At 42.2% G+C, this 144,179-nt stretch overlaps 3 protein-coding genes across 4 annotated transcripts; 1 reads left to right on the top strand and 2 right to left on the bottom strand.

Annotated features, from left to right (window-relative positions):
- Window positions 1-12,176: 12,176 nt before the first annotated feature.
- LOC139535207 (delayed-rectifier potassium channel regulatory subunit KCNS2) lies at window positions 12,177-16,373 on the top strand. Its single transcript, XM_071334559.1, has 2 exons — window positions 12,177-13,170; window positions 13,712-16,373. Exons 1-2 carry the CDS (start codon window positions 12,205-12,207, stop codon window positions 14,237-14,239), a joined length of 1,494 nt encoding a protein of 497 aa, XP_071190660.1. The 5' UTR covers window positions 12,177-12,204; the 3' UTR covers window positions 14,240-16,373.
- Window positions 16,374-43,542: 27,169 nt separating this feature from the next.
- On the bottom strand, window positions 43,543-110,465 carry LOC139535329 (serine/threonine-protein kinase 4-like). Of its 2 annotated transcripts, none has more exons than XM_071334634.1 (11): window positions 110,131-110,465; window positions 101,630-101,710; window positions 77,864-77,992; window positions 77,555-77,669; window positions 77,068-77,232; window positions 75,977-76,144; window positions 75,645-75,782; window positions 74,762-74,890; window positions 65,341-65,539; window positions 52,775-52,926; window positions 43,543-45,264 (listed from the first exon to the last, which is right to left on the bottom strand). In XM_071334634.1, exons 1-11 carry the CDS (start codon window positions 110,172-110,174, stop codon window positions 45,106-45,108), a joined length of 1,479 nt encoding a protein of 492 aa, XP_071190735.1. In that variant the 5' UTR covers window positions 110,175-110,465; the 3' UTR covers window positions 43,543-45,105. The 2 variants fall into 2 exon arrangements, with proteins under 2 accessions (XP_071190735.1, XP_071190736.1); XM_071334635.1 differs by lacking the exon at window positions 110,131-110,465 and adding an exon at window positions 94,366-94,502 and having other exon boundaries at window positions 101,630-101,706.
- Window positions 110,466-115,460: 4,995 nt separating this feature from the next.
- Window positions 115,461-118,716, bottom strand: cox6c (cytochrome c oxidase subunit 6C). The gene is made up of 4 exons (XM_071334633.1): window positions 118,389-118,716; window positions 116,269-116,383; window positions 115,960-116,091; window positions 115,461-115,558 (listed from the first exon to the last, which is right to left on the bottom strand). Exons 2-3 carry the CDS (start codon window positions 116,371-116,373, stop codon window positions 115,966-115,968), a joined length of 231 nt encoding a protein of 76 aa, XP_071190734.1. The 5' UTR covers window positions 116,374-116,383; window positions 118,389-118,716; the 3' UTR covers window positions 115,461-115,558; window positions 115,960-115,965.
- Between the last annotated feature and the right edge of the window lie 25,463 nt (window positions 118,717-144,179).

The raw sequence follows: 144,179 nt of genomic DNA, 5'->3' as shown, positions 1-144,179 counted from the left end.
CAATAAATAGGCCATGGTCACAAAGTAATTACAATATAGGAATAAACACTGGAATGGTAGGATGTGCAGAAGATGAATGTGCAAGTTGAGATACTGGGGTGCAAAGGAGCAAGATAAAAAAAAAAAAAAAATTGTATGGGGATGAGGTAGATTGGATGGGCTATTTACAGATGAGCTATGTACAGGTGCAGTGAACTGTGAGCTGCTCTGACAGCTGGTGCTTATAGCTAGTGAGGGAGGTAAGAGTCTCCAGCTTCAGAGATTTTTGCACTTCATTCCAGTCATTGGCAGCAGAGAACTGGAAGGAGAGGCGGCCAAAGGAAGAATTGGCTTTGGGGGTGACCAGTGAGATATACCTGCTGGAGCGCCTGCTACGGGTGGGTGCTGCTATGGTGACCAGTGAGCTGAGATAAGGCGGGGCTTTACCTAGCAGAGACTTGTAGATGACCTGGAGCCAGTGGGTTTGGTGACGAGTATGAAGCGAGGGCCAGCCAACGAGATCATACAGGTCGCAGTGGTGGGTAGTATATGGGGCTTTGGTGACAAAATGGATGGCACTGTGATAGACTGCATCCAATTTCCTCGAAGTCGAGGATCAGTAGGATGGTCAGTTTTACGAGGGTATGCTTGGCAGCATGAGTGAAGGATGCATTGTTGTGAAATAGGAAGACGATTCTAGATTTAATATTGGATTGGTGATGTTTAATGCAAGTCTGGAAGGAGAGTTTACAGTCTAACCAGACACCTAGGTATTTGTAGTTGTCCACGTATTCTAAGTCAGAACCGTCCCAGAGTAGTGATGCTGGATGGGCGGGCAGGTGCGGGCAGCGATCGGTTGAAGAGGATTTATTTAGTTTTACTTGCATTTAAGAGCAGTTGGAGGCCACGGAAGGAGAGTTGTATGGCATTGAAGCTCATCTGGAGGTTAGTTAACACATTGTCCAACGAAGGGCCAGAGGTATACATAATGGTGTCGTCTGCATAGAGGTGGATCAAAGAATCACCAGCAGCGAGAGGGACATCATTGATGTATACAGAGAAGAGAGTCGGCCCGAGAATTGAACCCTGTGGCACCCTCATAGAGACTGCCAGAGGTCTGGACAACAGGCCCTCCGATTTGACATACTGAACTCTATCGGAGAAGCAGTTGGTGAACCAAGCGAGGCAATCATTTGAGAAACCAAGGCTGTTGAGTCTGCCAATAAGAATGTTGTTATTGACAGAGTCGAAAGCCTTAGCCAGGTCGATGAATATGGCTGCACAGTGATTTCTCTTATCGATGGAGGTTATGATATCGTTTAGGACCTTGAGCGTGGCTGAGGTGCACCCATGACCAGCTCTGAAACCAGATTGCATAGCGGAGAGGGTACGGTGAGATTTGAAATGGTCGCTAATCTGTTTGTTAACTTGGCTTTCAAAGACCTTAGAAAGACAGGGTAGAATATATATAGGTTTGTAGCAGTTTGGGTCTAGAGTGTCTCCCCTTTGAAGAGGGGGATGACCGCGGCAGCTTTCCAATCTATGGGAATCTCAGACGATACGAAAGAGAGGTTGAACAGGCTAGTAATAGGGGTTGCAATAATTTCTGCAAATAATTTTAGAAAGAGAGGGTCCAGATTGTCTAGCCCGGCTGATTTGTAGAGGTCCAGATTTTGCAGCTCTTTCAGAACCTCCGCTATCTGGATTTGGGTGAAGGAGAAGTGGAGGAGGTTTGGGCGAGTTGCTGTGGGGAGCGCAGGGCTGTTGACCGGGGTAGTGGTAGCCAGGTGGAAAGCATGGCCAGTCGTAGAAAAATGCTTATTGAAATTCTCAATTATTGTGAATTTATCAGTAGTGACAGTGTTTCCTAGCCTCAGTGCAGTGGGCAGCTGGGAGGAAGTGCTCTTATTCTCCATGGACTTTACATTGTCAAGGTAAGGTCTACACCTGTTGTATTCGGCGCATGTGACAAATAAAATTGGATTTGATTATATAAAACTTTTACCCACGAACTGCTATGATCACCTATAGGTCAAAAGTATAATCCATGATAATTTCACTGCACAACTACTACTCTTACTCCACCTCAGTTTAATATATCTAAAGGGGAAACTGAGTGCCTGGTCTATGACAACAAGAAAGAGTGAGATTATAGCTAGGCCTATATGGTTCTTTGATTTGTCTGAAATGGGAAACCTAACGTGGAGAGAGGCTGTGAGAGACTAATCTGTTTATGGATCAAATCTTCATTAGATTATCACCTCTAAACTGAAGAAATTCCCACACCGTGCAAAGAACTAGTATTACTGTTACTTTCCCAAATTGCATTATGTCTACCTTACCTGGGATAATCACATTGCATAAATCAAATGAGGGGCTGCTTAAAAACACTGGAAAGAAAGATCCCACGTGGATAATTGGGTAATATTTGGTTGAAACGTTGATCAATGACATTACAACCTATATTCACCCACTCAAAAAGGCAGCCAAAAGTTAGTTGAATTGCCAATGTGTTATCACTATGCTTTCAACCATCAACCAAGCGATCAATGCCATTCGAGATTCTGCACAGATTATTACAGCAATTGTGAAGATCTCCACAGACCTGAAACGACCTTCGCATGCTATTTGATTACACAAGTCTAATAATAATCTAATCAAATAATAATGAGCCCCCCTTCCACACTGAGGGGCTTAGCCCAGGTAATAGCCGAGGATTAGACAATGATTTTAACAAATCACTAGTCTCTGTGATCCAGTCCATACCCGCCATCGACCCATCACAGCTTCCCTTTTACCTACCATCAAGAGCAGCTCCAACCATCTAGCCATGGGATACAGTGCCTTCAGAAAGTTTTCAAAATGTTGTTGTGTTACAGCCTGAATTTAAAATGAATTAAATTGAGACTTTGCGTCACTGGCCTACTCACAATACCCCATAATGTCTATGTGGAATTATGTTTTTAGACATTTTTACAAGCCTAAATAAGTTCAGGACTAAGAATGTGCTTAACAAGTCACATAATTAGTTGCATGGACTAGTTGCATGGATAATTGTGTTTAACATGATTTTTGAATGACTACCTCAGCTCTGTACAATTATCTGTAAGGTCCCTCAGCAGGGCCGTCGCCAGAACGAATCCCTTGGAAATGTAACTAAAGCAAGAGCACCTGACTTTGCCATATGGACACATTGATACTCCCGAGTGGCGCACTGGTCTAAGACACTGCATCTCAGCACAAGAGGATTTACTGCAGTACCTGGTTTGAATCCAGGCTGCATCACATCCGACCATGATTGGGAGTTCCATGGGGCGGCGCCAGGGGCGAAAATCTGATATCAACCTTGGAGGGGACAATTACATTAAATTTTCTCAAGAGCAATTCCTGAGGGGGACATCAAAAGTAGTGCTATAACACATAGCCTACGTTGTAATATGTTAAATGTATATTGAGGAACCATAATCACTACTACTGGATAATTGATAGGTACAGTAGTTAACTGAAGGGTTTTCCCAACTTGTTCAAATGTTTAAATCATTATAATACTACTACTAATAATAGTTATAGCAGTGCTCCTTACCAGTCCAGTATGTATGCAGGTATTCGTACTTACAAACAGCAATATCAAGAAAGGCCAGTATGTGACAATGGTACTGTACACTGTATGGGTGTAGTTTTCATAAATACAATGAACATGGTGCGATCACATCTAAAAGAATCTCCATTGAGAACCATCACAAAGTTGGTCTCCGTATTGAATTGACCTTTTAATTAGACTTTTTCTGATACATTTATATAGTCATTAAATATCTGCCACTGGCCTGAGTCTACTACAATAGCTTTACAATAACAAAAAGCTTAAAATAAGTACAGTTCTAAAAGCAAAATAACTACTTCAATGAAAAACCCAAATAATCAAACAAAATATCCTTCAGTGTCTCAACTCTTCAAACAGCAGCTATGGACAAGTATGTCGCACAAAGTATGCAATTTTAAATAAAATAACAGGAAATAAATAATTTGTAAGTGTACTGTCATGTACTAAAAACTACTAAACAAAAGAACAAATACCAATTACACCAGGGGTTCTCAAACAGGGGTCCATGGACTAATTGGGTTTCCAGTAAGTTTACATATAATATAGAGTGGAGGTCCCTGAGGACCACTCAAAACCTTGCCTGCCTTGCCTCAAAATATGCAGGGGTTCCAGTACCCAAAAAGGTTGAGAACCACTGCTATACACACTACTGAACAAAAGAACCGAACATATGTTTGCGGGTTTCAATGGATCCAACAAAATGCTGGCAGATATTTTCCCTCTTGAGACTGTCCAGCCTGTCTTTATGTACATTACAGACAACTACGCAGTTCAGTCTCTCTTGGCCCATGCTAGCCCGTAGCCAAGTCTTTAACCAGTGGAGTGCATTGAAACTCCTCTCAGCCTCACATGAAGACACTGGCACCACAAACAAAATTCTGATCAGCACCTCAACTTGGTCAACCAACCCCTGCACCTCCACTGGAAGCCTCCTGAGGACCTCTGCTGCCTCTCCACTGCTGCTACAGGGGTATTTGTTGTGAAAGATTCTCTTTCAGTGCAGATCCCTCTCTATGTTCACCTCTGGGTACTGATCTAGAGACTCATCCAACTCCCCCGTGAGAAGCGCTCTTTCCAACTTTTGCAGGACGTTTAGACTATCCTGGTCAAAACGGTCGCCAAACTGAACCTCTACACCATCCAACACTTAAAATAATTCTGCCCTATAGTGATCCACTGATTTGCCAGCAAATTGTCTTGAGTGTGACTCAATGGATTCAATGGAGTCAATCAATGTTGTTGCTTTCTCATACAGTGCAAGGTAGCTTTCGTCATTTCTCTTGCCCCTAAGAGATGACCGCACACACTCGACTGCAGCCTGCATACCAGAGACAGTCTGAGTTTTCTTCTGCAGTGAAATGTTTAGACATTCAAGCTCTCCAAGAACAGCAGAGGCAAGTGTGAGGCCCAGCACAGCCTTGCCTTTGCTTAAGTGCTCGATTAGCAGCACACACACACATTTACACAACATATGCTGAAACCTTTTGTACTTGTAATATAGTTTGTTTCATATTGGCTGGCTTCCAACAATAGCTGAATTTGTAAAACTAGCGAGCACAAATTCCGTTTCTGTGGTGTTTGCTATAATCTTTGCTACCTGGTTAAATAAAGGTAAAATAAAATTTAAAAAAAGTTCACTAGCGACAATTTAGCTTTTGAAATGAGACCATTAAATATAGTGTTCAGTTTGGACTTCAGTTTATCGCTAACCTTATCACAGGGACTTTGAAGCACTACAGCTGCATGCTGATCTTGGAATAAACTGACGATAGCAAAGATTCCATCTTTGACGAAGCCACATAAATGGAATAGGTACTAGCTAGCTTGATAGTTAATGTTTGCTTTAGTTTGCGCGCTCGCTCTGCAAATTCAGCTATAGTTTGTGTGAATCCTGCCAACATAAAACATCGCTATGCTGCGATTGACTGGATTAACCTCACATTAATTACGTGCATTGAGTGCCTTTCGGACAGTAAATACGAACCCTCTATTACCTTGCCAGCTAAAAAACTGGCAGTGGATCAAACCATTGTGAGGCAAAGGGCGGGGGGGGTCGCAATCTTTTGAAACTTAAAAACGCGCTATTAAGTGTCTATAATCAGCACAAGTGCTTTCATTGCGTATTATTAATATTATTGAAATTACATAGTTATGTTTACAGTGATAGATTGGGGGGGACAAATCATATTTTTCCCAGGATGGGGGGGTCGTGTCCCCCCCGTCCCCCCTGGGATTTCCGCCTATGGGCGGCGCACAATTGGCCCAGCGTTGTCCGGGTTTGGCCGGGGTAGGCCGTCATTGTAAATAAGAATTTGTTCTTAACTGACTTGCCTAGTTAAATAAAATAAAAATACATTGGCAGCTAAAGAAATAACTGCATAGAATTTAGAGAAAGCCTATAGGCCAACGCAGGAATAGGCCATGTCAACTAAGCAAAATACATATGCCTAAAGCCGACAAATAAAAACAGCAGAAAATATCCTGATGAAAATGCTGGTTCTTTTAATCACATTTATCTCTCTACTCTGCCTGTCTGCCTCCCTTTCTATTTGTCTTGACTTAAGCTATTGCTAGTGAAGTACAACATTGTATCAAATCATTAACTGGGTGCTGCCTGAATTGGCTGTCAATAGCGAACTTGCAACATTGTATCAACTAGCCTATTCTGGGACCTCAGAATTTCCTGTGCCAGTGAGCTCGGGACAGACAGCTGTTTTTTATGACATTTCCACTGGATATATGGGATCATCAGATCATGATATTTCGCTCTTTCACATCAAGGCTTGGTGATTATTAAAAAATTCTCAATGGATGTAAATAAATATATATGTTGTTGACTTACTGTGTGAGGTGAAGAAAAAATGACTGAGAAGCTTAGCTTATTAGTGGTGGATGTGGTGAGTTAAGAAAATCAGAAAATCCGACACTTTCCTACATTAATATGTTTCTCACAAGTGTAGCAGGTTGTGAACTTTACAAACAAACTTTCTACTCTGAGAATGAGAATGTTAAATTACTGTAATTAATACATGCATTAACCAAAATTAATGTAACCACATGACGGGGGATTAATGGTAGGTCTACTGGTGACATACAGTACCAGTCAAAAGTTTGGACACACCTCATTCAAGGGTTTTTCTTTCTTTTTACTGTTTTCTACATTGTAGAAAAGACATCAAAATGCCAAGAGTGTGTAAAGCTGTCATCAAGGCAAAGGGTGACGACTTTGAAGAATCTAAAACACAGTTGAAGTCGGAATTTTACATACACTAAGTTGACTGTGCCTTTAACCTCTCTAGGGTATGTGGGACGGTAGCGTCTCACCTCGTCAACAGCCAGTGAAACTGCAGAGCGCCAAATTCAAAACAACTGAAATCTTTTACACCATTTTAAAGATACACTTGTTGTAAATCCAGCCACAGTGTCCGATTTCAAAAAGGCTTTACGACGAGAGCAAACCAAACGATTATGTTAGGTCAGAGCCAAGTCACAGAAAAACACAGCCATTTTTCCAGCCTAAGAGAGGAGTCACAAAAAGCAGAAATATAGATCAAATTAATCACTAACCTTTGATGATCTTCATTAGATGACACTCATAGGACTTCATGTTACACAATACATGTATGTTTTGTTCGGTAAAGTTCATATTTATATCCAAAAATCTGAGTTTACATTGGCGCGTTATGTTCAGGAGTTCCATAACATCCGGTGATTTTGCAGAGAGCCACATCAATTTAAAATACAAGTGTTATACATGGAATTTTAGATCCACTTATCCTTAATGCAACCGCTGTGTCAGATTTCAAAAAAACTTTACGGAAAAAGCAAACCATGCAATAATCTGAGTACGGCGCTCAGACGACAAATCAACCCAAAGATATATCCGCCATGTTGGAGTCAACAGAAGTCAGAAATAGCATTATAAATATTCACTTACCTTTGATAATCTTCACCAGAATGCACTCCCAGGAATCCCAGTTCCACAATAAATGTTTGTTTTGTTCGATAATGTCCATCGTTTATGTCCAAATTCCCCCTTGTTGTTCACACGTTCAGTACACAACCTAAACTCACGACGCGCGGGCAGGTCCAGGCAAAAGTTCAGACGAAAAGTCATATTACAGTCCGTAGAAACATGTCAAACTAAGTATAGAATCAATCGTTAAGATGTTTTTAACATAAATCTTCAATAATGTTCCAACCGGAGAATTCCTTTGTCTTCAGAAATGCGATGGAACAGAGCTCGCTCTCACGTGAACGCGCGTGGTCAGCGCATGTTCAGCTCATGGCAGACCTTACTCAATCCCCTCTCATTCGGCCCCACTTTACAGTAGAAGCATCAAACAAAGTTCTAAAGACTGTTGACATCTACTGGAAGCCTTAGGAAGTGCAACATGACCCCATTTCCACTGTATCTTGGATAAGCAAAGAATTGAAAAACTAAAAACCTCAGATTCCCACTTCCTGGTTGAATTCTTTCTCAGGTTTTTGCCTGCTATATGAGTTCTGTTATACTCACAGACATCATTCAAACAGTTTTAGAAACTTCAGAGTGTTTTCCATCCAAATCTACCAATAATATGCATATCCTAGCATCTGGGCCTGAGTAGCAGGCAGTTTACTCTGGGCACGCTTTTCATCCGGACGTGAAAATACTGCCCCCTACCCCAAATAAGTTAAACAGCTTGGAAAATTCCAGAAAATGAAGTCATGGCTTTAGAGGCTTCTGATAGAGGTGTACCTGTGCATGTATTTCAAGGCCTACCTTCAAACTCAGCGCCTCTCTGCTTGACATCATGGGAAAATCAAAAGAAATCAACCAAGACCTCAGAAAAAGAATTATGGACCTCCACAAGTCTGGTTCATCCTTGGGAGCAATTTCCAAATGCCTGAAGGTACCACGTTCATCTGTACAAACAATAGTATGCAAGTATAAACACCATGGGACCACGCAGCCGTCATACCGCTCAGGAAGGCGTTTTGTCTCTTAGAGGTGAACATACTTTGATGAGAAAAGTGCAAATCAATCCCAGAACAACAGCAAAGGACCTTGTGAAGATGCTGGAGGACACAGGTACACAAGTATCACAAAATAGATGACATCATGAGGAAGTAAAATTATATGTATATATTGAAGCAACATCTCAAGGCATCAGTCAGGAAGTTAAATCTTGGTCGCAAATGGGTCTTCTAAATGGACAATGACCCCAAACATACTTCCAAAGTTTTGGAAAAAAGGCTTAAGGACAACAAAGTCAAGGTATTGGAGTGGCCATCACAAAGCCCTGACCTCAATCCCATAGAAGATTTGTAGGCAGAACTGAAAAAGCGTGTGCGAGCAAGGAGGCCTTACAAACCTGACTCAGCTACACCAGCTCTGTCAGGAGGAATGGGCCAAAATTCACCCAACTTATTGTGGGAAGCTTGTGGAAGGCTACCCGAAACGTTTGACCCAAGTTAAACCATTGAAAGGCAATGCTACCAAATACTAACTGAGTGTATGTTAACTTCTGACCAACTGGGAATGTGATGAAAGAAATAAAAGCTGAAATAAATCATTCTCCCTACTATTATTCTGACATTTCACATTCTTAAAATAAAGTGGCGATCCTAACTGACCTAAAGCAGGGAATTTTTACTAGGATTAAATGTCAGGAATTGTGAAAAACTGAATTTAAATGTATTTGGCTAAGATGTATGTAAACTTCCGACTTCAACTGTATATTCTGATTTGTTTAACACTTTCTTGGTTACTACATGATACCATATGTGTTATTTCATAGTTTTGATGTCTTCACTATTATTCTACAATGTAGAAAATAGTAAAAGTAAAGAAAAACCCTTGAATGAGTAGGTGTGTCCAAACTTTTGACTGGTACTGTATGCAATGGAGAATTGATTAAAAAAACAAAACAATCAAAGGGCAAACAATTCACATAATGAAATAATGAATGCGCAAGAATTGGCAGGAGACCGCTGAGCACATTCTGTAGAGCTGAGTGCATGCATTCTCGAAAGAGACATGCCAGACACCCCTCCCCTCCTTGATGCAACATTTTTAATTACACTCAAGACATTATCTTCACACATATTTTTTTATGCTTCTCATTGACAGCAACAACTCAATTAGCTAAACACATGTTTTCACTTTGTGATTATGGGGTATTTTGTGTAGATTGGAGAGAAAAATTCAGGCTGTAACACAACAAAATGTGGAATAAGTCCAGGGGTATGAATACTTTCTGAAGGCACTGTATGTATGAGAAGTTGGTTAAGGTAAAATAAAAAAATAAAAAGCAACAAGCCCAGACGGATTATCTGGCAGGCTCATTAGAGAGTTTGCTTACGAGCTAAGTGGACCCATGGCCATTATCCTAAACACTTCCCTCGACCAAAGTGTGGTCGCAAAGGAGTGGAAAGCTGCTTACTGTGGTGCCCCTCCCCAAGACGAATCCACCCAGTCTTATCAAAATCAGACCGATCTCCCTTACCTTCTTTCTATGCAAGGCAGCCGAGAGCTTCATCTCTGAGTGGGCAGTAGGGTACATCCTTCCCCAAATCGATGACCATCAATTTGGCTGGATCAAGGGTCGTTCCACCACCCACTGCCTCTTGGACCTTACCAACGAGCTGTACAAGCACTCCGATAAGCCTGGCTTCATCTGTTCACAGGTCACCACTGACTTTAGCAAGGCCTTTTAAATCGAACATCACTAGTCAGGTGGATCACTGACTTCCTATCTAACAGGCACCAGGCAGTACCTTGGCTCCATGTCGGACAGTGTCATGTGGCCTCCCCCAGGGAATATTGCTTGGGCCCCTGATATTCATTGCATATATCAACATTGCAGCAAGCGACGCAGCAGTGGAAGTTTATGGATGACCTTAACTTAGTAGAGGTGCAACCCCAAACTGCACCCTCTTCAATTCAACAAGATCTGTCCGACCTGGAGTCATAGTCCAGAGACACGATTCCCCACCCGTAGAAATGCAAACTACTTCACACCTACCACCACTGGACATCAATAACTCAGAGCTTCTGAGAGTTGAAGCCATAGGCATAGGCATCCTCATCCAGGCAGACCTCCGTTGGACAGGACAGGTGGATGTGATCTTCAAGAAGGCCAGGCAATGCCGAAATATACTGTAGCTCCGTCGCACAGGAGGACATGGTGATGATGTACACCAGATACATACGGCCAATGACAGAATATGCGCCGCCAGTGTGGCACTCTTTAACCAGCAAACAGCGGGACAGGGTTGAGGGCGGTGCGCATCATACACTCTTAAAAAAAAAGTGCTATCTAGAACCTAAAAGGTTTCTTCCTTAGCACTGACGGTTATTTATTATTTAACTAGGAAAGCCAGCTAAGAACAAATTCTTATTTACAATGACAGCCTAGGAACAGTGGGTTAACTGCCTTGTTCAGGGGCAAAATGACAGATTTTTACCTTGTCAGCTCAGTGATTTGATCTAGCAACCTCTCGGTTACTAGCCCAACACTCTAACCACTAGGCTACCTGCAGTCCAAGAAGATATGTATGTTAAAGTTTTTATTGTTTTTATTGTGTTGATGATTTTCTTGCGCAAAGCGTATTTGTGTGAATTGTGTTAAATAATTCCGCATCGGCTGCCATTGATACTGTACTTTGTCATGTCGAATTTGAAATAAACCATTCTATAAGAACACATTTATAGTTACAGTAATCTCAAAATGTGGCAATGGATGTGTTACTCATTTTAATGTTACATTCGTTTGTAAGATAGACTTAGCTTCAGACTATTTATTGTATTTCAAAAGTAAAATTGAACTGTTTTAAATTGATAAAGTATGGTTACATTTTATTTTCTCTGTTAAACCGACCCTTTGTAATGACTTAAATAGCAACAGTGAATCTATTTAGCTTTTAAGTGATCACTCAACAATCGATCTCATAAAAGCACATTGGTAATGATCAGTGACAAATATCAAAGCTTAACAAGGCTTGGCTTGTTTAAAACCTTGGATGGGCGACCAAAGGGTAGCTGAAGATAGATCAATTCTCATGTAAGAGGTGCTGTCCAGCCTTATTGTTTTTTTTTTCTGATAGCGGATCGAAAGTTGAAGATCTGACATTGTTTTAAAGGTAGAAATTTAACATCATTTATAGAAGGTTTGTCTATGTTTAAATTTGATTACCATGATGACAATCCTGTGGTTGAATTTTCACCCTCAAAACAACAGTTGATAACTTTTTTCAAATTCATTGTATTTTCCATGTAGATTTCTTGTCACAATACATTGACAAATTACATTGAAACAATGTCGATTCAACCAGTTTTTTCCCAGTGGGATGCTTGATATGAGAATTATTTGAACCAGATTCTTCTGGTCTTTGGGCAAAATATTATCATTACGTTATTGAAATGGCATTATCGTAATGTTCTGCCACAAACCTCATGTTTTAGTATTGTCTTTGTTATGTAGGTGTTGAAATCTAATTGCAAACCTTTCATAGTCACCACTCTAGTGAACATATATTTTATTGGTAGATGTAAATGTTGTTTATAGTTTAGTAAATAGCCTCCTATGATTTATGGTGAATCTTCATAATTACCTTTTATCTTTTAGTGAGGGGGCAACATGGTAAAAGAGAGTCTCCCAGCCTGGGTCCAGGACGCTGAGGATATCCTGGTGCACATCAATGTTGGAGGCCTGAAGCGCAGCCTGTTCTCGAGCACTCTAAGTAGTTTCCCCGATACACGTCTGGGACGCCTGCTGGCCTGCGACTCCGAGGAGGCCATATTGCAAGTTTGCGACGATTACGACGCTCAACAAAAGGAGTTTTACTTTGACCGCAACCCGGGACTCTTCCCTTACGTGCTGCAATTCTACCAGACCGGCAAACTCCACATCATGGAGGAACTGTGCATCTTCTCTTTCTGCCAGGAAATTGAATACTGGGGAATCAATGAGTTCTTCCTGGACAGCTGCTGTAGCTACCGTTACCACGATCGCAAACTAGAGAGCCGCCACAAGAGCTGGGATGAGGAGAGTGATGTTAGCAGTGTGGACACTTCTGTGGATGAGATCACAGACCTGAACAAGGACATCCAGCACTTCCAGGAAATGCGCTGTGGAAACGCCCGGAAGTACCTGTGGCTGACACTGGAGAACCCAGGCTACTCCATTCCCAGTAAGCTGTTCAGCTTCCTCTCCATAGCTGTGGTTCTGACCTCCATATCCATCATGTGCATTAACAGCCTTCCAGAGTACCAGCACTTTGACGAGGATGGCAAACAAGTGGAGGAGCCGACCCTGCAAGCGCTGGACTTCTTCTGCATCTGCTGGTTCACCTTTGAGGTAGTGACGCGGATGCTTTTGGCGCCCAACAGGAGAAAGTTCTTCCGCCACCCGCTTAACATAATCGACATTGTGTCGGTGTTGCCCATCTATATCACGCTGCCTATTGACCTGGCGTTGGGCAGTGAATCAGAGCTGGGGAACCTGGGCAAATTGGTGCAGGTGCTCCGCCTCATGAGGATATTCAGGGTTCTGAAGCTGGCCAGACATTCAACAGGCCTCAGGTCTTTGGGAGCAACGCTAAGGGTGAGCCATACCACTACAACTGCACTACCCCATTATATATGAAAGTATCATATCACATCTATCATACATTTTCATACAGAACATGACGTTATAATTGTGAGTCATTCTGTGTTGATAGTGTCAAATTCATAATCGCATCGTATCTGTATAAGCAGTTTATCCTACGGTGGAATTTAGCGACTGAAATGTAGCACTCATGCTGTCAATTACATCTGTTTGAGCTGTCTGTTCAGTTTTTTTTCGGACTATTTTGTATCACAAATTGCATAATTAAAACTAGAAACTGAACAGGGGTAATCTTGGAAGGCACTGCCTTTATCTCTGATCCATTTGGAAATTCCCAATGGAGAAGTGTTTTACAGGGCATTCAATTCCCAAATCATTCACCACCCATTCCTCACCTATATTGTCTTACAAAATAAAGTCATAATCTAATATAACATGCAACTGATCACAAATAGAGGAATTTCTGAATTTAATGGAATTTATATCACATACCCACTCTGACATATTGTGTTTATCTGCCACTGTGTGTCTGTAGCACAGTTACAGGGAGGTGGGCATCCTGCTGCTGTACCTGGGCGTGGGTGTGTGCGTGTTCTCTGGCTTTGCCTATACTGCCGAGTATGAGGAGGACGTGGGGCTGGATACCATTCCTGCCTGCTGGTGGTGGGGCACCGTCAGCATGACCACTGTGGGCTACGGCGATGTGGTGCCCGTCACGGTGGCTGGAAAGCTGGCGGCCAGTGGCTGCATCCTGGGTGGGACCCTGGTGGTGGCCCTGCCCATCACTATCATCTTCAACAAGTTCTCTCACTTCTACCGCAAGCAGAAGGCCCTGGAAGCCTCGGTAAGAAACAGCAACAAGAAGAAGGTCAAAGTGTGCAGTGACAATGTGCGGGAGGAAGAGGATGGGGATGGGGGTTTGGATAGGGATAGCCAGTGTCTGGAGGAGCTGGATGAGGATGAAGATGATGGAGGAGTGGTAAATTATAGCTATGTTGATCATCCACCGCTGCCTATGGAGAGGTCCAGCCCGTTGACGAGGAGGAAAGAGTTCTTCAACTGAGTGCTTCACCATAAACACAGGACAGATGATAGAATAATTATTACAGGGAAAGTAAACACAGTATATACATGAACTGAAATTAATTATAAGCACCCCATGTTCTCTGTTCTGTTTGGTGTTACCCTAAGGTATTAATTCAGCACTGTCCTGTTTCTGGGTTTGAAGGAACTCTTCCTGAATCCCAAATTGTGACACTGTTAATGGGATCTAATGCCATTGTAATGAAGCTAATATCAAGCCTCCACTAGTTCCTATGGTGTCTTATGCTAGCCCTGTACAGAACAGAGATTCATTTTGATACGCTCCATCAACACCCCATTCTGAAATTGTGCAGTGTTCTGTTACTGTATACTTTTAATCACAACTCAATACCAAGTTATACCAATGTATTCCTTGTTGGAATGCCTACTTCCTCTTCATATTTGTGAGGGTCTCCTATTACAAAATAGAAAAGAGGGTACACAGAAGCATTGTTAGTGCCCACAGCCACTTAGGAAGTTAGCTGTACATGTATGATTGACAAAAGCAGCTATATTGCAACACTGCACTACAATTTCAGACTGTAGACTGTTGAATGAAGCATATCAGGACAGAGTCTCATGCCAGTGTTTCCTCGAGCTTGACAAATGTCTTTCTTTACGTTCCATCTTCGCTTATAGTGTTTCACTTCCATCAGCCCTCCATCCACTCCATGAATCCTAAATCTTAGCCCCATATGTATGTACAGTAACTCCTCCAATGTGAATCAATGCTAACAGGGAGCAAGGCTGTGTGCTTGATGGGTGGAGAATATCCCTAAGGTATTGTATACACTTAACAAACTGTGGCAATGCATGTGTAGGTCCACAGTACTGATGGGTGGGTTTCTTTCCTTTGCAAAGCAATACAGTTGAAATCCCAGCCTAGGTCTGTATTCTACCCTATAGGTTGGAACTTGGAAGAGTTAAGCAATTGTGCACTGACATCACCTAACGGACAGTAGCCAGTGCTGCATTAAGATGAAAGAGGAAAATTATACAAATAAATTGTCTTGCTCAATCACAAATGAATGTATGACACAGCAAACACTTACTATGACATGCAGGTTTAGACAATCCTAACAATTTCCCCTTTTTTAGAGAATGCATACAGTATTGCCACAGCTAGAGCAAGTTTTGAGTGTATAAAGTGTGTAAAAATGTCTGGACACTGCATGTTCTCAAAATCAACATTGTGGGAGGCATTCTCCGCAAGGTCGGCAGAACGCAGATGTTTCCAGGGATCAGGCGTCTTTTAACGCCTGTTAAGTTAGGTAAGAGGGGAAGTAATGGCCCTGCTGTACTGTTGAGTGTTGCAATCCACATACAGTGCTTTATCTCCACTAATGCTTTTAGACTGGCCTGCTGGAATACCCATCTTTCCGTAAAGTTTGTGCTACGTCGGCATCCATTAAATGTAACACAAGCTTAGCTCCTGGAACATTAAGGGAATCATTCACCTGATTGAAAACAGATCCTTCCCCCGCAGCAACCTTGTCGACTCTACTAAAAGACCAACATCTTGTAAGCCAAAGTAGTAGTCTACAGTACTTGTCATTTTGTTTTGCATTATTTTCAATCATTTTGGCAACTATAATTTACCATGTTAAATTTCTATCTTATGATAAGGTAATACTTTCAGACATGGCCGGTGGCTCTGCTGGAAATATTCATCAATAATTTTGTGAACTTGACTCCTCATCCCAATTTCTTGCACAACAACGTGCCATAGGATACTATTTGTTGCATATGTTAATCAATTTCATGCTTTAAGTGTGGCTGCTTCTCCCAGCAGTCAAAATTTGGCACATGACATCATTTCCTTGTTTGGTTGAGAATATGTCAAAATGACAGAAACATTAACTTGCTTGACCATGCTGTAGGTCTGTCACTGTACATGCAATATGCTTTGTGGACTTCACTGGACAGAAGTTGCTATCCGGTTTAGTGATAAAACAAAGGTTTGGTTGAATTTATTCTACCACTGTGTCTTCTAATTGTCTCGGCTTCTAACTTGGCTTCCCCAGTGATTTTACCCACACACCGCTACTGTTGTCAGACAGTCCTAGCTAAATTATTGCTTGAGAAATTGCTCTTTGCTAAGAAGCTATTTTTGTTTCTTTTGGACCATTTTAATTGAAAACAATCACAGTAAGGTACTTCATTAATTGAAATGATTTGATATTGAGATAAAACCATATGTTTTTTTCTGGTTGCTGAAATTACTTTAACAAAACTTCCTTTTTAAACCAATATACAACATTTCCTGTTGCTTTTCATCTTCTACTGCTCTCACAAATCAAATCATCAAATCAAATGTATTTTATATAGCCCTTCGTACATCAGCTAATATCTCGAAGTGCTGTACAGAAACCCAGCCTAAAACCCCAAACAGCAAGCAATGCAGGTGTAGAAGCACGGTGGCTAGGAAAAACTCCCTAGAAAGGACAAAACCTAGGAAGAAACCTAGAGAGGAACCAGGCTATGAGGGGTGGCCAGTCCTCTTCTGGCTGTGCCGGGTGGAGATTATAACAGAACATGGCCAAGATGTTCAAATGTTCATAAATGACCAGCATGGTCAAATAATAATAACCACAGAAGTTATCGAGGGTGTAGCAAGTCAGCACCTCAGGAGTAAATGTCAGTTGGCTTTTCATAGCCGATCATTAAGAGTATCTCTACCGCTCCTGCGGTCTCTAGAGAGTTGAAAACAGCAGGTCTGGGACAGGTAGCACGTCCGGTGGACAGGTCAGGGTTCCATAGCCGCAGGCAGAACAGTTAAAACTGGAACAGCAGCAAGGCCAGGTGGACTGGGGACAGCAAGGAGTCATCATGCCCGGTAGTCCTGACGCATGGTCCTAGGGCTCAGGTCCTCCGAGAGAGAGAAAGAAAGAGAGAAGGAGAGAATTAGAGAGAGCATACTTAAATTCACACAGGACACCGGATAAGACAGGAGAAGTACTCCAGATATAACAAACTGACCCTAGCCCCCCGACACATAAACTACTGCAGCATAAATACTGGAGGCTGAGACAGGAGGGGTCAGGAGACACTGTGGCCCCATCCGATGATACCCCCGGACAGGGCCAAACAGGAAGGATATAACCCCACCCACTTTGCCAAAGCACAGCCCCCGCACCACTAGAGGGATATCTCACACCCTTCACATGCTATCCATATTTTCTAGTTGTTTACTTGAACTGTTACACAGAGCTTTGTTCATGAAACCAAATTGAGATGTTTCATTGTGGCCACTTGATATGATTTGCTGTTCACGGTGCAATGCAAGTTATCTATGAGTGGTCATAGGAAAGTGAAGATACTGAAAGCTTTGAAAGTCAATGCATTTCAAATGAATAAATGCAATATAAAACTTGCTGTTGAGCATTGCTTATAAAGGTTGAAATAGTTGTGTACGTAGTTATGTATCTGCAAAAGCATATTAGGAGTAACTTCTACAAACACAGACACACAGACACGGGCTGAAATAGACACCAATGCTCCAGACAGCTTGAAGGAGACAAGGCTCAAATTCAGAGTGACCCTATTAAAAATGCATCCCTGCTATTTTGGCAAATAAAACACAGGAAGAAATGACAAGAAATAAAGGATAGGAAACAACCTTCACCTAAGTTTATGAAGGATTTTAGGATTCTATTGAAGTGTAACCAGTACTTTTCTCTTAACAAGAAAATGAAATTGGTCATGTGTACATGAAACCTAAATCAATATTATCAATATATGACATCCCAAACACTCATAAAAGTACACTGGTTCCAACATCAGTAACTTCAATAGGGAGAAAAAAACACATGTTACAAAAAACACATTCCTTAAATTGGTTTTAATAGGCACACAACAAATACACAAATCAAACACTAATATTTAACACATGCATGACTTCCATTGCATGATTTAAGGCATGAACATTTCAAAACAATTTTCTTGGAATGAATACTAAATTTAAGGACCAGTGGAGACTTTAGAGTACACACCAGTAATTTATATTACAGTGCAGAAATGTTTTCCAGAGATTGCAATTTCAATGAATGCGTTTCAGCATAAGAGACAAAAACATAGCCTGCCTATAGAAGGTTACTCACAAAAAAATGGCTGTAACAATGTGGTAAATCTCAAATAGACATAATCATAATAACATAATAACAGAGCAGGTTTAGACTGAGTGATATTTTAAAGGTTTGAGGAGTTATAGTGGCATGAAAAAGTATTTGCCCCTGCTGATTTTCTCTATTTTTGACACTGAGTGTTTTTAGATCTTCAACCAAAACCTAATATTAGATAAAGGGAACCTGAGCAAACAAATAACACAACATTTTGATGGTTATTTCATTTATTTTATAAACAAAGTTATGCAACACCCAACGCCCCTGTGTGAAAAAGTAATTGCCCCATTACAATCAATAACGGGTTCTGCCACCTTTAGCTGCAATGACTCCGACCAAATGCTTTCTGTAGTTGTTTATCAGTCTCTCACATCACTGTGGAGGAATTTTGACCCACTCTTTCATTTAGAAACGCTTTAACTCAGAGACATTTTGGGGTTTTTGAGCAGGAACTGCTCATTTCAGGTCCTGCCACAACATCTCAAATAGGGTTCAGGTCTGAACTTTGACGAGGGCCATTCTAAAACGTTAAATGTGTTGCTTTTCAAACGTTCTGTTCTGAACTTGCTTGTGTGTTTTGGATCATTGTTTTGCTGCATGACCCAGCTGTGCTACAGCTTATGAATGGATGGCCTGACATTCTCGTTCAGAATTATTGGATACAGGCGAAGAATGGTGTCGGAGGGGATAGCTGCCGTTTTACGGTCTCCTAACCAACTGTGCTATTTTGTTCGTTTTTTCCGCATTGTTTCTAACTTATTTCTTTACTTATTTTGTACATAATGTTGCTGCTACCGTCTCTTATGACCGAAAAGAGCTTCTGGACAACAGAACAGCAATTGCTCACATCGAACTGGACACCAAAACATTTTTTGACGAGTCCGACGCAAAGGATATACTGCTTTCTTGAGAACAAGCCCCTTCATTTGCTTGAAGAAAAAACGGAGAAAAAGGGGGCAGAGTTCGGCCTGCCTTCTGAGAATTCGTAGGCGAGTGAGTAAACCTCCACTACCATGCGTTCTATTGGCTAACATGCAATCATTGGAATATAAAATGGACGATTAAGACTATCCTACCAACTGGACATTAAAAACTGTAATATATTATGTTTCACCTAGTCATGGCTGAACAACGACACGGATAATATAGAGCTGGCTGGGTTTACTGTGTATCGGCAGGACAGAGAAGCTACGTCTGGTAGGACGAGGGGCGGGGGTGTGTATCTATTTGTCAATAACAGCTGGTGCATGATGTCTAATATTAAAGAAGTCTCGAGTTATTGCTCGCCTGAGGTAGACCAAGAGAGTTGTCATCTATATTATTCGTAGTCGTCTATTTACCACCACAAACCGATGCCATTGCACTGAGACCGCACAGAATGAGCTGTATGACGCCATAAGCAAACAAGAAAATGCTCATCCAGAAGGGGCGCTCCAAGTAACCGGGGACTTTAATGCTGGCATACCAGAAGAAAAAAAACTCTAGACCATATTTGCTCCACACACAGAGATGCATACAAAGCTCTCCCTTGCCCTCCATTTGGCAAATCTGACCATCATTTTATTTTCCTGATTCCTGTATACGAGCAAAAACTAAAGAAGGAAGTATCAGTGACTCGCTCAATACGGAAGTGGACAGATGACGCTACGCTACAGGACTGTTTTGCTAGCACAGACTGGAATATGTTCAGGGATTCATCCAATGGCATTGAGGGGTATACCACCTCAGTCACCGGCTTCGTCAATAAGTGCATCGACGACGTCGTCCCCACAGTGACCGTAAGTACATATCCCAACCAGAAGCCATGGATTACCGGCAAGGAGTGAGTCACCAATCCGAACGCCGATAAAGAAATCCTGCAACGGCCTCAGACAACCATCGAACAGGCAAAACGTCAATACAGGATTAAGATTGAATCCTACTACACCGGCTCAAATGCTCGTCAGATGTGGCAGGGCTTGAAAACCATTACGAACTACAAAGGGGAAAAAAGCCGCAAGCTGCCCAGGGATCCGAGCCTACCAGACGAGCTAAATGCCTTTTATGCTCATTTCGAGGCAAGCAACACTGAAGCATGCATGAGAGCTACAGCTGTTCCGGACGACTCTGTGATCACGCTCTACGTAACCGATGTGAGCAAGACCTTTAAACAGGTCAACATTCACAAAGCCGCGGGGCTAGATGGATTACCAGGATGTGTACTCAAAGCATGCGCGGACCAACTGGCAAGTGTCTTTACTGACATTTTCAACCTCTCCCTGACCGAGTCTGTAATACCTACACGTTTCAAGCAGACCACCATAGTCCCTGTGCCCAAGGAAGCGAAGGTAACCTGCCTAAATGATTACCGCCCTGTAGCACTCAAGTCGGTAGACATGAAGTGCTTTGAAAGGCTGGTCATGGCTCACATCAACACCATCATCCTGGAAGCCCAAGACCCACTCCAATTCGCATACCGCCCCAACAGATCTACAAATGACGCAATCTCAATCGTAACCCACACTGCCCTTTCCCACCTGGACAAAAGGAACACCTATGTGAGAATGCCGTTCATTCTCTCTGTACTTAGTGTGGTATACAGCTTATCATGAGATACTCTACCTCAGGCAAGCAAAACCTCGAGACTTCCTTAGATATCGTGCACCAGCTGTTGTTTACAAATATACATAGTCCACCACCCCTTGTCTTACCAGACGCTGCTGTTCTATCCTGCCGATACAGCGTATAACCAGCCAGCTGTTGATAATGTCGTCGTTCAGCCACGACTCCGTGAAGCATAAGATATTACAGTTTTTAATGTCCCGTTGGTAGTTTAATCTTACCTCGTGGGTTGTTAATTTTATTTTGCAATGATTGCATGTTAGGTAGTAGAACGGAAAGCAGTGGGGGTTTATTCGATCGCCTACGAATTCTCAGAAGGCAACCCGACCTCCGTCCTTTTTTCCCCTGTCTTCTCTTCACGCAAATGACGGGGATTTGGGTCTATTCCCGGAAAGCAGTATGTCCTTCATGTCGGGCTCGTCGGACTCGTTAAAGGAAAAAAAAGCTTATTTCAGTTCATGGTGAGTAATTGCTGTTCTGATGTCCAGAAGTTATTTTCGGTCATAAAAGACGGTAGCAACAACATTATGTACAGAAAAAGTTACAAAAATAAGTTACAAACAACGTAAAAAAATGAACAAACAAACACAGTTGGTAGAAGCACGTAAAACGTCAGCCATCTTTTCCGGTGCCATGATATGCCATGATGGTTCCTTCTATTAAGGCAAGTCGTCCAGGTCTTGAGGCAGCAAAGCATCTCCAAACCATCACACTACCACCACCATGCTTGACCATTGGTATGAGGTTGTTACTGTGAAATGCAGTGTTTGGTTTTTGCCAAACAAAACGGGACCCTTGTCTTCCAAAAAGTTCCACGTTTGACTCAACTGTCCATAGAGCATTCTTTCAAGAGTCTTGACGATCATCCAGGTGCTTCCAGGTGCTTTTTGGCAAACTTGAGTCTACATTTTGGATGGCATGGATCCTGTTATGTCTGATATGGCATGGGTCCCACAATGTTCATAAAAAAAACAATTGACATAGTAAATATGTAAATATGAATTTCTTCTTAACTGACTTGTCTAGTTAAAACCTCTCTGGGATATGTGGGATGGTAGCGTCCCACCTGGCCAACATCCAGTGAAAATGCAGAGCGCCAAATTGAAATAAATTACTATAAAAATTTAACTTTCATGAAATCACACATTCAATATACCAAATTAAAGCTACACTTGTTGTGAATCCAGCCAACGTGTCAGATTTCAAAAATGCTTTACGGCGAAAGCAAACAATGCTATTGTCTGAGGATAGCACCCCAGCAAACAATCACAGACCATCATATTTCAACCCTCCCGGGTTGAATAAATATCCATAAATATCCATATTTCAACCCCAACCCTCCAGAAATAAAGATATAATTCATGCCTTACCTTTGACGAGCTTCTTCTGTTGGCACTCCAATATGTCCCATAAACATCACAAATGGTCCTTTTGTTCGATTAATTCCGTCGATATATTTCCAAAATGTCCATTTATTTGGCGCGTTTGATTCAGAAAAACACCTGTTCCAACTTGCACAATGTGACTACAAAATATCTCAAAAGTTACCTGTATGCGTTGTCCAAACATTTCAAACAACTTTTGTAATACAACCTTAGGTATTTTTTTACTTAAATAATCGATAAAATTGAAGACGGGATGATCTGTGTTCAATACCGGAGGAAAACAATGTGTAGCATGCTTTCTGGTCACGCGCCTCTAACAAACAGTACACTTCACTGGAGCCTCATTCTGAACATGGCTACTTCTTCATTTCTCAAAGGAAAAACCTCAACCAATTTCTAAAGACTGTTGACATCCAGTGGAAGCGATAGGAACTGCAGGAAGGTCCCTTAGAAATCTGGATTCCCAATTGAAAAGAGAGTGACCTCAAAAAAAAAATCTGAATGGTTTGTCCTCAGGGTTTTGCCTGCCAAATAAGTTCTGTTATAGTCACAGACATGATTCAAACAAGTTTTAGAAACTTCAGAGTGTTTTCTATCCAATACTAATAATATTATGCATATATTAGCATCTGGGACTGAGTAGGAGGCAGTTTACTCTGGGCACGCTTTTCATCCAAACGTGAAAATGCTGCCCCCTATCCTAGAGAAGTTAAGAGATACAGTTATGTGTGTTTCCTGTCCCTCATGAGATCATTAAATGAAACACACTCGTCATTACTGTCCCTTAAGAGTCCAGGGACCATTCCCACATTCTCAAAAGTAGAAATATTGTTTAATTCTCCCATTTTGGAGATTAGGAGTTTGGCCAAATCTCTCTTTGTTCTCTCTCCCTCAATACTGCATTTCCAAAGGGTCTCTTCCAGGAATTCACAACCTGTCGTTAAGTCATAAAACTGTGGAGAGCGAGAGAGAGAGGGAGGGGGGCGCCTTTGATACTCCCCCAAGGACAGTCATGACAGCGTGAAAAACCCAGCAGCGTTGCGTGTGTGGCCCAGTATGTGCACGCGAGAGTGTGTCTACACTGTGTGTGTATGTCACACTATATTTATCAGAAGGGAAAGCTATTTGTCCAAAAAGACTGTTACTAATCAGTCGTATCATTCTCCATCACACACACGCATGCACACAGCAGCGTTGCAATTCTTGACACAAACTGGTGTGCCTGACACCAACTACCAAACCCCGTTCAAAGGCACTTAAATATTTTGTCTTGCCCATTCACTCTCTGAATGGCACACATACACAATGCATGTCTCAATTGTCTCAAGGCTTAAAAATCTTTCTTTAACTTCTTATGGCTGCATCCTGCTAACGGGATCGATATGACAACAGCCAGTGAAAGTGCAGGGCGCCAAATTCAAACAACAGTCTTATATCATTTTAAAGGTAATCTTGTTGTTAATCCCACCAAAGTGTCCGATTTCAAATATGCTTTTCAGCGAAAGCACTACAAACGATTATGTTAGGGCACCACCAAACCACAATAAGCACAGCCATTTTTCCAGCGAAATATAGCAGTCACAAAAAGCAGAAATAGAGATAAAATGAATCACTAACCTCAGATGACACTCATAGGACTTCATGTTACACAATACATGCATGTTTTGTTTGATAAAGTTCATATTTATATCAAAATATCTGAGTTTACATTGGCGCGTTACATTCACTAGTTCCAAAAACATCAAGTGATTTTGCATAGCCACATCGTTTCAACAGAAATACTCATCATAAATGTAGATGATAATACAAGTTATACACATGGAATTATAGATATACCTCTCCTTAATGCAACCGCTGTGTCAGATTTCAAAAATAAATTACGGAAAAAGCAAACCATGCAATAATCTGAGACGGCGCTCAGAACAATAGCCAAATTAGCCGCCATGTTGGAGTCAACAGAAACCACATGATAAATGTTTCCTTACCTTTGATGAACTTCATCAGAATGCAGTCCTAGGAATCCCAGGTCCACATTAAATGCTTGATTTGTTCGATAATGTCCGTTATTTATGTCCAATTAGCTACTTTGGTTAGCGCGTTTGGTAAACAATTCCAAAGTCACAAAGCGTGTCCACTATAACATGACCAAATGTCCAAAAGTTCCGTAACAGTCAGTAGAAACATGTCAAATGATGTATTGAATCAATCTTAAGAATGTTGTTAACATACATCTTGAATAACGTTCCAACCGGAGAATTACATTGACTTCAGTTGAGAGATGGAACAGAGCTGCCTATCACGTGAACGCGCGTGTTCAATGCGTGGTCACCTCATGGCAGTGATTACTCATTCCTGTCTCCTTCGGCCCCCCTTCACATTAGAGTCATCAGACAAAGTTCTATTGACTGTTGACATCTAGTGGAAGCCGTAGGAAGTGAAAACTCATCCATATCTCGCTGTAATTTCATTGGGAGCTTGGTTGAAAATCTAGCAGCCTCAGAAAAAATCCAAACAGGAAGTGGAACTTCTCAGGTTTTTGCCTGCCATATGAGTTCTGTTATACTCACAGACATAATTCAAACAGTTTTAGAAACTTCAGAGTGTTTTCTATCCAATACTAATAATAATATGCATATATTAGCAACTATGACTGAGGAGCAGGCCGTTTACTCTGGGCACCTCTGTGCACCTTTCATCCAAGCTACTCAATACTGCCCCTGCAGCCATAAGAAGTTAACCTGTTTCCTCACCTTCATCTACACTGATTGAAGTGGATTTAACAGGTGACATCAATAAGGGATCATAGCTTTCACTTGGGTTCCCCTGGTCAGTCTATGTCATGGAAAAAGCAGGTGTTCCTAATGTTTTGTGCACTAAGTGTATATTGAAAGGTGAATTTGTCTACCAGTGTCTGTTGGAAAGCAGACTGAACTAGATTTCCTCTAGGATATTGCCTGTGCTTAGCTCTATTTCTTTTATTTTTATCTCCCCCCAAAAACCTAAGTCCTTGCTGATGACAAGCATACCCATAACATGAAGATAACATGAACATGCAGCCACCACCACTATGATGTGATGTGTTGGATTTGTCCCAATCATAACGCTTTGTATTCAGGTCATAAAATTAATTTCTTTGCCACATTTTTTGCAGTCTTACTTTAGTGCCTTATTGCAAACTGGATGCATGTTCTGGAATATTGTTACTCTGTTGAGACTTCCATCTTTTCACTCTGTAATTTATGTTAGTATTGTGGAGTAACTCAAATGTTGTTGATCCATCCCCATTTGTCTCCTATCACAGCCATTAAACTCTGTAACTGTTTTAAAGTCACCATTGGCATGGTGAAATCCCTGAGTGGTTTCGTTCCTCTGTATATTTGTAGTCACTGGGTGTATTGATACACCATCCAGAGTGTAATTAATAACTTCGCCATGCTCAATGGGATATTAAATGTCTGCTTCTTTCAATTTTACCCATCTACCAATAGGTGCCCTTCTTTGCGAGGCATTGGAAAACCTCCTTGGTCTTTGTGGTTGAATTTGTGCTTGAAATTCACTGCTCGACTGAGGGACCTTACAGATGATTGTATGTGTGGGGTACAGATATGAGGTAGTAATTAAAAAATCATGTTAAACACTATTATTGCACATAGTGAGTCCATGCAACTTATTATGTGACTTATTAAGCACATTTTTACTCCTGAACTTATTTACACTTGCCTTCGCAAAGAGGTTGAATACTTATTGACTCAAGACATTTCAGCTTTAAATTTGTAATAATGTGTAAACATAGAAAATTAACATAATTCCACTTTGACATTATGGGATATTGTGTGTAAAACAGTGACAAAATCTAAATGTTATGCATTTTAAATGTAGGCTGTAACGCAACAAAGTTTGGAAAAAGTCAAGGGTTGTGAATACTTTCTAAAGGCAATGTATAACAAATAACTTATCTGATATACTGTCTAATTATGCAAACTCTGAATTACTGATTTTGGGAGATTTTAACCTGGATTGGCTCTCACCAGTATCCGATAAATTAAAAGGCATTTGTACTGAGCTAAATCTAACTCAGCTGATAACTAAACCAACCCGTCCCAACTTTAAGAACCCAGTAAAATCCACTCTACTAGACATTATTCTAACAAATACCCCCCATAAATACACAGCCAGTGGGGTTTTTGCAAATGATATCAGTGACCACTGCCCTATTGCTTGTATTAGAGATACCAGGCTGAAACACTCTGATCCCTGTATAATCTCTAAGAGAAATTATAAACATTTCTCACAGCAAGCTTTTATCCTTGACTTATATCACTCTGAGCTTTTATCCACTTGCTGCTTTCTGGACCCGGTTTTAGCCCTTGCTTTTTTCTCTTCTATTGTTACTTCTATGTCTGATAAACATGCCCCGCTTAAGAATCACAGAGTAAGAAACCGAACCAGTTCTTGGTTCTCTCCTGAATTGTCAGGTCTTTTCCTGCAAAAGAATCGGGCCTGGGCCTTGGCGAGGAAAACAGGTACTCCAGCTGATTGGCTGTTTTTTAGGCAATTGAGAAATAAATGTACTGCAGCTGTCAAAAAGGCAAAATCAAATTACTTCCTTAATGCTATGACAGATTCTGCAGGAGATCCTGCAAAATTCTGGAAAACCGTTAATTCACTGAAACGGGGGAATTGTGCTGTTTCTCTTCCTAAGCAAATTACCTCAGACTTCTGTATTCTAACTGAAAAAAATGATATTTGTGATGCTTTTAATAAGCATTTAATCTCTGCTGGTTTTTTATTTGAAAGGAAAAGTGGACTTTGTGGTACTGGCCAGTTAGTTGATTTTTCGTCTTGCTTTTCAACCGTTACTCTGAAAAATGGTAACCCTGTTTTTAGTTTCCAGAAAATAACTGAAGCAGAGGTTCTAATTGCCCTGTGTGCCATTGATACTAAGAAATCCTTAGGCGCTGACAATTTAGACCCGTACTTACTTAAGTGTGCTGCACCTATTTTTGCTGGTTCAGTAACACACATTTTTAATCTAACATTAAGCACAGGAAATATCCCTAAGGTGTGGAAAGCAGCTTTTGTTCTGCCATTACATAAGGGAGGTGACGGTAGTGATTTGGATAACTATCGACCCATCTCTAGGCTCCCTTGTCTGGTAAAGATTCTAGAATCTATAGTCAACAAACAGTTACAATCTTTTCTTTCTGCTAACAGTATTCTTAGTACCAATCAATCTGGTTTTAGATCTAAACACAGTACCACATCGGCCACTATGCTTGTTGTAAATGATATTGCAAATGCCTTAGACGATAGAAAGCACTGTGCTGCGTTGTTTGTAGATTTGTCAAAAGCTTTTGACACTGTAGACCATGCTATCCTGTTGAGTAAGCTGTCATCTATAGGACTGGGCACTGATGCCTGCCGATGGTTTTATGACTATCTTAAAGATAGAACTCAAGCCGTCATGGTCGATGGGGTCAAGTCTGACCCCTTACAGTTACTTAAAGGGGTCCCTCAGGGTTCAATAATTGGCCCACTATTGTTCTCACTTTATATAAACAACATTGGTGATGATGTCAGATATTGTAAATTCCATTTATATGCAGATGACACAGTGATGTACTCTATTGCTCCAACAGCGGACCAAGCTTTAATGCAGTTGGAGTCTGATTTTAGGATACTACAGGGGTCTCTTTTACAGCTTAAACTTGTTTTAAACGCTAAGAAAACAAATGTCATGTTTTTTTCTAGGTCTAAACTCTCAGTTAGAAACACGTTTGTAATCACTAGCTTGGATGGTACTCAAATCAATAAGGTCTCTGCATATAAATACTTAGGGGTATGGTTAGATGATAGGCTTTCTTTTAAAAAACATGTTACTGAATTGGGAAAAAAGCTCAAATTCAAGATAGGATTCCTTTACAGAAACAGGGCTTGTCTGTCCTCTGTAAATAGGAAAAAAATTGTGCAGGCTACTTTTAAGTCCGTTTTAGATTATGGTGATATTATCTATATGCATGCATCGGCAAACACATTAAAACCACTGGATGCTATTTACCATTGTGCACTCAGGTTTATCACGGGTGATAGTTACAGAACTCATCACTGTATCCTATATCAACATGTGGGTTGGGTCTCTCTATCTGTGAGGCGAGAGCAACATGCTCTCTTGTTTATTTATAAAGCACTTCTTTTAAAACTACCTCCATATATATCATCATTAATTTCCACAAGATGTACTAATTTTAAAACCAGATCACAGATGTGGATTACATTAGAGACTCCTGCGGTCTCCACAGAGTTGGGTAGGACTGCCTTCAGTTCCTTTGCACCTTATTCATGGAACAAACTGCAGATCCAACTTAAGTTAGACACTCTGGTGTCCCTTGCCCATTTTAAAATGCTTATGGAGGATCAATATGATGTTGTCTGTGATTGTTTCTGTTGAATTGTGTATGTTTTGAAATGTTCTTGTCTGTATGTCTAAAACTGTACATGTCAACATGTTTACACAGGGCACAGCCGTAAAAGAGATCCAGGTCTCCGTCTGATTTCCCTGTTAAAATAAAGATTAAAAAAACTAAAAAAAAACTGTCACTTATGTATACCAAGAATGTGAATGTAAAAAAAATAAGTACAAGCTGCTCTATGGAATGTTGACGATGAGTTATGAACAAAAATAGAGAAGTAACTGTACAGTGAATAACAACATACAAAGTGACCCGGGGTTTAACACAAAAAATTAAGTTTCCCTTACATTTTTCAAACATATTTTATCCGATTACGCATTGCACCTTTTTGTCCTTTTTCTAATATAATAATTCAGGACCAAATCCCAGATATGTGCATGCAATTTGACATTTTGTTGAAATCAGCTAATCATGTATCTGAAGTTAGAATTTGGACGTTAGTGAGGCACATACGCACATTTAACCAAGGCTGAGGTATTATTTCTTTAATGAAATTTTAATGAAATGAAGGTTCTACTGGGTCATATACCCATGAAATAAATTGAACTTCCTTTTGGCTGGATAGCGTACTGTGCTGCAAAATGAATAGGCTATTATGTGGAACAAAGATACCAATTAAGGAATACGTACCAAATTACACAAAAGGGGTAATAACAGAAACACACACAAAATTATACAGTGTATGGTATAAAAGTGATCTCCAATTTCCAATGCCACACAGTTGTTTCAGGAGTACCAACAGCGGAAGATAATAAAATTGTATCACATGACTGAAAAAATAGGTGGCGCTGGTGGATCTCCTTGATCTCCTGCTCCATCTGGGGGTCTAGGGAGGCCAGCCGTGACCTCAGCTCCTCCACGCTTCATGTTCGCATAAAGGGGGTCCTCTTTATTACCGCAAGCTATTTACCCTGAAATTTGACGCTGGTTCAAGCATAGCATGGAATGTTCACGCAGTCATCAATTATACTAAGTTTGTACTTGAGCTGAAAGATGTATAAGAATCCCAGGTTCAAGCCATGCACAGACACCACCAATACAATTACAAAAAAATAAAAATGAATGTTTAGATCCTTACAAAACCCCCAAATATAGGCTCTCGGTAACGATTGATAAGAGATTGATAAGATGGGTGAGCATTAAGGCTCACACACATTGCACCGAATGTGGATCTAGCGTTCGTCTGCCACCCGACTGACGATATTTTCACATGATTCTACATGTAAAATCGGTGCGCAGTCGCATCGCAAATTAAAGCCAGCACTCTGTTCCAATCAAATCAAATGTTATTTGTCACATGCTTCGTAAAAACAACAGGTGTGGACTAACATTGAAATGCTTACTTACGGGCCCTTCCCAACAATGCAGAGAGAAAGAAAATTGTGAAAGAGGCGCTAAGTACTCTCGGCCAGCAAATGCTATTGGTGTGTGTGAGCCTTTATAGTGGTTAGGCTATATGCCAGATTAGGATCTCATGTCTGGCTCATGTTTCCCCTTGGGATTTCCCCTGAGCTTTTACCAGCAATCTAAAGCTAATTATTGCCCCCCCCCCCCACCAATCAATAAAGTAAAAATAACAGTGGTGTCTTCATCATAGGCAGAGAGCCTTGAGAAGCCCCTGACAACCTACTGGGCCAGAGGAGCAGCTGACAGACTCATCATAGAGCACAGTGGGTAAGATAGATCAAAAGGCCAGGTTATTAACGGAGATATAGACACATCTTTGGCTCATCCATACAGGCATGGACGACTGTGTGTTCAATGTGAGATACACCCAACGAAGAATGGTAAAGAACCATGGGACAATAACCCAATGGCTATATGTAACTGATGAAACTCCTTTTTGGATTTGAGATGCCTAGAACGCAGTGGCGGAACTAGAGTTTCATAAATGGGGTGGCCAGGGGGTGGCCAAAACTACTTCAGGGGATCCATAGACCATGACAGAAAATGTGTGTGAAAAAATGTGTGTGTAACCCTAACCTGGCATCTAAGGAGCATGAATGAATCCAATGATTGCTGATTAGAGGTAGAAGGGATAATTCACTTAACCCGGAGTTCTTCAATGTGGCAGATAGTGTGGTCCAAAAGGGTTACTTCACTAGAATTCTTTAACATACTATGAATAGTCAGTGTCTCTATCTCAGAACTGCAGCTCAATTTCTCTCTCGCACACACACACACACACACACACACACACACACACACACACACACACACACACACACACACACACACACACACACACACACACACACACACACACACACACACACACACACACACACACACACACACACACACACACCACACCACACCACACACACTGTACTCACATACATGGAGAGTCTTGGGTCATTCTGTTTTCATGAATATATCATCTGGTCTATAAGTGTTGAACATCCAAAATATTGTCAGAAAATTAAGCTCAAGCACCAAGGAGATAAGATAGCATTTGTGTGTTACAGAAATAGCATAGTTTATTTACAAAAAAGTACATTTACAAAAAAACACTGCAATTTGGCATACCAGAAATGGACTTGAAAAATACACATAATTTTGGTGCCCATCAATATTACAAATTTACAGTATCAAACTCAGCAAAAAGTGAAACAACCCCTTTTCAAGACCCTGTCTTTCAAAGATAATTCGTAAAAATTCCAAATAACTTCACAGATCTTAATTTTAAAGGGTTTAAACACTGTTTCCCATGCTTGTTTAATGAACCATAAACAATTAATGAACATGCACCTGTGGAACGGTCATTAACTTCTTATGGCTGGGGGCAGTATTGAGTAGCTTGGATGAATAAGGTGCCCAGAGTAAACTGCCTGCTACTCATGCCCAGTTGCTAATATGTCCTGTCTAGGACAGACGTTCCGCTCGCAGAACCCCCCCCCAACATTCCACTGAAAACGCAGCGCGCGAAATATTTAACTTTCACACATTAACAAGTCCAATACAGCAAATGAAAGATAAACATCTTGTGAATCCAGCCAACATGTCCGATTTTTAAAATGTTTTACAGCGAAAACACAACATATATTTATGTTAGCTCACCACCATATCCAAAAAACACAGCCATTTTTTCACAGCAAAGATAGCTTTCACAAAACCCACAAATAGAGATAAAATTTATCACAAACCTTTGAACATCTTTATCAGATGACACTCATATGACATCATGTTACACAATACATTTATGTTTTGTTCGATAATGTGCATATTTATAGCCACAAATCTTGGTTTACATTGGCGCCATGTTCAGAAATGCCTCCAAAATATCCAGAGTAATTACAGAGAGCCACGTGAAATAACAGAAATACTCATCATAAAACTTTGATGAAAGATACATGTTTTACATATAATTAAAGATACACTGGTTCTTAATGCAACCGCTGTGTCAGATTTAAAAAAAAACTTTAGTAAAAAGTACACCATGCAATAATCTGAGATGGCGCTCAGCCATTCTCCGCCATGTTGGAGTCAACAGAAATACGAAATTACATCATAAATATTCCCTTACCTATGATGATCTTTCATCAGAATGCAGTGCCAGGCATCCTAGTTCCACAATAAATCGTTGTTTTGTTTTATAATGTCCATTACTTCTGTCGAATTAGCAACTTTGGCTAGCATGTGTAGTACACGTGTCCAAACACTTGCGCAATTGAACGAAAACGTAGAACGAAAACTTAAAAAAGGGATATTACAAGTCGAATAAACTGGTCAAACTCAGTTGAGAATCAATCTTCAGGATGTTTTTATCATATATATCCAATAACGTCCCAACCGGAGCATTTCTTCATGTCTATATAACTCATGGCAAACATGGACATCACATGCCTAGCGTGCATGGCCAGGAACTGGCAATCTGCCAGACCAGTCACTCCAATAGCTCCCATCCGGCCCCACATAATGCTATAGGCTTCATTCAACGTTCTACTGACTGTTGACATCTAGTGGAAGGCGTATGAAGTACATACAGATCCATAAATGACAGAGATTTGAATAGGCGATGACTTTCCCATCGACCCATTTCAGATTTTTCACTTCCTGTTTGGAAGTTTGCCTGTCAAAGGAGTTCTGTTATACTCTCAGACATAATTCAAACGGTTTTAGAAACTTCAGAGTGTTTTCTATCCAATAGTAATAATAATATGCATATATTATCATCTGGAACAGAGTAGGAGGCCATTCAATTTGGCACCAATTCATCCAAAAATGAAAATGCTGCCCCCTATCCCAAACAAGATATGCATATTATTAGTATATTTGGATAGAAAACACTCTGAAGTTTCTAAAACTGTTTGAATGACGTCTGTGAGTATAGCATAACTCATATGGCAGGCAAAAACCTGAGAAAAATCCAACCAGGAAGTGGGAAATCTGAGGTTTGTAGGTTTTCAACTCTTGGCCTACCGAAGATACAGTGGGATATTGGTCATATTGCACTTCCTAAGGCTTCCACAAGATGTCAACAGTCTTAGGAACCTTGTTTGATGCTTCTTCTGTGAAGGAGGGGGGAATGAGGGCTGAATGAGTCAGTGGTCTGGCAGAGTGCCATGAGATCAGTCTTGCGCGTTCACATGAGAGCGAGCTCTGTTCCATTGTATTTCTACAGACAAAGGAATTCTCCGGTTGGAACATTATTGAAGATTTATGTTAAAAACATCCTAAAGATTGATTCTATACTTCGTTTGACATGTTTCTACGAACTGTAATATGACTTTTCGTCTGAACTTTTGCCTGGACCTGGACCAAAAGGAGGTATTTGGACATAAATTATGGATTTATGGAACAAATCAAACATTTATTGTGGAACTGGGATTCCTGGGAGTGCATTCTGATGAAGATCAAACTTCTTCTTAATAGGGGGCGCTGTTTTCACTTTGGAAAAAATCGTGCCCAAATTAAACGGCCTCGTACTCTGTTCTAGATCATACAATATGCATATTATTATTACTATTGGATAGAAAACACTCTGAAGTTTCTAAAACTGTTTGAATTATATCTGTGAGTAAATCAGAACTCATTTGGCAGCAAACTTCCAAACAGGAAGTGAAAATTCTGAAAATGGGGCTCTGTGTCAGGGCCTGCCTATTCAACTGGCTTATATTTATGGATCTGTATGCACTTCATACGCCTTCCACTAGATGTCAACAGGCAGTAGAATGTTGAATGGGGTGTCTAGCTTGATGTGAGACCGAATGAGAGCTTTTGGAGTGACAGGTACGCTCTTTTGTCAGTATTCAACTGCGCACCAAGGAACCTCACATTGTCTTCTGAAGCGTTAGGTATACACGACGAAATGCTCCGGCTCTGATTTTATTGGATACATATGAGAAAAACATCATAAAGTAGGATTTTCAACCGAGTTTGACCAGTTTATTCAACGTTTATTGGGAATTTTGGAATTTTTCGTTCCAGGCGCAAAGATTTCATGGACATGTGCCCTCCACATGGCTAGCCAAAGTTGCTAATTCGACAGAAGAAATGGAACTAGGACTCCTTGCACAACATTCTGATGGAAGATCATCAAAAGTAAGAGAATATTTATGATGTTATTTCGTATTTTTGTGGTTTGTGTTGGCTCCAACAAGGCGGAGAATTGGTGAGCGCTGTCTCACAATATTGCATGCTGTATGTTGTACTAAAGTTATTTTTTAAAATCTAACACAGTGGTTGCATTAAGAACCAGTGTATCTTTCATTTGCTGCACAACATGTATTTTTTTGTAAAGTTTATGATGAGTTTTTTGGTTAGATTACGTGACTGTCCAAAATTTCTCCGGACCATTTGGTGGATCATAGCAACGTATTCACAATGTAAAACCAGGATTTGTAGCTCTAAATATGCACATTTCGAACAAAACATAAATGTATTGTATAACATGATGTTATAAGACTGTCATCTGATGAAGTTGTTCAAAGGTTATTGATTAAACCTCTACCACTTCTCTCTCCCGGATCCGGGATCCTCCTCATCAAAAAAGCTGACTAGCATAGCCTAGCCTAACGGGACAGGGATATCATATAATATAATTTTCATGAAATCACAAGTCCAATACAGCAAATGAAAGATAAACATCTTGTGAATCCAGCCATCATTTCCGATTTTTAAAATGTTTTACAGCAAAAACACAATATGTATTTATATTAGCTAACCACAATAGCCAAAGACTCAACTGCATATTTTCACCATGTTTCTACCGCATAGGTAGCTATCACAAAACCGACAAAATAGAGATAAAATTAGTCACTAACCAAGAAACAACTTCATCAGATGACAGTCTTATAACATGTTATACAATACATTTATGTTTTGTTCGAAAATGTGCATATTTGAGGTATAATTTTATCTCTATTTGTGGGTTTTGTGAAAGCTATCTTTACGGTGCATAAATGGCGTTGTGTGTTTGGCTATTGTGGTGAGCTATTATAAATATATATTGTGTTTTCGCTGTAAAACATTTTAAAAATCGGAAATGATGGCTGGATTCACAAGATGTTTATCTTTCATTTGCTGTATTGGACTTGTGATTTCATGAAATTATATTATATGATATCCCTGTCGCGTTAGGCTAGGCTATGCTAGTCAGCTTTTTTGATGAGGAGGATCCCGGATCCGGGAGGGTGACTCGTTAGAGGTTAAAGGTAAGTGAATATTTATAATGCTACTTCTGACATCTGTTGACTCCACACCATGGCGGATATCTTTATGGTTGTTTTGGGCTCTGAGCGCTGTACTCAGATTATTGCATGGTGTGCTTTTTCCATAAAGTTTTTTTGAAATCTGACAGATTGGTCGGACTGCATTAAGGAGAATTTTATCTATAATTCCATGCATGACAATTGTATCTTTAGCAATGTTTATTATGAGTATTTCTGTAAATTGATGTGGCTCTCTGCAAAATCACTGGATGTTTTGGAGGCAAAACATTACTGAACGCGCCAATGTAAACTGAGATTTTTGGATATAAATATGAACTTTACCGAACAAAACATACATGTATTGTGTAACATGAAGTCCTATGAGTGTCATCTGATGATAATCATCAAAGGTTAGTGATTCATTTTATCTCTATTTATGCTTTTTGTGACTCCTCTCTTTGGCTGGAAAAATGTTGTTCAACTCAAGCGTCGCTTCACCTCCGCTCCAATCCTTACTCAGCCCGACCCAGAACTCCAGTTCATCGTGGAGGTGGACGCCTCTGACACGGGGGTAGGTGCTGTTCTGTCTCAACGTTCCCCCTCTGATCAGAAGGTCCACCCATGTGCATTCTTTTCCCATAAGCTCTCACCTGCAGAGAGGAATTTTGACATCGGTAACCGGGAACTCCTGGCAGTTAAGCTGGCTCTGGAGGAATGACGTCACTGGCTGGAGGGCTTTGTGACCCCCTTCATCATGTGGACTGACCCGTGCTTCTATCGTGCTTCTACACCTGCATTGCTTGCTGTTTGGGGTTTTAGGCTGGGTTTCTGTACAGCACTTCGAGATATTAGCTGATGTACGAAGGGCTATATAAAATAAAATAAACTTGATGATAAAAACCTGTCCTACATCCAGACTGCCAAACGTCTGAACTTCCGGCAAGCCAGGTGAGCCTTGTTCTTTGGTAGATTCAATTTCACACTCACTTTTCGCCCCGGGTTCGAAGAATACCAAGCCTGATGCCCACTCTCACCAGTTCACCACTGACAACACGGGTACCGAGCCAGAAGCCATTGTGCCATCCACCTGCATTGTTGCCTCCGTCACCCGTCCGCCAGGCTCAGCAGAACCAGCCTGATCCGAGTAACGGTCCTAGTAATGCTCTGTTTGTTCCAGATTGTGTTCGCTCTGATGTTCTTCAGTGGGGCCACTCTACCCACCTCACCTGTTACCCTGGTATAAACCGGACCCTCGCCTTCCTGCGTCAGCGCTTTTGGTGGCCCGCCATGGAGAGAGACCTCCGTGAGTTCGTCTTAGCCTGCTCGGTCTGTGCCCGTAACAAAACTCCACTAAACCCACTTCCGGTCTGCTCCGCCCTCTTCCCATACCCAGTCGCCCCTGGTTACACATAGCTCTGGACTTCGTCACTGGCCTTCCCCCATCTAACGGTAACTCCATCATCCTCACCGTTATTGACAGGTTTTCCAAAATGGCTAATTTCATTCCCCTCTCCAAGCTCCCATCCTCCAGTGGGACTGCGGACCTGTTAGTATCCCATCTGTTTCGTCTGCATGGCATTCCCACTGACATCATTTCCGACAGACGACCCCAGTTTACCTCCCAGGTATGGAGATCCTTCTGTTCAGCTCTTGGTATCAATGTCAGTCTTTCTTCTGGATATCACCCTCAGACCAACAGCCAGATCGAACAGGTTTTTCTGTGAATAGGTGCTGACCTAACATAATGATATGGTGTGCTTTCGTCGTAAAGCCTTTTTGAAATCGGACACTGTGGTGGGATTAACAACAAGTTTATCTTTAAAATGGTTTAAAATACTTGTATGTCTGAGGAATTTTAATTATGAGATTTCTGTTGTTTTGAATTTGGCGCCCTGCACTTTCACTGGCTGTTGTCATATCGATCCCGTTAACGGAATCCCAGCACTAAGAAGTTTTTAGACACTAACAGCTTACAGACGGTAGGCAATTAAGGTCACAATTATGAAAACTTAGGACACTAAAGAGGCCTTTCTACTGACTCTGAAAAACACCAAAAGAAAGATGCCCAGGGTCCCTGCTCATCTACGTGAACGTGCCTTAGGCATGCTGCAAGGAGGCAATAAATTGCAATGTCTGTACTGTGACACGCCTAAGACAGCGCTACAGGGAGACAGGACGGACAGCTGATTGTCCTCACAGTGGCAGACCACGTGTAACAACACCTGTACAGGATTGGTACATCCGAACATCACACCTGCGGGACAGGTGCAGGATGGCAACAACAACTGACCGAGTTACATCAGGAACGAACAATCCCTCCATCAGTGCTCAGAGGCTGGACTGAGGGCTTGTAGGCCTGTTGTAAGGCAGGTCCTCACCAGACATCACCGGCAACGGTGTTGCCTATGGGCACAAACCCACCGTCCCAGGACCAGACAGGACTGGCAAAATGTGCTCTTCACTGAAGAGTCGCGGTTTTGTCTCACCAGGGGTGATGGTCGGATTCACGTTGTTTTTAACTGACTTGCAACTGGGTACTGGACTTCCTGACGGGCCGCCCTCAGGTGGTGAGGGTAGGTAACAACATCTCCACCCCGCTGACCCTCAACACAAGGGTGCGTTCTGAGCCCTCTGCTGTACTCCCTGTTCACCCACGACTGCGTGGCCATGCATGCCTCCAACTCAATCATCAAGTTTGCGGACGACACTACAGTGGTAGGCTTGATTACCAACAATGACGAGACGGCCTACAGGGAGGAGGTGAGGGCCCTCGGAGTGTGGTGTCAGGAAAATAACCTCACACTCAACGTCAACAAAACAAAGGAGATGATTGTGGACTTCAGGAAACAGCAGAGGGAGCACCCCCCTATCCACATCGACGGGACAGTAGTGGAGAGGGTAGTACGTTTTAAGTTCCTCGGCGTACACATCACGGACAAACTGAATTGGTCCACCCACACAGCGCCTCTTCACCCTCAGGAGGCTGAAGAAATTCGGCTTGTCACCAAAAGCACTCACAAACTTCTACAGAGCATCCTGTCGGGCTGTATCACCGCCTGGTACGGCAACTGCTCCGCCCACAACCGTAAGGCTCTCCAGAAGGTAGTGAAGTCTGCACAACGCATCACTGGGGGAAAACTACCTGCCCTCCAGGACACCTACACCACCCGATGTCACAGGAAGGCCATAAAGATCATCATGGACAACAACCAGGTACAGCTGTCTATCGTTGTCTCTGATTGGGAATCATACTTAGGCAGCCTTTTTTCCTTTTGGTAGTTGTGGGTAGTTGTCTTCGTTTGTGCATGTATAGTATTACGGAGCTTCACGTTCGTTTTTGTTGTATTGTTTTGCTTGGCGACATTCAGAAAATAAAGAAAAAATGTACGCTCACCAGGCTGCACCTTGGTACGGTCATTTTCAAGACGACGATTGTGTCAGCTGTGAATTATTAATTTATTTCATACAAATCCTAACCTTGTGACCCATTGCACACATCTGTTGTTTGTCATGAACATTCAGGAGGATGTACTTTGCTATGCAATTCTGTGGCTCAAATCCGCTCGTTGGGCTCTCAACGAATCATCTAAGGATGGTTCATCAACCAGCTTCATTATTGCAATAATTAATCAATGTTATTAATACATTTTGAATAAAGTAATATTGGTGATTGACCTTGTCTCTCCTCATTATTGATTTGAATCTCAACGACAGGAGAACAGGAGAACGCTACCTGCCCAAATGCATAGTGCCGATTGTAAAGTTTGGTGGAGGGGAAATAATTGTCTGGGGCTATTTTTCATGGTTTGGGCTAGACGTCTTTATTCCATCTTAAAGCTACAGCATACAATGACAATCTGTCAATGGTGTGCGTACTGGGAGTGGAGTCAGGTGCAGGCGAGCAGAGAGTTGTGAACAGGCGCACACTTTATTTAGGCAGGAGAAACCAACAGACGGACGCCACTGCGTCGAAAACCTCCAGCCAATATGCCAAAGTGCAAAACGCGCAAACAGTCAGAATAATATGTACAAGCAAATAAACATACCTCGTGAAATAAAACACGGAATAAAACGCACACCAGAAATAGCACGTCAAACATGACACGTAACACGAAACATTCTCACACAAAGACATGAGTGGGAACAGAGGAATAAATACATGTAGTGTGATTGGGGAATGAAAACCAGGTGTGCAGGGAACAAGACAAAACAAATGGATAAATGAAAAATGGAGCGGCGATGGCTAGAAAGCCGGTGACGTCGACCGCCGAACGCCGCCCGAACAAGGAGAGGAGCCGACTTCGGCGGAAGTCGATTCCACTCCTTGTAGATGATTCTGTGCTTCCAACTTTGTGGCAACAGTTTGGGGAAAACCCTTTCCTGTTTCAGCATGACAATGCCCATCTGCATAAAACGAGGTCCATACAGAAATGGTTTTTCGAGATCGGTGTGGAAGAACTTGACTGGCCTGCACAGAGCCCTTACCTCAACCCCATCTAACACTTTTGGGATGAATTGGAATGAGACGGCGAGCCAGGCCTATAGCAGCAAAGGGGGGACCAACTCCATATTAATGCCCATGATTTTGGAATGAGATGTTCTAAGCAAAAATCGTTTTTTTAGACATTTTTGCTAATTTATAACAAATAAAAAAACTTAAATATTACATTTACATAAGAATTCAGATCCTTTAGTTTAGTCAGTAATTTGTTGAAGCACCTTTGGCAGAGATTACAGCCTTGAGTCTTCTTGGGTATGAGCTACAAACTTGGCACACCTGTATTTGGGCGTTTCACCCATTCTTCTCTGCAGATCCTCTCAATCTCTGTCAGGTTGGATGGGGAGCGTGGGTGCACAGCTATTTTCAGGTCTCTCCAGTGATGTTCGATCAGGTTTATGTCAGGGCTCTGGCTGGGCCACTCAAGGACATTCAGAGACTTGCCCCGAAGCCCCTCCTGTGTTGTCTTGGCTGGGTGCTTAGGGTTGTTGTCCTATTGGAAGGTCAACCTTCACGCCAGTCTGAGGTCCTGAGAGCTCTGGAGCAGGTTTTCATCAAGGATCTCTCTGTACTTTGTTACGTTCATCTTTGCCCCGATCCTGACTAGTCTCCCAGTCCCTTCAGCTGGAAAACATCCCAACAGCATGAATCTGCCACCACCATGCCTCACCGTAGGGACGGTGACAGGTTTCCTCCAGATGTGATGCTTGGCATTCAGGCCAAAGAGTTCAATCATGGTTTCATCAGACCAGCGAATCTTGTTTCTCATGGTCTGAGAGTCTTTAGATGCCTTTTGGCAAACTCCAAGCGGGCTGTCAGGTGCCTTTTTACTGAGGAGTGGCTTCCGTCTGGCCACTCTACCATAAAGGCCTGATTGGTGGAGTGCTGCAGAGACGGTTGTCCTTCTGGAAGGTTCTCCCATCTCTACAGAGGAACTCTTGAGCTCTGTCATTGTGACCATTGGGTTCTTGGTCACCTCCCTGACCAAGGCCCTTCTCCCCCCGATTGCTCAGTTTGGCCGGCCGGCCAGCTCTAGGGAGAGTCTTGGTGGTTCCAAACTTCTTCCTTTTAGGAATGATGGAGGCCACTGTGTTCTTGAGGAACTTCAATGCTGCAGAAATGTTTTGGTACCCTTCCCCAGATCTGTGCCTCGACACAATTCTGTCTCAGAGCTCTATGGGCAATTCCTTTGACCTCATGGCTTGGTTTTTCCTCTGAGATGCACTGTCGAATGTGGGACCTTATATTGGCAGGTGTGTGCCTTTCCAAATCATGTCCAAGCAATTTGATTTACTACAGGTGGACTCCAATCAAGTTGTAGAAACATCTCAAGGGTGATCAATGGAAACAGGATGCACCTGAGCTCAATTTCTAGTCTCATAGCAAATAGTCTGAAAACGTACGTAAATAAGTTATCTGTGTTACATTTTTTATAAATGTCCCAAAAAAATGTAAACTGTTTACGCTTTGTCATTACAGGGTATTGTGTGTAGATTGCTGAAGACATTTTTTTTATTTAATCCATTATAGAATAAAGCTGTAATGTAACAAAATGCGGAAAAAGTCCAGGGGTCTAAATACGTTCCGAAGGCTTTGCACATTAGCAGGCTACTCATATGGTGTATATTGATCACACTATCGATGCTCTCTCTCTCTCCTTTCAAACTCCACTATTTTACATTCAGCAAGCAAGAGCAAGCTGGAATCTCTCCCTGATAAGCTAGTAGTAGTAATAAATAAAATGCTTAAATTAAGTTTATAACAAGTTAATAGTGAACAGCCTACACCAAGTGAAATATATAGTATCAGTCAAAAGTGTGTGTGTTCAGGTGTGCATTAAGTGCATGAGTTTAGACCGAATCAGCCACTTTGGAACAAATGTATTCTTCAGGTTAGCTGTCTGCATTCGATCATCCTAAATTTGTTGCACTCTTTTTCTGCATTGCCTGTATGGTAGAATGTGCTTCTTACCATCAACTACTAGAGCTGGGAAGATAAACAGAAAATTACAGAAACCTCCTTCCTCTAACTGAAGCATTTTGCATAAGTCGGTAATATTCTGTGATTTTGCTACACAAGTAGGTTGTTCTAAAATCATTATGGTCAACAGTAATAGTCTATGCCTTATGTTGATTCCTGCTTTCAAAGTATTTGCCGGTCCATGTTTCGCTGTTGGCTGCTGTGTGAGTGAGCCACTCTCACTCCCCACTGTGCGCAAGGAGGGAGAGATGCATTCAGAGAAGCACAAGCATGACCTTTGCTCAAAATGTAATTGCAGGAAAACTAGTTTTCAAATCAACTACTGTTATTCTAGTTACAGAGAGGAGCATCACAGCTTTCTGTGAGTACATAATTTCTCAACCCCTTAATATTGAGTTCATGGCACCACTTTACAACCGGAGTGGGCTGTAGTATGGTTTTGATGTGCCAGTAGAGCCCTGGTTCACTAACATGTATTGCTCATATTACATTCATTCTACCTTTTGAAAATACCCCTCATCTTTTGTGACAACTGATGCGTCCTCTCCTTCAGTGTCGAACTGGATGTAACCGTGTTGACAGTCATTGATCTACAGTACAAGTCATTTAGCATACTGAACAACCCCAGGCAATATCGGTAGACTAGTCAAACTACGCAATGTGCACAGCTTCGCACTCTGACCAACCTGCTGAACTCGGCTTACAATAGATATTATTTTGATTGTTCTGGTTCACCATCAGCAATAGTTTTGGTTGTTTTTCTTTAAACAATTAGTCTTCTGAGTACACCAAACATTAGGAACACCTTCCTAATACGGAGTTGCAGATTCATCATTATCGCTCAAAATGTCATTTCACAGCGATAAAGACTTTTGTCCATATCTCCCAACCTCAGCAACTACCCAGCATAGATAATCTACAGCCAAGCAAGTACCCCAAAATAGTGTCCAGTGGGGAATGGGGAGCAGTGTGAAAACCCCTGACATTGGTAATTGGCCACAGCCCTTACCTTCCTTTACTTGGTGTGTTCAGAGTAGAGGAGCGTTTGGAGACAAAAACGTGGTAATTCATAATCTCTCTCGTGCATAATGCAGATAAATGCTATCCCCCAGCTGTTCTAGCACACATTCATCCTGAGTTGCAATTTAAGGTAGCAGCATGGCCACCTGTTCTACAACCATAATTTCATAAGGCAGAAAGTATTTCCATAAAGCATTCTGCCCACAGACTAAGTCTGTAGTGACATTTAGGCCAGTGTTTCCCAACCATCTCCTTGAGGTCCACCAGCCGTCAGATATTTGTTGTAGCCCTGGGCTAGCACATCAGATTCAACTAGTTAATGGCTTGATTTTCTTTTGTGTACTAGTTGAATGAGGTGTGCTTTATCAGGGTTGCAACAAATATGTTAAAAGGCTGGTGGTTTCCGAGGAGAGGGTTGGGAAACACTGATCTAGGTATACACATGTTACCTTGCCTGAAATGTCATTACAAAGCCAAAATACTCATTGGTTCCAAAACACTGGTTCCAACATCAGTAACTTCAAATGGGGAGAGAAAACACATGGTACAAATAAACACATTCCTTAAACTGGTTTTAATAGGCACGCAACAAATACACAAATCAAACACTGATATTTAACACATGCATGACTTTCATTGCATAATTTAAGGCATCAACATTTGAAAACCATTTTCTTGGAATGAATACTAAATTTAAAGGACAAGTAGAGACTTTGAGTACACACCAGTTCTTCATTCATATTACAGGGCTGAAATGCTTTCCAGTGATTTCTACTTCAATGAATGCCTTTCAATATAACAGATAAAAACATAGACTCCCTTACTCAGAAACAATGGTTGTAAGTAACAATGTGAAATCTCAAATAAATATCAGATCAACAGAGGTTTAGATTGAGTGATATGTCAAAGGTTTGAGGAGTTATCAACCTACAGTAATTAAATAATTGTAATTCTTTTTTAAAAAACGAGTAAATTGACAGATCATTATTACAATTATAAAGCAGAAAAACAAATAAGTAGGCAGTATAAGGCAATTAAATACATTCCCTTTTTGCTTGTAACAAGTAATATTTTCAGGTAACTAAATTGTGCTTATTGGTCATCAAACTGGGTTATTTCGATTAATTTCTTAATTAATGTCCTTGTATACGAACCTGAGAATATCTGACCTGAGAGGCTAGTTTGCACACGGATGCAAATTTCTGTAGCACAACAAATGCAAAATGTATCTTCCTCGTAAGGATATAACTGCCTAAACTATATATACAAAATGATTGCCCCTTACGTATACCAAAAGTTTGAATGTTAAAAAAATAAGTACAAGCTGCTCTATGGAATGTTGACAATGAGTTATGAACAAAAATAGAGAAGTAACTGTACAGTGAAAAACAATGAAGTGCATCATGGTTCAACAAAAAAAACAAGGTTTCACTTACATTTTTCAAACATCTTTTAACCAAACCTCTCATTGTAATATCTCTAAAATTACATAATTCAGAAACAAATTCCAAATATGTGCATGAAACTTGACGTTTTCTTGAAATCAACCATTAACATCAGCTATGCACGTATCTGAAGTTGGAATGTTGTTGTTTATTGAGGCACATGCATTCAACTAAGGCTGTGGTACTATCTATTGAATTTAAATTCAGGTTCTCCTGGGTCATATACCCATGAAGTAAATTGAACTTCCCTTTGGCAGGATATTGTACTGTGCTGAACATTTAATAGTATGGAGAACCTAAATACAAATTAAGGAATAAGTACCAAATTACACAAAAGTGGTAAAACACAAAATGATACAGTGTATAAAAGTAATTTCCAATTACCAATTCAACACAGTTGTTTCAAGAGTACCAACAGTGAAAGATAATACAATTGTACCACATGAGTGAAAAAAAGAATACTTGAGGTCTCAAGTGCCCTAAAAAAAATAACTTAAGACAAAAAAAAACATCCATGCATGGCAGCATTAAGTGGTTTTCCTATAAAGAAAAAGACAAGAAACGCAATGAAGGAGTCCAAAGCAATGAACAGAAGTAATCTGTCCGTGTCATTGTCCAGTGTGAATGACCAAAAGTCCACTTAAGACGTTTGAGTATGGCATCCCAAAGTGCCTCAGAAGTTCTGCTGGCGTCGCTTCTTGGCCTCGATGGCGTCCAGGATGGGCTGGCGCTTGGCCAGGTAGCGCTGGCGGATCTCCTTGATCTCCTGCTCCATCTGGGGGTCCAGGGAGGCCAGCCGTGACCTCAGCTCCTCCACGCTCCATGTTCGCATCTAAAAAGAATACAATGTTCACACAAAGTCATCAACTATACTAAGCTTGAACTTTAGCTGAAAGACATGTAAGAATCCCACCTTCAAACCATGCCTACACCAGCAATATAATTACAAAAAACCTGGTCTAAACATTGCACATTAAACCATGGTGTCCTCAGAAGTACTTAGTGCTTCTTGTGCAACTTGGATAAAGTTGAAGTTCATCCTAAGAAATCTTCACCAATAAATGTTAAGATCCTTACAAAATCCCAAAATACAGGCTCTCGATAATGATTGATAAGACACATGAGCATTAACGCTTTCGCACATTGCACCGAATGTGGATCTATTGTTCTGCTGCCGACATTTTCAAACGATTCTACATATAAAATCGGTGCGCAATCAGTTCGCAAATTACGGCCGGCACTCTATTCAGAGGTGCTAAGTATTCTCAGCCAGCAAACGCTATTGGTGTGCTATTGGCCTTTGTACTGGTTAGGCTATATGCCAGATTAGGATATCATGCCTGGTTAGGGTGGCAGGTAGATTAGCAGTTAAGAGCGTTGGATCAGTAACCAAAAGGTTGCTGGTTTGAATCCCCGAGCTGATTAGGTGAAATATCTGTCGATGTGCCCTTGAGGAAAGAATTTAACCCTAACTGATCCTCTAAATTGCTCTGGACAACAGCGTCTGCTGTTATTACAAATGTTATGTGGCCCCTAGGCAGAGAGTCTTGAGAAGCCACTGATAACCTACTGGGCCAGAAGAGCAGGTGACAGACTCACTGTAGAGCACAGTGGGTAAGAGAGATCAAATAGACAGGTTATTAACGGAGATAAGGACACACCTTTGGCTCTTCCATATAGGCATGGATGTGTTCAATATGAGATACACCCAACAAAGAATGGGCAAAGAAACATGGGACAATAAACCAAAGAATATTTGTTTGTAACTGGTAAGGCTCATTTTTGGATGGAGACACCTACAACGTCCTTTGAGAGTTTGCTCTGACATCAAAACAGATCTTCTAGTGAGTTCGGGAAGTCAGGTGAAAGGCATGGAGAGTGGGGGTTGATTGGAACTAGCCTACACAATGGGATGAATAGAGGCTGTTCTCTTTGCTACAGTTGAAGGATGTTTACATACACCTTAGCCAAAAACATTTAAACTCAGTTTTTCACAACTCCTGACACCTTAGCCAAAGACAGGGAATTTTCACTAGGATTACATGTCAGGAGTTGTGAAAAACTGAGTTTAAATGTTTTTGGCTAAGGTGTATGTAAACATCCTTCAACTGTAGCAAAGAGAACAGCCTCTATTCATCCCATTGTGTAGGCTAAACGTTTTGGGTAGCCTTCCACATGCTTCCCACAATAGGTTGGGTGAATTCTGGCGCATTCCTCCTGACAGAGCTGGTGTAACTGAGTCAGGTTTGTAGGCCTCCTTGCTCGCACACACTTTTTCAGTTCTGCCCAGATATTTTCAATAGGATTGAGGTCAGGGCTTTGTGATGGCCATTCCAATACCTTGACTTCGTTGTCCTTAAGCCATTTTGCCACAACTTTGGAAGTATGCTTGGGGTCATTGTCCATTTGGAAGACCCATTTGCGACCAAGCTTTAACTTCCTGACTGATGTAGAGATGTTGCTTCAATATATCCACATAATTTTCCTCCCTCATGATGCCATCTATTTTGTGAAGTGCACCAGTCCCTCTTGCAGCAAAGCACCCCCACAACATGATCCTGCCACCCCCGTGCTTCAAGGTTGAGATGGTGTTCTTCGGCTTGCAAGCCTCCCCCTTTTTCCTCCAAACATAAGGATGGTCATTATGGCCAAACAGTTCTATTTTTGCTTCATCAGACCAGAGGACATTTCTCCAAAAAGTACGATCTTTGTCCTCATGTGCAGTTGCAAACCGTAGTCTGGCTTTTTTATGGCAGTTTTGGAGCAGTGGCTTCTTCCTTGCTGAGCGGCCTTTCAGGTTATGTCGATATAGGACTCGTTTTACTGTGGATATAGATACTTTTGTACCCGTTTCCTCCAGCATCTTCACAAGGTCCATTGCTGTTGTTCTGGGATTGATTTGTACTTTTCGCACCAAAGTACGTTCATCTCTAGGAGACAGAACGCGTCTCCTTCCTGACCGGTATGACGGCTGCGTGGTCCCATGGTGTTTATACTTACGTACTATTGTTTGTACAGATGAACGTGGTGCATTTGGAAATTGCTCTCAAGAATGAACCAGACTTGAGGTCTACAATTTATTTTCTGATATCTTCGCTGATTTCTTTTGATTTTCCCATGATGTCAAGCAAAGAGGCACTGAGTTTGAAAGTAGGCCTTGACATACATCCACAGGTACACCTTCAATTGACTCAAATTATGTCAATTAGCCTATCAGAAGCTTCTAAAGCCATGACATAATTTTCTGGAATTTCCCAAGCCTTTTAAAGGCACAGTCACCTTAGTGCATGTACAATTCTCACCCACTGGAATTGTGATACAGTGAATTATAAGTTAAATAATCTGTCTCTAAACAATAGTTGGAAAATTTACTGGTGTCATGCACAAAGTAGATGTTAACAAACTATAGTTTTGGCAAGTCGGTTAGGACAAGAAATTTGTGGAGTGGTTAAAAAACAAGTTTTAATGACTTCAACCTAGGTGTGTGTAAACTTCCGACTTCAACTGAATATAGTGAAAAAGGAGTCTCTTCATCACTGAACTTGTATCTGACTTAAGTATGCGGCATGAGTAGAGTCCGAATCAGCCACTTTGGAAGCAGCGTATTCTGACTTCAAATCTACAGGTTAGCTGTCTGCATTAGATAATCCTGAATTAGTTGCACTCTTTCTCCAATACCTACATGGTAGAATTTGCTCTTACTAGCAACTACTAGAGCTGGGATGATAAACCGAAAATTACTGACACCGACATTGCCTTCCTCTATCCAAATCATTTTGCCGACATCGGTAACACGTTGGTTATTTTCTGTGATTTTCATAACACAAAGTAGATTATTTCTGTTGACCAAGTAATGGTTTTAGAACAGTCTATGGCTTATGTTGATTCCTGCTATGAAAGTATCTGCCTGTCCCTGTTTCACTGTCGGCATCAGTGTGAGCGAGCCACTCACACTCACTCACCCCACTGTGCACCCTTACAAAAAAAGTGCAGTAACGGCAGTCAACTGGTATTTTGGATGCAGTAATTGCAGAATATCTGCAGTGTTTTTCAGGTCTCTCCAGATATGTTCGATCAGGTTTAAGTCTGCGATCTGGCTGGGCCACTCAAGGACATTCAGAAACTTGTCCCGAAGCTACTCCTGCGTAGTCTTGTCTGAGGTCTCGAGTGCTCTGGAGACGGTTTTCATCAAGGATCTCTCTGTACTTTGCTCCGTTCATTTTCCCCTCGATCCTGACTAGTCTCCCAGTCCTTGCCGCTGAAAAACATCCCACAGCATGACGCTGTCACCACCATGCTTCACCGTAGGGATGGTGACAGGTTTCCTCCAGATGTGATGCTTGGCATTCAGGCCAAAGATCTCAATCTTGGTTTCATCAGACCAGAGAATCTTGTTTACTACTTACTATGCCTGTGATATATGGTTGTCCCACCTAGCTATCTTAAGATGAATGCACTAACTGTAAGTCGCACTGGATAAGAGAGTCTGCTAAATGACAAAAATGTTAATGTAAAATTTAGAACACACATTGGGCATATTCTGGACAGATTTTGGTGAGATTGACACTTCTCGCTTTGCCTCTTCCTCTCTGTTTACACACACACCAATCACCTGGCACTCACAACAACAAAGATGAGCGTTAACTTCTTCCTCTGACAAACAGTTTGAACTCGCTATTTGCATTTGAGGTTTGGTCCAACAGAATTGGTCACATGGACAAACACAGAGACATTATTTTACTGTATAAGAGGAGAACCTTTGTAACAATACCCTTTTTATGTCTCAACTACTCAAATGTTGCAGCATTTTAGCCAAAGACTGTTATTAGCTGTCTAGTCTGTGTCTTTATAAATGGGCAATAAGCATAAAACACAAGTATATAAGGAATTGGCAACTCATTCTCATTCTGAGAAATAAGATAGGCCACTTGATTTCAACAGCTGAACAAAGTGGACGGGCTAGCATGCTGTTCAAACAGGGTGTGTTCATAACAATTCAACTGTTCTGCCTTGTTAGCTTGCAAATAGATCCAAGTTGGCTAAACTTTAAATATAAAGATTAGCTGGCTACTCACTAGCATGTGCCTTGTGCTTGAGATTGCTTATAAGACCTGTGTTCATTTTCTATAATGCCTGCTACAAGAAGTTAGTCATTATTAGTGAATGTGCATCAAGCATAGTTCTGGTTAAATTTGTAACAAAAAGGGCATTTTTATAGACAGACTTGAAAGCCAGATGTGATTATTGCAAAAAAGCAGGTTAAACTATTTTGAATAAAATATTACAATTATTAATGGGTTTTATGGTTGTGGAAGCCTTATATTTAGCCTAGGTATAATTTCACAAACCCTGAATTCTTTAGATTATTGCTGACCGTTTGAAATGCAGTGTATTTTACCTTTAACTATACAACGTTTTTTATTTTTATGTATGAAGATATATTTTGTGAATCGTCCATAAGTTTGAAAATAAATACATTTTTCAGGCCGTATTGACCAGCTCTAGGGTATGGTGACTTCAGAACCAAAATGGGGGGACAAACAACATAGGCTACATTGCTGCTGCTGCTGCAGGCTGCTGCTGGCCCCCCGATCGAACCTAAATACGTATTGAATCGTCTTGATAGGGAAAGATGCACATCCCTAATGGCTTTATAGCAATAATATAATATTTCGAATTTTGAGTTCCCACTTCCTCAGGTGGTGAATAATATAGCCTTTAGGCCAATATGCACAAAGACAGCCAATTATCTGAAGAGCCAACAATAAATCTGACAATTCTGGATCATATTTTGACAGGTTGCACATCAAAATATCAATAATACATTCCCTGGATATATTAGAGGAAATAGCTTACTTTTTTAACCATAAGCTACCATCTAAGTTGTCTTATTGTTACTTGAAAAATATTATCTAGAGCCCTGCTGCTAATATAAAGTAACTGTCCATTTATAAAAAAAAATGTAAAAAAGAATTGGTGTTGTATTTACTGTTATCGAGCAAAATAGCTACATTTGTCACAATATTCTTATATATTTTTTTGCCCTTTTCTCCCCAATTTTGTGATATCCAATTGGTAGTTAGAGTCTTGTCCTATCGCTGCAACTCCCGTACGGACTCGGGAGAGTCGAAGGTCGAGAGCCATGCGTCCTCCGAAACATAACCCTGCCAAGCCGCACTGTTTCTTTACACACTGCTCGTTTAACCCGGAAGCCAGCCGCACCAATGTGTCTGAGGAAACACCGTACAACTGGCGACCGTTTCAGCGTGCATGAACCCGGTACACCACAGGAGTCGCTAGAGCGCAATGGGACAAGGACATCCCGGCCAGCCAAACCCTCCCCTAACCCGGACGATGCTAGGCCAATTGTGCGCCGCCTCATGGGTCTCCTGGTCACGGCCAGCTGCTACACAGCCTGGTATCAAACCGGGGTCTGTAGTGACACCTCAAGCACTGAGATGCAGTGCCTTAACCCTTGCGCCACTCGGGAGGCCCCACGGTATTACTTTTTGTCCTTATGGCCCAGCTCTAGCACCTCCCCCAAAAAGTATTAATTGTCATTTAAATGCAGATTTATCGTTATCGCATAAAAATTCAATTTATCGTAATAGGGATTTTTGTCCATATCGCCCAGCCTCAGCAACTACCCAGCATAGATATTCCAAGGCCAAGCAAAATAGGCCACCCCCAAAATAGTGTACAGTTGAGAATGGGGTGGAGTGTGAAAATCATTGTCATGGATTATTAGCCACGGCCCATACCTTCCTTTACTTGGTGTGTTCAGAGTAGGGGGGTTTGGAGACAAAAACGTTGTCATTCGTAATCTCGCTCTCATGCATAATGCAGCTAAATGTTATCCCCCAGCTGTTCTAGCACACATTCATCCATTAGTGCAACTTAAGCTAACAGCATGGCCACTCTCTGCACCTGTTCTGCTTCCTAGTGAGTTAACAACCATAATTTCATGAAGCAGACTGCCCACAGACTAAGTCTGTAGCGACATCATGGCCAGTGTTTCCCAACCATCTCCTCGAGGACCACCAGCCGTCAGATATTTGTTGTAGCCCTGATCTTCCACATCAGATTCAACTAGTTAATGGCTTGATTTCTTTGGTGGACTAGTTGAATGAAGTATATCAGGGCTGCAACAAACATTTTAAAAGGCCGGTGGTCTCGGGAAGAGAAGGTTGATATAGGCTTACACATGTTACCTTGCCTGAATTTTTATTGCAAAAGCCCTCTCTTGAACCACATGGTCCCTTAAAAGTAGTCTAGATATTCTGTCTCCCTCATGCAATGTGGAAAACACCAAAGTCCAATGTGATGTCTTACAGCTGTGTTAACCGTCAGATATTAACGTATTGAAGCCACGCAAACAAAATCAAGGCAATACAGGCAAAAATAGTTTGTATGACAGGTCTATATTAAGATCCAGCGCAAATGAGGCTAGCTTCATCTAGCCTATAGTAAAGACCCCAGTCATCATGACACTTCAAAGAACGACCAAGCTGGACTCATCAAACCAAAATGCTGCATATCGCATCCTCATCTCCAAGTCTAATTTGCAGCTACTGACCCAATTCTGTTGGGTTTTGAAACAAACGTGATGTTTGTATTGTCCAATTGAAGATATTGCCGCTGCTCGTGCTGCCAGTGTAAGTGACTTCTGGAGTCACTAGACGGTCGCCTGTCAGTCTGTTTTAACATAACAAAACGAGAACAACAAATACGTCCAGCATGACACGGCAAGAGAGCAAAACTGCTGGCTCAAGGATGCCACAACAGGTCTCATCTTTTCACTGCTGAGATGTTCCATACCCCTCATCTGTGTGGCCAGCGCACTTAAACTAAACAGAATGTGTAGGAGTTGTAAAAAATAAGACTTACCCTGCACTACATCCTTGGTGTAGGCTTAATCCAACTGTTGATGCTAAAAATGGTACCTTATATGTTGGGTTTAAGCTATGGGATTCAATAAGTGAACTCATTGGGCAGTTTCCAAGAATGATTAAGCCTAGTACTAGAATAAAAAGCATTTAAGGAAATTCTCAGTTGAGCATGTTTTTCAGTCCAGGAATAGGCTTAATCTGTGTCTGAGAAACCAGCAAATAGGGTTTATTCTAATTCATTGAGGTGAAATCTAATTCTAGCTCATCAGGGGATTTAGTTAATTGGAAGAAATGTCAATAATACTTAATTGACCGTTAAGCACGCCATAACTTGCATGACTCCATCACGTTGTAGTTAATTTTGAGGTACTGAGTAGGTTAAAACAATGACAGTTCTATAGGAAGTAGAAGAATGGCTTACTAGAGGCATTGGCATCATGTCACTTAACTTACCACCTCTAGGTCCCCCTCCGCAGGCAGTTTGCGGTTGTCAGCGTTGTGTCCTGGGTCTTCTCTACTGTCGTCGTGACAGTTGGCCTCCTTCTCTTTCTGCTCAAAGTACTCCAGGAAGGACGGCTTGGCGGGCTGCATGGTCTCATCTCTCCCTAGACATGCACCGAAACAACAAGGGTGTCAGTGACTCCAACGTTCAAGAAGACGGTTCACGTTCATAGTTCATACAGTTTTATAAGGGAGAATTCTATAGATATAAAGGGCTGTTTTCATGCAACCAAACATCATATTTGCATTCAAATGGTTTGAATCCCCATGGACCTGTATTGATGAAAGGGAAGATATTGGTGATCAAAGAGACATTTTGAAGAGAGGAAAGTATTGAGTAAGATGGTGTAACTCACTCCTATAGGAATCATTATAGTGATCATCAAAACCCCTAGGACTGCAATCACACGAACCAGCTTACAGAAGAAAAATACCTTTAATTAAATGCCTAGTGTTAAGAAATGGTCTTCATCTATATGGCCATATGATGCCTGTACCCCGCTTCCACTGGCGTATCATTAATTCAGCCATTTCCTTACCGTCTCCCTGGTCTCTTATAATAGCAGATTTGGTCCATTTGTACAGGAAGAAGAGACAAGCTCCCCACCGTAGCGAAACGTTTTGCAACAAAAAGCTAAAACAAAGCATTTCTTATTGGACAGGTTTAAGATGGCCAAAACAGGAAGGGACTGTTTTCTTCTCGCTGCGTTTTCTGCCTTTTCTTGCCTACTGAACATAACCCAGCACACTACATCCAGTTTGAATAGACTACCATTGGTAGAGTATGGAATATTTTCTGACCAAACTGTGCCCCCGTTTGACAGGGTTGTACTGTATGCTACATTACATCCACCCCAACATCTTTGCTATACTCTCCATGCAGGATCCCTCTTAAACCTCAGTAAAAGCTTTACATACTCGTGTTCAGTAGGCACAAAACAGAATAACATTTGGTTAAAAAAAATGGAGGGGAACTAGGCTACCTGGCCTAGAGCAATAAAAAAATGCTCATGCCCTAATCATGAATACCACCCTGATGCAGCTTACTCTGGTGCTCCCTTTCCTTACAGGAACATGAAAGATGTGCCTTCCCCAACTGACACTTAAACACATTTTAATTTTACTGAAATAACATGAAGGACACACCGGACTGTGAACCATTTCAAGACAATATGCGTAATTTTGACCCAAAATCAAAATCAAAGTCAGATGATTCCACAAAGCACTCTAGGCCAACCAAGTTGAGACCACCCCAGAGTTGACTTAACTCAGAAGTTCACTACCGGTTAAAAGTTTTAGAACACCTACTCATTCAAGGATATTTCTTTATTTTTTAAAACTATTTTCTACATTGTAAAATAATAGTGAAGACAACAAAACTATGAAATAAAATATTTGGAATCATGCAGTAACCAAAAAAGTGCTAAACAAATCTAAATATATTTTATATTTGAGATTCTTCAAATAGCCACCCTTTGCCTTGATGACAGCTTTGCATATTCTTGGCATTCTCTCAACCAGCTTCATGAGGTAGTCACCTGGAATGCATTTCAATTAACAGGTGTGCCTTGTTAAAAGTAAATTTGTGGAATTTCTTTCCTTATTAATGCATTTAAGCCAATCAGTTGTGTTGTGACAAGGTAGGGGTGGTATACAGAACATAGGCCTATTTGGTAAAAGACCAAGTCCATATTATGGCAAGAACAGCTCAAATAAGCAAAGAGAAATGACAGTCCATCATTACCTGAAGACATGAAAGTCAGTCAAAATGAAACATTTCAAGAACTTTGAAAATGCAGTCGCAAAAAACATCAAGAGCTATATTGAAACTGGCTCTCATGAGGACTGCCACAGGAATGGAAGACCCTGAGTTACCTCTGCTGCAGAGGATAAGTTCATTAGAGTTACTAGTCTCAGAAATTGCAGACCAAATAAATGCTTCAGAGTTTAAGTAACAGACACATCTCAACATCAACTGTTCAGAGGAGACTGTGTGAAATCAGGCCTTCATGGTCAAATTGCAGCAAAGAAACCACTACTAAAAGGACACCAATAAGAAGAGACTTGCTTGGGCCAAGAAACATAAGCAATGGACAATAGACCAGTGGATATTTGTCCTTTGGTCTGGAGTCCAAATTGGAGATTTTTGGTTCTAACCGGCATGTCTTTGTGAGATGCGGTGTGGGTGAACGGATGTTCCCCGCATGTGTATTTCCCACCGTAAAGCATGGAGGAGGAGGTGTTATGGTGTGGGAGTGCTTTGCTGGTGACACTGTCAGTGATTCATTTAGAATTCAAGGCACACTTAACCAGCATGGCTACCACAGCATTCTGCAGCGATCATTTGTTTTTCAACAGGACAATGACCCAACACACCTCCAGGCTGTGTAAGGGCTATTTTACCAAGAAGGAGAGTGATGTAGTGCTGCATCAGATGACCTGTCCTCCACAATCTCCCAACCTCAACCAAATTGAGATGGCTTGCGATGAGTCGGACTGCAGAGTGAAAGAAAAGCAGCCAACAAGTGATCAGCATATGTGGGAACTCCTTCAAGACTGTCGGAAAAGCATTCCAGGTGAAGATAGTTGAGAGAATGCCAAGAGTGTGCAAAGCTGTCATCAAGGCAGCAGGTAGGCTAGTGGTTAGAGCGTTGGACTAGTAATCGAAAGGTTGCAAGATCGAATTCCCGAGCTGACAAGGTAAAAATCTGACGTTCTGCCCCTGAACAAGGCAGTTAAACCCATTGTTCCTAGGCCGTCATTGAAAATAAGAATTTGTTCTTCACTGACTTGCCTAGTTAAATAAAGGTAAAATACATAAATAAATAAAGGCAAAGGGTGGCTATTTGAAGAATCTCAAATATAAAATATATATTTTTATTTGTTTAACACTTTTTTGGTTACTACAAATTCCATATGTGTTATTTCATTGTTTTGATGTCTTCACTATTAATTCTACAATGTAGGAAATAGTAAAAAATAAAGAAAAACACTTGAATGAGTAGGTGTTCTAAAACTTTTGACAGGTAGTGCTGATACCAGGCACCACTAAAGTCCAGCAGTGGGACATCTTCACTGGGGATAATATAAATTCTTTAAACCATCTTAAGATAAAACAGGGAGAACTTATCCCTGGGATTTGATTCCTGGCCACACAGCATTCTGCTGAGCATCGTGGGGGAGAGAGGGAGAGCAGATGAGTGGTGAAAATGACAGACTGTTCAGATTCCAGCATCTAAGCCACCTTTGCTTATTGTTCTCCATGCACAGAAATGATATCCGACATGCACACACATATCACTACTTGAGAAGAAACATACTGGAAGTCTCATTTTGGATTCATGTATTCATCAGTAATCATAGCCAATATATAAAAATGTATGTCACTGAAGAACTTTTTTTTTAAGTATTGGAAAGTTAAGTTCTGAGATAAATAAATTACTTTCGAATTGCTTCAACTGACCAAAATGTTTAAATGTAATTAATGAGTGGGAGAAAGTAGTTACTCAAACAATTACTCATATTTGACGAGTGATTTTGAATTTTGTTAGCGGCTTAATTTCTAGCTTGTGCGTCCATCGCAGGACCATGATGGTATAAAAGGAATAGCCTTATCATTCCTACAGCCCCATTACGGAAAATCAATAGGCCTAACTTATTCTGGGCAGCTGACTCCAAGACCAAAGACTTAACTGGGGTTAAGAGATCCAGATTGGAGAGGGACTTCCATTTTGGTGGATAAAGGTCATTCTTACACATTCATTTGTTAATGTCGCCTTAACAGCTCTGAGGAGGAATCTATACTAACTGGATTCTTTTCCATTAGGGGAGAGAAGGAGAATGTGAGCAGGCCCAGGATTAGTGGATTGATCGCTTAGCTGAAACCAGAGATACCAGGCTGGTACTCTAAAGGCCATCTGTACAGGGCATTAGGTCCCGATCTGTTTTTTGGGGTACGTTACCAATTTTTCGGGGGGGGGGGGCGGCAAAACTTACCGACATTCAGTACCAGTCCAAATTTTGTACACACCTACTATTTTTCTTTATTTTTTACTATTTTCTACATTGTAGAATAATAGTTAAGACATCACAACTATGAAATCATGTAGTAACTAAAAAAAAAAGTGTTGAACAAAATCTAAATCTATTTTATATTTGAAATTCTTCAAAGTAGCCACCCTTTGACTTGATGACAGCTTTGCACACTCTTGGCAATCTCTTAACCAGCTTCATGAGTAATGCTTTTCCAACAGTCTTGAAGGAGTTCACACATATGCTGAGCACTTGTTGACTGCTTTTCCTGCACACTGCGGTCCAACTCATCCCAAACCATCTCAATTGTGTTAAGGTCTGGTGATTGTGGAGGCCAGGTCATCTGATGCAGCACTACATCACGCTCCTTGGTCAAATAGCCTTACACAGACTGGATGAGTGTTTTGGGTCATTGTCCTGTTGAAAAACAAATAATAGTGGGACTAAGCGCAAACCAGATGGGATGGCGTATCACTGCAGAATGCTGTGGTAGCCATGCTGGTTAAGTGTGCCTTGAATTCTAAATAAAATCACTAACAGTGTCACCAGCATAGCACCCACACACCATCACACCTCTTCCTCCATGCTTCACAGTTGGAACCACATATGCGGAGATCATCCATTCACCTACTCTGCATCTCACAAAGACACGGCGGAAGGAACCAGAAATCTCAAATTTGGACTCATCAGACCAAAGGACAGATTTCCACGGTCTAATGTGCTTCTTGGACCGAGCAAGCAAGCCTCTTCTTTTTATTGGTTTCCTTTAGTAGTAGTTTCTTTGCAGCAACTCAACCATGAAGGCCTGATTCACGCAGTCTCCTCTGAACAGTTGTTGAGATGTGTCTGTTTATTTTTTCCCCCACCTTTTTTTAACCAGGTAGCCTAGTTGAGAACAAGTTATTATTTGCAACTGCGACCTGGCCAAGATAAAGCAAAGCAATTCGACACATACAACAACACAGAGTTACACATGGAATAAACAAACATACAATCAATAATACAGTAGAAAAATCTATAAACACCATGCGCAAATGAGGTAGGATAAGAGCGGTAAGGCTATAAATAGGCCATGGTGGCAAAGTAATTACAATATAGCATTTAAAACACTGGAATGGTAGGGTGTGCAGAAGATGAATGTGCAAGTTGAGATACTGGGGTGCAAAGGAGCAAGATAAATAAATAAATACAGTATGGGGATGAGGTAGATTGGATGGGCTATTTACAGATGAGCTATGTACAGGGTGCAGTGATCTGTGAGCTGCTCTGACAGCTGGTGCTTAAAGCTAGTGAGGGAGGTAAGAGTCTCCAGCTTCAGAGATTTTTGCAGTTCATTCCAGTCATTGGCAGCAGAGAACTGGAAGGCGAGGCGGCCAAAGGAAGAATTGGCTTTGGGGGTGACCAGTGAGATTTACCTGCTGGAGCGCGTGCTACGGGTGGGTGCTGCTATGTTGACCAGTGAGCTAAGGTGGGGGTTTACCTAGCAGAGACTTGTAGATGACCTGGAGCCAGTGGGTTTGGCGACGAGTATGAAGCGAGGGCCAGCCAACGAGAGCATACAGGTCACAGTTACTTGAACTCTGTGAAGCATTTATTTGAGCTGCAATCTGAGGTGCAGTTAACTCTAATGAAATAATCCTCTGCAGCAGAGGTAACTGGGTCATCCTTCCCTGTGGTGGTCCTCATGAGAGCCAGTTTCATCATAGCACTTGATGGTTTTTGAGACTACACTTGAAGAAACTTTCAAGGTTCTTGAAATTTTCCAGATTGACTGACATTCATGTGTTAAAGTAATTATGGACTGTCATTTCTCTTTGACAATTTGAGCTGTTCTTGCCATAATATGGACTTGGTCTTTTGCCAAATAGGCTTATCTTCTGTATACCACCCCTACCTTGTCACAACACAACTGATTGGCTCAAGCGCATTAAGAAGGAAAGAAATTCCACAAATTGACTTTTAACAAGGCACACCTGTTAATTGAAATGCATTCCATGGGACTACCTCATGAAGCTAGTTGAGAGAATGCCAAGACTATGCAAAGCTGTCATCAAAGCAAAGGGTGGCTACTTTGAAGAATCTCAAATATAAAATATATTTTTTAATTATTTAACACGTTTTTTTGGTTACTACATGATTCCATATGTATTATTTCATAGTTTTGATGGCTTCACTATTATTCTACTCTGTAGAAAATGGTAAAAATAAAGAAAACCCCTTAAATTAGTAGGTGTGTCCAAAATTTTGGCTGGAACTGTATCTGCCAATATACAGTTTAACAGCAGGGACAAAGTGTAATTTTTCCTCACTGAATTCTCTTGCCATCCAAAACAGTAATTGTCCAATAACTTTGCTTCAAATGTTGATTTCATATACTTTGACATCAGAAAATGTTACAAATGAATAAAAATTAAAAAGTGAAATGTCTTCAGTCAATAAGTATTCAACCCCTTTGTTATGGCATGGCTAAATAAATTAAGGAGTAAGCATTTGCTTAACAAGTCACATAATAAGTTGCATTGTGTGCAATAATAGTGTTTAACATGATTTTTAAATGACTACCTCATCTCTGTACCTCACACATACAATTATTGGTATGGTCCCCCAGTCAAGCAGCGAATTTCAAACACAGATTCAACCATAAAGACCAGGGAGGTTTTCCAATGCCTCACAAAGAGCACCGATTGGTAGGTTAAAAAAAAAAGCAAACATTGAATATCCCTTTGAGCATGGTGAAGTTATTTATTACACTTTGGATGATGCATCAATACACCCAGTCCCTACAAAGACAGAGGCGTCCTTCCTAACTCAGTTGTTGGAGAGGAAGGAAACAGCTCGGGGATTTCATCATGAGGCAAATGGTGACTTCAAAACAGTTAAGAGTTTAATGACTGTGATAGGAGAAAACTGAGGATGGATCAACAACATTGTTACACCACAACACTAACCTAAATGACAGAGTGAAAAGAATGAAGCCTGAATAGAACTATTCCAAAATATGTATCCTGTTTGCAATAAGGCACTAAAGCAAAAAATGTGACAAAATGTTTTACTTTATGTCCTGAATACAATGCAATACGTTTAGGGCAAATCCAACTCTTCAAAATGTCAAGCATGGTGGTGGCTGCATCATGGTAGTTTTTTTTTTAGGATAAAAACACAAGGCCAAATATACACTAGGGTTTCTTACCAAGATGGCATTGAATGTTCTTGAGTGGTCAAGTTACTGTTCTGACTTAAATCGTCTTGAAAATCTTGAAAAATTGTTGTGTAGCAATGATCAACATGACAGAAATTAAATATATATTTTTTAACAATAATGTGCATATTTTGTACAATCCAGGTGTGCAAAGCTATTACATTTACATTACATTTAGCAGACGCTCTTATCCAGAGCGACTTACAAATTGGAAAGTTCATACATATTCATCCTGGTCCCCCCGTGGGAATTGAACCCACAACCCTGGCGTTGCAAGCGCCATGCTCTACCAACTGAGCCACACGGGACCTTAGAGACTTACCCAAAGACTCACAGCTGTAATCGCTGCCAAAATGTGATTCTAACATGTATTGATTCATGGGTGTGAAAACTTATGTAAATGAGATCTGTATTTCATTTAAATACATTTGCAAAAATTTATAAAAACATGTATTGTGTGTCGATGGATAAAAATTATAAAAAGAAAAAAAAGAAATTCAGACTAACAACAAAATGTGGAATAAATCAAGCGGTATGAATATTTTCTGTGGCCGCAAGTGTTCAGATAAACATGAGATTGTTTTTTCATCCTATAAATTGAATATCGTTATCTGTGGAGTTATCGGCCGATACCGACATAGCTGTTGAAAAGGCCAATATCGGTGAAACGATATAACGGTCGGGCTCTACAGGGCATGTAGGCATAGGCCATGAATGCATGTATAGTACTCTGTGCTCCTGCTTCCTGTTTACAAGCAGAACCTCAAAACAGGAAGCACCCGTGACTCGCTCCATTGAGAAACTAAAGGACAGGGCTACCACACACACAGCTACCGCTGACAATTCTGAGGCTACGGCGGAGGACAGGAATAAGTACAAGAAGTCCCGCTATGACCTCTGCAGAGTCATCAAACGAGCAAAAGGAAAATATAGAAATAAGGTGGAATCATATTAGACAGGTTCCGACGCCCGCCGCATGGGGTAGGGGCTACAGTACATTACGGATTACAAAGAAAGACCCAACCGTGATCTGCCCAACGATGACACTACCAGACGAACTCAATCCATTTTATGCACACTTTGAGAACATTGTGACGGGTGTGAGGACCATCACCGACCAGAGGATTGGGTGATCTCGCTCTCAGAACGGTAATTTTCAACGTCTCCTTGTCCCAGTCTGTAATCGCCACATGTTTTAAGATGACCACCATCATTCCTGTCCTAGAACACTAAGGCTTCATGCCACAATGACTACCGCCCTGTAGCACTCACTTCTGCAATCGTGAAGTGCTTTGAGAGGCTGGTTATGGCACACATTAACTCCCCCATCCCAGACCCACTACAATTTGCATACCACCCCAACAGATCCATAGATGGCGCTCTCTCACCCACCTAGACAAGAAGAATACCTATGTGAGAACGCTGTTCATTGACTACAGCTCAGCGTTCAACACCATTGTCCCCTCCAAGCTCGTCACTAAGCTTAGGACTCTGGGTCTGAACAGCTCCCTCTGGAATTGGATCCTGATGAGCCGACAACATCACCTCCACCACTCTGACCCTCAACACAGGGGCACCCACAGGGGTGTGTGCTTAGTTCCCTCCTGTACTTCCTGTTCACCCACGAATGCGTGGCCACGCACAACTCCAACACCATCATCAAGTATGCTGTCGACACGATGGTGGTAGGCCTGATCACCGGTGACGATGAGTCAGCCTACAGGGAGGTGGTCAGTGACCTGGCAGTGTGGTGCCAGACAAACAACCTCTCCCTCAACGTCATTAAGACCAAGGAGCTGATCGTGGACTACATGAAACGGGGGGGGGGGGGGGGCGAGCAGTTCAACAGCTTCAAGTTCCTCAGTGTACAAATCACTAGACTTAGTGATCCAAACACACGCACACAGTCGTGAAGGCGGTGCGACAACACCTCTTCCCCCCTCAGGAGGTTGAAAAAGTTTGGCATAGGCCCTCAAATCCTCAAAAAGTTCTACATCTGTACCAATGAGATCATCTTGACTGGCTGCATCACTGCCTGGTATGGCAATAGCACCGCCATCGATCTCATGGCGCAACCGAGGGTGGTGCGGACAGCCCAGTAAATCCCTGGGGCCGACCTCCCTGCCATCCAGGACATCTATATCAGGCGGTGTGGTTGGAACGCCCTGAAAATTGTTAAAGACGCCAACCACCTAAGCCATAGACTATTCCCTCTGATTCCGCACAGCAAGCAGTACCAGTGCATCAAGTCTGGCACAGACAGGCTCTTTAACAAATCTCCTATCACCAAGCAATACAACTGCTTAATAGCTTACAAAATAGCTACACGGCCTCTCATTATTGACCTTTTATTTACCCTTATACATATCTATCTCCGTCACTCCAGTATCACTGCACATTGTAAATATGGTATTGGAACTGACCCTATATACAGTATGCTTACTTATTGTGTTCTTCATATTCCTTGTGGATTTTTTTTCTAGTATTACATTGTTATTGATTATTGCATTGTTGGGTTTTGAGTTTGCAAGAAAGGCATGTCACTGTACTTATGCATGTGACATTAAAACGAGAAACTATAGAAAGTTACTGAGTACCACCATAATACATAAACATTTAGAAGACATAGACAAACAAACAGGCAACACCCAAAAGAAAAAAGTCCCTTCCTCCCCAAAACCTTTTTCTGCCTGAGCCCCATAGAAAAAAAAACCTGGTGACGGGAGCCCCGTCACGGCCACTTTCCTGTCTGTGCCCCTCTACTTGTGACTACCTCCCTCTCCACCTTCCCACTGCTCTTTCAATAAAAAATAAAATACTTTAGTTATTATACAACTCTGACCTCTTTTTTTAAAGAAGAAAAGGAAAACGCCAGGTCAGGGTCTTACACCATCCTGTTGGTCAAGAAACTAGCTTTTTTCTATGGGTTTCTGTATTTATATCATGCCAGTACAAATAAAAACTGTTGAACGTTTTAGTGTTCATCTGGTCTCCGAATAAAACCTGATATTTTACACTCCCATCTAGTGGAAACTGATATCTTACACCATTAATCTGAAACATAATATAATTTACTTAAAATGATCATGCTACATGTCTGTGCATAACTACTGTGTGCGGTAGAATGGAATGGCACAGTAGAGAGAAAGACAAACATTCATTATTTAAGTCCCCACACACTTCAACCAGTCTTTATACCCAAGGGGAAAACTGACAGGAAGGTTAATTAAAGATAGTCGTCTGTTAAACACAGCCAAAGAGTCACATACATTATGTGTCTTTGATTGACATCAGGAGTAGGATTGAAAAATAACAAATCACTCAGAACTCACCATTGTCCAATCACCAGACATTGATTTTGGACAAAAACATATTTCACATATCATATTATAACCCATGAGATGTTTTCTTTGGGAACTCTACATTCCCATTCATTCACCCCCAATTCCACCCGCTTGGCATTCTCCAGATGACAACTAATGGCAAAATGTCAGATGACAAACCTTCTCGTAAACAAGGGCTGGGTAATATGGCCTAAAAGTCATATCTCGAATTTTGTTAAATTTTTTCCTCTCTAAATAACAGTTGTTAACAGGTCACAAGCATTTCGTTACACTCGCATTAACACCTGCTAACCATGTGTATGTGACAAATAAAACTTGATTTGATTTAATGAACAGTCCACAATAATTGTATTAATTCAGTGCTTACAAAATTATACGTAGGCTAATTTAAGCCTTCCACAACCATAACCACAAAAAATTTTATTTGATGAAAATATTTTAGCCTGCCATTTTGGAATAATCACTGATCTGACTTAAGTCTAAGAAAATGACCCCTTTGTTACAAATATAACAAGAACCATGCACAACTGCACACCCACTAATAATTACTTCTTGTAGCAGGTGAATGCATTATAGAAAAAAAGGCTAGCTAGCGAGCGAGGTAGAACAGTTAAACTGTTATGAACACAACCTCCTGTCTGTCTCCACCTGTTTTAAGAGCATGTAGCCTTATTTCTTAGAATGAAAACGAGTTGCCACTTCCTTATAAATTTGTATTTGTAAATGTATTTAAAAAAACAGACTAGCCACAGCTTGTTATGTGTTAGCTGTCTAAAATGCTGCTAGCGGTACATGGTACGGCAATGCCATGTACCGAAACTGAGGATTTGTTCAGGATTAACATTCATTGATACTCCCGTTTCAGTAGGGACTGCTCTGAGGTCAATTTTAGGCACTTTCGTTAGAAAGATTAAATTCACCTGTTACAGTAAAATATTGTCTCACTGTGTTTTGGTGTCCACATGACTGATTCTGTTGGACCAAACTTAAAATACAAACAGCGAGTTGGTACTGCTTACTGTCAGAGAGGAAGAAGCGATCTCTAATCTTTGTCGTCGTGAGTGACGTGGAAGGCTCGGTGTGTGAGTGGGAAAGTGCTGCACACAGCAGTCAGAAGGAGCGAGGGAGACGAGACAAAAAGGCAACATTAGAACAAGTAGACATAAATGCTCATAAGAAGAAAAGAAAGAGATACTGCGATACGGGCATTTTGAATTCCGCGCAGTCTTTTTTTTATTTGAATGAACTCGATAGATCACCCAGCCCTACCTCTTAATTCTCTGGAACGTCCCACCTCTGGTATTGGTCTGAGGAGCCATCAGCACTATGCGGCAAGGGAAACACTCTGCCCTTCAGCCCAGTGAAATATCCATGCCATCTAGTGGGCCTTGAAGAGAAATCAGCTAAAGCTGGCAGTCCTATATACCATGGAAAGCCACTCTAGGGTCACATGGTCCACTGGTTCAATGTGTGTCTCCAAGCATAATGAAGTAACCACAATCTCACTGTATGCAGGACAGTGGTTTTAAATGGAAGCATTCTAGCAACAACAAAAAATTGGACGGATTACATCTGGACTTGCGTACAGCACTTTTAATTATAGAGACTAACTTTGTTGAATTGTATTTGTTAATTTATGTAAATTTAGTTTCACATTTACTTAAACTTATTTAACCAGGTAACTTGACTGGGAACACTGTCATTTACAACAAGTTGCAGGTGAGATGAAAGGGTTTGAATGAGCCAATTTGATGCTGGGGGTGATGAATGCATCACACCGTGATAGAATCGTGTGACATCGTTTTGTGTAATGCTTTGACAACTCGACACCAAAAGTCTCCAGTGATCACGTAACGGCTAGAAATGACATTCACAGTGCATTGCAATGTAACTCCAACAGGGAATTATAAATCTACTATGACATTGTGGCGTCTGTCTCTTACGTCTCATGGTGCCGGCCTCCTCGTCCTCATCATCGTCTGAGTTGATCACCATGGTGCCCAGCTGAGACTCCATGGTGCCCATGTCGCTCTGCTCGATCATGGTCCTCGCCGTGCCCCCTAGCGAACCGGCCTCCCGGATGGTGCCCATGTCGCTCGTGCCCGCCCTCACCATCGTTCCCTGGTCTACCTCGTCCTCATCCTGATTGAGCAAAACATCTCCAGTCAAGACTGTGCAAATGCACCACACAGTCACTCAAACAAAGTTACATGGAAATACATTTGACACAGTGATTTTGAAAAATCATGTGACATATCATCCAGTTGGTAAGCTTTTTTTGTAAAGAAGCAGTTCGATGTTTCAAGTGTATAATATCAGGGCAGAGCAATAGCAGTATGCCAACGAAGCACAAGCTACAACTTTCTGACGGTCATTTCAATCACTAGCTATGTTTGCATTAACTTGTCCAGTGATTTTTGGCTGAAATTTAGAAAGTTTGCAAAGAAAATATATTTATATAAATATATTTACTACATAAACGAAAGTAAAAAATTAAATTAAAAGTAACAATAACGAGGCAATATACAGGGGGTACCGGTACCGAGTCAATGTGCGGGGGTACAGGTTAGTCGAGGTAATTTGTACATGTAGGTGGGATAAGTGACTATGCATAGATAATAAACAGTGAGTAGCAGCAGTGTAAAAACAAAGGGGGCGGAGGGTGTCAATGTAAATAGTCGGGGTGGCCATTTGATCAACTGTTCAGCAGTCTTACGGATTGGGGGTAGAAGCTGTTAAGGAGCCTTTTGGACCTAGACTTGACGCTCCGGTACCGCTTGCCGTGCGGTAGCAGAGAGAATCGTCTATGAATTGGGTGACAATTTTTTGGGCCTTCCTCTGACACCGCCTAGTATATAGGTCCTGGATGGCAGGAAGCTTGGCCCCAGTGATGTACTGGGCCGTACGCACTACCCTCTGTAGCACCTTACGGTCAGATGCCGAGCAGTTGCCATAGCAGGCAGTGATGCAACCGGTCATGATGCTCTCGTTGGTGCAGCTGTAGAACTTTTTCAGGATCTGGGAAACCATTCCAAATCTTTTCAGTATCCTGAGGGGAAAAGGTGTTGTTTTGCCCTCCTCACGACTGTGTTGGTATGTTTGGACCAGGATAGTTTGTTGGTGATGTGGACACCAAGGAACTTGAAACTCTCAACCCGCTCCACTACAGCCCCGTCAATGTGAATGGGGGCCTGTTCGGCCCTCCTTTTTCTGTAGTCCACGATCAGCTCCTTTCTCTTGCTCACATTGAGGGAGAGGATGTTGTCCTGGCACAACACTGCCAGGTCTCTGACCTGCTCCCTATAGGCTGTCTCGTCGTTATCGGTGATCAGGCCTACCACTGTTGTGTCGTCAGCAAACTTAATGCTGTTGGAGATGTGCTCGGCCACACAGTCGTGGGTGAACAGGGAGTACAGGTGGGGACAAAGCAAGCACCCCTGAGGGGCCCCAGTGTTGAGGATCCACATGGCAGATGTGTTGTTGCCTACCCTTACCACCTGAGGGAGCCCTGTCAGGAAGTCCAAGATCCAGTTGCAGAGGGAGGTGTTTAGCTTAGTGATGGGTCCTTAGCTTAGTGATGAGCTTTGCAGGCACTATGGTGTTGAACACTGAACTGTAGTCAATGAACAGCATTCTCACATAGGTGGGAAAGGACAGTGTGGAGTGTGATTGAGATTGCTTCATCTGTGGATCTGTTGGGGCGGTATGCGAATTGCAGTGGGTCTAGGGTTTCCAGGTATGATGGTGTTGATGTGAGTCATGACCAGCCTTTCAAAGCACTTCATGGCTACCGACATGAGTGCTACGGGGCAGTAGTCATTTAGGCAGGTTACCTTCGCTTTCTTGCCCTACCACCTATCTGTTTCATGTCTCAGGAAGCCTGCAAAAGCCAGCATGGATAGAATAAAATAATTTACTAATGTTTGCCATAATAATTCTCATGTGCCGGCGTATTGCCACAGTCCATGTGATGGTAAAACTTGCACTCCTGTAGATCTGAAATAATTGGTAGGTGAAACTTGCATCCAGCCAACCAGAAAAGCAAGGCAAAGCAATTCAGGCATTCTTGACAGTCAGGACAGTCCCTGTCCTGCAAAGGAAAACATTTTAAAAGTTGCAAAAATAGACTTAGCAAGCAGTAGGCATTTCAAATTAAAATGTGGAGTAGAGCTTTATAGATATGGGCGTACCTTCCAAAAATGTTTCATAATTTTCATTTGTCCCAATAAGAAAAAAAACGGATAAAAGAAAAATCCACCCATGTCGAACGGATAAAAACGTTGTTGATCTTCAGAACATTTCTTCTATACATGGTTTTAACGGTCAAAACAATAACACACGTCATTTAGAATTTTGGGAACCGGAACCTCACAACTTGTCAACAAAAATTAGAGCTAAAAATTACTACACTTCCATCAAACACCAAGCTGAAAAATGTCAAGCAGGTATTTTCTGGGACTATCTGAGGAGGAGAAACAGCGCTATCTGCAGAAATGACTTGATGTGCCAGGGTTACCGGACCTTATGGACCCCGCTGTGAGAAAGGAAAAATTCTCCCTATCACTGACTGACCTCCCCGATGTCAGTCAGCTAATTATCTTTTGAGTATCTTGTTGAAAGGCAATGTTATTACACCCGAGAATCCTTAAGTACATATCGGAGCCTAGATGCCGACAAGTACTTTCGGGCTGAAAAGGTCAAAGTGTGCTAACCTATAGCGTAGAAATTCTGTCTAAATAATACTCTGCCTGGGTCATTGTCCACAAAAACAGAGAGACCCAAAGTGGACACTGCGCATTCATTGCAGGGTAAGAGCCAATTTATGCTTGATCTGTTTGGATCGCAGACTCCGTTTGGAGGAGGTGAGGCAATAGCGGAGCCTCCAAAGGCACGCAGAGGCCAAATGTTGCACAGCTCCGTACCGCATTGCTGTGCGCCTCCCAAATGTTGTAACAATGCAGAGGGCTCCATATAGCTTAGCATTGACGTGATTGGTTGATGGTAGGTGGGGGCGGGAGATCCTGTATGAACACAAAGTCACTTATTTGACAACTTTCCTCACAACAGCTCTACGCTGCTCCCCAAAGTGCAAGACGTATGAATGCCCTGACTTCTGCAAAGGCCGTATCACCGTAAAAAAACCACTCCAATCTGAACTGATAATAAAGCTAGAATGAATCATCTTAATAAACTCCTGTTCATGCCTAAACTATTGTGTATGAAGTTACAAATTTAGTCAGTCACAGTCACTGAATAAAATGTAGTTCCAAGGGAACATCGCAGCAAAGCATTGGAGAAAAAATTAGTCACTTGCTTTTCATCACATGCAACAGGTGATGGGATATGCCAATGAACGCAAAGAGCAAGTGGTGTGCATTGAAGATCCATGGCTGGCAGCAAGCCCTGACGGCATTTTAGACAGAACAGCAATGCTAAACTGTCCAGTGACCCCCCCCCCCCAAGGAAGCTCTCGCAGCCAAAAAAACGTGACATTAAAGTGCAGGATGGACTGTATGTAGTGCACCCAAAGGAGCCCAGAGGTTACAAGTACAGATGGCCATGTATTGCCTGGGGCTGCAGTCAGCCAAACTTGTTTATGGTTCATGTTCAATGAACCATAAACAATGAATGAACATGTACCTGTGGAACGGTCGTTAAGACACTAACAGCTTACAGACGGTAGGCAATTAAGGTCAAAGTTATGAAATCTTACGACACTAAAGAGGCTTTTCTACTGACTCTGAAAAACACCAAAAGAAAGATGCCCAGGGTCCCTGCTCATCTGCATGAATGTGCCTTAGGCATGCTGCAAGGAGGCATGAGGACTGCAGATTTGGCTAAGGCAATAAAATGCCATGTCCATACTGTGAGACGGCTAAGACAGCACTACAGGGAGACAGGACGGACAGCTGATCGTCCTCGCAATGCCAGACCATGTGTAATACCTGCACAGGATCGGTACATCTGAACATCACACCTGTGGGACAGGTGCAGGATGGCAACAACATCTGCCCGAGTTACACCAGGAACGCACAATCCCTCCATCAGTGCTCAGACTGTCTGCAATAGGCTCAGATAGGTTGAACTGAAGGCTTGTAGGCCTGTTGTAAGGCAGGTCCTCACCAGACATCACCGGCAACAACGTCGCCTATGGGCACAAACCCACCGTCGCTGGACCAGACAGGACTGGCAAAAAGTGCTCTTCACTGACGAGTCGCGGTTTAGACTCACCAGGGGTGATGGTCGGATTCGGGTTTATTGCCGAAGGAATGAGCGTTACACCGAAGTCTGTACTCTGGAGCAGGATCGATTTGGAGGTGGAGGGTCCGTCATGGTCGGTGTGTCACAGCATCATCGGACTGAGCTTGTTGTCATTGCAGGCAATCTCAACGCTGTGCATTACAGGGAAGACATCCTCCTCCCTCATGTGGTACCCTTCCTGCAGTCTCATCCTGACATGACCCTCCAGCATGACAATGCCACCAGCCATACTGCTCGTTCTGTGCGTAATTTCCTGCAAGACAGGAATGTCAGTGTTCTGCAATTGCCAGCGAAGAGCCCGTATCTCAATCCCATTGAGCACATCTGGGACCTGTTGGATCGGAGGGTGAGGGCTAGGGCCATTCCCCCCAGAAATGTCTGGGAACTTCCAGGTGCCTTGGTGGAAGAGTGGGGTAACATCTCACAGCAAGAACTGGCAAATCTGGTGCAGTCCATGAGGAGATACACCAGATACCGACTGTTACTTTTGACCCCCCCTTTGTTCAGGGACACATTATTCCATTTCTGTTAGCCACATGTCTGTGGAACTCGTTCAGTTTATGTCTCAGTTGTTGAATCTTGGTATGTTCATACAAATATTTACACGTTAAATAAACACAGTTGACAGTGAGAGGACATTTCTTTATTTGCAGAGTTTACTTCCAACATATGCTGCCAAAGTTGGTACATGACTTTATGAAGTGAAGGCTGCAGGTATGCAACGGACACCTGGACATTGCTCACAGGCGTTAGATAGAACTGCAATGAATAGAAGCCGAGGCGATTCCTTACTGTAGATGTCAGAGTGGAATGTGCGTTCTATGTTATATTTCAGTGATCTGCATGGTTTTCTCCAACACACACTTAAGAGCAGTACTCATAAAATCATGTCTCAATGCACTTAAAGATTCAGTCAAATATTCAAACAATTTATTTCAAATGTATCTCTAACTTCAAAAAACATTCTGTACAGTAATTGAAGTCCTGACTGATTAATATTTACAGTCTCCCTCTCTCTCAGCATGGGAGCATGGGAGCATGAGCCCATGCTGTTGTAAGGTATGTCACAAGGGTAAAAAAAAAAAAACTGACAGAAGGAAGACTGGCGTAGAATCTGGTGTTATCTTCATTGTTCAAAACACGTTCTGATTGCCATCTTTTTTGCTTCCTCTTGTACCTTTCTTTTGAGCACCATCAGTGGTCTGTCGATGGCTCACCTAAAACAGAATAATGAAAGAATAGAAGAAAACAATCTTTGAATATGCTTAACTCCAATAAGTTGTAGTCATTTAAAATTGCAGATGAATTTAAACCTCTACTGTCTTTACTTTGTGGATCTGCTTGACTCCTCATTGATAGTGCAAGTTCCTATATACAGTGGGGAGAACAAGTATTTAATACACTGCCGATTTTGCAGGTTTTCCTACTTACAAAGCATGTAGAGGTCTGTAATTCTTTATCATAGATACACTTCAACTGTGAGAGACGGAATCTAAAACAAAAATCCAGAAAATCACATTGTATGATTTTTAAGTAATTAATTTGCATGTTATACTTGTTCTCCCCACTGTACAGTACATTGAATCTACAGATAGCTGCTGTACACTGTTGCCAAAGATTTAAAAAATCGAAACAAACAATATACACAAACATTACAAATAGTAATGGCACAGAGTTTTCATACTAAACCATCTTTGGTAATGGGGTAAAATAGGTTAAGTGCTTCATATGCAAAACCCTGCTTAGTTACTACAAGCTAGTTAATCTAGCTAACTAATGTTGGATGCTAAAAAGTACGTTAGCTTGTCTAGCTAAGTTAGCTAGGAAACTGTATTGAATAGATTTGTCGTATTTCAGACGTTCCTAATAACGCTCGTCTTACAAGCTAGGTAGATTTTAAATGAATTGTGTACTAGTGAGCTTACCTGAAATGAAGTGAGTGCTGCAGACATGCTATGATTTTTGGGCTCCCAAGCCTCCATTCAGACTGCAGTGACCCAAGCTCATCGCCGTTCCTCGTTTTTTGGAAATCTGAACATTTGAATCTTTGATAAGGCATTTTTGCCTGACATCACAACACAACTAACAGAACAGCAACTACCAAAGTTGGTCTGATCATTTTACTTGTTTGGTTGTGATGGATACTGACTTATAAACTTGAAATATCCTTAATAAAGTCACTAAGCAAGAGGGGGGAATGCAGAACATTTACATTCTGTCAGAACATGTTATTGTTAGACATCAGGTATCCTATGGAAAGGAGAAGGGCCACAGTCTGGTACAAGTCAACAGGTCAGATGAAGTGAGAAAGAACAGACATCACTAAAGTCCTGTCTAGCAACAGAGATGTATTGGCTGTTCAGATGTGTAAGAAGGAGCCTCTAACCCTAGGAAGCTCTTTGCCACCTTCTCCTCCCTCCTGAATCCTCCTCCCCCTCCTCCCCCCTCCTCCCTCTCTGCGGATGACTTCGTCAACCATTTTGAAAAGAAGGTCGACGACATCCGATCCTCGTTTGCTAAGTCAAACGACACCGCTGGTTCTGCTCACACTGCCCTACCCTGTGCTTTGACCTCTTTCTCCCCTCTCTCTCCAGATGAAATCTCGCGTCTTGTGACGGCCGGCCGCCCAACAACCTGCCCGCTTGACCCTATCCCCTCCTCTCTTCTCCAGACCATTTCCGGAGACCTTCTCCCTTACCTCACCTCGCTCATCAACTCATCCTTGACCGCTGGCTACGTCCCTTCCGTCTTCAAGAGAGCGAGAGTTGCACCCCTTCTGAAAAAACCTACACTCGATCCCTCCGATGTCAACAACTACAGACCAGTATCCCTTCTTTCTTTTCTCTCCAAAACTCTTGAACGTGCCGTCCTTGGCCAGCTCTCCTGCTATCTCTCTCAGAATGACCTTCTTGATCCAAATCAGTCAGGTTTCAAGACTAGTCATTCAACTGAGACTGCTCTTCTCTGTGTCACGGAGGCGCTCCGCACTGCTAAAGCTAACTCTCTCTCCTCTGCTCTCATCCTTCTAGACCTATCGGCTGCCTTTGATACTGTGAACCATCAGATCCTCCTCTCCACCCTCTCCGAGCTGGGCATCTCCGGCGCGGCCCACGCTTGGATTGCGTCCTACCTGACAGGTCGCTCCTACCAGGTGGCGTGGCGAGAATCTGTCTCCGCACCACGTGCTCTCACCACTGGTGTCCCCCAGGGCTCTGTTCTAGGCCCTCTCCTATTCTCGCTATACACCAAGTCACTTGGCTCTGTCATATCCTCACATGGTCTCTCCTATCATTGCTATGCAGACGACACACAATTAATCTTCTCCTTTCCCCCCTCTGATAACCAGGTGGTGAATCGCATCTCTGCATGTCTGGCAGACATATCAGTGTGGATGACGGATCACCACCTCAAGCTGAACCTCGGCAACACGGAGCTGCTCTTCCTCCCGGGGAAGGACTGCCCGTTCCATGATCTCGCCATCACGGTTGACAACTCCATTGTGTCCTCCTCCCAGAGTGCTAAGAACCTTGGCGTGATCCTGGACAACACCCTGTCGTTCTCAACTAACATCAAGGCGGTGACCCGTTCCTGTAGGTTCATGCTCTACAACATTCGCAGAGTACGACCCTGCCTCACGCAGGAAGCGGCGCAGGTCCTAATCCAGGCACTTGTCATCTCCCGTCTGGATTACTGCAACTCGCTGTTGGCTGGGCTCCCTGCCTGTGCCATTAAACCCCTACAACTCATCCAGAACGCCGCAGCCCGTCTGGTGTTCAACTTTCCCAAGTTCTCTCACGTCACCCCGCTCCTCCGCTCTCTCCACTGGCTTCCAGTTGAAGCTCGCATCCGCTACAAGACCATGGTGCTTGCCTACGGAGCTGTGAGGGGAACGGCACCTCCGTACCTTCAGGCTCTGATCAGGCCCTACACCCAAACAAGGGCACTGCGTTCATCCACCTCTGGCCTGCTCGCCTCCCTACCTCTGAGGAAGTACAGTTCCCGCTCAGCCCAGTCAAAACTGTTCGCTGCTCTGGCACCCCAATGGTGGAACAAACTCCCTCACGACGCCAGGTCAGCGGAGTCAATCACCACCTTCCGGAGACACCTGAAACCCCACCTCTTTAAGGAATACCTAGGATAGGATAAAGTAATCCTTCTAACCCCCCCCCCCCCCCCCTTAAAAGAGTTAGATGCACTATTGTAAAGTGGTTGTTCCACTGGATATCATAAGGGGAATGCACCAATTTGTAAGTCGCTCTGGATAAGAGCGTCTGCTAAATGACTTAAATGTAAATGTAAATGTAAAGGAGACTCAGCATAGGAGGAAGGTTTAAATACCAGTGCTTTTGTGAACATGTTTTTGTCTCTTCAGCTGTTTGACCCATTGGGTGAATAAACTTGTTTTGTTACAATAAACCTAGTTGTCCGATTGTTTATTTAGAACCCTAGTAAAAACTAACAGTTGGAAGCGTAGCAGGCTAGTAATAAGTAGAACAACAAGTTTCCGGAGAGGAAGTCATCAGGAGTCCCACAATTATTTAGAACGTAAGTGCGCATTCCATTATAACGGTATATAGCTGCCGTTTCCATGACACGTCGCAATGTTTTTTTTTGCGACATTCATTTGTTGAATAAACCTGAGTCAGAGGAAACCTGCCTAATGATATTCAATTGCATTCGTTATTGAATATAAGTTATACATGCCTTATGAGCTTAATCCCAAATCTAAGGCTGTGTTACTCCATTGTTTATGTTTTTTGTTGTAATTTGTAAACAATTGTAAAGCTCCAAAATGTGTTTAAAAATATGATGTATGTCAATCTCATTGATTTTCAGTCCTGCATCCATAGCCCCGTCTATGAATAGGTCTACAGTGTTTGAGAGTGGTTACATTTCCCCAGCCCCATTAGTCAGCTTACAAAATAAAGTGGTCGAGTAATGCTGTTCATAGTCTGCTGTCCATTGTGACGTAGGCATGAGTGTTGATTAAAAAAAATTCAATGAGGCTCATAAATAGCTTATAAAATGGGCCGGCGGACTGTCACGGCCATGCAGACTAAACTTCAGTGGGGTTCGTGCGTGTGGGTCTGTGTGTGTGTGTACCGAGTTGTCTTCGTCCTCTTGGTCCTGTTCTCTCTGCTCAGCCTCCACTTTCTTCAGTTTAATTTCCATGGCATCTGTGATCAGAGCTCTGAGGATGCTGCTGGGCTTAGCAGCCTTAATGAACCGATGCTGCAGGAGGACAAACACACAATGTACAAACACACAATTGAGCCAACATCCAGTGTTTACACCAAAAGTTTTGCATTGTCGGTAGTGCAGTGCGCAGCAAAACGTCTTTGAATTAATCTCGCCCTGAAATCGCCTAGAGAAAAAAATATATAATAATAATAGAATAATCGAGACCATCCAGGTGATCTATCATAACAAACACGTGTTTACAAGAACAGGGGCAAGAATGTTGCTCTTGCAAAAAAGAAAAAGTTTGAGGGAGGAAACTAGCCATTACATTTTTCAAAAGACAGGATTGAGTGATTAGTTTCATTTTTATTAATTTTTTTCTCGATGTCCATGGAAAAGAGGCATTTATAATATTTTTAACCAGAGTTTAAAGCAATGCAACCGCGAGTTTCAGTTTTACTCAGTAATGGCCTCAGATAATGTGCTATCCCATCTAAAATATTAATGGTTAGTTTTCTCATGAAAAATGTAATCCAGAGAGAAATTATGGAAGGACAAATAGGAAATTAACAGACAGAAAGAGAGAAAAAGAGGAAGAGAGAGATAGAGAGGGGAGAGAAACTGACGTAGTAGGCTGAGTAAGGTAGTTTTGGTATGGGTGCCAGAGGGGACAGTGGCTTCGCCCCATATGGCATCCTATTCTCTACATTGTGCACTACTTTTGGCTGTCAAAAGTAGTGCACTATATAGGGAAAAGGGAGGCATTTTGAGATGCAGACCGTGTCGGTGAGATGGGGTCTTCTACCTGTAGAAGCTGTGTGGCAGTGGCTCTGTTCTCTGGGTTCTTCACCAGACACTGGGAGACAAATTCTTGGAACAGCTCCGACCACAAGTCTGGGTTTCGGAACGTCGGTGGAGGATTGGTAGGAATCATAAATATGGCCTATAAACGAAGCAATGTAACAGACAGAACAGAAACAAAGTCACATACGGGAACAAAATCACATTTCAAGTCATCTCTGTTTTCACCACTATACTCAGATTGGTTTGAGAGAGGTTGAAGCCTGAGACTGAGAAGTCTTTGACAAGTTCAATCACTAACAAAACCAGATCTGTACACATTAACAATAGGCTCACCCTCATAGGGTGGATGTCTGCATAGGGAGGCTTTCCCTCTGCCATTTCTATGGCTGTGATGCCCAGGGACCAAATGTCTGCCACACAGTTATAACCAATCTCCTGGATCACTTCAGGGGCCATCCAGAATGGAGTGCCAATCACTGTGTTCCGCTTGGCCATGGTATCCTGAAAAACAGACAAGTAGTAGACATGATTTACTAATTATATTTGTACATGATATATAGAGAACATTTTGAAAAATATATACCTCATGTCATCCTGGTCAGTCCTGGATTGCTTGACCATGATTTTCCTTCTATCCACAAACAATTTAGCTATATTAACTAAAACGCAGGATGTTAAAAGGGACTACAGTATGGCACAAAACTCCTATTTTAAAGGTAAATAAAAAAGTTAGTTGAAGAGTAGCATCTTTTGGTTGGGCCCAGTCCAGATCAAAAAGGCTTCAACTGATGAGACTACTAAACAAGACTCGCCAGCTTTCAGCACGTTCAAGCAAGATGACGAATAAATGTAAAACTTTTTTGATTGGTTGAGCAAATGCGTCTTGTTTCTGAACCTCTCCCCAAGATTTGACATAGTGAAAAACAGTCAATGTTGCAGGTGTAATTTGATAGATCAGATCAATCAAACCAAGGAGTTAAATCAACATTCTTGATCAGAGGTATCAAACATAATTCCTGGAGAGCCCTGGGTCTGCTGGTTTTTGATATTTCCTTTTAATTAACCTCCAATTAAAACCTAGACAACCAGGTGAAGGGAGTTCCTAACTAATTAATGAACTTAATTGATCAATCATGTACAAGGGAGGAGCAAAACCCACGGACACTCAGCCCTCCAGAAATTGAGTTTGACACCCCTGTCCTAGATCAAACATTCATCTCATTAACTTATGGCTCAATGGCTGCGTTTAGACATGCTGACAAGTTCTGATATTTTTTTCACTAATTTATGTTTTAACCAATCAGATCAGTTCTGAAAAAGATGTGATTGGTCAAAACACCACAGTGGAAAAAAGATCGGAATTGGGTTGCTTGTGTAAACGCAGCCCATGATCTGCACCAGCTATCAGCTGATGAATTCCTTACGGTCAGCTGTCCCGCCACCCCAAAGTCAGCCAGCTTGGCCTGGCCCTCTGCGTTTAGCAGGATATTCCCTGCTTTGATGTCTCTGTGGATCTTCCTCATAAAGTGCAGGTACTCCAGTCCCTTCAGTGTGGACTGCACTATGGTGGCGATCTCATCCTCTGTTAGCTACAACAGACACGTGAGGCAAGAGACACAATTCTACTTATTTTAGGGCAACGATTTCCACTACTGATTGCATATGCTCAGCACTCAAAATAACAATTTTAAAATGTACAGCAAGCAGAAATGAATCGAAAACAATTAATACATTTTTGTAATGTTAACATAAAATCTGTATAAATAATGATGAAATTGTTAAAATAGTCATGTCTAAAATAATTGGCACCATCAATAAAGATCAGCAAAAAATGACTACACATAATTTTTTGCAAAAACAGAGATATATCGCCCCTTAATATTCAGTCAGATTGGACATGTAGCATGTTACCGTTTTGTTGCGCAGGCGAATGATGTCAGAGACAGAGCCAGCTCCGCAGTACTCCATTACGATCCACAGGTCACTGTTCTTAAAGTAACTTCCGTAGTACCTCACAACATGGGGACTGAGGATGCAAAAGAGCCTAATGAGTTTTTTGCCTATTTCTGGTACCTTGTCTATATTACACTAATCATATAAACAATATGTTCTACTCTTCTTCTGTTCACAAATAATGTTACCAACACAGCAACAGATTATTCGATCTGACGACAGAGGCAAGTCAGGCAAGCAGAGGAGGTAGAGTGGAGGGTGCCTCACCTGTTACACTGCTGCATGATGGAGATCTCTTTGATGATCTCCTGCAGGTCAGACTCCACAGGGACCTGCTTGATGGCCACAATCTCCCCAGTCTCTTTATAGTTGGCCTTAAATACACTGCCATAGGACCTGCATGTAAAACAGGTGTGAAAACATTTAATATTTTTTATCTTGGCTACTTCTGAATGAGTCAACTCGTGACATGCTCCTCAAATAGTATACCTTCAGTAAGAAGGCTGTGTGGTCATAGGGCCGACATGGTAAGTGGTTTGTTTGAGAGGTAAATAGATTCATGAATGTGGTCTTATACTAGCACAGTGGGTTCATTTTTATAAATTCTTCTTCTCAGTGTTGGGTTCTGAGACTATGAAATATACTTATTCATGTCACTGAGGGAGGTCTTAGGTATAGAGGGTCTACACCATAAGTTAATGGTTATCTGTAGGAGGAAGGTATATAGTGGGTGCAACTAAGCTTGGAATGTGCTGAGTGCAGGGAAGCGATCACGTGGCAGGCATTGATAAGGGCAGAGAGCCATGGATTAGTGATGAAGGGGTCGAGGTCAGGTCACGTTAACCTCTCTTGGGTACGTGAGACGTTAGCATCCCACCTCTCAACAGCCAGTGAAACTGCTGGGCGCCAAATTCAAATACAGAAATACTCATAAAAATTCAGAAAACAAAACATATTTGGCATAGGTTTAAAGATTAACTTCTTGTGAATCCAACCACAGTGTCAGATTTAAAAAATGCTTTACGGCGAAAGCATACCTTACGATTATTTGAGAACATAGCCCAGCAGACAAATCATTACAAACAGTAGCCAGCCAAGTAGAAGAGTTACACAAGTCAGGAATAGAGATACAAATAATCCCTTACCTTTGATGATCTTCATATGGTTCCACTCAGCAGACATTAATTTACTCAATAAATGTTCCTTTTGTTCGATAAAGTCTCTTTATATCCAAAAAGCTCAGTTTTGTTCACGCGTTTTCTTCAGCAATCCACAGGCTCAAACGCAGGCAAAACAGGCAGACAAAAAATCCAAATTGTATCCGTAAAGTTCATAGAAACACGTCAAACGATGTTTATATTCAATCCTCAGGTTGTTTTTAGCCTAAATAATCGATAATAGTTCAACTGGACAATAACGTCGTCAATATAAAAGGTAAACAAGAAAGGCACTCTGTCGGTCGCGCGCATGAAAAAGCTCTGACACTTTAGGGTCCACTCATTCAGACTGCTCTTACTTCCTAATTTTTCAGAATACAAGCCTGAAACAATTTCTAAAGACTGTTAACATCTAGTGGAAGGCATAGGAAATGCAATTTGAGTCCTAAGTCAATGGATACTGTAATGGCATTGAATAGAAAACTACAAAACAAAAATAATACTTCCCGAATTGATTTTTCTCAGGTTTTCACCTGCCAAACCAGTTCTGTTATACTCACAGACACTATTTTAACAGTTTTGGAAACTTTAGTGTGTTTTCTATCCAAATCTACCAGTTATATGCACATCATATCTTCTGGGCCCGAGAAGCAGGCAGTTTAATTTGGGCATGCTTTTCATCCAAAATTCCGAATGCTGCCCTAGAGAAGTTAAGGTTGAAAGAAAAGTTTATGGCCGTATTACTTAGTTTCATGCCTAGCAGTAAAGATAATGTTTGTTCAGATGGGTAGGAGGAGAATCAGCCTAGGAGAAAGGGTTAAATATCAGTGATTGGGTGAAAATGTTTGTCTAATGCAGCTGTATTGATCCTCTTGGAAGAATAAACTTGGGTGAGCTGTCATAGTGTCCGTAGAGTTTTTATTCTGAAAATTAGAACCTAACAGTTGGCGCTACGAGCAGGGTTCACCACGAATTGTAGTCAAACCAGAGAGTCCAGATCAGTGGAGCTAGAAACAAACAAGGTAGACACAGTTCCTACACCCGTTTCCACTTATTTTGACATCTTAGGGAGATGAGAATCGTAGGCTGAACAATTATAGGATACGGACTTAGAAAGCCTGAGTTTATTCAGTAGGCCCATTGTGTAACGACCGGTCGTAAATATCTGGTGTAGGGTAGGTTCCATAAGGATAGGTCCCGAGTGGAGGTTTTCCTCTGCGAGATCCAGGAGTGACAATGCAGTGTAGGGTAGTTTCCGTATAGGATAGGTCCCTAGTGGGGGTATTCCCCTGCGAGATCTGTAAAAGGGACAAAAGTCCCTTTTAGACGAGAGTTCTAGCAGCTAGTGATTTTTTTTTTTTTTAAATAATAAATAAGATATTCGAACACTGTTTGAGTTACGTGTAGTAGCAATACGGAGAGAGGTTGGTTTATGCCCTATGGGGAGGGGGAACCATGAAAGATAATGTGGAAAATAGGAAGACAAGTGTGAATAATTTTGGTAATGTGGGTTATCAACAACAGTGATATTTGAGGCGCAATACTGGAATAAGACATGAAGTAATCCGTATTCTCCAGTAATACATTTGCAGACGCTATAGTATTGGTTCTAATACAAGGTATTAAGTGCCGTGACCAATTAATAGGCACAAATACCATAACTACTCTCCGGGGAAGTGGGTAGAGCTTCCTTGGAAAATAGTTAATAGAAGGTAGACGGGAGTGAAGAAATCTAAAACACCCTAGACACCGTCGGAAGAGGTTTGGGAGTAATTACTATTGATATGGCGACAGACAGCCCCGATTTTCCCTGTAAAGAGAGCTAGAGGATTTTAATAAGCCATAGAGGCGCTGAAAGAAACGCACAAAAATTCTACCAATTCGGCTCAAACATGGGAACATTTTTGCAAACTGGATAAGATTGGTCAGCATTTCCCAACTGACGGAAAATTTCAATCTGATAGAAAATTCAGGGAGGCAATTATGACTTGGCATAATGACATAAAAACAGAATCAAAAGCTCAATATACCAGCGTTTTGATGTCAGCATTCTATCAACAAAAAATACAAACCGATAAACCCGGAATAAGTAGAAGTACTCAGCCACAGAAAGACTGGGTATGTGAGTACGTCGATTGAAACCTGTGATCAAAATGGCATTTGCGGGGGTTGTGGATGAAATAGAGCAAGATGCTTTCAGAGTGGAGTATAACTTCGCAGACGTGCGAGGGGTTAATACGGCCACAGGGAAACTGTACTGTAGTCACTAACTATAGTTTCAATGGCCAAGGTAAGACAAAGAAAAGTAGCGGGATGTGGAAACAGAGTCCTGTTTTAGGTGTACATACTCAGTTGGTCATTGGAAAAGGTAGTGTAAAGTGGGAATGGAGCCTGCTGCATTCAGAGGAAATGCTGCCATGCAAGTGTTTGGATCTTTTTCAAAAGAGCAACAACGAATACTCCAGAAAGTAGCAGGACAGGAACTTTAGTGTATGTGTATAGTGTATGGCTCGGTTCGATCGATCGTGGTTCATAGAGATTCCAGTTTCTATGTTAAGGAAGACGTATGAGATCCCATCTTACCCAACTTTTTAATAGATGTCAGGGAACAAATATTGCGGATTCCTTAGGATGAGAAATTGGCTAAATTTGCCGCAGGAAAAAGTATTTTGGGTTGAAGAATCTTGGCGAAATGCCAGGGGAATGGATTCTAAAGAGGAAACAAATGTATCATACATATAAGAGTTCTAAACTTCCTTAATAAGCATGTCTTGAGCAAAAGCCAAATTGGATTTATACCAAAACATCGCACAACTGATCATATTTACACCCTACACACCCTGATAGATAAACATGTCCACCAAAATAATATCAAAATATACGTTTGCTTTATCGACTTCCAAAAAGCATTTGATTCTATTTGGCATACAGGACTGTTCTACAAAGTTATTGAAAGTGGTGTAGGGGGTAAAACATGTGACATAATTAAATAAAATGTATACTGGCAATACGTGCAGCATTAAAATTGGCAAGAAAATAACAGAATTCTTTAACCAGGGGCGGGACCTTCATCAGGGTTGCAATCTGAGCCCTGCACTCTTCAATATTTACATCAACGAATTGGTCACTATTCTAGAAAAATCCTCAGCCCCTGGTGTTAGTCTCCACAATTCAGAAGTTAAATGCCTACTCTTCGCAGATAACCTATGCCTGCTGTCACCCCACAGCACATGGCCTACAGCAGAGCCTGGACCTGCTAGAGCAGTACTGCCAGACCTGGGCCCTGGCAGTAAACCCCAAAAATACTAAAATAATGATTTTCCAGATTAGATCCAGATCTCAGGGAATTAGACCAAAGTTCTCAATTGGTACAAAATATATAGAGTACTGTACACACTAAAATTACTTAGGTTTAAAAATAAGCTCAACTGGACACCTTAATGAGGCAGTGAATGAACTGAGAGAGAAAGCACGCAGGGCATTCTACGCCATTAAAAAGCAAATTCAAATTGAAATAGCTATTAAAATTTGGCTAAAACTTATTGAATATGTCATTTAACCAATTGCACTTTATGGCAGCGAGGTGTGGGGTCCACTTGCAAAACAAGATTTCATCAAAATGGGACAAACACCCCATTGAAACCCTGCATGCAGAGTTCTGTAAGATTATCCTACAAACAATGCATGCAGGGCAGAATTAGGCCAATATCCACTAATAATAAAAACTCAAAAAAGAGCAATTAAGTTTTGGAATCATCTAAAATACAGTGACCCCCTCCCATATCATTACCAAGCCCTGCAATGCAGGGCTACTAATACACTGCTAACATACTGAAGCCTCAGGACCAGAACATCCAATCAATCAGAATAAACCAAATTACAACACAGTCAAAACAAAACTACATTGCTTATTGGGAAACACAAGAACAAAGCAAAATGCAGTGCTATCTTGCCCTAAGTCAACAGTACCCCGTGGCTAAATATTTGACCATGGTTACTGATCAAAACATTAGAAAAACCTTGACAAAGTACAGGCTCAGTGAGCACAGCCTTGCCATTGAGAAGGGTAGACACAGGAAAACCTGGCTCCCTGTAGAGGAAAGGCTGTGCAACCACTGCACAACAGCAGAACCTGAGATGGAGCTGCATTTCCTGACAAAATGTAAAAAATGTAAAACAATTAGAGAGTGTCATTTCCCCAAATTTGAAACCCTTATTCAAGGTTTCAAAGACCTCTCTGATGAGAGTAGGCTACCCGTCCTGTTGGGGGAGGACGCAGAGAGCTGTGGGTTGGCAGCGCACTACATTGCTGCCTGCCATAAGTTAAGGGACAGTGTCTGACAGACCAATCAACCTGCACATGTACTCTACTGTATGCTTATTGTTATTGTTGAATGTATGGTTATTTTGACCCTTGGTTATTGTTGTTACTGTTGTCCCGTTGACAATTTTGATTCTCATTTCTGTATTTTTATATTGTAAATATCCAAAATAAGCTTTGGCAATATGTATATTGTTACAATTCAATTTGCTTCATTGGCATGACTTATCTGGCAAACACTCCTTACAGACTCAGAAACCTTATTTTTTTGATCTCATGAGACCGTTTGTGGTTTTATTCTGAAATAGATTTCTAGAACAAAAGGGTGGCGGGGCAACGAGGAATTAGCAAAGGGGTTACTAAACTGTGCATATTTGTAAACAACAGCTGGTGCACGAAATCTAAGGAAGTCTCTAGCTTTTGCTCGCCTGAAGAAGAGAATCTTATGATAAACTGCAGACTACACTATTTACCAAGAGAGTTTTCATCTATACCTTTCGTGGCTGTTTATTTACTAGCACCAGACGGATGCTGGCACTAAGACCGCACTCAGTCAGCTGTACAAGGAAATAAGCAAACAGGAAACCGCTCACCCAGGAGGTGGCGCTCCTGGTGGCCGGAGACTACCTAATTTATATCAACATGTTAAATGTGAAACCAGGGGGAAAACAATTCTAGATCACCTGTACTCCACACAAAGAGACGAGTACAAAGTTCTCCCTCGCTCTCCATTTGGTAAATCTTAAAATTCTATCCTCCTGATGCCTGCTTGCAAGCAAAAATTAAAGCAGGGAGCACCAGTGACTCGGTCTATAAAAAAGTGGTCAGATGAAGCAGATGCTAAAATACAGGACTAAAATACAGATGCTAAAATACAGACTGGAACATGCTCCGGGATTCTTCCAATGGCATTGAGGAGTACACCACATCAGTCACTGGCTTTATCAATAAGTGCATTGAGGACGTCATCCCCACAGTGACTGTACGTACATACCCCAATCAGAAGTAATGGATTACAGGCAACATTTGCACTAAGCTAAAGGGTAGAGCTGCCGCTTTCAAGGTGCGGGACTCTAACCCAGAAGCTTATGAGAAATCCTGCTATGCCCTCTAACGAACCATCAAACGGGCAAAGTGTCAATACAGGGCTAAGATTGAATCGTACTACACCAGCTCCGACGCTCGTCTTATGTGGCAGTGCTTTCAAACTATTACAAACTACAAAGGGAAGCAAAGCCGCGAACTGCCCAGTGACACGAGCCTACCAGACGAGCTAAATCACTTCTATGCTCGCTTCAAGGCAAGCAACACTGAGGCATACATGAGAGCATCAGCTGTTCCCGGACGACTGTGTGATCAACACCATTAAGTTTGCTGACGACACAACAGTGGTAGGCCTGATCACCGACAATGACGAGACAGCCTATAGGGAGGTCAGAGACCTGGCCGGGTGGTGCCAGAATAACAGCCTATTCCTCAAAAGGTTCTACAGCTGCAACATTGAGAGCTTCCTGACTGGTTGCATCACTGCCTGGTACGGCAACTTCTCATCCTCCAACCGCAAGGCACTACAGAGGGTACTGCATACCGCCCAGTACATCACTGGGGCTAAGCTGCCTGACATCCAGGACCTCTACACCAGGCGGTGTCAGAGAAAGGCCTTAAATTGTCAAAGACCCCAGCCACACCAATCATAGACTGTTCGCTCTACTACCGCATGGCAAGCAGTACCGGAGCGCCAAGTCTAGGACCAAAAGGCTTCTCAACAGTTTTTACCCCCAGGCCATAAGACTCCTGAACAGGTAATCAAATGGCTACCCGGACTATTTGCATTGTGTGCGTCCCCCCCACCCTCCCCCAACCCCGCTTTATGCTGCTGCTACTCTGTTTATCATATATGCATAGTCACTTTAACTATACATTCATGTACATACTACCTCAATTAGCCCGTCTAACCGGTGCCCCTGCACATTGGCTACCCAGACTATCTGCATTGTGTCCCGCCACTCACAAACCACTCTTTTACACTACTGCTACTCTCTGTTTATCATATATGCAAAGTCACTTTAACCATACCTACATGTACATGCTACCTCAATCAGCCCGACTAACCGGTGTCTGTATATAGCCTCGCTACTATTATAGCCTCGCTACTGTTATTTTTCACTGTCTCTTTTACTGTTGTTTTTATTTCTGTACTTATTCACCTAATACCTTTTTATTTTTTTTACTTAAAGATTGCATTGTTGGTTAGGGCCTGTAAGTAAGCATTTCAATAAGGTCTACAGTCGTGGCCAAAAGTTTTGAGAAAAAATATGAATTTTCACAAAGTCTGTTGCCTCAGTTTGTATGATGGCAATTTGCATATACTCCAGAATGTTATGAAGAGTGATCAGATGAATTGCAAAGTCCCTCTTTGCCATGCAAATGAACTGAATCCCAACAAAAACATTTCCACTGCATTTCAGCCCTGCCACAAAAGGACCAGCTGACATGTCAGTGATTCTCTCGTTAACACAGTGGTGAGTGTTGATGAGGACAAGGCTGGAAATTACTCTGTCATGCTGATTGAGTTCGAATAGCAGGCTGGAAGCTTCAAAAGGAGGGTGGTGCTTGGAATCATTGTTCTTCCTCTGTCAACCATGGTTACCTGCAAGGAAACGCGTGCCGTCATTATTTGTTTGCACAAAAAGGGCTTCACAGGCAAGGATATTGCTGCCAGTAAGATTGCACCTAAATCAACCATTTATTGGATCATCAAGAACTTCAAGAAGAGTGGTTCAATTGTTGTGAAGAAGGCTTCAGGGCGCCCAAGAAAGTCCAGCAAGCGCTAGGACTGTCTCCTAAAGTTGATTCAGCTGTGGGATCGGGGCACCACCAGTACAGAGCTTTCTCAGGAATGGCAGCAGGCAGGTGTGTGTGCATCTGCACGCACAGTGAGGCAAAGACTTTTGGAGGATGGCCTGGTGTCAAGAAGGGCAGCAAAGAAGCCACTTCTCTCCAGGAAAAACATCAGGGACAGACTAATATTCTGCAAAAGGTACAGGGATTGGACTGCTGAGGACTGGGGTAAAGTCATTTTCTCTGATGAATCCCCTTTCGGATTGTTGGGGGCATCCGGAAAAAAGCTTGTCCTGAGAAGACAAGGTGAGCACTACCATCAGTCCTGTGTCATGCCAACAGTAAAGCATCCTGAGACCATTCATGTGTGGGGTTGCTTCTCAGCCAAGGGAGTGGGCTCACTCAAAATGTTGCCTAAGAACACAGCCATGAATAAAGAATGGTACCAACACATCCTCCGAGAGCAACTTCTCCAAACCATCCAGGAACAGTTTGGTGGTGAACAACGCCTTTTCCAGCATGATGGAGCACCTTCCCATAAGGAAAAAGTGCTAGCTAAGTGGCTCGGGGAACAAAACATCAATATTTTGGGTCCATGGCCAGGAAACTCCCCAGACCTTCATCTCATTGAGAACTTGTGGTCAATCCTCAAGAGGCCGGTGGACAAACAAAAACCCACAAATTCTGACAAACTCCAAGTATTGATTATGCAAGAATGGGCTGCCATCAGTCAGGATGTGGCCCAGAAGTTAATTGACAACATGCCAGGGCGGATTGCAGAGGTCTTGAAAAAGAAGGGTCAACACTGCAAATATTGACTCTTTGCATCAACTTCATGTAATTGTCAATGAAAGCCTTTGACACTTATGAAATGCTTGTAATTATACTTCAGTATTCCATAGTAACATCTGACAAAAATATCTAAAGACACTGAAGCAGCAAACTTTGTGGAAATTAATATTTGTGTCATTCGCAACACTTTTGGCCACGACTGTACACCTGTTGTATTCGGCGCACGTGACAACTTTGATTTGATACCTAAAGTGAACTTTTAATTGTATTTGTTAGTTCATGAACATTGTGGTGCGGTGGTTATGGAGAATAGTACATGCATAATAAAGGATACATAGACGATGGGGGGGATTAAAACAAACATTTGATGATTGGAGTAAGGAAAGTGGATTTACCATTATCATGTTTGGTTTATAATTAATACTTGTGGATTGCTGATTAAAATGTAGCATAGTGAATGTTAACGAAATGTACACTTTTCCAGGAGAGGGGGTTTCATTATCTCTCGTTGGAATGTCCCCGGAGACTGTGGTCTAGGGGAGAGCAGTTAGTGATATTTGGCAGTTTTAAGTATGAAAGTATCTGGATTAGAGTTCCCAGATTAGTAAAGCCTGTTCATGTGTTTTTGACCTACGGTTTACCACACACACACAAACACAATTTACCGGTTGTGAATATGCGTTAAGTGGTGTTGATAACGTGGGATTTATTTAGTGGGGTCTTTCCAATTTTGGTTTTAAAATTGGGTATGCAAAAGGATGGAAATGTTTAAAAGGTTTCTGAAGGACAGGGAAAGAAAAGGGAGAGGAAATATTTAATGGTGTCGAATGCCCTTCATCCTGACTTTCTGGTGAGGCCTGATCAATCTCACTAGAAATGATTGAAACAGGTGGGATTTAATTATAAAATGAATGAGAAACACCAGTCTCTATTCTACCATTACTTAATGAGACAACTTTTGATAACTCCATAAGGAAATATTAGTTTATTTTTTATTTAACATATTGTTTTTGAATCACGGGTTCAAAGCGGAAATTACTAGTTTCCAGGGCCCTGGTCCTTGGGTAAATATACAAATGTATTTTGTTCAGTCTGCATATAGAAGGCAAATTATATGTTAATAAGGGATGACAATTACTCCAAATCGATTAAGATATGTGTATTGCTGATTTCATTTTTGTCCTTGTTTCGATACAAATTTCACCAGATTGGGTCTACTGGAGTGTGGGATTCCCAGATGGGTTACGGTGCTAACTTCCTGATCTGGTAACTCTTCCGAGAGGTCGCCAGTAAAATAAGGGAGTATGACCTAATTTTGAAAGTGGTTTTCAAACAGTACAGTATGTTATGGTCTTTGACGTTTGTCATAGAGATAATGTTACTAAGAAATTGGGAATGTAATAATTTGTCAAATAGTCTATGCTTGTCTGGATTTCCTGAAACAGAAATGAATTGAACTAAAGTGCTGTTTTGATCATGGAAGGTGACGTCAGATGGTGTCTGAATTAGAGGTCGACCGATTAATCGGAACGGCCGATTAATTAGGGCCAATTTCAAGATTTCATGACAATCCGAAATCGGTATTTTTAGACACCGATTTGGCAGATTTAGATTTTTTTTTACACCTTTATTTAACTAAGCAAGTCAGTAAAGAACACATTCTATTTTCAATGACGGCCTAGGAACGGTGGGTTAACTGCCTTGTTCAGGGGCAGAACGACAGATTTTTTACCTTGTCAGCTCGGGGATTCAATCTTGCAACGTCACGGTTAACTAGTCCAACGCTCTAACCACCTGCCTCTCATTGCACGCCACGAGGAGCCTGCCTGTTACGCAAATGCAGTAAGAAGCCAAGGTAAGTTGCTAGCTAGCATTAAACTTATCTTATAAAAAACAATCAATCATAATCACTAGTTAACTACACATGGTTGATGATATTACTAGTTTATCTAGCGTGTCCTGCTAGCGTGTTGCATATAATCGATGCGGTGCGCATTTGCGAAAAAAGACTGTTGTTGCTCCAACGTGTACCTAACCATAAACATCAATGCCTTTCTTAAAATCAATACACAAGTATATATTTTTTAAACCTGCATATTTAGTTAATATTGCATGCTAACATGAATTTCTTTGTGTCACTTCTCTTGCAACAGAGTCAGGGTATATTATATGCAGCAGTTTGGGCCGCCTGGCTCGTTGCGAACTGTGTGAAGACTATTTCTTTCTAACAAACATAGCCAACTTCGTCAAACGGGGGATGATTTAACTTCTTGGAACTATAGGGGGTGCTGTTCCGCATTAGCATATTTGGGTCTCCAAATTAAACTGCCTCGTGCTAAATTCTTGATCGTACAATATGCATATTATTGTTATTATTGGATAGAAAACACTTTCTAGTTTCTATAGCCGTTGGAATTTTGTCTCTGAGTGGTACAGAACAATATCTACAGCACTTTTCATGACAGGGGTCAGATTTCAGAAATTTTTACCCCTGATCTGGAGTCTGTTTTTAAGGCGACAGTGAATGCTATGAAGAAACCGACACTGCCTACGTCTTCCTCTGGGTGTCTGTACGTCATCACGTTTTGAATGGAGTCTATTGCACAATCAGAGCCACTATAAAACACGAAAACGTAGAAGTACCGCTCTCTCCCTGCATGCGTCATGCGCAAAATGGACATCAGACCTGCCTCCTTCCAAATCGTTTTTTAGAGAGTGATATTTCTCCGGTCATGTTTTCAGTCGTTATAGTTGTTAAAAACATCATAATGTAGTTAATTTGAACCGTTTTATAGCAATTTATATCCGTTTAGTGCGATTTTGAGGAATTTCTTTGTTGTGCACTCTGAAACTTTGGACACGTTTCGGGGTCCCGTTCGATCGTTAGTGGATATTTCGAAGGACAGAGGACATCTATCGACCAAAAGAAGATTCGACCCAAGAAAGGATTCTTTGCCCAAGATTCTGATGGAAGAACAGCTCACAGTAAGAACAATTTATGATGATAAATCGTGTTTCTGTCGATAAATGTTAAACGTTTATGTCGCCATCTTGTTTGCTATAGCTTCGCTTGGCGCAACCTGTATTGAAAAGTAAGGATAATTTAAAAAATGTAAATCAGCGGTTGCATTAAGAACTAATTTGTCTTTCGATTCCTGTCAACCCTGTATTTTTTAGTCAAGTATATGATTAGCTTTCAATTAAACTAGATCACTCTGATAGATGACGTCAGACATATTGAGGCTTGATTTCCTAGTATTTTTATTGTGTAACCACGGTTTTGTATGGCTAAATATGCACCTTTTCGAACAAACTGTATATGTATGTTGTAAAATGATGTTACAGGAGTGTCATCGGAAGAATTCTGAGAAGGTTAGTGAAAAAATTAATATATTTTGGCGGTGATTACGTTATAGCGCTCTTTGGCTGGAATCGATGCTCTGGTAACGTTTTCACATGTGGTATGCTAACTTATCGATTTATTGTGTTTTCGCTGTAAAACGCTTAGAAAATCTGAAATATTGTCTGGAATCACAAGATCTGGGTCTTTCCATTGCTATGCTTTGTCTATTCTTATGAAATGTTTTATTAAGAGTAAATTGGTCATACACGTTGCTCTCTATAGTAATTCTAGTCGTCTTGTGATGGTAGGTGCAATTGTAAACTGTGATTTCTACCTGAAATATGCACTTTTTTCTAACAAAACCTATCCTATACCATAAATATGTTATCAGACTGTCATCTGAAGAGGTTTTTTCTTTGTTAGTGGCTATCAATATCTTAGTTTAGCCGAATTGGTGATAGCACCTGAAGTAGTAAGAAACTGATGGAGTTAGAAAAGTGGTGTATTTTGCTGACGTGTTTAGCTAATAGATTTACATATTTTGTCTTCCCTGTAAAACATTTAAAAAATCTGAAATGGTGGCTTTATTCACAAGATCTGTATCTTTCATCTGGTGTCTTGGACTTGTGATTTAATGATATTTAGATGCTACTATCTACTTGTGAAGCTATGCTAGCTATGCTAATCAGTGTGTGGGGGGGTGAGGGGTGATCCCGGACCCGGGGTAGAGGCTCGTTAGAGGTTAACAAAAGCACATTTGTGAAAAAAGCACAATCGTTGCACGACTGTACCTAACCATAAACATCAATGCCTTTCTTAAAATCAATACACAGACGTATATATTTTTAAACTGCATATTTAGCTAAAATAAATCCAGGTTAGCAGGCAATATTAACCAGGTGAAATTGTGTCACTTCTCTTGCGTTCATTGCACGCAGAGTCAGGGTATATGCAACAGTTTGGGCCGCCTGGCTCGTTGCGAACTAATTTGCCAGAATTTTACGTAATTATGACATAACATTGAAGGTTGTGCAATGTAACAGGTATATTTAGACTTATAGATGCCACCCGTTAGATAAAATACGTAACGGTTCCGTATTTCACTGAAATAATGAATGTTTTGTTTTCGAGATGATAGTTTCCGGATTCGACCATATTAATGACCTAAGGCTCGTATTTCTGTGTGTTTTTATGTTATAATTAAGTCTATGATTTGATAGAGCAGTCTGACTGAGCGATGGTATGCACCAGCAGGCTCGTAAGCATTCATTCAAACAGCAATTTTGTGTGTTTTGCCAGCAGCTCTTCGCTGTGCTTCAAGCATTGCGCTGTTTATGACTTCAAGCCTATCAACTCCTGAGATTAGGCTGGTGTAACCAATGTGTAACCTAGCTAGTTAGCGGGGTGCGCGCTCATAGCGTTTCAAATGTCACTCGCTCTGAGACTTGGAGTAGTTATACCCCTTGCTCTGCATGGGTAACGCTGCTTCGAGGGTGGATGTTGTCGATGTGTTCCTGGTTCGAGCCCAGGTAGGAGCGAGGAGAGGGACGGAATCTATACTGTTACACTGGCAATACTAAAGTGCTCCAATAGTCAAAGGTATATGAAATACAAATCGTATAGAGAGAAATAGTCCTATAATTCCTATAATAACTACAACCTAAAACTTCTTACCTGGGAATATTGAAGACTCATGTTAAAACCACCAGCTTTCATATGTTCTCATGTTCTGAGCAAGAAACGTTAGCTTTCTTACATGGCACATATTGCACTTTTACTTTCTTCTCCAACACTTTGTTTTTGCATAATTTAAACCAATTTGAACATGTTTCATTATTTATTTGAGGCTAAATTGATTTTATTGATGTATTATATTAAGTTAAAATAAGTGTTCATTCAGTATTGTTGTAATTGTCATTATTACAAATAAATATATATACAGTGGGGAGAACAAGTATTTGATACACTGCCGATTTTGAAGGTTTTCCTACTTACAAAGCATGTCGAGGTCTGTAATTTTTATGATAGGTACACTTCAACTGTGAGAGACGGAATCTAAAACAAAAATCCAGAAAATCACATTGTATGATAATAATAATAATTAAAAATATATAAAAAATATATATATATATTAAATCGGTATCGCCTTTTTTTTGGTCCTCCAATAATCGGTATCGGCGTTGAAAAATCATAATCGGTCGACCTCTAGTCTGAATGCATGTAGGAATAATTTGGCCACAAACACACACTGTGCGACAAAGGCATTCAATGCGACAGTGATTTTTTACACTTCTATCTGAGTCCGAGCCATTAACCTGGGTACCGGCAGCAGGATTGCACCAGAGTCCTGAGACCACGCATGTGGAGTGAGCGTGGAGAGAAATATCATTCACATTTCTCTCATGTTCCTGGGTGCTGGTGGGAGAAATGGACCAGAGAGGATGGTGATAGCGGCTCAGGTGAGAGACTCGCGTACGTGGGAAAAATGGATGTATCTATTTGGATATTGAAATCGGGACAGTATCAAGGGCCATCAAATGTGACAATATCAACTTCTCTAGGGTAGGCGGCAGCATTGGGAATTTTGGATGAAAAGCGTGCCCAAATTAAACTGCCTGCTACTTAGCCATAAAAGCTAGAATATGCATATTACTAGTAGATTTGGATAGAAAACACTCTGAACTCATATGGCAGGCAAAAACCTGAGAAAAAATCCAACCAGGAAGTCTGAGGTTTGTAGGTTTTCAACTCTTGGCCTGTCGAATACACAGTGTCTATGGGGTCAAGTTGCACTTCCTAAGGCTTCTACTATGTCAACAGTCTTTAGAACCTTGTTTGATGCTTCTACTGTGAAGTGGGGGCGAATGAGAGGGGAATGAGTCCGAGGTCTGCCAGAGAGCCACGAGCTCAGTCTCGCGCGTTCACGTGAGAGCGAGCTCTGTTCCATTGCAATTCTACAGACAAAGGAATTCTCCGGGTGGAACATTATTGAAGATTTATGTTAAAAACATCCTAAAGATTGATTCTATACTTGGTTTGACATGTTTCTACGGACTGTAATATAACTTTTTGTCCGTACTTTCCGCTGGACTTGCACACGCGTCGTGAGTTTGGATTGTGTACTGAACACGCGAACAACAAGGAGGTATTTGGACATAAATGATGGACATTATCGAACAAAACAAACATTTATTGTGGAACTGGGATTCCTGGGATTCCTGGGAGTGCATTCTGATGAAGATCAAAGGTAAGTGATCATTTATAATGCTATTTCTGACCTCTGTTGACTCCAACATGGCGGATATCTGTTTGGCCTGATTTTTCGTCTGAGTGCCGTACTCAGATTATTGCATGGTTTGCTTTTCCCGTAAAGCTTTTTTGAAATCTGACACAGCGGTTGCATTAAGGAGAAGTGGATCTAAAATTCCATGCATAACAGTTGTATCTTTTATCAATGTTTATTATGAGTATTTCTGTAAAATGATGTGGCTCTCTGCAAAATCACCGGATGTTTTGGAACTACTGAACATAACGCGCCAATGTAAACTCTGATTTTTGGATATAAATATGAACTTTACCGAACAAAACATACATGTATTGTGTAACATGAAGTCCTATGAGTGTCATCTGATGAAGATCATCAAAGGTTAGTGATTCATTTTATCTCTATTTCTGCTTTTTGTGACTCCTCTCTTTGGCTGGAAAAATGGCTGTGTTTTTCTGTGACTTGGCTGTGACCTAACATAATCATTTGGTTTACTTTCGTCGTAAAGCCTTTATGAAATCGGACACTGTGGCTGGATTTACAACAAGTGAATCTTTAAAATGGTGTAAAATACATGCATGTTTGAGGAATTTTAATTATGGGATTTCTGTTTTGAATTTGGCGCCCTGCAGTTTCACTGGCTGTTTGTTAACGAGGTGGGACGCTACCGTCCCACATACCCTAGTGAGGTTAACTGACTTGCCTAGTTAAACAAAGGTAAAATTAAAAAATTTAAAAAGTCTATACAGTGCCGAGTTACCTCAAGAGGATGTAGCGTTGATTAGAGATAAGCACTTGTCTCAGGTAAGGTGCCTATCAGGTGGCAAAGAAGGAGATGGGGAGCAAAGTGAGAATGGCATGGCTTGGGAACACCTCTTGGATCCGGTGGTCTAACGGGGAAGACTGGGCCAAAGCATAAGGTGGCTTTTTAGGGCTTTCATTTTTGCCGAACTAAAGTATTCTGAAGGCATAGTCAGGTGAATAGAGAATGAGAATTGTCATGTTATTAAACTTTGGGTTTGCATGCATATATAATTATGCATAGCTTACCACATTGTTAATACCGTTATGTTTTGTGTTTCTCGTTGCGTTGCAAGTCTTTTGGCTATAACTCTCTTAGGAACCAGAAGGAGAATGTTGAACTGGGAGAAGTCAACGGATCCAGTGGACACGTTATTATCAGTGTTCTATGAGAGATGGAAATAAGATTGTGTGATCATAGAACAGAGGCCATAAGTCTCTGAGTTTGTAAACCTCACTGTTTTTTTTTATTTTTTTTATTTCACCTTTATTTAACCAGGTAGGCTAGTTGAGAACAAGTTCTCATTTGCAACTGCGACCTGGCCAAGATAAAGCATAGCAGTGTGAACAGACAACACAGAGTTACACATGGAGTAAACAATAAACAAGTCAATAACATGGTAGAAAAAAAGAGAATCTATATACAATGTGTGCAAAAGGCATGAGGTAGGCAATAAATCGAATAATTACAATTTAGCAGATTAACACTGGAGTGATAAATCATCAGATGATCATGTGCAAGAAGAGATACTGGTGTGCAAAAGAGCAGAAAAGTAAATAAATAAAAGCAGTATGGGGGGTGAGGTAGGTAAATTGGGTGGGTAGTTTACAGATGGACTATGTACAGCTGCAGCGATCGGTTAGCTGCTCGGATAGCAGATTTTTAAAGTTGTTGAGGGAGATAAAAGTCTCCAACTTCAGAGATTTTTGCAATTCGTTCCAGTCGCAGGCAGCAGAGAACTGGAAGGAAAGGCGTCCAAATGAGGTTTTAGCTTTAGGGATGATCAGTGAGATACACCTGCTGGAGCGCGTGCTGCGGGTGGGTGTAGCCATCGTGACCAGTGAACTGAGATAAGGCGGCACTTTACCTAGCATAGCCTTGTAGATGACCTGGAGCCAGTGGGTCTGACGACGAACATGTAGCGAGGGCCAGCCGACTAGGGCATACAGGTCGCAGTGGTGGGTCGTATAAGGTGCTTTAGTAACAAAACGAATGGCACTGTGATAAACTGCATCCAGTTTGCTGAGTAGAGTGTTGGAAGCTATTTTGTAGATGACATCGCCGAAGTCGAGGATCGGTAGGATAGTCAGTTTTACTAGGGTAAGTTTGGCGGCGTGAGTGAAGGAGGCTTTGTTGCGGAATAGAAAGCCGATTCTTGATTTGATTTTGAATTGGAGATGTTTGATATGAGTCTGGAAGGAGAGTTTGCAGTCTAGCCAGACACCTAGGTACTTATAGATGTCCACATATTCTAGGTCGGAACCGTCCAGGGTGGTGATGCTAGTCGGGCGTGCGGGTGCAGGCAGCGAACGGTTGAAAAGCATGCATTTGGTTTTACTAGCGTTTAAGAGCAGTTGGAGGCCACGGAAGGAGTGTTGTATGGCATTGAAGCTCGTTTGGAGGTTAGATAGCACAGTGTCCAAGGAAGGGCCGGAAGTATATAGAATGGTGTCGTCTGCGTAGAGGTGGATCAGGGAATCGCCCGCAGCAAGAGCAACATCATTGATGTATACAGAGAAAAGAGTCGGCCCGAGAATTGAACCCTGTGGTACCCCCATAGAGACTGCCAGAGGACCGGACAACATGCCCTCCGATTTGACACACTGAACTCTGTCTGCAAAGTAGTTGGTGAACCAGGCAAGGCAGTCATTAGAAAAACCGAGGCTACTGAGTCTGCCGATAAGAATATGGTGATTGACAGAGTCGAAAGCCTTGGCCAGGTCGATGAAGACGGCTGCACAGTAATGTCTTTTATCGATGGCGGTTATGATGTCGTTTAGTACCTTGAGCGTGGCTGAGGTGCACCCGTGACCGGCTCGGAACCCGGATTGCACAGCGGAGAAGGTACGGTGGGATTCGAGATGGTCAGTGATCTGTTTGTTGACTTGGCTTTCGAAGACCTTAGATAGGCAGGGCAGGATGGATATAGGTCTGTAACAGTTTGGGTCCAGGGTGTCTCCCCCTTTGAAGAGGGGGATGACCGCGGCAGCTTTCCAATCCTTGGGGATCTCAGATGATACGAAGGAGAGGTTGAACAGGCTGGTAATAGGGGGTGCGACAATGGCGGCGGACAGTTTCAGAAATAGGGGGTCCAGATTGTCAAGCCCAGCTGATTTGTATGGGTCCAGGTTTTCCAGCTCTTTCAGAACATCTGCTATCTGGATTTGGGTAAAGGAGAAGCTGGGGAGGCTTGGGCGAGTAGCAGCGGGGGGGGCGGGGCTGTTGGCCAAGGTTGGAGTCGCCAGGAGGAAGGCATGGCCAGCCATTGAGAAATGCTTGTTGAAGTCTTCGATTATCACGGATTTATCGGTGGTGACCGTGTTACCTAGCCTCAGTGCAGTGGGCAGCTGGGAGGAGGTGCTCTTGTTCTCCATGGACTTTACAGTATCCCAGAACTTTTTGGAGTTAGAGCTACAGGATGCGAATTTCTGCTTGAAAAAGCTGGCCTTTGCTTTCCTGACTGACTGCGTGTATTGGTTCCTGACTTCCCTGAACAGTTGCATATCGCGGGGGCTCTTCGATGCTATTGCAGTTCGCCACAGGATGTTTTTGTGCTGGTCGAGGGCAGTCAGGTCTGGAGTGAACCAAGGGCTATATCTGTTCTTGGTTCTGCATTTTTTGAACGGAGCATGCTTGTCTAATATGGTGAGGAAGTAACATTTAAAGAATGACCAGGCATCCTCAACTGACGGGATGAGGTCAATATCCTTCCAGGGTACCCGGGCCAGGTCGATTAGAAAGGCCTGCTCGCAGAAGTGTTTTAGGGAGCGTTTGACAGTGATGAGGGGTGGTCGTTTGACCGCGGACCCGTGGCGGATACAGGCAATGAGGCAGTGATCGCTGAGATCTTGATTGAAGACAGCAGAGGTGTATTTGGAGGGCAGGTTGGTCAGGATAATGTCTATTAGGGTGCCCATGTTTACGGATTTAGGGTTGTACCTGGTGGGTTCCTTGATGATTTGTGTGAGATTGAGGGCATCAAGCTTGGATTGTAGGACTGCCGGGGTGTTAAGCATATCCCAGTTTAGGTCACCTAACAGAACAAACTCTGAAGCTAGATGGGGAGCGATCAATTCACAGATGGTGTCCAGGGCACAGCTGGGAGCTGAGGGGGGTCGGTAGCAGGCGGCAACAGTGAGAGACTTATTTCTGGAGAGATTAATTTTTAAAATTAGAAGTTCGAACTGTTTGGGCATAGACCTGGAAAGTATGACAGAACTTTGCAGGCTATCTCTGCAGTAGATTGCAACTCCTCCCCCTTTGGCAGTTCTATCTTGACGGAAAGTGTTATAGTTGGGTATGGAAATCTCAGAATTTTTGGTGGCCTTCCTAAGCCAGGATTCGGACACGGCAAGGACATCAGGATTGGCAGAGTGTGCTAAAGCGGTGAGTAAGGCAAACTTAGGGAGGAGGCTTCTGATGTTGACATGCATGAGGCCAAGGCTTTTTCGATCGCAGAAGTCAACAAATGAGGGTGACTGGGGACATGCAGGGCCTGGGTTTACCTCCACATCACCCGAGGAACAGAGGAGTAGTAGGATGAGGGTGCGGCTAAAGGCTATCAAAACTGGTCGCCTAGAGCGTTGGGGACAAAGAATAAAAGGAGCAGATTTATGGGCGTGGTAGAATAGATTCTGGGCATAATGTGCAGACAGGGGTATGGAGGGGCGCGGGTACAGCGGAGGCAAGCCCAGGCACTGGGTGATGATAAGAGAGGTTGTATCTCTGGACATGCTGGTCTCAATGGGTGAGGTCACCGCATGTGTGGGGGGTGGGACAAAGGGGGTATCAGAGGTACGGAGAGTGGAACTACAGGGTCCATTGCAAACCAAAACAATGATAATGAAAACTAGCCTGAACAACAGTATGCAAGGCATATTGATATTTGAGAGAGACATACAATAAGGCATAAAGTGATTGCAGGTCTTGATTGGGAGAGCTAGCTAAAACAACAGGTAAGATAACAGCAGCAATAACAGGGTGCTAGTCTAACACAGCAACAACAGGTAAAAATGGCGACGACTAGGCAGAGAGGGTCGGATTAACTACACACAGATCCTGAGTTAAAGCACAGAGCCGACAGATAAAACACAAATAAACAGAATGGAGTACCGTGAATTAATGGACAGTCAAGCATGCATCAGCTATGTAGCCAAGTGATCATAGTGTCCAGGGGGCAGCCGTAGATGGAGCAGGGAGGCCTCGCGGCGTTTAAAGTTAGTAGCCCGGGGGGTGGTCTGCTCAGACGGAGGGGGTCTGCTCAGACGTGGTCGTGTCGACAGAGAATCCAAGCCAGATGGCGATGGCGAAAGAGAGGTTGTGAATTGTAGAATTGTGTTTGCTAACTGGTGCTAGCTTCGTGGCAGTGGCGCTAGCTGCGCTAGCCGCAAGCTAGCTGTGAGGATCAGAAGCAGTGGCTCAGGGATTACGGTAGGAATCCGGCGTTGTTGTCGAGAGACAGTCCGATGCTGGTAAATTGGTGAGTAATATCCAGGCTAATAACAGGGCTGGTGTCTGTGCAGAAGGTAAAAGCTACTAGCAGCGGCAAAAAAATAATGGCTAAATTAGCTTGTAGCTGGTATTGTAGCCCAAGAATTCGCTGGTAGACCTCTTCAGCTAGCCGGCAGATGGGCCTAGCTCGAGGCTAGCTCAAGGCTAACTGGTGCTTGCTTCGGGACAGAGGTGTTAGCCAGTAGTAGCCACTCGGTTGCAGCTAGCTAGCTGTGATGATACGGTGTAATTGTCCAGAGCTTGCGTCAGGAATCCGGTGATGTGGTAGAGAAAAAGCAGTCCTATATGCTCTGGGTTGATATCGCGCTTGCAGACTGGCAGGTATTGGCCCGGTATTGAAGCTGGCTGTGTCCGAGTTGAGGGTGAAGACCGCAGCAGTGGCTAACTGACTACTAGCTAGTTATCTGGCTAGCTTCTGATTGGGGTTACGGTTCTAAAGTATAAAAAAAATAGCAGGTCCGTACCACATTGGGTGAGGCGGAATGTAGGAATGTATATTCAGTTCCTAGATGGAAAGTGAAATTAAAATATATACGAAATGTATACGAAAAATACGAAGACTATTTACTATTTACTATTTACACGCGACAGGACAATACAAACACACGTCCGACTGCTACGCCATCTTGGATTGGACACTGTGAGTGTTATGTTTATTTTGTGTTCATGTTTTATTATCATTGTTTGTCCATTTATAAGTAATTTCCAAGTTTATGTACAGTTGAAGTCAGAAGTTTAAATACACCTTAGCCAAATACATTTAAACTCAGTTTTTCACAATTCCTGACATTTAATCCTAGTAAGAATTCCCTGTCTTTGGTCAGTTAGGATCACCACCTTATTTTAAGAATGTGAAATGTCAGAATCATAGTAGTACAGAGAATAATTTATTTCAGCTTTTATTTATTTCATCACATTTCCAGTGGGTCAGAAGTTTACATACACTCAACTAGTATTTGGTAGCATTGCCTTTAAATTGTTTAACTTGGGTCAAACGCTTCAGGTAGCCTTCCACAAGCTTCCCACAATAAGTTGGGTGAATTTTGGTCCATTCCTCCTGACAGAGCTGGTGTAACTGAGTAAGGGTTGTAAAGGCCTCCTTGCTCGCACACGCGTTTTCAGTTCTGCCCACAAATTTTTTATAGGATTGAGGTCTGGGCTTTGTGATGGCCACGCAAATACCTTGACTTTGTTGTCTTTATGCCATTTTGCCAAAACTTTGAAAGTATGCTTGGGGTCATTGTCCATTTGGAAGACCCATTTGCAACCAAGCTTTAACTTCCTGACTGTTGTCTTGAGATGTTGCTTCAATATATCCACATAATTTTCCTCCCTCATGATGCCATCTATTTTGTGAAGTGCACCAGTCCCTCCTGCAGCAAAGCACCCCAACAACATGATGCTGCCACTCCCGTGCTTCACGGTTGGGATGGTGTTCTTCGGCTTGCAAGCCCCCCCCTTTTCCTCCTTTTCCTTCCTGAACGGTGTGACGGCTGTGTGGTCCCATGGTGTTTATCCTTGTGTACTATTGTTTGTACAGATGAACGTGGTACCTTCAGGCATTTGGAAATTGCTCCCAAGGAAGAACCAGACTTGTGGAGGACTAAAATGTTTTTTCTGACGTCTTGGCTGATTTCTTTTGATTTTCCCATGATGTCAAGCAAAGAGGAACTGAGTTTGAAGGTAGGCCTTGAAATACATCCACAGGTAAACCTCTAATTGACTCAAATGATGTCAATTAGCCTATCAGAAGCTTCTAAAGCCATGACATCATTTTATGGAATTTTCCAACCTGTTTAAAGGCACAGTCAACTTTGTGTATGTAAACTTCTGACCCACTGGAATTGTGATACAGTGAATTATAAGTGAAATAATCTGTCTGTAAACATTTGTTGGAAAAATTACTTGTCATGCACAAAGTAGATGTCCTAACTGAATTGCCAAAACTATAGTTTGTTAACAAAACATTTGTGGAGTGGTTGAAAAACTAGTTTTAATAACTCCAACCTAAGTGTATGTAAACTTCTGACTTCAACTTTAAGTTGAATAGTAAGAAGGTATTGTTCAAGAGGGACTGTTGGGTTCTGAGAATATGAAATATACGTATTCATGTCACTGAGGGAGAGCTTAGGTTTAGAGGGTCTACACCAGAAGTTAATGGTTATCTGTAGGAGGAAGGTATATAGTGTGTGCAATTAAACGTGGAATGTACTGAGTGCAGGGAAGCGATCACGTGGCAGGCATTGACAAGGGCAGAGAGACATGGATTAGTGAAGAAGGGGGTCGAGGTCAGGTCACGTCACGTTAAGGGAGAAAGAAAAGTTTATGGCCGTATTACTTAGTTTCATGCCTAGCAGTAAAGATACAATATTTGTTCAGATGGGTAGGAGGAGACTCAGCCTAGGAGAAGGGGTTAAATATTAATGCTTGTGTGAAAATGTTTGTCTAATGCAGCTGTTTTGATCCTTTTGGAATAATAAACTTGGTTGAGCTTTCATAGTGTCCGTAGAGTTTTTAGAACCTAACATCAGTGACTCGTGCAGCACAACTTACTCATACATCGATCAGCTGTCATTCATGATGCAACACAAGAGGGCATGTTAATCACAGACACTAACAGAAAGTTGAGTAACAGGAAACGAGTGACACGTATGTCGTGGTGTTATGTTGCTCTTCTTCCTTGAGTCTAATGTAAGTCAGAGAGGGATAGCGGTGCTTCTCAGAACTGAAACATGGCAATTCAGCTCCAACTGTCCATAACGAAACACATCCAGGACTCACCCTTCGCCAATTTTCTCTAGCACATCAAAGACTTCCTCTGGCTGCTTGGTTAAACTGTCTTCACTGAGCTTCTTTAGCTGCCTGTAGGGTGGAGAAAGTTTCAAATTGTTATTAGTCATATGTACAGGATACACATGGTGTTCCAATGAAATGCTTACTTGCAGGTTCCTCCTCGACAATGCAACAAGAAAAAAAAGATAAAGATACAAACAAAGTAAATGGCTCAGTAGAATAGATTAAACATTTTATCATAAGTATAATACAGGAAGGAACCATTCATTTACATGTGTTTTGGGCAAGGGGGATTGGGGGAAAAGTGTTAAAATGCTGCAATCATAAACAGAGTCCGGTAGCAGCAGCTGTGATGGGTGTGTTGCATGAATGTATGTGTGTGTATTTGTGTGTGTGCGCGCATGTAAACTCAACAAAAAAAATAAACATCCCGTGTAACAACACCTGCACAGGATCGGTACATCCCAACATCACACCTGTGGGACAGGTACAGGATGGCAACAATAACTGCCTGAGTAACACAAGGAACGCACAATCCCTCCATCAGTGCTCAGACTGTCCGCAATAGGCTGAGAGAGGCTGGACTGAGGGCTTGTAGGCCTGTTGTAAGGCAGGTCCTCACCATACATCACCGACAACAACGTCGCCTACGGGCACAAACCCACCGTCACTGGACCAGACAGGACTGGCAAAAAGAGCTCTTCACTGACGAGTCGCGGTTTAGTCTCACCGTGGTGCGTTACAGGGAAGACATCCTCCTCCCTCATGTGGTACCCTTCCTACAGGCTCATCCTGACATGACCCTCCAGCATGACAATGCCACCAGCCATACTGCTCATTCTGTGCCTGATTTCCTGCAAAACAGGAATGTCAGTGTTCTGCAATTGCCAGCGAAGAGCCCGGATCTCAATCCCATTTAGCACGTCTGGGACCTGTTGGATCCGAGGGTGAGGGCTAGGGCCATTCCCCCCAGAAATGTCCGGGAACTTGCAAGTGCCTTGGTGGAAGAGTGGGGTAACATCTCACAGCAAGAACTGGAAAATCTGGTGCAGTCCATGAGGAGGAGATGTACTGCTGTACTTAACTTCACGAGGGTAGGGGGCAGCATTCGGAATTTCGGATGAAAAGCGTGCCCAAATTAAACTGCCTGTTACTCAGGCCCAGAAGATAGGATATGCATATAACTAGTAGATTTGGGTAGAAAACACTCTAACGTTTCCAAAACTGTTAAAATAATGTCTGTGAGTATAACAGAACTGATATGACAGGCGAAAACCTGAGGAAAATCCAACCAGGAAGTACTATTATTTTGAAAGGCTGTTTTTCCATTGATAGCCTATCCACCATACAAAGACTTAGAACCCAGTTCACGAATCTCCCATTCCTCTCAAAAATGTTAGAAAAAGCTGTTGCACAGCAACTCACTGCCTTCCTGAAGACAAACAATGTATATGAAACGCTTCAGTCTGGTTTTAGACCCCATCATAGCACTGAGACTGCACTTGTGAAGGTGGTAAATGACCTTTTAATGGCGTCAGACCAAATCTGTCCTCGTGCTCCTAGACCTTAGTGCTGCTTTTGATACCATCGATCACCACATTCTTTTGGAGAGATTGGAAACCCAAATTGGTCTACACGGACAAGTTCTGGCCTGGTTTAGATCTTATCTGTCGGAAAGATATCAGTTTGTCTCTGTGGATGGTTTTTCCTCTGACAAATCAACTGTAAATTCCGGTGTTCCCCAAGGTTCCGTTTTAGGACCACTATTGTTTTCACTATATATTTTACCTCTTGGTTATGTCATTCGGAAACATAATGTTAACTTTCACTGCTATGCGGATGACACACAGCTGTACATTTCGATGAAACATGGTGAAGCCCCAAAATTGCCCTCGCCGGAAGCCTGTGTTTGAGACATAAGGATGGCTGCAAATGTTTCTACTTTTAAACTCAGACAAAACAGAGATGCAAGTTCTAGGTCCCAAGAAACAAAGATCTTCTGTTGAATCTGACAATTAACCTTGATGGTTGTACAGTCGTCTAAAAAAAAAAAACTGTGAAGGACCTAGGCGTTATTATGGATCCTGATCTCTCTTTTGACGAACATATCAAGACTGTTTCAAGGACAGCTTTTTCCATCTACGTAACATTGCAAAAATCTGAAACTTTCTGTCCAAAAAGGATGCAGAAAAAATAATCCATGCTTTTGTCACTTCTAGGTTGGACTACTGAAATGCTTGTGGTGTGGAGGCTGTGCTTTGGCAAAGTGGGTGGGGTTATATCCTGCCTGTTTGGCCCTGTCTGGGGGTATCGTCGGATGGGGCCACAGTGTCTCCCGACCCCTCCTGTCTCAGCCTCCAGTATTTATGCTGCAGTAGTTTGTGTCGGGGGGCTAGGGTCAGTCTGTTATATTTGGAGCATTTCTCCTGTCTTATCCGGTGGCCTGTGTGAATTTAAGTATGCTCTCTCTAATTCTCTCTCTCGGTGGACCATGCCTCAGGACTACCTGGCCTGACTCCTTGCTGTCCCCAGTCCACCTGGCCGTGCTGCTGCTCCAGTTTCAACTGTTCTGCCTGCGGCTATGGAACCCTGACCTGTTCACCGGACGTGCTACCTATCCCAGACCTGCTGTTTTCAACTCTCTAGACAGCAGGAGCGGTAGAGATACTCTGAATAATCGGCTATGAAAGGCCAACTTACATTTACCCCCGAGGTGCTGACCTGTTGCACCCTCAACAACCACTGTGATTATTATTATTTGACCCTGCTGGTCATCTATGAACATTTGAACATCTTGGCCATGTTCTGTTATAATCTCCACCCGGCACAGCCAGAAGAGGACTGGCCACCCCTCGTAGCCTGGTTCCTCTCTAGGTTTCTTCCTAGGTTCTGGCCTTTCCAGGGGAGTTTTTCCTAACCACCGTGCTTCTACACCTGCAGTGCTTGCTGTTTGGGGTTTTAGGCTGGGTTTCTGTACAGCACTTTGTGATATCAGCTGATGTAAGGGCTTTATAAAAAACTTTTATTGAATTTATCTTCTGTCTCGAATCGAGCATAGAATGTGTTGAGCTCGTCTGGGAGGGAGGTGTCGGTAGGCACCAGACAGATGGATTTGCCTTTGCCCATGATAATCTGTAGTCCTTGCCACATGCAGAGTCAGTTGTCGAACATCAACTCAAGTTTGAGTCTGAGGTCTTTTTGCATCCCTAATGGATTTGCGGAGCTCGTTCCTGCTTGCCTTGTACACATCGTGCGCTACTGAGTTCTTTCTGATGACATTGAATGCTACAGTACGGGCTCTCAGCATGGTAAGGATATCTCCTCTCATCCCATAGACATTAAAACTAGTAGATAGTGATAGGAATACGTGGATGACGTGAGCGCTGTCTAAAACTCCAGATGGTGCAAGTATTTGAATTTGAAGCAGGCCATATTACTGAATGGGGCTGAATGGCACCAACAATTTTTTGCTAAGGATCATGGTGAAAGTGGCCGTAACTAGCAAAGGATCACGGTCGATGAAGTCATTTTCATTCTGCCTGAGAAAGGCAACCTTGTTTTAATGTCTATGAACCAGATGCTAGCCTACTGTTAAGCTTTTGTAGCAGAAGGTTCATTTGAAAGCTCAGCCTTACCAGGTCAACATTGTAATACAACACGGACTGTAAATATTAAGTATGACAATCAGAATTACAACCAACTTGCCAGAAAAAATAAAGATTAGACTTTGAGTGACGATTAGTACAGTTAAATACAGAACATGCCGGCATGGTGACTCTTTGTAAAATCGAACTCAAATTGGTGCAGAGTTAAGTACGTGCGAGTACCCTATCTAGTCTAGACATATGACCATGATCCTTCCACCTCAAAATAAAAAGTTAATGGGCTACTATCCCAACAACCGATCACAACTCAGTTAGGCTAGATTGAATTACCTCAGAATAAAGTGGACTAATATATATATAAATAACAATTATTTAATCTCAATTCTGTATTTTCTTATGATTTTAGTCTATCATTTGTGAAACTGCATCGTCATCATAAATAAATTGAATTCTAAATCTATTCAATTATAATTGCATACTAAATAGATATTTCAAAACAGTGAGAGCGCACTCCATCGCCATTCTCCACTCTGTCATCCTCTGTCAGCCCATAGACATTAAAACCGTGTCAGCCCCATAGACATTGGTTCAGCCCCTCAATCTCCACTTGACAGGCTCGTTGACGCTGCACTTGACAGGCTCGTTGATAGCACACCACACCCCCTTAGGTGCACTTGCAAAGAGCGTGCACGAGGGCGAGCCTCCTTGTAGCCTGCCGGCCCGTGATCGGTCTGTGTGACGACAATTGTAGTAGTCAAAATGGATCACTATAATTATACGTCTCGATTTGTAGCAAACTTTAAAATAATAACTCACCGCGGCCATTGAACTTGATTATAAACACATTTTGGGGGGGGGGGGGACCGGCAAGATCTTACAAAGTGTGTACTGTTTAAGAAATCTTGTGTGTAAGTGATTGAAGCCTACTTATAGCACCTTTGAATTTAAATAGGTTTAGGACCCAAAACCTGCCAGTATAAGCAGTGTTGAGTAAAATGTACTCTGAACTCACTGACACTGTAGAGGTTTTTCAAACTTTTCTTAACCTTTTCTTAACTACTTCCGAAAGTATTCAGACCACTCAACTTTTTCCAAAATGTGTTATGTTACTGCCTTACTCTAAAATGGATTAAAAAAATTCTGAGGAATCTGTCCTCGAGAGGCCCAGCCAGAGCCCGGACTTGAACCCGATCAAACACCTCTGGAGAGACCTGAAAATAGCTGTGCAGCAAAGCGCCCCATCCAACCTGACAAGGCCCGAGAGTTTCTGCAGAGAAGAATGGGAGAAACTCCCCAAATACATTTGTGCCAAGCTTGTAGCGTCATACCCAAGAAGACTCAAGGCTGTAATCAATGCCAAAGGTGCTTCAACAAAGTAACTGAGTAAAGGGTCTGAATGCTTATCTAAATATGAGATCAGTTTTTTTTATTTTATACATTTGCAAAAATGTATAAAAACCTGTTTTTGCTTTGTTATTATGGGGTATCGTGTGTAGATTCATGAGGGGGAAAAAACGATTTAATACATTTTTGAATAAGGCTGTAACGTAACAAAATATGGAAAAAGGGAGGGGGTCTGAATACTATCCGAATGCACTGTATATAAACCCTGGATAGCTGACTCTATGGGTGGGTTGCACCAACATGGATTAACTCTTAAAATGGGTTAAATCAAGGTTTATCTATTAATCTTGTTGCACCAAACTTTAAAACATAGTTTTAAATTAATCCTACTTACATGTAATCCTTCTTCTAAAATAAAGTTCAATTTTATTTTAAAAAAAAGTTTAATTTATTAATCTTGACTACTGCAATTTCTTTTTACTGGCTTCATAGGGGAATAACTTTACATCAGATTGATCTTAAATTGGTCAGCAATATTGAAAACATTACGGGGTCATGCATTAACTTCTCAAGCTTTACACGATAAGAATCGCCATTGTGTTGCAATGCTGCTTTCATTGTAGTTTAGAGAGGTGAACTACATGTTTTCATTTCAACTTCAAATTCCCAAAGGAGAAGGAAATCCGCAAGACATGGACAATTGCACTCAAAAGAGTGCTACCAGCCATCAGACGAGACAGTACTATGCTCTGACCATTGAGGACAAGTGGTTTGACAGGACAGCAACATCAGAATCCATTACCTTGCAAAGAAGAACAGAGAAGGAGTAATGGAGTCAGAGGAGACGGCTGCCCGTTTTACAATCCCATAACCAATTGTGCTATTGTGTGTGTTTTCTCGAGTTATTTGTAACTTATTTTGTACATAATGTTTCTGCCACCATGTTTTATGACCGAAAAGAGCTTCTAGATATCAGGACAGCGATTACTCACCCCGTACTGGAGGAATACTTTTTTTTTAACGAGTCTGACGGGTGGCAGTATATGTACCCGCAAAACACCAGTCTCGCTGTCAACAGTGAAGAGGTGACTCTGGGATGCTGACCTTCTAGACAGAGTTGCAAAGAAAAAGCCACATCTCAGACTGGCTAATAAAAAGAAAAGATTAAGATGGGCAAAAGAACAGACACTGGACAGAGAAACTCTGCCTAGAAGGGCAGCATCCCGAAGTCGCTTCTTCACTGTTGACGTTGAGATTGGTGTTTTGCGGGTACCATTTAATGAAGCTGGCAGTTGAGGACTTGTGAGGGGTCTGTTTCTCAAACTAGACACTAATGTACTTGTCCTCTTGCTCAGTTGTGCCTCCCACTTCTCTTTCTATTATGGTTAGACAGTTTGCACTGTTCTGTGAAGGGAGTAGTACACAGCGTTGTACAAGATCTTCAGTTTCTTGACAATTTCTCACATGGAATAGCCTTAATTTCTCAGAACAATAATAGACTGATGAGTTTCAGAATAAAGTTCTTTGTTTCTGGCCATTTTGAACCTGTAATCAAACCCACAAATGCTGATGATCCAGATACTCAACTTGTCTAAAGGCCAGTTTTATTGCTTCTTTAATCAGGACAACCGTTTTCAGCTGTGCTAACAATTGCAAGAGGGTTTTCTAATGATCAATTAGCCTTTTAAAATGATAAACTTGGATTAGCTAACACAACGTGCCATTGGAACACAGGAGTGATGGTTGCTGATAAAGGGCCTCTGTACACCTATGTAGATATTCCATTACAAATCTGCAGTTTCCAGCTACAATAGTCATTTACAACATTTACAATGTCTACACTGTATTTCTGATCAATTTGATTTAAAAAACAAGGACATTTCTAAGTGACCCCAAACATTTGAACGGTAGTGTACATATGAGATGAGTAATGTAAGATATTAAAGTGACTAGTGATTTATTTATTAAGTGGCCAATGATTCGAGTCTGTATGTAGGCAGCAGCCTCTCTGTTTTAGTAATGGCCTTGAGATAGACTGAAAAACAGCTTCTCTCGGTCCCATCTTTGATGCACCTGTACTGACCTCGCCTTCTGGATGGTAACGGGGTGAACAGGCAGTGGCTCGGGTGGTTGTCCTTGATGACCTTTTTGGCCTTCTTGTGACATCGGATGCTGTAGGTGTCCTGGAGGGCAGGTAGTTTGCGGTACCAGGCGGTGATACAGCCCGACAGGATGCTCTCAATTGTGATTCTAACATGTACTGACTCAGGGGCGTGAATAGTTATATATATTTTTTTTTTAACTAGGAAAGTCAGATAAGAACAAATTTTTATTTAAAATGACGGCATACCCTGGCCAAACCCGACCGACGCTGGCCCAATTGTGTGCAGCCCTATCCCAATCACGACCGGATGTGATACAGCCTGGATTCGAACCAGGGACTGTAGTGACACCTCTTGCACTGAGATGCAGTGCCTTAGACTGCTGCGCCACTCTGGAGCCACATATATAAATTACATTTCTGTATTTAATTTTCAGTAAATTTGCTAACATTTGTTTTCACTTTGTCATTATGGGGTATTGTGCGTAGACGAGTGAGAGAGAAAAAATTCGATTTAATCCATTTTGAAATCAGGCTGTAACGCAAATTTATTTTGGAATAAGTCAAGAGGTATGAATACTTTCTGAAGGCACTGTATATCGTCAGTTATGTGTCCAATAATGTTGGCCTATGTGGTTGTGTCCCTTGTCACTTCTGCTACATTACAGCAGTGATCCACTAAATGGATAGCCACGCTAGCTTCGCCCTCATGTCGGTACTAGCAAGCACGCTAGGTAGTGCTAGGTATCAACAGTCAATCCAGTAGGTGCTGGAAACTATAGTGAGCTTCCATTGGTCAATAGCAACGCGATGTAGCGGTGAACAACTTTGGTCCACTCTTTCACCCATGCTTGCATCGCTCAATGGTCTTCTGCCCACGTCCCTTCTTTTAATTGAAAATGAATCGGGCTCCGTTGTTTCATAGCCCCCAGCGTGCTAAATCAAACCAAATGCTAGATGCATTTCTGCTGTTAGGTTAGTCGCTCGTCAACATTGTATAGCTATTAGCTAGCTACGTACAGTAGCTAGTTAACAGTAGGCATCAGGGAAGAGCAACTGTTGACCCAGTGTCCCCCAGTCCTGTCTTACCATCTCCAACCATAGGTGCGGAATGATAGGAGTTGGCAAAACGACACAAACAGATCCAGAGCCAGCCAATGTTGTGCCATTTCAAACTATCTTCCTACAAATATATCTATGTGGTGCAATAACAGGTATGTTACACTAGCAATAACAGCTAACTAGCAAGCATGTAGACAGTTAGTTGATAACGTTGGATCTTGGTAGTGTCTCTCCGCTGTATGATGCTAGCTAGCTAAGTTACCCTTAGCTAGCTACCCTTAGCTAGCTTATATTAACCCGAACACGATCAGGCTAATATTCAAACTGGAGAAACAAACTTCTGCAGCCAATTTAACTAGGTTGTACTGATTCATTACCTGCGTGGGTGTGTCCTCATTTGTACTTTGTCCTTGTTCTCCATTGTTTTCTTCAAGATAGTTCACTTCTGTAGCCAGCGGTTCTTGCTGCGATGATACGCTTTTCTGAATGTTTTACAGTTGTCTCTCAACTTCTCATTCGTGTTTCATTGTGTAAAGCCAAGTTTCCAACATCTGAAATTTTCCTTAAACTACTTTAATCTCATTCGTTGCTCCATCCTCCTCTGACTAGGCTGCTTTTGACTTTTTTGACAATTTGTAGCCAAGTGTCTTGACATTCAGTTCAAACCAGGAAGAGCGTTTTGAGACTGGGCGCGGAATGAGGGGGGCCAAAGAGAATAGCCTACCACAGCATGAGTCATAATACCTACCGTTCAAACACGGAAATGGTTACAATCGTTTTTCCACCATTCATTTTATCCCGGCATTGTGGATTTTAGAAACACTTCAAATAAGTGTTTCGCGTAGGCTTACCCTGACGTGACGTTTTGATAACCGTGTAAATGTCTATCGGAAAAGGTGACTTTTATCAATATATTCGCCTGTATTTAGCCCCCCAAAAATGAAAAGCTAATTAGCTGCTAATGTGGCTATCATACAGAACTACAAATGCCTGTCTCAAGCTTCATGTCACTCATCAGGGCCATGATAATCTGGACATGTCTGCCGAATATAGGCAAAAAGTAAGAATCTCTGGATTAACTATCTAATGTTAGCTAAATTGGCTAAAGTTATTTAAATTGACAATTATGTGAATTAAATGTCTTATATAGCTAGCTAACATTAGCTTTCTATTTGTCTAGCCATTTAAATGAATAAGAAATTCATAAAAACAAGTTAAGTTTTATTTGGCATTTATAAACCATCAAATCAATTTTTATTTGTCACATACACATGGTTAGCAGATGTTAATGCGAGTGTAGCGAAATGCTTGTGCTTCTAGTTCCGACAATGCAGTAATAACCAACAAGTAATCTAACCTAACAATTCCACAACTACTACCTTATACACACAAGTGTAAAGGGATAAAGAATATGTACATAAAGATATATGAATGAGTGATGGTACAGAACGGCATAGGCAAGATGCAGTAGATGGTATAGAGTACAGTATATACATATGAGATGAGTAATGTAGGGTATGTAAACATAAAGTGGCATAGTTTAAAGTGGCTAGTGATACATGTATTACATAAAGATGGCAAGATGCAGTAGATGATATAGAGTACAGTATATACATATGAGATGAGTAATGTAGGGTATGTAAACATTATATTAAGTGGCATTGTTTAAAGTGGCTAGTGGTACATTTTTACATAATTTCCATCAATTCCCATTATTAAAGTGGCTGAAGTTGAGTCAGTATGTTGGCAGCGGCCACTAAATGTTAGTGGTGGCTGTTTAACAGTCTGATGGCCTTGAGATAGAAGCTGTTTTTCAGTCTCTCGGTCCCTGCTTTGATGCACCTGTACTGACCTCGCCTTCTGGATGATAGCGGGGTTAACAGGCAGTGGCTTGGGTGGTTGTTGTCCTTGATGATCTTTATGGTCTTCCTGTGACATCGGGTGGTGTAGGTGTCCTGGAGGGCAGGTAGTTTGCCCCCGGTGATGCGTTGTGCAGACCTCACTACCCTCTGGAGAGCCTTACGGTTGTGGGTGGAGCAGTTGCCGTACCAGGCGGTGATACAGCCCGACAGGATGCTCTCGATTGTGCATCTGTAGAAGTTTGTGAGTGCTTTTGGTGACAAGCCGAATTTCTTCAGCCTCCTGAGGCGCTGCTGCGCCTTCTTCACCACGCTGTCTGTGTGGGTGGACCAATTCAGTTTGTCCGTGATGTGTACACCGAGGAACTTAAAACTTTCCACCTTCTCCACTACTGTCCCGTCGATGTGGATAGGGGGGTGCTCCCTCTGCTGTTTCCTGAAGTCCACAATCATCTCCTTTGTTTTGTTGACGTTGAGTGTGAGGTTATTTTCCTGACACCACACTCCGAGGGCCCTCACCTCCTCCCTGTAGGCCGTCTCGTCGTTGTTGGTAATCAAGCCTACCACTGTAGTGTCGTCCGCAAACTTGATGATTGAGTTGGAGGCGTGCATGGCCACGCAGTCGTGGGTGAACAGGGAGTACAGGAGAGGGCTCAGAACGCACCCTTGTGGGGCCCCACTGTTGAGGATCAGCGGGGTGGAGATGTTGTTACCTACCCTCACCACCTGGGGGCGGCCCGTCAGGAAGTCCAGGACCCAGTTGCACAGGGCGGGGTCGAGACTCAGGGTCTCGAGCTTGATGACGAGTTTGGAGGGTACTATGGTGTTAAATGCTGAGCTGTAGTCGATGAACAGCATTCTCACATAGGTATTCCTCTTGTCCATATGGGTTAGGGCAGTGTGCAGTGTGGTTGCGATTGCGTCGTCTGTGGACCTATTGGGTCGGTAAGCAAATTGGAGTGGGTCTAGGGTGTCAGGTAGGGTGGAGGTGATATGGTCCTTGACTAGTCTCTCAAAGCACTTAATGATGACGGAAGTGAGTGCTACGGGACGGTAGTCGTTTAGCTCAGTTACCTTAGCTTTCTTGGGAACAGGAACAATGGTGGCCCTCTTGAAGCATGTGGGAACAGCAGACTGGGATAAGGATTGATTGAATATGTCCTTAAACACACCAGCCAGCTGGTCTGCGCATGCTCTGAGGACGCGGCTGGGAATGCCGTCTGGGCCTGCAGCCTTGCGAGGGTTAACACGTTTAAATGTTTTACTCACTGAACGAGAGCCCGCAGGTTTTGGTAGCGGGCCGTGTCAGTGGCACTGTATTGTCCTCAAAGCGAGCAAAAAAGTTATTTAGCCTGTCTGGGAGCAAGACATCCTGGTCCGCGACGGCGCTGGTTTTCTTTTTGTAATCCGTGATTGACTGTAGACCCTGCCACATACCTCTTGTGTCTGAGCTGTTGAATTGCGACTCTACTTTGTCTCTATACTGGGACTTAGCTTGTTTTATTGCCTTGCGGAGAGAATAGCTACACTGTTTGTATTCGGTCATGTTTCCGGTCACCTTGCCCTGGTTAAAAGCAGTGGTTCGCGCTTTGAATAATGTGTCTCTGAACAAAGGGGGGGTCAAAATCAAAAGTAACAGTCAGGATCTGGTGTGGCCACCAGCTGCATTAAGTACTGCAGTGCATCTCCTCCTCATGGACTGCACCAGATTTACAAGTTCTTGCTGTGAGATGTTACCCCACTCTTCCACCAAGGCACCTGCAAGTTCCCGGACATTTCTGGGGAGAATGGCCCTGGCCCTCACCCTCCGATCCAAGGAGGGTGAGGAATTGGAATTGAGATTTGAGGAATTGAAGGATCTCAAAGGAATTGAGATCCGAGCTCTTCGCTGGCCGTGGCAGAACACTGACATTCCTGTCTTGCAGGAAATCACACACAGAATGAGCAGTATGGCTGGTGGCATTGTCATGCTGGAGGGTCATGTCAGGATGAGACTGCAGGAAGGGTACCACATGAGGGAGGATGTCTTCCCTGTAATGCACAGCGTTGAGATTGCCTGCAATGACAACAACCTCAGTCCGATGATGCTGTGACACACCGCCCCAGACCATGACGGATCCTCCACCTCCAAATCGATCCCGCTCCAGAGTACAGGCCTCGGTGTAATGCTCATTCCTTAAAACGATAAACGTGAATCCGACCATCACCCTTGGTGAGAAAAAAACGTGACTCTTCAGTGAAGAGCACTTTTTGCCAGTCCTGTCTGGTCCAGCAACAGTGGGTTTGTGCCCATAGGCGATGTTGTTGCCCGTGATGTCTGGTGAGGACCTGCCTTACAACAGGCCTACAAGCCCTCAGTCCAGCGTCTCTCAGCCTATTGCGGACAGTCTGAGCACTGATGGAGGGATTGTTCATTCCTGGTGTAACTCGGGCAGTTGTTGTTGCCCTCCTGTACCTGTCCCGCAGGTGTGATGTTTGGATGTACCGATCCTGTGCAGGTTTTGTTACACGTGGTTTGCCACTGCGAGGACGATCAGCTGTCCTGTCTCCCTGTAGCGCTGTCTTAGGCGTCTCACGGTACGGACATTGCAACTTAATGCCCTGGCCACATCTGCAGTCCTCATGCCTCCTTGCAGCATGCCCAAGGCACGTTCACGCAGATGAGCAGGGACCCTGAGCATCTTTCTTTTGGTGTTTTTCAGTCAGCAGAAAGGCGGCTTTAGTGTCTTAAGTTTTCATAACTGTGACCTTAATTGCCTACCGTCCGTTTACATTAATTTCACTCGTCTGATAGAACATGATTCCACCATCTTTACTGTACCATACTTCCACCCAGTTCCAGCAATAAGCTGATGAGGTAGCAATTTAATGTACACATAAACTAGCAATGAAACTCCCCCCCAGAGCAAGCAACAGAATTGTTAACGGGATATGTAATGCTCCATACCAGTTACTCTTTCGCTAATGGAAAAGTTTGCAAGGAATATTCTTTTACTAACAAGTTCGTAATACTTTCTTCATTCTCGATTCAGTCAAAAGTGAATCTTATAAAACATGTCCAATTGCAGGTGGTTCTCTAAAAACCAGAGAATATTCATCAAGATATTAAATCCACGTTTTGTATTGAGAAATGCCTCACGTGAGCAGATTTTTGTTTTGGTCGAATGTGTGATGCGCTGTCATCTACTTCCACACTTCGCAGTGTTGCATATAAACGACTAGGTCCTGCAAAGATGTCGGGAAATGCAAGATGTCTGGCAGCTAAAATGGTGAAGGAACTCATCACTTGGTGCAAAATGTGGGTTTATCTTTCTGAATATTCTCTGGACAACCATCTGCAACTGGACACAGACATTTATAAAATATACTTTTTGTCGAATCCAGAACAAAGAAAGCAACTTCAAGAACAGGTTATTTGAAAAAAATCCTTGCAAGGCTTTCCATCAGCCAAGCTGCAACGGTTATGGAGCATCACATTAACAATTCTGTAGCTATGGCGGCACGGACTTTACATATTACCTCAAGTAACCGGTGCCCCCCGCACATCGACTCTGTACCGGTATCCCCTCTATATAGCCTCGCTATTGTTATTTTACTGCTGCTCTTTAATTATTTGTTCATATCTTATTTTGAGGGATATTTTTCTTAATTGCATTTTTGGTTAAGGACTTGTGTAAGTATTTCACTGTAAGGTTGTACCAGTTGTATTCAGCGCATGTGACGAATACAATTTTATTTGACTTCAACTGGTAATCTATGAGATTGATAGCTATGTTGCTTTCTTGAGCAAAACTGTTTCTCTATCACAATTTTTGTGATAAATCAAAACAATGAGACAGAGGCACCCATAGAGAGGATAGTTTATTTATGAGAACATAACAGCAATGTTCGATCAGTAAATCACAGAGCAGGAACATCAGACCAGGAATGCACAATGGGATGCAACCTGTAATACAAAGGGACATAACATAAGATGTTGCACAGTACTGCAGTTATAACAATGAACATTTTACAATAATTGATTACAAAGACATCCACCAAGAGGACCGCAGCATGCCTTTGTTCTCCTAACCCAGCACCAACAAACTTGACTCCCAACTAATCATCTGAAGACCTTGTTTAGATGATTCAAAAGGTGTGTTCAATAGGCAACAACATTTTGAAATACTTGCACACTTGTTACACATTGAAACATTTTCTACTGACTTGTGCCTACAGAACACGACCCAGGTGTGCTAATGGCTAGGACAAAAGCCTGCACACACCCAAGCCCTCCGGGACAAGAAGTGAAAAACACTGGCCTAATAGATAGATGAAATTATGCCTAATTGGTTGCAAAATACTCACAGGGGTTTATTTGCCAGTTGGCCTGACACTTTCAAAAATGCCAGCTTCCCTCATGTTGTTGAACTCCTTTGTGGCATCGTATTGTTTGTAGAAATCGGCATAGGCCTGTTTCCTTGGCTCTGTTACACCGTACTGAGAAGACAAAGTATATACATCATGCCTGTTCCTGAAGATATCCATTCAATGTGATAACATCAATTCCATGATGGACTTTAACCCTTTCATTTTACACTTCTCTACCCAGAGCCTCAAGATAGAAAAAAAATTATAATAATTAAATTGGCTAATTATTCTCATCCATCAGCTGACCTTGAAAGCTGCTGCAGCCACCACTGACAGGGCGAAGGCGATGGGCAGGTGGAACCTCAGACGCTTCCCGAGGAGTCCTCGCATTGCAGGCTTAGCCAGAGACATTGTGGAGTACCTGGAAGGTTCAGAAGAAAAATGTAACATTATTTAATTAGGTTAAAGTAGAACAATGCTGCTTTCAGAAATGTCCTTATGTCAAGAAAAGTCTTGATATGGTTTTAGTTAGACGTCCTCCAGCAATGTATGAACTTTCTGTTGAAAAGCCATATATATCCCAAGTATAAATACAGTAAAGTAAAAACGCAAAAAAATAAGTTGAGCACAATAGTGTTTTCTAGGCAACTGCCAACTTCAAGGAGTAGGGTATTCAAGGAGTTTGTCTAACGGGAATCTGTGATGTCATTGGCTTCCGCCCTTGCTTGAGGAGCAATAGCGAAAAGTGGAAAGCCTCCAGGGTTTGATACTGCATTTGCAACCATTTGACTCCTATTTTAGACAGCCAAGTTAAGTTTAGATAGCTGGCCGCTAAACTATCATGGTCGAATTACCGGCCGGGGGGGCCATTGATTTTGTTAGTCTCACTCAGTTACTAAAACAGCAAACATTTCTCTACACCCCATTGCAAAATGTGTAGAATGGGGGGGGGTGGGGGTTATGGGGACCAATGAGCAACAGCGGCCCCTCACGAGTTCAGATTTTTTGTGGCCCCACCCCTCAAATTTGCCCATTCCTGCTATAGATAATATGTCGGGCAGAGAGCACGCAGCTCTCAAACAGCTGGTTGTTGTGTAGAGCAAAGACCGACAGCATTAGAGGTTGGAAAGATGTTCCAAGTTATGATAGCAGTTACTGGTAGAGCTAAGGCAAGACTGGGTATACAAACCAGGTATTTTAAAAGTTCAAACTCTTTGTTGAATATATGCGGGCGTAGTTCAGTCATTACAGCCTAACTTGAAAATCCGACATTTCCCCTAGGCTCTTTGGTCCTTGAAAAGTCCTTGAAGTTATGGTAGCCGATTTAGAAGTTCTACTGCGCAAAACATCAAATGTTTTCTATACAAAAGTGTTCCATTACAAAGGGAACCTGGTTTTTGGTCACTTTCTCATTTTAAAACATGGTACAGTAACCCCTCAACAACTCTTCAATATATCAAACGGCGAGACTGACTAGACATGGACAGACTTCATTAGTGTGTTTGTGTCAAGAGCATGCTGTCTATTTAGTCAAGCAATGTGGACATACTTGAGAACTTAAAAATAATGTGAATGTCAATGCATAATGTAATTCGGTAGGCCTATAAAAAAACATTTAAAAAAAGCATTATTCTTAATGGTAATGCATACTTTTTTGCATATATTTGGGAGTTTTTTTCGATATAGACTGTTACAATAATTAAATATAAAACGTAAATATAAATAATAGTAACGTTATTATTATTACAATTAAATGCTTGAAAAACCATTGAATTTGACTTGCCAATGTCTGATTAAAACTGTATTGGCTACTAGCTCACGCCGCACATGAAAGAAAATCACATGCTCCTGAAATTATGAACGTATCATTCGCTTTCCTGTCAGATCTTGACGTGACCCAGTTGTTTTTTTCCTTATTCGGCCAGTAGGTTTGGGCCACTGGCAAATGTACCTGTATGTTGAGCCCGGCTGTGTGCGATGCACGAAGGGCTTTTATGTCTAACACTTTGTGTAGCAGTTAGCGATGCTAATGATACCCGAAAACGATTAGGCTAAATGGAAGGCAATTAATATAACTACAAAGTAGCCTATGCCTACCTGATTATTTGCATCAACACAATGGCAATTTGTTTTGAAAACAGTATTTCAATATTTTGTTTAAAAAAATAAACGTTTGCTGCAATTTGGTTGCTAGTTATAGTTTTACCGGCAGAATAAATAAATATCTACAGCACCAACCACAGACAGTCCGAGGCCAAAGTAGCTAGCTAGCAAACGTTGCAACAACCTAGAGGACACTGTCGATAATAATAATATTACTATGCAATGGACAGAATCATAACATTTCAACACCTTGAAGTATATATTTTCTGTACAGGTTAGATGGAAAGTATTCGATTTAGCGTTCACATTTACTAAATACTTACAAGAAGAACTAACGACCTTCACCAAAATATGTTAGCGCGGCTCTGAGGCGTTGATCTTCCGGAAAGAATACTACTGGTGTCGCGAAGGGACAATCAGAGTAAATAAAGTGGCCAATCCAAGACACGCAAAAACGTCCATCTACGGAAACATCATGGGCACAAAAACTATCAGAGATAGCCAAGTGCAGCGTTCCCGACCGATTCGTGTATGGTTCTTTCAATCAATATCCGAATTTAACTAAGACGGATAATCATTTTGAATGCATTAATTCATTTTCTATATTTCGTCCACAAGATTGAATTAATGAACAGAGACGGTGTTGGCGTAGAGAGGAGGGGCTTGAACAGGATACGTGTGCTAGCTGTCTTCAAAGTAAAAGCTGTGTGACTATCTGACCCCAGTCAACACGGTGGGTTCGGGCCTATTCAGTTTGAGACTCAGGGTACACAGCATCGACTCCGGCAGAATCATATTACTCTGGGTTCCGGCTAATGGTAGTCGGGCGAGTCCACTAAAGCATATCTGTCCCGATTACCTTTTTCAGAAGTAGGGCAATATGAGGGTTTTTTTCCGGCAGGTGATGGAAGAACTAAAAACGAATAAATATAATAATTTCACCTCTAATTAGCTATGTCATTTGCATGCTAAAATTCGTCTTATTAGGCTATTAGATGGAGAAGGATCTCAAACCTTGTGATATCCTCAGTCATTTCACTTACAGACTTGTATTTCAGAAGAGGGAAAACCCTTGCTCAAAAAACAATTGTACAGACGAATGAAAAAGCTCTTTTTAAAAATCAGAACTTTCATAACCAGTTAGTTGGATTTCTGTAAACGTTATGCTATAAATGAATTAGATTTTACCACAGATTATTTTTTTTGGAACCTAACTCACACTAATTCTAATAATTTAAGTCCTTCGGCCAAACCTGGTTTAATATAATGGCGTTGGCGATTTTTTGTCATATGCTGGTGGCCACGTTAATTATAAGATGACTTGGGATACATGATCCATGACAGACAGCACATCTCAGTGTCATAGTCTATAGCCTATTTTTCTATAGTAGGCCTATTCGCCGATACATCCTGACAAAATACACCATATGAGTGGCCTAATGTAATTTTACATCATTGCAATTTACAGCCTAGTGTAGACAATAATTGTGTTCTAACAATAATAAATTCCTCATTGTTACAGCATAGGTCTAGGAGGAATAATGTTTTTTTTCTTCAAAAAATGTAGGCCTATCAATAATGGAGGAAGGAATGAATTATGGCACGTTTCAGGCCCCGAAGTGAACATAATTGTACACTCACAAACTCGATCAGAAACGAGGGCTGAGGGCCTTACATTGCAAACTTCCCTTGTTTGGCTATTCGTTTGAACCGACGGCCAAGATGGTGACAGGGATTCCCCCAAGGGCATTAGGGTAAGTGGCGGAGGGTGTGTATTTAATGATTTTGAAACGCAACCGAAATATACAAGCAGTGGACCCTATTTCCATGCTTTTAGGGCCCATACTGCAATTCAACAGAAAATGGGCGTGGCTTCGCAATGTTTTCAGATTGAAAGAAAATGGCGACTCCCGTACGGCTCGGGAGAGGCAAAGGTCGAGAGCCATGCGAAATACAACCCAACCAAGCCACACTGCTTCTTGACAATGCCCACCTAACCCGGAAGCCAGCCACACCAATGTGTCGGAGGATACACCGTACACCTGGCGACCGTGTCATCGTGCATGCGCCTTTCCGCCACAGGAGTCGCTAGAGCGCAATGGGACAAGGACATCTCTGCCAACCAAACCCTTCCCTAACCCGGTCAACGCTGGGCCAATTGTCTGCCGCCCCATGGGTCTCCCAGTCGTGGCCGGCTGCGACAGAGCCTGGACTCAAACCAGGATCTCTAGTGGCACAGCTAGCAACTGTGATGCAGTGCCTTGCGCCACTCGGGAGGCCACTGAACAGGTGATGTTGAGAAGTGTCTGCTACTTTAAGCATCAGCTGTCAGAGCAGCTTACCGATCGCTGCAGCTGTACACAGCCCATCTGTAAATAGCCCATCCAATCAACCAACTACCTACCTCATCCCCATATTTGTTTTTGTTTTTCTGCTGTTTTGCACACCAGTATTTCTACTTGCACATCCTCATCTGCACATATATCACTCCAGTGTAAATTGCTAAATTGTAATTACTTCGCCACTATTGGCCTATTTATTGCCTTACCTCCTTACTTGATTTGCAGACACTGTATACAGATGTTCATATTGTGTTATTGACTGTACACTTTTTGCTTTATCTTGGCCAGGTCGCAGTTGTAAATGAGACCTTGTTCTCAACTGGCCTATCTGGTTAAATAAAGGTGAAACTTGAACTCTGTGAAGCATTTATTTGGGCTGCAATCTGAGGCTGGTAACTCTAATGAACTTATCCTCTGCAGCAGAAGTAACTCTGGGTCTTCCTTTCCTGTGGTGGTCCTCATGAGAGCCAGTTTCATCATAGAGCTTTATGATTTTTGTGACTACACTTGAAGGAACTTACAGTTCTTAAAATGTTCCGCATTGACTGACCTTCATGTCTTAAAGTAATGATGGACTGTCGTTTCTCTTTGCTTATTTGAGCTGTTCTTGCCATAATATGGACTTGGTCTTTTACCAAATAAGGCTATCTTCTGTATACCACCACTACCTTGTCACAACAACTGATTGGCTCAAACGCATTAAGAAGGAAAGAAATTCCACAAATTATCTTTTAATTGAAATGCATTCCAGGTGCCTACCTCATGAAGCTGGTTGAGAGAATGCAGAGTGTGCAAAGCTGTCATCAGGGAAAAGGGTGGCTACTTTGAATAATCTTTATTGGTTACTACATGATTCCATATGTGTTATTTCCTAGTTTTGAATTCTTCACTATTATTCTACAATGTAGAAAATAGAAAAAATAAAGAAAAACCCTGGAATGAGTAGGTGTGTCCAAACTTTTTACTGGTACTGTATATACAGTGGGGAGAACAAGTATTTGATACACTGCCGATTTTGCAGGTTTTCCTACTTACAAAGCATGTCTGTAATTTTTATCATAGGTACACTTCAACTGTGAGAGACGGAATCTAAAACAAAAATCCAGAAAATCACATTGTATGATTTTTAAGTAATTAATTTGCATTTTATTTTGGTGGACAACCAGAGACATACACAACCAGAGACTTTCTGTCGAACTATTCGTCACAGACGGATCGAGTGGTTTCAGAGAGACGACAGACAAAGGCGTCTAAGTGTAAATATATGTTGCATTTCTAAATCCGAATGAGCGGTTGTTAGGGTGCTAAATATCCATATTTACAGTGAGCGTATTATTCAGCTGTATAGACAATATCTGAATTCCTTTGTCTCTCCTTCTCCCCCTCTTTCTTTCTCTACCCCTTTCATTGTGTAACAAGCTGTCATATCGGTGCTGTCATAACCACTAGAGTCATACACCTTAACAGTACCTACCTAGAAGCGGCTGTTACTAAACGTGACCCAGTGGTTAGCCTTGAGATTTACTATTTGGAGAAACCCCTGGGCCAGTGTTGGTACTGCTGACAGCATGGCGATGCCGCCCACCACAAGGAGGTAAATGCAAATAGTTATAATCTGAGACTTTTATATTCACCTTAATGGATGGTGACACCAGCTAGGAGCGAAACAGCACCAAGGTTTCCCAGGTCTCACCTTCCTTTCGTCCTTCTTCCAAGCCAAGTCATTCACCCGGATGTCAAAGCACTTGGTCTCCTTGATTCTCCTCCGGTGGCTCTCCTTCTGTTTCCCCTGTGCCTTGTCCATGTTCAGTCTCAACTTGATTGATAATAGAAATAATAAATGGTGGTGGGGAGTTAAGATAATCAGAAATACTATGAAACATCCCCACTTTTAGCACACATTTGCAAGCAGGCAAAGTAACATGTGTGCGCTGAGGCATGTGTGATCACTCAACATTGACAGGACTGACAAAAAGACATGCTCACATGCAAACAAAAGATAACGTGTCTAACTTGCACATATGCAATTATTAGGAGACTAGATACAAATAGCTATTCCTGGCTACCAATGTTCTAGCATTAATTTATTGAGGCAAGCAGATCAGAGATGTCAAGGTGGTAGCCAAGCATATGCCATGTGTACATGTGACACACACATATGTATGGTCATATTGTTGATGTTTTATTTTGTTTGTTATTTTATGGAGCCATTTTCTAGAAATTTTAGTTTTAAGCAAGCAGCATACCACCCTGCATACCACTGCTGGCTTGCTTCTGAAGCTAAGCAGGGTTGGTCCTGGTTACTCCCTAGATGGGAGACCAGATGCTGCGGGGAGTGGTGTTGGAGGGCCAGTAGAAAGCACTCTTTCCTCTGGTCTAAATAAATATCCCGATGCCCCAGGGCAGTGATGGAGGACATTGCTCAATGTAGGGTGCAGTCTTTCAAATGGGATGTTAAACGTGTGTCCTGACTCTGTGGTCACTAAAGATCCCATGGCACTTATTGTAAGAGTAGGGGTGTTAACCCTGGTGTCCTGGCTAAATTCCTAATCTGGCCCTCATACCATCATGGCCACCTAATCATCCCCAGAATACAATTGGCTCAATCATCTCCCCTGTAACTATTCCCCAGGTCGTTGCTGTAAATGAGAATGTGTTCTCAGTCAACTTACCGGGTAAAATAAGGGTTAAATAAAAAATAAACCTAACAATAATAGACCTCCCAGGTATTTACATTTAATGTATGTATATGATTACTGCCGCTAGAGGGAGCTGTGACATCAATAGAGTGTGTTAGTGAGATTTTGTTAGTTTCTCCGTCTCATTATTTTACCCTATTAATTCAGGTACAGTTGAAGTCGTAAGTTTACATACACTTAGCATGGAGTCATTATAACTCGTTTTTCAACCACTCCACAAATTTCTTGTTAACAAACTATAGTTTTGGCAAGTCGATTAGGACATCTACTTTGTGCATGACACAAGTAATTTTCCCAACAAATGTTTGCAGACAGATTACTTCACTTATAATTCACTGTATCACAATTCCAGTGGGTCAGAAGTTTACATACACTAAGTTGACTGTGCATTTAAACAGCTTGGAATATTCCAGAAAATGATGTCATGGCTTTAGAAGCTTCTGATAGGCTAATTGACATAATTTGAGTCAATTGGAGGTGTACCTGTGGATGTATTTCAAGGCCTACCTTCAAACTCAGTGCCTCTTTTGCTTGTCATCATGTCGAAAATCAAAAGAAATCAGCCAAGACATCAGAAATAAAATGTAGACCTCCACAAGTCTGGTTCATCCTTGGGAGCAATTTCCAAATGCCTGAAGGTACCACGTTCATCTGTACAAACAATAGTCCGCAAGTATAAACACCATGGGACCACGCAGCCGTCATACCACTCAGGAAGGAGACACGTTCTGTCTCCTAGAGATTAATATACTTTGGTGCGAAAAGTGCAAATCAATCCCAGAACAACAGCAAAGGACCTTGTGAAGATGCTGGAGGAAACAGGTACAAAAGTATCTATATCCACAGTAAAACGAGTCCTATATCGACATAACCTTGAAAGTCCGCTCAGTAAGGAAGAAGCCACTGCTCCAAAACCGCCATAAAAAAGCCAGACTATGGTTTGCAACTGCACATGGGACAAAGATCGTACTTTTTGGAGAATTGTTGTCTGGTCTGATGAAACAAAAATAGAACTGTTTGGCCATAATGACCATCGTTATGTTTGGAGGAAAAAGGGGGAGGCTTGCAAGCTGAAGAACACCATCCCAACCGTGAAGCACGGGGGTGGCAGCATCATGTTGTGGGGGTGCTTTGCTGCAGGAGGGACTGATGCATGTCACAAAATAGATGGCATCATGAGGTAGGAAAATTATGTGGATATATTGATGCAACATCTCAAGACATCAGTCAGGAAGTTAAAGCTTGGTCGCAAATGGGTCTTCCAAATGGACAATGACCCCAAGCATACTTCCATTGTTGTGGCAAAATGGCTTAAGGACAACAAAGTCAAGGTATTGGAGTGGCCATCACAAAGCCCTGACCTCAAGCCTATAGAAAATGTGTGGGCAGAACTGAAAAGGCGTGTGCAAGCAAGGAGGCCGACAAACCTGACTCAGTTACACCAGCTTGGTCAGGAGGAATGAGCCAGAAATTCACCCAACTTATTGTGGGAATCTTGTGGAAGGTTACCCGAAACGTTTGACCCAAGTTAAACAATTTAAAGGCAATGCTACCAAATACTAATTGAGTGTATGTAAACTTCTGACTCCCTGGGAATGTGATGAAAAAAATAAAGGCTGAAATAAATCTCTCTCTACTATTATTCTGACATTTCACATTCTTAAAATAAAGTGGTGATCCTAACTGGCCTAAGACAGGGAATTTTTACTAGAATTAAATGTCAGGAATTGTGAAAAACTGAGTTTAAATGTATTTGGTGAAGGTGTATGTAAACTTCCAAATTCAACTGTATGTAATGTGCAGAAGTGCAATATGCCTCAAAATATTGAGGTAATATGGTTATTTACATAGTCCATGAGTTTGGTGATGTTTGGTGATGTTTGAAGGCAATTGAAGGGAGTTTTAACGGAGTGAAAAACTGTTTTGTATTTTCCCCATTGTAAGTAATGGAGTTAGGCTAGGTTGCTAATGGTTTCCATGTAAGAGAAGGGATTAAGATGGCGTCCGAACTTTCTGTACTTCTTTTCAACAACGTTTTAGATCCAATTAGTTTTATTTTCTATGAACAAAGGCTCAGTTTACTTTAGGTAATATATGTAAATATGTGATGTCAGGATAAAATATGTTAGTGTTAATATTTGTACAAAAATAGCGTTTAACAGTTCGCTAGCTTGATGCTAACAAAAATGTAGCTTGCCTAAGTGCAGGGTTAGCTCTAGGCTAGTTGGTTTTAGTCAATGTTAGCTTACATGTTAGTGGTTAATAGGCCTCCAGTAATTAATAAAAATTGAAATTGACACTGATAGTACAGTGAGTTATATATAGTGTGAATGTGTGGATGTATGGTGACTCCAGGTTTGGATGAAGGGACCAACGGGACTGCCATGGGCAAGTCCCTTGACGGGTACCAGGAATGGTGGGAGGACAATCTGAAGGTAATTGTCGTGGCACACAACAGCAGCGTCCAGTCCTCCAGAGTACTCACCCTATCGCCTGCTGTACGGAAGGGAGCCGCAGCTGTTTACTGAGGTAAACAATGCAATTGTATATACAAGTATTGCATATACTGTAGTATAAAACATTTGTGTTTGACTTAGTGTTTTTCCATTGCTATTTTTGTATAACGTACTTTGAGATCACTGATACTCCACCTGATGTGGTGGAAGTTGTCAAACTAGATCTGAACGCCTTCGAGGACCACTGAAAGATTATTGGAATCTGTGTGGGTATCTGGACAGGTAGGATGACGGACAATAGTGAAGGTGAACAGGTGGTCACGGGTCAGGAATGGAGGCAGGAATTCCTTTAATCACAAAGTGGTATATTTACTGGGTAATTTCTGTGCTGCATAACAAAGGAAACAGAATAATATGTATCCAATCAAATTCAAATCAGAAAGTCAAATCATAACAATCATTCTCATTATTAACAGAATGAGGTAATTCAGCAATGCGGTTCCATAGGAATTCAATATGAAGCAGAATGGAGTCATTTAGGATCATAACCATTCATCATAATCATGAGAAGGATAATGCATATAAAAATCGATCAGTTATTCAATCTATAATCTCCCTTAGTCTGATATCAGAATTTCAGTTCAGCAAACAATAATTACGTTTCATATTTGATCCTTTCAGTTTTGTCTTCATATGTACATGTCATTTCATTACATATTAAGGAGCGCCTTTAGCACCTCGGATTCAGTGACCGCCTGCAGGGAGAAACTTTGTACTGGGCAGGGGAAAAAGAGGGAGGAGCACCGGGGCTAGTCGCATTAGAAGGGGTGGGAGATGAGAACATGTTGGACGGGCAAGGAGGCATGGCTGAGTCAAATAGTAATCCTGACTCAATGAAGTGGTGGTTAAAGAGCTCAGCCATGTGCTTCTTGTTAGTAACAACAACATCATCAACATTAAGGGACACGGGCAGCTGTGAGGAGGAGGGTTTATTCTGTAGGTCTTTAACTGTTTTCGAGAACTTCTTGGGGTTAGACCCACAGAAAGTGAACTGCTCCTTAAAGTAACTAACTTTGGCCTTCCAGATAGCCTGAGTGCACTTATTCCTCATTTGCCTGAACGAGAGACAGTCGGCCTGAGTATGCGAGTGCTGAGCCTTTCGCCAAATGCAATTCTTGATTTGGAGTAACTCTGCAAGATCATGGTCGAACCAGGGGCTGAACCTGTTTTTAATTCTCATTTCTTTATCGGGGCGTGTTTGTTTACAATACAACTGAAATTATCAAAAAAGAAGGTCCAAGCGTCTTTAACAGAGGGGATCAAGCTGATTCTATACCAATTTACAGAGACCAGGTCATGAAGGAAGGGTTGCTCATGAAAGTTTTTAGCAAGCTCTATGACAAATCAGGACAGGTCGTTTCACTGAGCAGCCATTACGAACACAGGCTGTAAAACAGTGATCAATAAGGTCATTACGAAAACCCTGATACCTATCAGGATTTATTTCTGAGGATAACATCGAGGAGAGTAGCCTTTTCTGGGTGTTTGTGGGATTGGTAATTATCTGAGAAAGATTTAGGGAGTCCCATTGCTTTAGGACTTGGTCAGGTGGTTTAAGCATGTCCCAGTTTAGGTTACCTAGCAGGACAAATTCAGACATAGTGTAAGTGGCCAGGAGAGAGAGAGCTTAGGGTAGGGTACAGGTCGGTGCTGATGGAGGACGATAACACCCAGCAACAGTCAACAAAGAGCTATTTGAAAGTTTAATGCTTAAAAACAACAAATTAAATTGTTTGGGGACAGACAACCGAGCACCGAAGGTGATCCTTGGTTAAAGATTGCCACTCCACCACCTTTGGAAAATCTGTCTTGCCCAAAAATGTTATAACCAGAAAGGTTACCATCAGCATTCAACACCCCCTCATGATACACATCTCAGTAATGACCAACACATCTGGATTGGTGCTCTGAAACCACACTTTCAATTGATCCATTTTAGGTAATAAGCTTCTAGTGTTAATGTTTAGAAAACCCAGGCTTTTACGAGAGCAGAAATCAGTGAAGCAGATATCAGAGCACAAGTCAGAATTGGGGCTAGCAACAGTAGATGGGCCAGGGTGTACATGCACATTTCCAGATATCATCAGCAGTAATACAATCTGGAGGGAAGTTTATCCTGTGGAGGGTAGCATCCTGTAAATGTCCCTGTCAAAAGATCCAAGTTTATCTACCTTTTTATTTTATTTAAAAATGTGAGAGCTCGCATGCAGCTGTGTGTCTCTCCCTCTAGTACTAATTATGGCAAATAATATATAGCAAATAGAAATCAAACTTGATGGACATCAGAAATAGATGGGAGGGTAGAGGAAGGACAGGACTAAAAACAAACAAAATAGTACTATTGCAAAATAGATTGTGTCCGTAAAATGTATATAGTGTGTATAAGCTGGAAGTAGAAGCCTATGTGTTCTTGATCATTCGTTTACTCTAATTAGGGGAGGGGTGGTAAATGTTCCTCTAAATGGAGGAACATTTAAGGAAAATATATTTTTTCAAGATATATGTATGTGTGTATGTATGTATGTATGTATGTATGTATGTATGTATGTATGTATGTATGTGTATATACACAGTACCAGTCAAAGGTTTGGACACAGCTACTCATTCAAGGGTTTTTCTTAATTTTTTACATTGTAGAATAATAGTGAATACATCAAAACTATAAATTAACACATATGGAGTGATGTAGTAACCAAATAAGTGTTAAACAAATCCAAATATATTTTATATTTGAGATTGTTCAAATAGCCACCCTTTGCCTTGATGACAGCGTTGTACAAGCTTGGCATTCTCTCAACCAGCTTCATGAGGTAGTCACCTGGAATGCATTTCAATTAACAGGTGTGCCTTGTTAAAAGTTAATTTGTGGAATTTCTTTCTTCCTTAATGTGTTTGAGCCAATCACGTGTGTTGTGTTGTGACAAGGTAAGGGTGGTATACAGAAGATAGCACTATTTGGTAAAAGACCAAGTCCATATTATGGCAAGAACAGCTCAAATAAGCAAAGAGAAATGGCAGTCCATCATTACTTTAAGACATGAACGTCAGTAAATCCAGAAAATTTCTAGAACTTTCAAAACGTTTCTTCAAGTGCAGTCACAAAAACCATCAAGTGCTATGATGAAACTGGCTCTCATGAGGACCGCCTGTAACGTATACGCTGGGAGTCAGGAAGCAAGTACAGGGAGTGCAAATTTGATAATAAATATAACATAGTACAAAACAAGAAACATGAAAAGCTTACAGACATGAAACAGTCAATAACACCTGTGGAAAGAAGTAAGGGGAATGATAGATATAGGGGAGGTAATCAGGAAGGTGATGGAGTCCAGGTAAGTGTCATGAGGCGCAGGTGCGCGTAGCGATGGTGGCAGGTGTGCGTAATGATGAGACAACTGGTGATGTCAAGCGCCGGAGAGGGGGAGCTGCAGTAAACGTGACAACGCCACAGGAAAGGAGGACCCAGAGTTACCTTTGCTGCAGAGGATCAGTTAATTACAGTTACCAGCCTCAAAATTTGCAGCCCAAATAAATGCTTCACAGAGTTCAAGTAACAGACATATCTCAACATCAACTGTTCAGAGGAGACTTTGTGAATCAAGCCTTCATGGTCAAATTGCTGCAAATGAACCACTACTAAAGGACACCAATGAGAAGAAGAGTCTTGCTTGGGCCAAGAAACACAAGCAATGGACATTAGACCGGTGGAAATTTGTCCTTTGGTCTGGAGTTCAAATTTTAGATTTTTGGTTCCATCCGCTGTGTCTTTGTGAGACGCAGTGTGGGTGAACGGATGATCTCCGCAAGTGTATTTCTCACCGTAAAGCATGGAGGTGTGATGGTGTGGGGGTGTGTTAGGGTTCGTTTCTTACGTCCTTCTTTGTCAATCATTGGTTCATTGGTGAAATTAGCATTATGACAATATATTTAATTAAATCATTCAAAAACCTTTATTAATGCAATTGCAGACAGAAGTTGACAAACAGGAACATAGCACGCATGTTTCTGAGTAAGTTCTGCCCCCACCAATGGGTATCCAGTGGTTTTATTAAAACCCTAAGTCGCGCCCTGGTGATGTCACTGCCCTAAGTCGCGCCCTGGTGATGTCACTGCCAATATCATCATCCTCTACTCCTGGGACCAAAACCATGCCTTCAAAGCTGTATAAACAGGCCCTTTATTGTTAGCTAAACACATAGCAGTAAATGTCCCCTTCAACCAAAGTTGACCCATTGTGGAATGTTTACCTAGTCTTATCTCCTTCACTCCCCTGCAGAGTTCTGTCTAAGGGCCTCTTTATAATGAGGCAGAAAAAGAGAGAGAACTAAAATACAAATGTAGAACAATACTAAACTTCTACAATGACTATATCTATTGTTAATCAGTAGTCTAAAACCCTATAAATGTAAGGAGGGAGGGGTCTTTCAACCCCTCCCCTTCTATTAATAAAACATAAGCATAATAAAAAAAAATCTAATACATCAAACATTTGGGTACAACCCCTTTTATGACCCCTAGGTGAACCCGACAGGTGCTTTGCTGGTGACACTGTCGGTGCAAACATTTTAAATGTCACGTTCCTGACCTTATTTCCTTTATTTTGTCTTTGTTTAGTATGGTCAGGACGTGAGCTGGGTGGGCATTCTATGTTATGTGTTTCTATGTTTAGGTTCATTGTTAATTAGCCTGATATGGTTCTCAATCAGGGGCAGGTGTTTTACGTTTCCTCTGATTGAGAACCATATTTAGGTAGGCTGTTCACACCGTTTGTTTGTGGGTGATTGTTCCTGTGTTAGTGTTTATGCCACACGGGACTGTTTCGTTTGTGAGTTTGTTCCTGTTCGTGCGTTCTTCGTTGTCTGTAAGTTCTCATGTTCAGGTCTGTTTACGTCGTTTATTGTTTTGTAGTTTGTTAAGAGTTTTTTCGTGTTCGTCTTTCTTTAAATAAATCATTATGTCTTCATACCTCGCTGCATATTGGTCCGATCCTTGCTCCTCCTCAGACGAGGAGGAGAACGAACGTTACATTAAAATAAAGAAAAACCCTTGAATGAGTAGGTGTGTCCAAACTTTTGACTGATACTTATATGTATACACACACAAATACACACACACACGCATCTTTTAAAAATATATTTCCCTTTTATTTTCCACTAACCCTACCATATACACTACCGGTCAAAAGTTTTAGAACACCTACTCATTCAAGTCTTTTTCTTTATTTTTACTGTTTTGAACATTGTTGAATAATAGTGAAGACATCATCAAAACTATGAAATAACACATATGGAATCATGTAGTAACCCAAAAACGTTTTATATTTTATAATTGAGATTCTTCAAAGTAGCCACCCTTTGCCTTGATGGCAGCTTTGCACACTCTTGATATTCTCTCAACCAGATTCATCTGGAATGCTTTTCCAACAGTCTTGAAGGAGTTCACACATATGCTGAGCACTTGTTGGCTGCTTTCCTCCACTCTGCGGTCCGACATCCCAAACTATCTCAATTTGTTTGAGGTCAGGGGATTGTGGAGGCCAGGTCATCTGATGCAGCACTCCAACCCAATGGTCACTCTGACGGGGCTCTACAGCTCTACAGATGGGAGAACCTTCCAGAAGGACAACCATCTCTAAAGCACTCCATCAATTAGGCCTTTATGATAGAGTGTCCAGACGGAGCCACTCCTCAGTAAAAAGGCACATGACAGCCCGCTTGGAGTTTGCCAAAGGCATCTAAAGGACTCTCAGACCATGAGAAACAAGATTCTCGGGTCTGATGAAACCAAGATTGAAGTATTTGGCCTGAATGCCAAGTGTCACGTCTGGAGGAAACCTGGCACCATCCTTACGGTGAAGCATGGTGCCAGCAGCATGCTGTGAGGATGTTTTTCAGTGGCAGGGACTGGGAGACTAGTCAGGATTGAGGGGTAGATGAACAGAGCAAAGTACAGAGCGATCCTTGATGAAAGCCTGCTCCGGAGCCATCAGGACCTCAGACTGGGTTGAAGATTAACCTTCCAACAGGACAATGACCCTAAGCACACAGCCAAGACAACACAGGAGTGGCTTCGGGACAAGTCTCAGCATGTCCTTGACTGGCCCAGCCAGAGCCCGGACTTGAACCTGATCGAACTAAATAGCTGTGCACCGATGGTCCCCATCCCACCTAACAGAGCTTGAGAGGATCTGCAGAGAAGAATGGGAGAAACTCCCAAAATACAGGTGTGCCAACCTTGTAGCGTCATACCCAAGAAGACTCTAGGCTGTAATCGCTTCCAAAGGTGCTTCAACAAAGTACTGAGTAAAGGTTTTCAATACTCATGTAAATGTGATATTTCCATTCTAAATTTTAACAAATTTGCAAAAATGTCAAAAATTATTATGGGGTAATTGTGTGTAGATTGATAAGGGGGGAAAAGTATTTAATACATTTTAGGATAAGGCTGCACAGTATAAAAAATATATATATGGGGGATTGGAAATGATGCACACAAATACATTGATGGAATCCACAATCTATCTGCAATGTTATACCCCCCCTCCAAAGTTTTTTAGTTTTTTAAAAACAAATAATAAAAAAGGTTGCTGGAGCATTCTTCAAACCAAAAGGCATGACTTTGAAAGAGAACAAACCATCAGGGGTGACGAAGGCAGGCTTGTCCTGGCTGACGGGATCTATTGCCACCTGTCAATATCCGCTTTTCACATCCCGATTATTTAAGATGGTCGCTCCGACCAGAGATTCCAGTATATTATCGATGTTTGGTAGAGGGTAGGCATCGCTTTCTGTTATGGCATTCAGCTACATGTAGTCCACACAGAATCGATATCCTCCATCTTTCTTTGGAATCAAGACAACCGGAAAAAGAAGGTTCCACAAAGCCATTAGCCAATATGCTCTCAAGCTTTTCATTGAGAATCGCCAGTTTGGAGGGGGACAGCCTGTAGAGATGTTGCTTAATGGTGACTTCATGCCGGCTGTAGATTTTGTGTTTGAAGACTGTTGTTCAGCCAGTTGTAAGAGTACAGACCTCGCCGTTTATCTCCAGCATCTGGGAGCGCTGCCACCTCTCGTGGGTGGGGTATGGCTGTAATCAGTGTGATAGCCGGATTATCTGCCTTCATTGGTGAAACTTGTTTTAGTCTCTGCCTTTTCATTGTATTTTCTCTCTTTGTCGTCATCTTCATCTTTGTCTTGACTTTTCCAAGACTCTGGATAGGATAGCAGGCAGTGCATTTCCAGTTTGAAGTTGAGGTGGCCGGAAAGGGTCAGAGCACATCCAATAGGATGTTTCGGACAATGAGATGGTCAGTCTGCTGAAGAACATGATGTCCAGGCCAAGGACTACATCAAATGCAAGGCACAGATCTGCAAGAATAGTTACAGGAAGGGTAATCTCATCATGCAGCTTTATTTCCATATCCGTCCAGCCCAAGGGATTGGTCGGTTCTCCAAATACAATGGTCCTTCCTCCCAAGTTCAAAGCTCCTCATGTGGTAATGCCATCTTTTTCCAGAGGGGCTCCTTCCTCAGGGTGTAAGTTGCTCCTGTGTCCATTATGGCCTTTCATCTACAGTTCCTAACAGTCAGGGGAACCAACAGTGGTTGAGGGGTATGAACAAGACAGCTAAGTGAGCTGTCTGAAGGCGTCATCGATGGCATTGAGGCCATAACCAAATGCAAGCCACCACGCCTATCTATACCGCCTGTCTTCTGACCTTTTTCTGAATCCTGATGCTGGTCATAGAGAGGGCAGGAACCTGGAGGACGTTGGCCCTTACACCTCCAGCACATCATTGGACTTTTGTCCTGGTTATTAGGCACAAACCGCTGAGACAATTTAGCCCCAGGAGAGTTGTTGGGATACCGGGATGAGAGAACAGGGGTTTGAGGTGGTGCTCCCAGTTTTTCTCAAACTGGGTCCCAAGATACACCGGATCCTCCACATTCTGCACACATTCGTGAAGTTGACTGGCAAGGCGGGGAACAATGTTCTTAAGAATGAGTTTGACTATCTCCTGTTCAGTAATATCAGCCTTCCATCTCCTAAATAGATAGGAGAAGGCAAAGTTCCGTATTGGTGCTGCTTCACGCTGGAGTCTGTTACGAACCCATTCCGCCAGTTCACCCTCATAGTCCTCCAAGAGAAATGGTTTCTGAAACTCCTCCCAAGTTGACACCTGTTCACGGGCCATCTCCCACCAGTCTCTTGCTGTACCATGGAGAACACTGCGGAGGGTGGCAAGAATCTCCAAGTCAGTGACAGTGCCGGAGAGAAAGGAAATCATTACACATAAATAGGAAAAGCAGAGGATCAACATCATCTTCTGGGCTGCCAAAAGTGGGAAAAAGGAGATTGATAGGGAGGGAGCTCTCTAGAGGAGGCATGACAGTGGCAGGAGGTCTTGGTGAAACTGGAGTTCATTGTTTAACTGCGTTTTTAGACGTTATTTCCAGTGCTATCTGTTCCTATTCCTTTAATGGCAGAGGTAAACACTGAGGGAGGTGCAGAGGATTTGTCCAGAAGGGAAAAGCTCTGCAACACCTCCTGGTACAGCTCTTCCAGTTGACAGTCTATGGCCTTCTGTACTCTCATTAGAGAGTTCCCCTGTGAGAGAGTTCTTCATGTCCCGCATAATGTGTTTCAGGTGAGCACATATTTCCTTCATAACAGAGGCTGTCTTGCTCAAGACAGGTCATGACTAGATGATGGTTAGTTTCTATGAGTGTTTTGAGACTTTGCATTTTCCCTTGAACATCCTGTTTTAGAGAATCTTGCAAATATTTCTGTGTTTGAACAGTTTGTTGTTTATTTTCCTCCTTTTGATGGGGGAGGTGAGCCAACCTCAGTGGCATATGTTTCTGATGGACCTCCATGCTTTCACTAAGTTTGCGAATGCCATTCACCTGCATTGTCAAACTATGGTTGGTGTGTCCGTTGTTGTTCCATTTGTCGTGTGAGCACAGAGACACCTCTCCTAGTCTGTCTGAGCAGAATAACAGGCAGAGGTTGAGGGGAGGGTAATGGTGGAGAGGTTATAGGCGAGCCAGAATCCTGTGGATAAGGTACAGTGCTCTCCAACTCCATTACACAATCAAGTCTTTCCACAATAAAATTATCCCGGTCATAATTTCCTTTGGGCGTGTCTACATTGACACAGTGTAGGATTCCAATAAAATACACGATTCAACAACTGTGTGTGTGCTGTGTTCATGGGTGCTTTTCTCCACAGGTACCTAGGGAACAGCTGTTCGGGCGCCAGTTCGGTATTATTAGAGAGGGGTAAAGATAACAATTTTTGTTTGGGCGCCAGGCAGGTATTAAACCCTGCCAATGTGAGATGAGTAGGAGAGAGAGTACCGCTACCAGAGACACACACACACACACACACCAGCAGAAGAGACTGCCGAGAGTGTATCCTGTTTACCAGTTAGCCAGTGGAGAAAAATGATAAGACACACCATATATCCACAAGTCACAGCACAGGGGTAAACCAACCAATAATACCTCATACAACAATAATGATTATTATTTTAATTTTATTTCACCTTTATTTAACAGGTAAGCTAGTTGAGAACAAGTTCTCATTTACAACTGCGACCTGGCCAAGATAAAGCAAAGCAGTGCGACAGAAACAACAACACAGAGTTACATGGAATAAACAAGCGTACAGTCAATGGCGTACACAATAGAAAAAAAAGAAAGTCTATATACAGTATGTGCAAATGGCATGAGGAGGTATGGCAATAAATAGGCCATAGTAGCAAAGTAATTACAATTTAGCAGATTAACACTGGAGTGATAGATGAGCAGATGATGATGAGCAGATGATGGTGTGTAAGTAGTGATATTGGTGTGCAAAATAGCAGCAAAGTAAATAAAAAAAATATGGGGATGAGGTAGGTAGATTGGGTGGGCTTTTTACAGATGGACTATGTACAGCTGCAGCGATCGGTTAGCTGCTCAGATAGCTGATGTTTAAAGTTAGTGAGGGAAATGTAAGTCTCCAGTTTCAGCGATTTTTGCAATTCGTTCCAGTCACTGGCAGCAGAGAACTGGAAGGAGAGGCGGCCAAAGTAGGTGTTGGCTTTGGGGATGACCAGTGAGATATACCTGCTGGAGCGAGTGCTACGGGTGGGTGTTGTTATTGTGACCAGTGAGCTGAGATAAGGCGGAGCTTTACCTAGCATAGACTTGTAGATGACCTGGAGCCAATGGGTCTGGTGACGAATATGTAGCGAGGGCCACCCGACTAGAGCATACAAGTCGCAGTGGTGGGTGGTATAAGGTGCTTTGGTAACAAAACGGATGGCACTGTGATAGACTGCATCCAATTTGCTGAGTAGAGCATTGGAAGCTATTTTGTAGATGACATCGCCGAAGTTGAGGATCGGTGGGATAGTCAGTTTTACTAGGGTAAGTTTGGCGGCGTGAATGAAGGAGGCTTTGTTTCGAAATAGAAATGTGAGTCTGGAAGGAGAGTTTACAGTCTAGCCAGACACCTAGGTACCTAGGTAATTTTCCACGTATTCTAGGTCAGAACCGTCCAGAGTAGTGATGCTAGTCGGGCGGGTGGGTGCGGGCAGCGAACGGTTGAAAAGCATACATTTGGTTTTGCTAGCGTTTAAGAGCAGTTGGAGGCCACAGAAGGACAGTTGTATGGCATTGAAGCTCGTTTGGAGGTTAGCTAACACAGTGTCCAAAGAAGGGCCAGATGTATACAGAATGGTGTCGTCTGCGTAGAGGTGGATCAGGGAATCACCCGCAGCAAGAGCGACATCGTTGATATAAACAGAGAAAAGAGTCGGCCCGAGAATTTAACCCTGTGGTACCCCCATAGAGACTGCCAGAGGTCCGGACAACAGGCCCTCCGATTTTACACACTGAACTCTGTGTTGTTATGTGTTAATAACATTTAGACTACGTTACCCAGCAGGCTATGCGGGAGGCAGATGGTTGAAGAATGCCTTGCATGGCTAAACATGGAGTTTTCTAGCTGAAGTATATGTTCATTAAAAGTAGTTAAACCTACGCCCCGGTTTGTCATTATATAAGGAACAAACATAACATGGTGTCAGATTGGTAGTCGCTATGACGAGACAGAGAAAAGAAAGGAGTAACTCTGCAAATTTCCGCGACGAAAATTGAACATTCTACCACAAGTCAAGTGACGTGAGTAGTCGAAGATGCTAGCTTGCAAGAGCGAGGACAACGAGCCGCAGCAGCGAGAGTGACAGCAGCGAGAGCGAGGCTGCATTGGAATCTGTTGATGAGCAACATACTGAAGTAAGAGAAATTGACACTGTTCCTGTTCTCCGTCATGGATAGGCTTAGTCCTCCTACTCCTATGCAGTTAACAGGCAATTTAGCTGACAATTGGAAACGTTTCAAGCAGAGATTCAATATCTACCTAGCAGCCAGTGGTGCAGGGGGAGATGATGACAAATTGAAAGCTTCCATTTTTCTGCATGTTATTGGAGAGGATGCATTGGACATTTACAATAGCTTTCAGCAAGACGAGGCAAACTTGACATTGACTGTGTTAATGGCTAAATTTGAGGAGTACTTTGTACCAAGCCAGAACATCACGTTTGAGAGATACAAGTTTTTCTCTCATGATCAGAAACAAGGAGTCAGTTTTGACCAGTATTTGGCTGAGGTGAACACACTGAGCAAAACGTGTGAATTTGAAAATCTGAAAGACTCACTAGTGAAAGACAGGATAGTCTGTGGCATACTTGATAATGGACTCAAGGAGAGATTGCTGCGTGAGAAAGATTTAACTTTGGATAAAGCAGTGAATATGTGTCGAGCAGCTGAAACCACCAGAGCACAAGCTAAAGAGCTGTGCAGGGATGAGACGTCAGTGCATGCAATAAAAAAGAGAGGAGCAATACATATAACGCCTTACCAAACAAAAACAAGCAAAAGAGAGAAATCAAAACACTACATGTGGAAAATGTGGATTTATCCACAAGCCCAAAAAATGCCCTGCATATGGAAAATCATGTAACAACTGTGGGAAAAATAATAATTTCTCAAAATGCTGCAAAGCTAAGGCTACAAAGAAAAAGGTTCACACAGTCGAGGAGATGGAAGAATTCTTTGTTGATTCTGTGGAAATATGCAATGCAGTAAATGCTGAATGGATTGTGCCATTGACTGTGAATGAAACTATAATACCATTCAAGCTTGATACTGGAGCACAGGTAAACCTGTTATCGCTGGATGACTACAAAACACTGAAGGTGAAGAGCAAAATACACCCGGTGAAAATTAAGGTTACTGGTTATACTGGGGATAACGTACCAGTCAAAGGTAGCTGCATAGTAACCTTACAGCACAAAGGAAAACAGTTCAGAGCACAGCTGCTGATTGTGGAAAAGAGTGTACAGCCTATTCTAGGAATCAATGCATGTGAAATGCTCAATTTGTTGAAAAGAGTGTATGTAGTGACATCACAGACTGAAAATGACCAAGAATCACTACTGGCTGAGTATGAGGATGTGTTTGAGGGTCTTGGATGTTTACCAGGAGAACACAAAATATGTACTGATGACAAAATTACTCCAGTTGTGCATGCATGCAGAAAAGTTCCATTTGCACTGAGGAAAAAGCTCAAAGAGGAACTCGGGCACATGGAAAAGATGGACGTCATCACAAAAATGGATGAACCTACAGACTGGGTAAGCTCACTGGTTATTGTGGTGAAAAAGAACGGCGATCTCAGGATATGTCTAGACCCGAGAGATCTCAACAAAGCAATCAAGATAGAGCACTTCAAGTTGCCAACCAGAGAAGAGATAATGTCGCAGTTTGCTGGAGCAAAGTGGTTCAGTAAGCTTGATGCCTCATCAGGATTCTGGCAAATGAAGCTAGATGATGCAAGCTCAAGGCTATGCACATTCAACACACCTGAGGGCAGGTACAGATTTCTTCGTCTACCATATGGGATTCTCTCAGCGCCAGAGGTCTGCCACAAGACAATCCACATGATCTTCGAGAACATTCCAGAAGTGTAGACCATGATGGATGACATCATCGTCTGGGGGTCCACAAAAGAAGAACACGATGCGAGAGTGAGACAAGTGCTGGACCTGACACGGAAAGTCAACCTAAAACTAAACAAGGACAAATGTGAGTTTGGTGTGAAAACACTTACCTTCGTGGGAGACGTACTTTCAGAGGACGGAGTCAAACCAGACCAGAGGAAAACATCAACAACATGGAGTGCCCGAAGAACAAGCACGATGTGAGACGCTTCATGGGCATGATCACCTACCTTGCAAAGTTCATACCTCAACTGTCAGCACAGTCCGCTCCACTCAGATGTCTTCTGGAACAGAAAAATGAATTAGAATGGTCCCATGAACAGGAAAACTGCTTCAAAAACCTAAAGAAGACCATCACAGAAGAGCCAGTGCTCAGGTTCTATGATCCAGAGAAAAGCACAAGGATTTCTGCAGACGCGTCACAGTTTGGCCTGGGAGCAGTTCTTCTGCAACAGCATGACGACACATGGCAACCCGTCGCTTATGCGTCCAGAGCCTTGATAGGCGCAGAGACAAGGTATGCACAAATAGAGAAAGAACTACTGGCAAGTACATACGCTTGCGAAAGGTTTCACCAATATGTCTACGGACGAGACTTCGAAGTAGAAACCGACCACAAACCATTGGTGTCAATCATGTCTAAGCCACTGAATGATTGTCCAATGAGAATCCAGAGAATGTTGATCAGACTGCAAAAGTATGATGTGAAGATGATCTATACCCCGGGAAAGTTCATGTTCGCCGCCGACACTCTTTCTCGAGCAGTCGACAAGAAGGAGAGCTTCGACACACAGAAAAACACTGAGATTCAGGCCTACGTCGACATGATCGTAGCATCACTTCCTGTGTCTTCTGAGAGAATGGAGCAGATCAAAAGAGAGACCGCAGCTGACCAAACAATGACAGAGTTGAAAGAAACAACACTGATAGGATGGCCTGCACAGAAAAACAACTGTCCAAATTGAATACAGGATTACTGGATGTGCAGAGCAGAGCTCACCGTTGTTACATTTACATTACATTTAAGTCATTTAGCAGACGCTCTTATCCAGAGCGACTTACAAATTGGTGCATTCACCTTATGATATCCAGTGGAACAACCACTTTACAATAGTGCATCTAACTCTTTTAAGGGGGGGGGGGGGTTAGAAGGATTACTTTATCCTATCCTAGGTATTCCTTAAAGAGGTGGGGTTTCAGGTGTCTCCGGAAGGTGGTGATTGACTCCGCTGACCTGGCGTCGTGAGGGAGTTTGTTCCACCATTGGGGTGCCAGAGCAGCGAACAGTTTTGACTGGGCTGAGCGGGAACTGTACTTCCTCAGAGGTAGGGAGGCGAGCAGGCCAGAGGTGGATGAACGCAGTGCCCTTGTTTGGGTGTAGGGCCTGATCAGAGCCTGAAGGTACGGAGGTGCCGTTCCCCTCACAGCTCCGTAGGCAAGCACCATGGTCTTGTAGCGGATGCGAGCTTCAACTGGAAGCCAGTGGAGAGAGCGGAGGAGCGGGGTGACGTGAGAGAACTTGGGAAAGTTGAACACCAGACGGGCTGCGGCGTTCTGGATGAGTTGTAGGGGTTTAATGGCACAGGCAGGGAGCCCAGCCAACAGCGAGTTGCAGTAATCCAGACGGGAGATGACAAGTGCCTGGATTAGGACCTGCGCCGCTTCCTGCGTGAGGCAGGGTCGTACTCTGCGAATGTTGTAGAGCATGAACCTACAGGAACGGGTCACCGCCTTGATGTTAGTTGAGAACGACAGGGTGTTGTCCAGGATCACGCCAAGGTTCTTAGCACTCTGGGAGGAGGACACAATGGAGTTGTCAACCGTGATGGCGAGATCATGGAACGGGCAGTCCTTCCCCGGGAGGAAGAGCAGCTCCGTCTTGCCGAGGTTCAGCTTGAGGTGGTGATCCGTCATCCACACTGATATGTCTGCCAGACATGCAGAGATGCGATTCACCACCTGGTTATCAGAGGGGGGAAAGGAGAAGATTAATTGTGTGTCGTCTGCATAGCAATGATAGGAGAGACCATGTGAGGATATGACAGAGCCAAGTGACTTGGTGTATAGCGAGAATAGGAGAGGGCCTAGAACAGAGCCCTGGGGGACACCAGTGGTGAGAGCACGTGGTGCGGAGACAGATTCTCGCCACGCCACCTGGTAGGAGCGACCTGTCAGGTAGGACGCAATCCAAGCAAGTTGTGGATGACATAGTGTTCAAAGGCAACAAGATTGTCATTCAGATGACACTACGCAAAGAAATGCTACAGAAAATACACGAGGGTGAGGAAAAATGCAAACGACGAGCACGAGAAGTAATGTACTGGCCGAGAATGAACCAGGAAATCAGCCATGCCTGTAGGTCAAACACAGTTCACATGAAGCACATGAATTTCTGGAGAGATCAATTTTTTAAATTAGAAGCTCGAACTGTTTGGGCATAGACCTGGAAAGTATGACAGAACTTTGCAAGCCATCTCTGCAGTAGATTGCAACTCCTCCCCCTTTGGCAGTTCTATCTTGACGGAAAATGTTGTAGTTGGGTATGGAAATCTCAGAATTTTTGGTGGCGTTCCTAAGCCAGGATTCAGACACGGCAAGGACATCGGGGTTGGCGGAGTGTGCTTAAGCAGTGTGTAAAACAAACTTAGGGAGGAGGCTTCTGATGTTAACATGCATGAAACCAAGGCTTTTTCGATTACAGAAGTCAACTAATTAGAGTGCCTGGGGACACGCAGGGCCTGGGTTAGCCTCCACATCACCCGAGGAACAGAGGAGGAGTAGGATGAGGGTACGGCTAAAGGCTAGCAAAACTGGTCGTCTAGTGCGTTGGGGACAGAGAATAAAAGGAGCCGATTTCTGGGCATGGTAGAATAGATTCAGGGCATAATGTGCAGACAGGGGTATGGTGGGGTGTGGGTACAGTGGAGGTAAGCCCAGGCACTGAGTGATGATAAGAGAGGTTGCATCTGTGGACATGCTGGTTATACTTGGTGAGGTCACCGCATGTGTGGGAGGTGGGACAAAGGAGGTATCTAAGGCATGTACAGTGGGACTAGGGGCTCCGCAGTAAACTAAAACAATGATAATTATCCTAAACAACAGTATACAAGGCATATTGACATTTGAGAGAGACATAAAGCGAGGCATAAAGCAATCACAGGTGTTGATCGGGAGAGCTAGCTTAGTCAACAACGGGTAAGACAACAACAGCTAATCAGCTAAGTCAACAACAACAGGTAAAATGGCGATGAATGGGCAGGGAGGGTCGGTTAACCACACACAGGGCCTGAGTTTGGGGCTAGGGCGACAGATAAACAAAGGTAAACAAAGTGGAGTACTGTGCCAAATGAACAGTCCAGCAAGCATCAGCTATGTAGCCAAGTGATCATAGGGTCCAGTGTAAAGCAATAGATGAAACAGGGAAAAAGCTAGTTAGTCGTTACTATGCTAGCACGCGGGAGACACGGCGTTTAAAGTTAGCAGTCCGGGGTAAGTAGAAGCGTCTGCTCCGTCGTCCGGCAAAAGCCGGTTGAAGGCACAGCTGATGGAATTACATCTGTGGACTTGTCGTGGTGGTACGGCGGGGCGCCGTGTCGACGAAGGGACCAGGCCAGACAACAAACCACGTCTGCACTGCTACGCCATCTTGGATATGTATGAGAGTAATCAGCTCGAGGATTCGATTAGAGTAACTCAGAGGCAACTTCATAGAGTCAACAGACAATAAAGAACCCAGCAATCAACAAAGGATTTGCAATAATCTGTATTCATTCCCAGATGGAGGAGTGACTGGGTCATGAATGTGTATTAGTGTGTGTGTGTGTGTGTATAGACAAAACAAAAAAGGCCTTCAAATGTCTCAGTTTCTTTGGCCAAATAACAAAAGTCCCACAAAAATCTATCCAGTTCAATCAATAATCCATAATAATAAACAATCTCAAATGCACACTCCGTTGAACACCACTGTCAATAATATGTCCTGAAAGCAATAATAGTCCAGCCGCACTGAACACACCAGTGCGTGCAGCTCAAAAAAAAGAAAGTTGAGCGAGAGGGGGCTATGGTCTTAGCTGTTAACTTTAGGCTTGCAGTTGCACTCGTCCGTTCGTCTAATAGGGGAAAGGGGGATACCTAGTCAGTTGTACAACTGAATACATTCAACTGAAATGTGTTTTCCGCATTTAACCCAACCCCTCAGAGAGGTGCGGGGGGCTGCCTTAATCGACATCCACGTCATCGGCGCCCGGGGAACAGTGGGTAAACTGCCTTGCTCAGAGGCAGAACGACAGATTTTTACCTTGTCAGCTCGAGGATTTGATACAGTAACCTTTTTGCTACTAGCCCAACACTCCTACCCCCGTTGGTTTGGTTTGTTGGTTTGTTTGTCAAATCTACTCAACAATGTTACCAGTAATCTAGGAAATGCAGTTTGAAAGACGTTTTGGACACTACAGTGAAAATGGTTAACTTTGTTAAAGCAAGGCCCCTGAACTCTTGTGTATTTTCTGCATTATGCAATGATATGGGCAGCGACCATGTAACACTTTTACAACATACAGAAGAAGTGTGCTGGTTATCAAGCGGCAAAGTATTGACACGTTTTTAAATTGAGAGACGAGCTTAAAGTGTTCTTTACTGACCATAATTTTCACTTGTCTACCGCTTGCATGATAACGAGTTTCTCACATGACTGGCCTATCTGGGAGATGTTTTTTCTCGCCTGAATGATCTGAATCTAGGATTACAGGGACTCTCTGCGACTATATTCAATGTGCGGAACAAAATTGAGGCTATGATTAAGAAGTTGGGGCTCTTCTCTGTCTGCATTAACAAAGACAACACACATGTCTTTCCATCATTGTATGATTTTAGGTGTGCAAATGAACTCAAGCTTACAGACAATGTCATCGAATTGCAACAAGCGGTTCTGTAAAAAATATATTTAATCAGAAGCCTCTGACAGATTTCTGGATAGGGCTGCGCTCAGAGTATCCTGCCAGCAAATCGTGCTGCTAAAACACTTTTATTTTTTTTCTTTAACCTTTATTTACTAGGCAAGTCAGTTAAGAACAAATTCTTATTTACAATGATGGCCTACTTCGGCCAAACACCAATGCCCTTTGCAACAACGTACCTATGTGAGAGTGGATTCTTTGCATGAAAACTAAATACAGGCACAGACTCTCTTCAATACAACCCAAGATTGCAGAGTTATGTGCATCCTTTCAAGCACACCTTTCTCATTAACCTGTGTTAAGCTATCCACCATTTTTGATGAACAAATAAGGTTTATATGTAAGATGGCTAATTATATTATTATTTGTGCCCTGGCTCTTTGTCACTTCCCATGAGCTGGGTTGTGACAAAAACTCACACTGATTCTTATGTTTAATAAATGTACCGTATAGTGTGTGTGTGTGGCAGCATTTGAGAGTGTGCTGACCCTTGTGCTAGAGGGGGTACGCAGCTGGAGGTTGAATGTATGAAGGGGTACGGGAGTAT

Source organism: Salvelinus alpinus, chromosome 12 (genome assembly GCF_045679555.1).
Source record: "Salvelinus alpinus chromosome 12, SLU_Salpinus.1, whole genome shotgun sequence".
NCBI lineage: Eukaryota > Metazoa > Chordata > Actinopteri > Salmoniformes > Salmonidae > Salvelinus > Salvelinus alpinus.
The sequence above is the reverse complement of the archived record's forward strand: the minus strand, read 5'-3'. Positions and strand labels throughout refer to the sequence as shown.

Bases quoted from the DNA above. Each gene is read 5' to 3' on its own strand.
- LOC139535207 (XM_071334559.1), top strand. From the start codon at position 12,205: ATGGTAAAAGAGAGTCTCCCAGCCTGGGTCCAGGACGCTGAGGATATC. The intron at 13,171-13,711 runs GTGAGCCATACC...GTGTGTCTGTAG, and splicing joins CTTTGGGAGCAACGCTAAGG to CACAGTTACAGGGAGGTGGG.
- LOC139535329 (XM_071334634.1), bottom strand. From the start codon at position 110,174: ATGGAGAACAAGGACAAAGTACAAATGAGGACACACCCACGCAG. The intron at 101,711-110,130 runs GTAATGAATCAG...TCCACCCTACAG, and splicing joins ATGAGGACACACCCACGCAG to GCAGCTAAAGAAGCTCAGTG. The intron at 52,927-65,340 runs GTAAGAGACAGA...GTGCATGTCTAG, and splicing joins GGAGGCCGGCACCATGAGAC to GGAGAGATGAGACCATGCAG.
- cox6c (XM_071334633.1), bottom strand. From the start codon at position 116,373: ATGTCTCTGGCTAAGCCTGCAATGCGAGGACTCCTCGGGAAGCGTCTG. The intron at 116,092-116,268 runs GTCAGCTGATGG...TTGTCTTCTCAG, and splicing joins TGGCTGCAGCAGCTTTCAAG to TACGGTGTAACAGAGCCAAG.